At 48.5% G+C, this 142,853-nt stretch overlaps 4 protein-coding genes, 1 long non-coding RNA gene and 1 other non-coding gene across 7 annotated transcripts; 2 read left to right on the top strand and 4 right to left on the bottom strand.

The window, feature by feature from the left end:
- Positions 1 to 41,641: 41,641 nt before the first annotated feature.
- Positions 41,642 to 41,886, bottom strand: LOC117704833 (small Cajal body-specific RNA 2). Its single transcript, XR_004606349.1, has one exon.
- Positions 41,887 to 51,992: 10,106 nt separating this feature from the next.
- Positions 51,993 to 55,543, top strand: LOC143441532 (uncharacterized). Its single transcript, XR_013109053.1, has 2 exons — positions 51,993 to 52,169; positions 53,946 to 55,543. It is a non-coding gene; the product is annotated as an uncharacterized LOC143441532 (long non-coding RNA).
- Positions 54,930 to 58,788, bottom strand: LOC117704556 (protein FAM209-like). The gene is made up of 2 exons (XM_034496733.2): positions 56,491 to 58,788; positions 54,930 to 55,356 (listed from the first exon to the last, which is right to left on the bottom strand). The coding sequence occupies exons 1-2, from the start codon at positions 56,737 to 56,739 to the stop codon at positions 55,093 to 55,095; spliced, it is 513 nt and encodes a 170-aa protein (XP_034352624.1). The 5' UTR covers positions 56,740 to 58,788; the 3' UTR covers positions 54,930 to 55,092.
- Positions 58,789 to 59,288: 500 nt separating this feature from the next.
- Positions 59,289 to 89,262, bottom strand: Rtf2 (replication termination factor 2). 2 transcript variants are annotated; one of them, XM_034496337.2, is made up of 9 exons: positions 89,082 to 89,262; positions 85,147 to 85,241; positions 84,475 to 84,568; positions 83,326 to 83,465; positions 82,965 to 83,043; positions 66,561 to 66,674; positions 62,828 to 62,882; positions 62,635 to 62,730; positions 59,289 to 60,657 (listed from the first exon to the last, which is right to left on the bottom strand). In XM_034496337.2, the coding sequence occupies exons 1-9, from the start codon at positions 89,148 to 89,150 to the stop codon at positions 60,482 to 60,484; spliced, it is 918 nt and encodes a 305-aa protein (XP_034352228.1). In that variant the 5' UTR covers positions 89,151 to 89,262; the 3' UTR covers positions 59,289 to 60,481. The 2 variants fall into 2 exon arrangements, with proteins under 2 accessions (XP_034352228.1, XP_034352227.1); XM_034496336.2 differs by having other exon boundaries at positions 59,289 to 60,660; positions 89,082 to 89,261.
- Positions 71,460 to 79,400, top strand: LOC117704253 (putative beta-1,3-galactosyl-O-glycosyl-glycoprotein beta-1,6-N-acetylglucosaminyltransferase 7). The gene is made up of 5 exons (XM_076930321.1): positions 71,460 to 71,750; positions 74,824 to 74,985; positions 75,066 to 76,092; positions 77,032 to 77,127; positions 78,804 to 79,400. Exons 3-5 carry the CDS (start codon positions 75,123 to 75,125, stop codon positions 79,025 to 79,027), a joined length of 1,290 nt encoding a protein of 429 aa, XP_076786436.1. The 5' UTR covers positions 71,460 to 71,750; positions 74,824 to 74,985; positions 75,066 to 75,122; the 3' UTR covers positions 79,028 to 79,400.
- Positions 89,263 to 96,066: 6,804 nt separating the features above from the next.
- Positions 96,067 to 136,028, bottom strand: Cass4 (Cas scaffold protein family member 4). Its single transcript, XM_076930320.1, has 7 exons — positions 135,549 to 136,028; positions 113,004 to 113,435; positions 105,964 to 106,065; positions 104,977 to 105,057; positions 101,994 to 103,250; positions 100,094 to 100,171; positions 96,067 to 97,733 (listed from the first exon to the last, which is right to left on the bottom strand). The coding sequence occupies exons 1-7, from the start codon at positions 135,582 to 135,584 to the stop codon at positions 97,326 to 97,328; spliced, it is 2,394 nt and encodes a 797-aa protein (XP_076786435.1). The 5' UTR covers positions 135,585 to 136,028; the 3' UTR covers positions 96,067 to 97,325.
- Between the last annotated feature and the right edge of the window lie 6,825 nt (positions 136,029 to 142,853).

Genomic DNA, 142,853 nt, shown 5'->3' with positions numbered 1-142,853 from the left:
ACTTGCTGAGTAGCCAAGGATGACCCTAAAATTCTGATCCTCCTGCATTCACCAATCAAATGCTAGGATTATATACTTGGGTCGCCATGCCTGGTTTTATGTACCTCAAACCCAGGGACAAGCAACTTTCTCAAACTGCGTGGTGGCAGCTAAGCCAGTTCTTTGTATAAGCACCTATGGGTGTGAGGTCTGGTTGGACAGCAGAGGCATAAAAACAGTAAACCTTCCAGTCACCGGAGTGGGGGGAGGACCAGTGGCCAAAACTTACTACATTAGGGACCTCTCTAAAGGCCAAGGAAGGCAGGAGAGGGAAGGGCTTGGTGGCTTGAGTGGCGGGAAGGTTTCTCTTCGATCAAGATAACAGCTCTCCCACACACAAGCGGGTCCCCCAGGCTAACAGCTTTGCAGCCTCGCCCCTCCAGGCCAGCCAGGTAGCTGGAGACAATTTCTCACCAGGTGCTGAAGTGCTTGCTCTAGGACTGACTTAGTGAGACATTTTACACAGCACCTGTGGCCTAGTCAGAAGCCAGCTGCATGCTGCACAGTACCCAGGGGCCCCGGGGACTTGGGAGACGCTGTGCTGGAGTGAAAGATCTAACTGGTCAGAAAGCACAGAATGTGAAAAATCGGGTAGGCATGTTCTGTGGGGTAAGACAAGGAGGGTAGTGTGTCGGAGAGCTTACAGCTCTAACCTACTTAGAGGGACACCTCACTACCTCCAAGTTCTCTGCACACTCATAGCTAATAGGAACGTCTCAGTGTCTCTGAAGAAAATCACCACACAGCTGAGATGTTTGTGTCCTCTGGGTCTCTTCCTCCTCCTCCTTCTCCTCCTCCCCCTCTTCTTCCTCTTCTTTGTCCTCCTCCTTCCCCTCTTCCTCTTCTTTCTCCTCCTATTCCTCCTTCTCCTCCTCCTTCCCTCTTCCTCCTCTTCCTCTTCTTCTTCTCTCTCCTCTTCTTCCTCCTCTTCCTCCTCTTCCTCCTCTTCCTCCTCTTCCTCCTCTTCCTCCTCTTCCTCCTCTTCCTCCTCCTCCTTTTCTGTTGTTATTTTTTGTTTTTCAAGATGGGGCCCCAGTTTCCAATGGGCCATCTTTCTGTCTGGCTTGTTTCAAAGCACTTTCATGGAACTTGCTTTGTATTAGTTTTGTTTCTTAACTGTACATAAAGTTGTAGAATGTGCTAGAGCCTGGGGAAGAAGCCCTGGGTTACTACTTTCAAACAGATGGACAGTAGCCAATGGCATTAGGTAGCCATTTATTTAAAGAGGTATCCATTTCTTCCCTACTTTTTTGTTTTGTTTTTGTTTTTCGAGACAGGGTTTCTCTGTGTAGCCCTGGCTGTCCTGGAACTCACTCTGTAGACCAGGCTGGCCTCGAACTCAGAAATCTGCCTGCTTCTGCCTCCCAAGTGCTGGGATTAAAGGTGTGTGCCACCACCACCCGGCTCTTCTCTACTTTTCTAGATTCCCTTATCCATGGTCTGGACTAAACTCAGTGATGGAAGAAACCTTCACTAGTGCCTGGGTACCAGGCAGGACCTCACTGTGTGAGTGTGAGTACCAGGCAGGACCTCACTGTGTGTGTGTGAGTACCAGGCAGGACCTCGACATGTGCGTGTGTACCAGGCAGGACCTCACTGTGTGTGTGTGAGTACCAGGCAGGACCTCACTGTGTGTTTGAGTACTGGGAAAGGCCGTTGCCTCTTCTCTCTGGGCTTGATCTCCCTGGGATCAACTTCACCACCAGAGTTCTAGAATCTGTCTAATCCTCTTCTTTCCCCACCTCAGCTGCTTCTCTGCCTCTTAGTGGAATTACAGTGGGCAAGTTCTTAGAGTTTGAGAGGTCTAAGGTCTTTGTACTACCAGTAGGGAGATTTGGTTGCTGTTGCTCCAGAAAGGACTGCTTTAAAAATAAAACAAAACAGAAGCCAAAAAAGAGCCAAACAGCTCCTTGACCTAGAGCCCCCAGGGTTAAAAACAATGATACAATCCCAAAGAAACCTAGGGGATGGCCAGAAGGGCATGGAGCCCTTAATAACTCACCTTGGGGCTGCTTCTGCTGGAGGTGTGGCAACTCCAGGCTATCGGCCCCAGGTGACATTAAGGGGCTCCTGGGGCAGAGCAGTTTTTTCTCCAGTCTCAGGGCTGTTTGTAGCAGGATCTTTCCTAATAGGAAATTTTTCTACAGATTAAAACAGACAAACAAACAAACAAACAAAACCTATCCACACAGTGATTGCTGCTAGGTGTTTTTGATGGATTTGTTGACTACAGTGCCTTCTGCCTAACATATCTACATGTCCCCAGTATGGTGTGTGAGGAGCTCATGGGTCTCACATCTTAGTGGGGAGAGATGCAATGGGCAGAGCTTCTGGGACATGTGACAGACCTCTGGAGAGGAGAAGACTGTAGAGGAGAGCCAGGCAGAGGCTGCTGAGAGCCAGGGAGGTGCAAACGGGCTTTGTAGGTCCCTACTCGGTTGACATGCAGCCACCACAATTGTCATTTGTCTCTTTCACTAGAGTGAAAGCCAGGGCCCCAGAGATACCCAGCTGTCCAGGTAGCACTCCGGTGAAGCAAGAAGAAGTGTCAGAGGAAGACTCTGCAGAGATGGCCTCTGCAGCACCAGTCAGGCTGCTAACTGGGGTTTTGAACTCAGAGGACCCGGAGCTGGCCTGGTCAGGAATGTCGCCTTTCCAACAGGGTCACAGGCGGCTTGAGGTCATGTGGCGCTTGCTTCCAGCACAGCCCTGGAAGGAAGTAGTTCACTGCCTTGTGGCTTCTGCCCGGATTTTCAAGCTTTTCAGTTCCTGTGGCCTAGTTTAACAATGTGAGATTGACAAGGGATGCTCTCCTCAGCACTAGGAAGCAAGAGATGCAGTGGGAGGGGGGAGTGGGGAAAAGAGGAGACATAGCCAGGGGTGGCGGTATCCATGGCACCAGTGCTCAAAATATGAAGGCTGAAGGTCTCAAGCTGAAGGCTGTTCTCTTCTGTGCAGTGAGTTCAAGACCAACTTAGGCTACAGAGAGCCTGTCTTAAAGACGGAGATAGATAGATAGATAGATAGATAGATAGATAGATAGATAGATAGATAGATAGATGTAAACAGACCATACATACATACACACACACACACACACACACACACACACACACACACACACACAAGATACATAGATGACAGATGATGGACAGATGAAATAAATAATTATGACTATCTGAACCTCTGTAGGGAGTGATAATCACACCAGGGCTAGGGGCTTAGAATGACAAACACATGTGAAGGTAGCTTTTAAGAGTCTCACTGACATGTGTGTGTCTCTGGTGTAGCCCAAAGGGTCAGCATAGTGGCTCCCAGGACAAAGCCCTGGAGAGCAGTGTGAGACCCACTGCTGTGGATGTATTGGAAGTTTTAGACAATGATAGGAAGAACAGTGGAACCAGATATGCACTGGTTTCTTCCTTTTAAGGTGTGTGTGTGTGTGTGTGTGTGTGTGTGTGTGTGTGTGTACGTGCTCAGGTGTCCATGAAGTCCAAAGAGAGGTATCATGTACATTTGGAGGCAGCCCCATGTAGGTGCTGGGATCTGAATTTGGGACCTTTGATAGGACAGTGGTCATTCTGAACTGTCTCTTCAAGCCTTGATTTTTCTTTATTTCTTTCTTTAAAATTTTGTTTTGAGCCAGTTGGTGGCAAATGCCTTTAATCCCAGCACTCCAGAGACAGAGAGAGGCAGGAGGATCTCTAGGAGTTCAAGGCTAGCCTGGTTTACAAAGTGAGTTCCAGGACAGCCAGGGCTGTTACACAGAGAAACCCTGTCTCAAACAACAACAACAACAACGACAACAAACGTTGCTTTGAATAAGGGTCTTTAGACCAGGTCTCTGGCCTCAGGTTCAATCTGGAACCTTGTTTCCCTCTTCTTTTTCTCTGTTTTTGTTTGTTCTTGTCAGAAGGGGTTGATGGTAACTCCTCTTTCCTGTGACCACACCCAATGCACAAACACCCAATTTTACTGCAGAAACCACGGGCTGTTAACATTTTTCCTGAAACAAGAATATTTACCTGCAAGGAAACAGTCCCATCTGAGGGCCTGCAGTTTACTGGTGGCTGCCGGAAAGAGGAAGGCAGGTCAATGGGTGGGGACACGTCTTGAATTTTTTCTCTTTAAAGCTTGCAGTTAACTTTGGGGTTTAATGGCCCTGGTTACACTTTTTTAATAACCTAGTAACACATTTGAGTTTGAGAATCCTGTTCAAATCTATGTAAATGAATGGAGGGACACAAAAGCTGCCCCCTCAAGCTCTTTCCAGAAGAAAGTCGGATTGTGAGCAGAGGAGACCCAGGAGGGGATAGGCCTCTTTTCTCTGGCCTTCCGGTAAGAGGAGGGCCAAGTGCTGCCTCTTCACTAGTGTGGCTATGGTTCAGAAGGCTGAACTGGTGTGGTGACCTCAGTATTCCCCGAACTCAGGAGGCTGAGGCAGGAAGAGCAGGAGCCGGGACTGCAGGTGTGCACCCTCAGGCCAAGCACGAGTGCAGTAGAAAAACACATTACCCACAATGCTGATGTCCCTACTCCTCTGAAGGATGTGTAGCTCATCTTTTGGCTTGGCTTTTGTAATTTTGTTTTTTCATTTTATGTGCATTGATGTTTTGTGTACATGTATGACTGTGTGTGAAGGTGTCAGATCTTTGAGCTATAAACAGTTGTGAGCTGCCATGTGGGTGCTGGGAATTGAACCTGGGTCCTCTGGAAGAGCATTCAGTGCTCTTAACTTCTGAGCCATTTCTCCAGCTCCATTTTGTTATTTTTTTTTTTTAAAAAAAACCTTTTTGCTTTATTTATTCATTGATTTTATTATCTTAACTATTATTTATTTGTCTGTGTTTGCGAGTGTCTCTCTGTGTGTGCGTGTGAATGTGTGAAAGTGTGTGTGTGTGTGTGTGTGTGTGTGTGTATGTGTGTGCCCCCAGAGGTCAGAAAAGGATGTGAGATCCCTTGGAGCTAAGTTACAGCTGTCTGTGAGCTGCCCAGCATGCCTGCTGGGCAAACCTCAGACCTCGTCAGAGATCAGCAGGCTCTTCACTCCTGAGCCTGTTTCTAGCTCTTGTTTGTTTGCTTGTTTTTGTTTTCTGAGAGTCTCATGTAGTTCAGGATGAACTTCCTACCTCCACTTCCTTCCCTGAGCTAGCACATTTAATAGAATCTATAGAATCTAAACCCACCAGATATTCGCGTTGGGCTGTTCTTATTTTTTTTTTCGTGTACCAGTGACCCAAACTGGAGACTTGGTTGAGACAGTTGGCCACTCTCCCACTAAAGTGCATCCTCTATCCATCTGATGGACAGGCCTTCATTTGTGTTTATATTTAGAGTAGAAGATGGAGACTCACAGTATTTGCCAGTCTAGTTACTGAGAGAATATTCTAGAAGACTATAGAACATCTCTTTTACCACAAGCAGCAAACACTAACGAGATCCCTTGCTCCCCCAAAACGGTGTTTTGGAAAGTCACAAGTCTGGATTTCCCAGTCCAAAGGCAGGTAGCAAAATATGGGCAGAAAACTGGGCCCAAAGACCCCAGTGTGGGGCAGGTGGGGTTTCTCCACTTCCTGAGTCTACTGGGCAGGAAGCTGGCTTGTTTTCCATGTTTAGACAAAAGCAGCTGAGTGATGAGCGACCTGTTACTCACAGGCTCCTGGTTACTCAGAGGCACAAGATCCCTGTGTCTAGGCTGACTGCTGTGTGTAACGGCCTGTCCTGTTTAGAAACCTGTGCCCTACGATATACTGCCCAACAGCCTCAGGGGACTCAACACCAGCCACAGGGATACTGCTCGTGGGTAAAATCCCTCTGGCACACACTTATGTGTCTGTGTATGCCTTTCCCTAGCACCAGGTACCAGTGCAAGTGTCTTTGTTGACCCACAAATACCCAGCAAGGATTTCCTGTGCACTCACATGACCACAGGCATTGAGTGCATGAAGTGTCTGCTTTCAGGGCTGGTGAGGAAGGCAGCAGAAATCAAGTGTGTGACCCTGCAAGGCTGGGGTGCAGCTCAGTGGCAGAGCGCTTGTCTAGTATTCATATAGGCCCTGAGTTCTAGGCACAGCAACACACACACATGTACATGTACACACATGCACATATATGTTCACACACAGACACATATGCACACACAGACACACACAGAGAAACAAACACACATACAGACAAACAAACACATGCACAGAAACACATGCACTCTGACAGACACACACACAGAGACACATGCACACACATGCAGACAGACATTTACACACACACACACTTGTACACACAGAGACATGGAAACACAGACACACATACACACAGACTCACACACACACAGACACATGCACACACACACAGAGACAGACATTTACACACACACACTTGTACACACAGAGACATGGAAACACAGACACACATACACACAGACTCACACACACACACACAGACACATGCACACACACGCAGACAGACATTTACACACACACACACTTGTACACACAGAGACATGGAAACACAGACACACATACACAAAGACTCACACACAGACAGACACATGAACACACACATACAGATATTTACACACAGACACACATATATACACATACACACACAAGCAAATACACAGACACACACACACAGAGGCACACATAGACACACCACAACAACTTCTTGTCAAACATAAAGTGACACAGACTTGGAGCCTTGCTTCCTCAGTCCAGCTTGGAGCGCCCTGCTCCCCTCTCCCCCCAGCAGTAGGACCTATTTTCCTCCTGTAGAGTAATTCTTATTACCAGCCATGGTGCTAACTCAGTGGTGCTGTTTCCAGTGCACGGAAAGGACCTTGCAAGCAGAGCCTTCTTTCTCCTGCCAGACCCCTAAGCCTTGGCACTGCCGAGTCAAATTCTTACCTGTGTCCTAGTTCTCCACCCTCCCCGCAGACTCTAGCCCACAGTCTGAGCATCATCTGCCATACACCTGTGCTTAGAGGGCTGGAGATGACAAGACTGCTCTCACTCGGCGTGTGGGGCGCCTGGTTTTAATCTCCAGGACAAAAAAAAAAAAAAAAAAAAAAACCAAAATGGAAGGAAGAGGAGGAGAAAGATGAAGATGAAGACAAGGATGATGGTGATGAGAAGAAGGATGATGATGATGATAGAACTGAATTTTAAAAAAATGTTTAAAAACAAAATACTGCTTTACTTGTTTTCTTTCACTTTTTTGTTAAGATTCATTTTTAGCCAGACAGGGTGGCACGGGACTCTGATCTCAGCACTGGGAAGGCAGGAGCAAGTGGATCTCTGTGAGTTAATGGTCGGTCTGGTCTACAAATCTAACTCCAGCCAGGACAACACAGGGAGAAGCCATCTCAGATAATTAGAAAACAAGCAAACAAAAAGATTTATTTTTATTCACACAGGCATGCGTTCACATGACTCTGTGTGTGTGTGTGTGTTTACACCATGTGTGTTCAAGTATCAGAGGAGGCCAGAAGAACCAGATTCCCTAGAATTGATGTGATAGATATGAACCACCATACAGGCACTGGGAACTAAACCTGGGTCTTCTGAGAGAGCATCCAGTGCTCTTAGCCACAGATCCATCTCTTCAGCAGTGATTACCAGCATGAGCCACTGCTTCCTGCAACAATGCAATAATATTTTCCTCCCTTCCTTCCTTCCTCCCTCCCTTCCTTCCTTCCTCCCTCCCTCCCTCCCTCCCTCCCTTCCTTCCTTCCTTCCTTCCTTCCTCACTTTCTTTTCTTTCTTTCTATTTATTTATTTATTTTGGACACAAGGTCATGAAGTTCTATGTGGACCTCGGGTCCTGGCCTGGAGCTCTCTAAGTGGACCAGGCTGCCCTGGAAGTAACAGAAATCCATCTGCTTAGGGGACAGGCACGTGGTAAAAGGTGTCCTTCCACATTCCTCAGAAGTGACATTAGAAGACACACAGGGGAAGGAAAAAGTGACTCTTTCCAAATAAGAGGATAAAACAAAATAAAAGTAGACAGGAGACAGCAGGAGCATCTCCCTACGGTCATAAAATGCGCTCGGAGTCAGTGCTGGGCTATCCAGCCCGCGAGAGGGCTCAGTGGGGACAAGCCATACGGCCAAACCTGACGACCTAACTTCCATCCCTGGGCCCCAAACGACACAAGTGGAGGATTAGCTCCCCGAAAGTTGCCCTCCAACCTCCGTATCTGCACTACGCAGCCCCAACTAGAAAACAATAAATAAATGTGATAAAAAGATTTTAACCAAATAAATAAACGCTCAACCATGGGCAAGGCTCACGTGAAGACAGGAAGGCGGATCGCCACAACTGACTACCAAAAATTTCAAATATTTTTGAAATATTTCAGTTATCGAAATTGACGAGAATGGACAAGAAGGGAGGCCAGTAATAAGGGTAAGATGGGGGGGGGGATATAACACCCCTGACGGTTCCCTTTCAAGTCTGGAAGGTAATACTTTAACAGTGGTCACCTCGTGCCTTCCAAACCTAGAGTTTTTCTGACTTTAGCTTCCTATTTCCTTGTAGGAAAACACAAATGAACGGTAGGTATAGAATTCTCTGAGGCCAGCGAATACAGCCGGCTGCCTCTCTGTCCCCATCCACCCTTACTGGAGCTGATTCTGTTGGACCCATCACTTCTGCCCCCCACCTCCTCCACCCACCCCACTTTGGCAGGTACTGTGACTGAGACCTGAGGATGAATCCACTGTGTCTGTCACTTGTGGCTGACATGAATCCACGGTGTATTTAGCCCATGGCGGAAGAAAACTTACTGTGCAGCTAGGCTACTGGACACCTGCCAGAGCCCAATTTCCCTCCAGGAGCCACTGACAATGGCAGGTGTTTCAGGGAGCCACAATGGCCCAGGAAGAGCCACCACCTGGCTGAGCTGCAGAAAAGGAGCCTTCTGGTCCCTGGTTGGTTGGGTGGGATCCTTTACTCTCCAACTTCGGTTCCTAAAGCGACCCCAACATGAGCACCAGCCTGCCCTAGAAGAACGCTAGAAATACGCATTGCTGGGGTTCATGCAGAACTCCTGAATCTGAGTCTGGGAGGGGGCCCATGATCTGCCCTGAGATTGGGACAGCCTCGTGACCACTCAGGCGCACCTGCCTCAGGAATCTGAGCTGCGGCAAGATTTCACCTCCTGTAGCCTGGGGCCAGCAATGTGTAGGGCGTCATGATCTTTTATTGCGCTTCATGCTGAGGTGAACCCACTGTGCAGCAGTGTTGCTTCTGAGGGGCTGGGATGGAACCCAAGGTCATGTATGTGCGAGGCAAGCATTCTGCCAACGGAGCTCTGACCTGTGCTAGGATTTTTGTTGGGATCCCTCTACTCCTGAGCCTCTTGGAGATAGAATCTGGCAAGTGGTTGTAAGGAAACCAGCCACCTCCATTTCTGAACGTGAGGATGGTCTGTCTGTCCAGCTCTGCCAAGTTCTGGTATGTGCTGGCCAGTTGGTGGCCTCTCACATCAAGGGGAACCAGGGCATTGAGGAAGCACCAAGGATATGCAGAACCAAGACCAAGGGGAAAGAAGGGAGCTGGCTGCTTAGGGGTAAAGGTCACCTCCGGTCGACATCCCCAGCACTGAACATGGTAGGTTCCAGAACTTAATGTTGACAGTTCTGAAAGTCACTCCTGTTAACTGAGTCCATGCTGACTTCGGCCTGCTTGGATAAAGCCTGGAGTCAGGATGTCAGCAGGGCTGGGAAACACAGAACACCCCGTGAAGTCTGAACTTCCCAGAGTAACGGATACCTTCTTCTCTGCAGGAAGGTGCTTGTATGTGAGTGGTCTTGTCCTGAATTCAGGGTAGGGGGGAGCCTAGGTATGAACACACTTTTGCAGGCTTGAGGACAAGTGGGGCTTGCCCTACAGATATTAATGAAATCCGAGCTGGTTTGCAAAGGCCCTGTGAAATTATTCTAGAAGTGAAGCACTGACAGCTGCTTTTAATTTTCTACTTTATTCCATTTCCCTGTGGTTTTATGTGGATCATACAGGTGTCTTACTTTTATAACTAAGAACCAATTGTTTGTCTTTAATCCCAGCACTTTGGAGGCAGAGGCAAGCAGAGCTCTGTGAGTTCGAGGCCAGCCTGGTATATAGTGTGTGTGTGTGTGTGTATATATATATATATATATATATATATATATATATATATATATATATATATTGTATATATATTGTATATAGTGTGTGTATATATATATACATATATAACATATATATTGTATATAGTGTGTGTATGTGTATATATATACACATACACACACACACACACACATATCTGGGATAGCTAGGGCTACAGAATGAGATCCTGTCTCAAAAAATAATAGTGAAAAGTGAAACAACAAAGCAATTGTTAACTGCAAGTTCAGTTCAATGTCATCTTCAGGTACACAGTGAGCTTGAGGTTAGTTCTGGCCACCTCAGATCCTGTGTAGACACAAATCACACACAGAAGGACAATTCTCTGTGTGTGTGTGTGTGTGTGTGTGTGTGAGAGAGAGAGAGAGAGAGAGAGAGAGAGAGAGAGAGAGAGAGAGAGAGAGAGAGAGAGATGGGCTTAACACTTCTGGGGTCTGACAGCCCAGCTACCCAGGGTCACAAGTCCAAAGTCTAAGAGCCAGTTCAAGGACATCTGGGAAAGGTACTGAAACAACCGATAAGCATCAGATTGTCAGGCTAAGGCAGGAAGGCTGCCAATTCAAGGTTAGCCTGCATTGTGAAGCGTCCATCAGAGAAGACCACTTGGACACAGGTTCAAGTCAATACGAAGTCTTTATTGGCTGGCCAGAAACGACCCAGGGAGTTCAGGAACTGAATGTAGCTTTTAAGTACAAAATCCACATTCTGGGCTGACACATCTTAGCAAGAACAGTCAGCCATACACAGAACTACAGAAGCCAAAAAGCCAGGTCGGTACATTTAGGGACTTCCCTAGAACTCCAGACTTGGGTGGATTAGGTCTTTGTTCCCATTTTGGCAAGTGTGCTGGATCCCAAGGTCTCATCGGCCCTTCCATCCGTTGTACCAAGGTCAGGAGGTCGTTCACCTGGGCGGCTCTGAGAGTCCCTGTCTCAAAACTGAGAGCAAAATGAGGATGGGGGATGTGTCCCAGTGACTGAAGGCAACTCTCGAATGTTCTCAGGCCTGGAATAGAAACAATAATAACTAAGATTTAACCCATTAACAAAGGCATGCGTGGCCATCCCTCTGTCCCCAGGCTTCAGTCTGGAGTCTACACTCTTGGGGATCCAATGTCCCTCCTTCCCTGTGAGTCCCCACTCTTAAACCGGCTCCCCTGAGTGCAGATATCACCCACTTCCTACTATGGGCCAGGGCTGAGGCTGGCACCTCCAAAGCACAGCTTTGCATAAGGAGGTCCCTGTCTGAGTAAGGAAGTTGACCCCCAGCAGCAGGGACAGAGGCCTTTGTTTGGAATAACACTGCCTGTTGCTGGCCTCACTCACAGTGGCCTTTTCAGAGAGGGAGTGGGTGATACTGAAGTTTGGCTATAGGTTAGCTTTCCCTGTCTCTCAAAGAAAACTTTGAAGAAAGAAAACTTAAAAACAGGAACAACTCTTTTTTATGGGTTTTTTTTTTTTTTTTTTTTTTTTTTTGAGTCAAGGTCTCCTGAAGCCTAAGTTGGTCTCCAACCCCACTGTGTGACACAGTTTGCCTTGACTTCTTGATCCTCCTGTCGCTGCCCACAGTGTTCTGGTATCCCCAGGAAGTGCCACCAAGCCCCAATGAGTCCACACCTTTGCTTTATGCCTCCTCTAAAAAGGGTGAAATGCTAATTACTAAAAGGATGGCAGAGGTTGTCTCTTAATATGTCACTTCCAGGGTCTTGCCCTGGCTGCAGCATCTGCCCAATGTGGACAGGAAGGCATCCGGTGTCATGGGATGCAGGAACAGTGACATGCAAACACTGTCAGCCACTAGAAGATGGGCATGTGCTTCAAAAAGCAGAGGCATGAGCAGAGTACCAGGAGGATGCGTCCTCGTCCACCCGGTAAGACGGCTAGGCCTTAAAAAGGCAAAGCAAACACATGGAGCTCATGTAACGTTGTCAAGAATGAGCTGTGCACCAACTGCAGCTCTTAGGACTAGGGATCCAGCAGTGGACAAGACAGACTGACAACCCAGTCCTTCCAAAGCCGGCCTTCCGCTGACATACCTGATACATCAGCCTGCACATGGAGAGCTGGGGAAGATGCTAAGTAATCAGAGAACCGCATGGAGCAAGATGGAGTGGGGCCTGTGGTAGGCTGAGTACAGACAAGTGGCCCGTCTGTACTTGTTTCTTATGTACTGTCTGTGGGTCACCCCCTCTGCCCCCTGCTACAGCTGCCAGAGCATGGGGACCTGGCCTGTAGGCCATTACTGTCCCATCCCATCCCATCCCACCACTCCCATCCCACAGCCTTTTATATCTCTTCATAGAATTACAGGGGAAGATTCATCTCTAGTCCTATTTAGAGGGCGTGTGTGTGTGTGTGTGTGTGTGTGTGTGTGTGTGTGTGTGTGTGTGTTAGAGCTGGGGGTTTTAAAGTAGAAACTTCTCTAACCAGCTGAAGGCCTTCCACAATTACATTCAGATTGTCTTATCTCAAAAGCTTTTCAATTTACTTTGGCTCAAAAGAGCAGCTGGGCACAGGGAGACCACAGAAACAGTGATTTTAGACGCCCACATTTCAGAAATGGTAGTGGTTTGGCTCCAGCTGTGTCTGTTCAAGGCTCCAGCAGGTGTTTGTCATGTCTGGGTCAATATCTTATTGCCCGGGGGACCTGATGCCACACACAGGGATCACGATGCTTCAGCACAAATAGATTTTTCCAGGAAAAAATTAAAGTGTGGTATAGCAGAAAGCTCTGGGCCGCAGAAGGAGGCTGAGGCAGGAGGATCAGGAGTTCAAATAACTGTCAGCTATATTGAGTTGAGTTGGACTACAGGTCGACTTACAGGAGGACTTACAGGTGAACTTGCAGGCAGACTACAGGTAGACTACAGGCGGACTTACAGGCAGACTACAGGCGGACTACAAGAGGACTACAGATGGATTACAGAAGGACTACAGGCGGACTACAGATGAACTACAAAAAAGCAGGATGGGGTGAAACAGAAAAGGAAGAAAATTATGCTAGTTATTTAACCGGTACATGACGTTGCCTTCTTCTGAGGGGACCCCGAGGAACCCTGGTGCATTTGGGTCATAATTATCACCATGTGATGTAAAATGGTTCTCATCCTGGTGCATACAGGACCAGCCATACTGTATCGTTATAGACAGTGGTTCTCAACGAGGTGATTTGTCCTCTAGAAGACAAATATTCCTGGAGAGTTTGCGCTGGTTTTCTCTTTTCTTTTTTCTTGACATGGTCTTGATTGGCAGAGAACTGGCTGTGTAGACCAGGCTGGCCTCAAACTCAGAGATCAATGTCTTGGCCTCCTAAGTACCAGTAGTAAAGGCGTGTGTCCCTATGCACAGCCTGCCCGTCCCAGCCTTGTGTAGCCCAGACTCCTGAAGTAGCCAAGGATGCTCTTGAACTCTAGCTGTGCTTGTCTCTTCCTCAAGCGAGCTGGGGGTCAAAGACTGGGCAAGGGGCAGCCTTTTACCTCTCCTTTGTTTGTTTTAATGCCTCTAGTGTCTTTTAAAGTGACCCCAGTTCCAGTTTTTTTTCTTTGACACCCAGCAGGGTAGCAGTCAGGAACGTTTAGCATTTCAAGGGCCTGGGCTGTTATTCGAAATCTCCAGTTATTCGAAGTCTCCGCCTGGCTCGCTGAGGCTTTGTTTCTTTGGCTCCAGCACCTCCTCCAGCTTCCAAGCCCAGAAGTTTCCTTTGTGTGTGCATTCCCTGATGGACTGGTGACCTCTTCCCTTAATGGCCCCCTAGCTGTTCCAGTTTTTCTGCTTTAAGGTCAGGAGATAAAGCCAAGCTCCTGCCTCCTCCACACCTGTCCCTGCCACACCTGCTCAGCCCTGCATTAAAGAAGCTCCAGGGGCCACAAGCTCTGAGTCACCAGGGGACGGGGGAGGGGTCTGCAAAGATTGCACAACTTGTCAAAACTCTCCTAGCAAGGGCCTTTGTACTGCACAAGACCCCTGAATTCCATTCACCCAAATGTGGAAGAGCAGGAGGGATTCCCCTCACCCGCTCCGGATGAGACCCTGGAGGGGGAGGGTGCCCAAGACAGGCGTCTGATTGGATAGAAGTAAAGTTTATGAGTACAAAGTATCCAAAGTAAGCTTATGTGCCCTCCAAAGTAAGACGGTGGGGGGGGGGGGAGAGGGGAGAAGACCAGACAATTCACTTTCCCAGAACTCTTGGGGTCACATCAATCCCCATAGAGAGTAGTGTTTCCACTCCCTGAAGGTACCCAGCTCTGAAAGGAGGAGGGTTCTCACACAGTGACAGTGATGGTTGGTCTTGGGTTTTTTCCCTCCCTCCCCCTTTTTTCTCTCCTTTCCTCCCCCTTTCCTCCCTCCCTCCCCCTTTCTTCCCTCCCTTCTTCCTTCCTGTCCTCCCTCTCTCTCCCTTCCTCTTGTCTTGTGCTAGGGAGCAGACACAGGGCTTTGTGCATTGTAGGCCAGCATTCTACCACCTGGCCACACCCCAGTTCTTTAGTGACACCTGTTTGTGCTGGGTCACAGCAGGGTCCTTAGTGTAGATGGCGCCTCCTCCAACACCCACTATTTCTTTGTTGGGAACTTCCTAAGTCTTTTCTCCTAGCTATTTTGAAGTAGACAACTGATTGCCTGCCACATCACGTTATAGAACAAACACTGAAAGTTAGTCTCCTTGTTTTCCCAGTGACTGAAACCAAGATACTCCTCTCTCACCCCCGACCCGCGGCACATCCCCTGGAAGCCTCTATACAACTCTGTTCTTAAAGACATTTATTATTTTATGTTTATGAGTTTTTTGTCTACGTGTATGTCTGTGTACAACGTGCACATCTGGTGTCTGCGGAATCTAGACTAGAGCTTTGGATCCCCTGGGACTGGAGTTAGATACAGTTAGAGCTGCTATGTGGGTGTGGGAATCCAACCAGTGTTCTCCTAAAAAGCAAGCAGTGCTCTTAACCACGGAGCTGTCTCTGCAGCTCCCTCAACTCTATTTCTAAGAGGTATTTGTCATTTTATGCGCTCTCGCGCATGCGTGTGTGTGTGTGTGTGTGTGTGTGTGTGTGTGTGCGCACACACGCTCACGCACACGCATGCGTGCACCTGTGTAAGTTTATGTGCACTGCTGTGTGCAGGAGCTCCCAGAGAGCAAAAGGCGGCATCTGATCCTCTGGAGTTAGAGATGGTTATGAGCAGCTGAGTAGGAGCTGGGAACCGGACCTGGCTCCTTTGCAAGAGCAGTGTGTGCTCTTTAGCATGGGGCCATTTCTCCAGCACAAGGAGCTGGAAGTCTTTGATCCTGGGCTTTTGAATAAAAAAAAAAAAAAATCAAAGAGGGAGAGAAATTTCTATATTGTCTGGAGATACAGTTGAGACAGCTAACCTTCAGTGTGGTTGTCATTGCTGAAAATATGTCCTGGTGGCCTGGCCTGTTGGGGAAAGTGTGAGACTTAAAATGTAGTAGTTTAGCCAGCCAACGTACCTTAGGGCCTGTAACCAAAGCACTTTAGAAGCTAAGGCAGGAGAATGATTGTGAGTTTAAGACTAGCCTGCGGACTATAGCATGAGTTCCAGGGTAGCCTGGGCTACCCTGTCTTAAAACAAACCAAAGCATAGTAATTAATGAGTCGTAACTGTCACATAATTACTGTGTCCAGCAAAATTTAGAACAGGTAGAAGTCCTCTGCCTGCTGACGGCAAGAGATCCCATGCCTACAAGAGAGGATAAGGAATTCTGTCCTCAAACCCTGCTAACCTGGGCTCACCTTTCCTCAGCTGTCTGCTCAGACACTGCCCTGCCCCAACCGGGTTCCTATTGTAAGGAGCCACTTTGACTAAACCCACTGGGCCAGCGCCCTGCCACTCGGTGACAACCACCGTCTAATGTGTTCAGTTGCCACCTCCACCTACAAGGAGGATCTGTCCTGAGCTGGGAAGGGTAATAAACGCAGTTTTGCCTGATTAACAGCTTTTTCTGGTGGACTTAAGCCAATGGACTTAAGGCCCTTGAAAGCATTCAAAACGGTTTTGTGTGTGTGCTGAACAACAGAAAAAGCCAAACTTGGTAGGTGCAAATGGCCACCAAAAAAAAAAAAAATGCTCACATCTGACCCTCAGCATCTGTGGGCACCCTAAGAATATATGACAGACTCCAAAATCACAATAGAATAGAGAGTGGAGACTGGACAGCCAAAAGTCCTCTGACACACGAGGTAAGGTGCCTTAATTTGTTCTCTGTTACTGTGATTAAATATTCTCACCAAAAGCAACTTGGGGGAGAAAGGATTTATTTGGTTTACACATCCCCATCATGGTCCATTGAGCCAGTTAATCTCGGAGAGAAGTCCAGGTTGCAACTGAAGCAGGAATCTGGAGGCCGGAACTGATGCAGAGGCTGTGAAGGGACCCTGCTTACTGGATTGCTCTCCTTGGCTTGCTCAGCTTCCTTTCTTACACCATCAGTTTGGGTGAGCTGGGCCTCGCCCACAGCAATTATCAATCAAATGGCCCGTAGAGACGCCCACAGGCCAGTCTGATGGAGGTTATTCTTTACTTGAGGTTCCTTTTCTCAGATAACTCTGACTATTGTCAAGTTGACAAAAAGAAATAAACACCAGCACAGAGAGTGGAAATCAGAGATGGACAAGGACTGTTGCCGGCTTCACACAATCAAAAAGCCACTAAGTGAAGAGACATACACCAGACACTGGAAGTAGACACTATTGGGGTGACCAGGTAGTGTGTCACTGGGCAGCTAAATCATCACATACCCTTATGGAGATCAAACTCAAGGACTCCCACAACCACAGACGTTGGCCCATCATCTGCTCTCTCAAGCCACTCAGCTGATTGCCAAGACTGCACTGTGTCTCCAAGCAGATGAGGGAGGGCACCCATAGTTCACAGAAGCATTAGAGCGAGGTGCTGAAGGTTGGGGGAGGGTGTCTTTTCTGTCCTTTTTCTCTCATCTCTTCTCTCTCCTGTCTCCCCTTCTCCCCCTCTCAGCCCCTCCCTCTCCTCATTACTCCTTCCTCCCCACTTTCTTTTCCCATCTCCCCTCTTGTGCCTGTCTTGTTCTCCTTCCTCCCCCAGACCTCTCACTCCTCCTCCCTTTCTCTCTTCTTCAACCTCTCTTCCCCTCCCCTTTCCTCCCTCCCCACGTCTCTTCCTTTTTCCTTCTTCCTCCTCCTCCCTCCTTCCCTTTCCCCACCCTCTTCCTCCCCGCTTCTTTTGCATGGCTGTACAGATAGCACAAGACATTTGAGGAAGGGAACAGGAACAACATCTCAGATGCCAGCACCAACCAAGAGGAAAGTGTGTGGGGTGTGGAGGAGGCAACAAGGGGGAGTGAGATTTCAGAGACCTCCTAGGAGGAGCCTCCATAGAGCACCCCAGCCCTCCAGACAGGGGTCCACAGTGCCCCCATCTTAAGGGAGACCCGTGCTTTTTGTTTGTTTTTGAGACAGGGATCCATGAAGTCCTTCTTCTCCCTCCACCTCTTCTCTGCCACCTCATCCCTCAAGAAGCTGGGAAATGACTGGAAAAGCTGGCCTGAATGTCTCTACCCGGGCAAGGAAGAACATTCTAGAAAGTCACTTTTCCTCGACTCTAGCTTTTAGAGTATTAAAACAGTAGACGCCAGAGAATGAAAAGGTTCCCTGGAATCCACGCTGGGTAGGGGAAGGCTGCCGTCAGAGCAGGAGTTTGTCTCCCAGGAAGAGTTCACAGGGGCAACCTGTCAGCCTGCCTGCAGGAGAGACTGGAGCAGGTAACAATGGATCAATGACAGGCAGGACATACCTTGACTAGATTCCTTAGCTGGGCATCTTCTGCCCTGTGTTTAAGCCTAAACCCCATGCTATCACCCTGAAGATGGACTTGGGGGTCACTGGACCGATTTACTTGCTTTTCTCAGTGTGGCCCCATTGGGTAAATCCCCCATCTCTGTGCTTCATTGTGATCTGTCTCTCTAATCGTCCTGTTAAGGCCCTGTGGCTGGGCCTGGCTTGTTAGGGCCACCACCAGGGCCCACTCAAAATCACATTTGTATAGTGACAAGATTCTAACTTTCCAACTTGGGGACAGACCTCAGGAGCCTGAGACCCAGTGTCCCTAGGAGGCCTGTGATGATCTATTACTTTTCTTCAGAGGAGAAAGCCATATTTTCCCATGAGGAGGGACTTGGGAAAGACTAAACCTCGTGGGCTCACTCTCTATGCTTCTAGAGGTTTCCATGCAGGCTTTGGACCCAGGCGTCCTCTTGCCTTGTTCAGCAAATTGCTGCACAGGTGTGGGAGAACAGCATGCAATCTCCCTGTGTGAGCCAGCCTGGTTGTCTCTGACAGCACATGGCTGGCCTCTCATCCTCTTAAGGGTCCTTCAAAACGAAGCCAGAACTAAAGCCAGAACCCAGAGCTGATGCTGTGCAGGAAGACATTACCACTGTGCTGTTTTCAGTGTAAAAACAAAAGGAAACAAAATGAAAAACCGCACCTTTTAAATTTGCATTTATTTTATGCCAAGTTATTTCTGTGTAGTGAGGTGTTTTCTGTTGTTTTTGTTTTGTTTGTTCGTTTTTTTGTTTTGTTTGCTTTTTTAAATTTTTTTTATTTTTTATTTTTTTCCTGACAGGGTTCCATTATGTCACCCTGGCTGGCTGTGAACTCACAGACTGCCTGCCAAGAACTATAATCAAAGATGTGCACCACTGCATTGGGCTCTAAGCACAGGGCTCCACCCACAGGGCTCCACCACACTGAACTCTCCCCACTGGGCCCCACCCACCCGGCTCCTCCACACCAGGCTCTACCACACCCAGATCCGCCACACCTAGCTTTACGCACCGGGCTCCACGCACTGGGATTTTTTTATTTTTTTTCATCTTTTCCTTCAGTGCGACCTCCTCTTCTGACTTAGGAACAGTTTGTTCCTCTCTAGTGAGGGTCACCTCCACGGGGCAGGAGGTGCTGATGCACACGGACTCCATCCATCTTGGGTGCCCCAGACATGTTTGATGCTGAGAGAAGTTACATCCAAGCCTTAAGTGGCGCGGCACTCAAACGAAACTTCAGCACTTTTTAGACCATGGATCCTGTGTCCAGGCCTACCATTTGTCTTGGGCATGCGTACTGACACCATTACATCGCCAAGATGGCAGACATTGTTTATTTAGAGTGGTATCTTCCAGATGTCTGGTGGCTTTTCAGATATGCACTCCCTCAGACGTCCTTAAATCAGCATGACGATTTGAACCTCTTGCTTTGCGTGATTTGAAGGGCTTTCTGAGTCAAAAGATTAGCAAAAGATTGTTTTCTAGGTCACCTCAGCGTGCTTACAGGAGGAAGATAACTGCTTATTTTCAGCATTGCTGTGAAACATGATTTTTCTGCCGACAACTACACCATCCAGTCCTCGTTCAAGGAAAAAAAATATCAGGCACGGCAACTCATATTTATAATCCTAAAACTGAAGCAGCAGGGGTATTGGGAATTTGAGGTCAGCCCAGGCTATCCTGTGAGTTGTAGTCCAGACTGGGCTACAAAATGGGACCCTGGCTCAAAATAAAAATGATTTTTTTAAAACTTCAGTAGTCAACTAAACAGGCATGTGTTTATTTGGTATACGATAGCAGCTGGTGCTTTCTTGTCAGTAGAGGAATGAACAGTTGCCTGGAGCTGGAAAGATGGCTCAGTAGGTAACCGAGCTTGCCCTGAAAGCATGAGGTAGTGAGTTCAAATCCCCAGGACCCACTTAAAATCTGAGCAAGGTTGTGGGTGCTTATAGCCCCAACGCTGAGGATCAGAGGCAAGAAGGTCCTGGGAGCTACCAGGCCAGCCTGTCTGACTGACACATCAAGTTTTTGTTTCTGTGAGAGACCCTGTCTCACGGGATATAGCAGAGTCCTAGAGGAAGGCACTGGACATTCTGTGTGGCCTCCTCACTCACAATTATGTCTCTCTCTCACACACACACACACACAAACATCTTCATACACATCACACATACATACACAGCTACTGCACACAATTTCTCTCTCACACACAAACACATGCACACACATACTTTCTCACCTTCACATACACAGTCACTGCACATAATACTCTCTCTCTCTCTCTCTCTCTCTCTCTCACACACACACACACACACACACACACACACACACACCACATTACATTTTTTTAAACTGAGGGCCAGTGAGCTGACGCATAGACTAAGGCCCCTGCTGCACAAACCCGACCTCCTTAGTTTGGTCCCCGGATCCCATAGTGGAAGGAGAGAACTGACCCTCAAAAGTTGTCCTCTGACCGCCATATGCGCGTTGTGATACGAACCCTTCCATACAGACATTGGTATAATCATAAATTTAAAATTTCTAAATAATTTAAAGATAATTGAAATGTGTGGGGCAAAGTCAGCTTCCCAGGGAGGGGACTGTGAACTCTGCCTGGGAATAACAGTGGCCAAGTCGGCCTAAAGAAGATCTGAAGTTCCTTTTGGTCCTCAAAAGAAGGTCCTTCCTTGTTCCTGCACAGAAGTGACCCACCTCCCCCAACTGACTGTCTTCCAAAGCTTGACAATGACTGCCCAGATGCTCATCTCCACGAGGACTCCTGCGCAGTTACTGAGCTCTGGATGCCTGGCTCCATCCACCCCCGGGGTTTCTGATTCCACTGGAGTGGGACCAGGAATTTGGTGGTTAGGCTGCTGCCCAGGTGGGGACCACATCTCAAGGACTGGTTTTTTGGTTTTTTTGTTTTTTGTTTTTAAGACCCCAGGAACTGTGGCATGCAGTGTGGCTATCACAGGCATGGCAGACAGAACCTACATGTGTGTGGGGAGGGTTCAGTCATGTAGTGCTTGCCTTTCAATGATCTTACCCCCAAAACCCACAGGAAAGAAAAGGAAAAACAGGGAGAGAGAGAGAGAGAGAGAGAGAGAGAGAGAGAGAGAGAGAGAGAGAGAACAAGAAAAGAAGAGAAAAGCAAAGCAAAGCTGTTGGTCTTAGTCAGGGTTTCTATTCCTGCACAAACATCATGACCAAGAAGCAAGTTGGGGAGGAAAGGGTTTATTCAGCTTACACTTCCACATTGCTGTTCATCACCAAAGGAAGTCAGGACTGGAACTCACACAGGTCAGGAACCTAGAGGCAGGAGCTGATGCAGAGGCCATGAAGGGATGTTACTTACTGGCTTGCTTCCTCTGACTTACCTAAACCTGCTTTCTTATAGAACCCAGGACCACCAGCCCAGGGGATGGCACCACCCACAGTGGGCTAGGCCCTCCCTCCTTGATCCCTAATTGAGAAAACACCTTACAGCTAGATCTCGTGGAGGCATTTCCTCAAGGGAGGCTGCTTTCTCTGAGATAACTCCAGCTTGCGTCAAGTTGACACACAAAACCAGCCAGTACAGCTGTGTACGGTGGAGAGGAAATCCCAGAACCGGTGATCCTGAGATCCCAGCACTGGTATGGTGGAGAAGGGCAGATTCCTACAGCTCCCTGACCTGCCGGACTAACCCAGTTATCAAGTTCCAGGCCAGTCAGAGAGCCTGTCCCAAACAAACAAGGTTGACGGTACTTAAGGAGTGAAGGACACATATTAGTGAGAGTGTAGCTTGCACATGGAGAACAAAACTCGGGCCCTCTGGAAGAGCAGCAAGTGCTGTTAACTGCGGAGCCACCCTTCTGACCTGTCTTGTTCTTGTAGACATGTGTGAACACAGACCAATAAAATAAATCTTTAAAATAATGCAGGTGAACGAGACAGGAGCCCCCACAGAGGCTGCAGCTCCCCCCACCCCCATAACTGCATCCTGTCCTTCCAAGGATCAGCCATGCACAGTGTGGGAGGGGACTCATGGATATACAAGGGGACAGAAGTCATGAGGGGCCGTCTGGAAGACCAGCTCCCACAGCCTGTCCTCTCCTCCCTGCAAGTCCACAGTGACTGACCTACGACATGTCCATCACATCTGGCCAGTGAAGCTTCACCCTGGCGTTCGACATGGGGTGAGCCAAGTGCTTCCTAAATCCACATCTCCCTCCAGCTGAGGCAGATGAGTGTGAACAAGCTCTTTCCCTCTTCCTCATGGGTCCCCTTTCCTTGACTACCAGTGGTCTAGCCCAGGGCATTGCTGTATTGAGCAAGCACTCTGTTCCTGGGCTTCAATACCAGCTCCCCATTCTTTGCCCTTCCCCTTTCCCCTGAAACCAGGGTCTCCTGCAGCCTAGGTTGGCCTTGAACTCTCTGTGTAGTTCTATAAATATCTCCCTCCACCTCCCTAGTGCTGGGATTATGGGCACACACCACCACACCCTGAGTATGTCAGGCCTGGGCCACTATCTGCAGCCCTGTTTTGTTTTGCTTTGATACAGGATCAGGCTGATCTGATCACACCTGATCCTCTTGCCTTAGCCTCTTGAGCTCCTGGGTGCTGAGATTTCAGATAAGAATCCCACAGCTAGGTAAATATCCTCTTCTCCGTGGGATCCCAGTCCCTCTTAGCAAACGGTCATATTCAGAAATCAAGATCCGGCCGTGAGGTGCCCTAAGCTCTCATGGTGGTCAGCATAGATGGGTGTGTACACACGCGTGCACACGTGTGCTGTGCCCATAGGCACACATTTATATCTGCAACCATGTCTGTGTCTTGTGTTAAACATTCAAATAAAATCACCCCGCTCTGGAAAGCTGTATGACACTCGTTCTGCTCTTCCTTCCACACTTGGCTCTCCGTTCTCTCATAGTAAGGGACACAAATGGTACACGGTGCTGTGCACACCTGTAGTCCAGGCACCCAGAAGGTGGAGGCAGGGGGATTGGGAGTTCAAAATCATCCTTAGCCTCTCAACCGCATAGTAAGTTGGAGGCCATCCTGGGTTATGTTAAACTGTCTCTAAGGCCATGAATGTTTAAAAAGTAACCACAGAAAATAGCAACAACAAAGGAGAAGATACTTTTAGTATGTGCTGTTGTATATAGTTTCGGGTGTCGCAGCTACAGGTTCTAAAGCATAAGAATGGTCAGGGATTGTCACCTGAGCTTGTGAGGCCGAGTTAAGTCCAAGGCAGACAGGTTTTTTTGTTTTGTTTTGTCTGTCTGTTTGTTTGTTTGTTTGTTTGTTTTTGTTTTTTTGAGACAGGGTTTCTCTGTGTAGCCCTGGCTGTCCTGGAACTCACTCTGTAGACCAGGCTGGCCTCGAACTCAGAAATCCACATGCCTCTACCTCCCAAGTGCTGGGATTAAAAGTGTGTGCCACCATTGTCCAGTGCAGACAGGTCTTACTGTTGGTGATGGGGAATTAACCTTGCCCCCAAAGAGTATTGAGAGAATAAGGCCCAGAAAGAAAGCACCTAGCCCCCCCCCACCTTTCATAGATCACTCACTCCCCCCACGCCCATGAGTACAAAGATTCCTGTCACCCAACCCCAGCTGAGTCCCAACTACTTATGAAGGGCCAGGCAAGCAGCGGAAGCACAGTTCTTCCTATGGATAGCCCGTATGTGGGATAGTGGTCGGGGAAGTCAGTTGTGTAGTTACTCTGCCTTGTTGCCTTGTGAGGGTGGAAGCCAGGACTTCCTGCATGTTGGGTGAATGCTGTCTCTGAGCCCCACCCTGTGGCTTTGAGCTGCTTGTGGGGAGAAGGAGAATTCAAAGCCAGCTTCTCCTCTGAGAGATGCCTGCTTCTCCATTTCACCCTCTTCTCTCACCAGGCTGTTCCAAGTCTCCTGGAGCAGCGGGGCGGGGGGGGGGGTTGGTGGGGGAGAAGCTGGGGTATTTCCAGTGAGGGGTGTCTCAGCTCCTCTTTGCAGAGTGCGCTGTCATGCAGGTAGGAAGGGTCCATCCTTCCCAGCTCTGTGTAGTGCACAAAGCATGCAGGTTCTCTGGTCCTCTGGTTCCTGCGGCAGGGTGTAGCACAAAGCTGTTGAGGTGCCCCAAGGAGCAGAAAAGGCAAGTGTGTGCGTGAGTACGTGTGTATGTGCATGTGTGCCTGTACATGTGTGTGTATGTGCATGTGTGAGTATGTATGTGTGTGTGTGAGCATGTATGCATGCGTGTATGTGTGTGTGTGAGTGCATGTGTGTGTGTGTGTGTGAGTATATATGTGTGTATGTGTGTGTGAGTGCGTGTGTGTGCGTGTGTGAGTATATATGTGTGTATGTGTGAGTGTGTGTGTAAGCATGTGTGTGTGTGTGTATGTGTGTGGCTGGGAGTGGAGCCTGGGGAGGCTTAGTCATGCTTGGCAAACCCTTTGCCCCTGAGCTGCGTTCTCAGCCCAGCAAACCCATTTCGTAGCTTTCATTTCATGTTTTAAAACATAAGAATGGAACTGCTCCATGGGTGAATCATTTGTTACACACGTGTGAGGACATGAATGTGGATCCTGGCACTCACAAAGAGTTGGTAAGGAGTGGATGGCAGATGCCCGTAATAGCAGCAGTGGAGTAGTGGACAAGAAGGTCCCTAGGCCTTCCCGCTGGGCAGTCTAGCTGAATCGGCAAGCTTGTAGTTCAGCGGGAGTCCCTGTCTCAATCAATCAATCAATCAATCAATCAATCAATAAGGGCAAGAGTGTAGCAGTCTGATGCTGCTTGTATTCTAATGCTAAATACTGATCCCTTAAGATGTGGGGAGCAGATCCTCACGTACAGAAGTGATGCCACGTGAACCTTCTTCCCGATGTAACTGGTCAGTAAAAGCCTGTGATTGGGCGGTGGAGGGAGAAAGGCAGGACTGGAGGTAAGGGAACAGAGGAGGAGGAAGCAGCTATGGACCAGAACTGCGTGCCCAGGAGACTAGCCAGTAACGAGGCATGCTATAGCTGTGGAATAAGTTAGTATAGCCCTGAATCTGCCCAATCTAGGCTTAGGGCTTGTCGATAAAATTCATGGATTGTGTGTCTTTTATATGGATTATAAATTTCTACCTCAGAAGAGTAACTGACTTCTGGCCTCCTCATGCATGCACAATCCCTGCCCCATACTCATAACATACACACACACGCACACTCAGATACTCACACTCACACACACACACACTCAGATACACACAGAGACACACACATATATACTCACTCAGATACACACAAAGACACACTCAGATACTCACACTCACACACACATTCACTCAGATACACACAGACACACACACATATATCCTCACTCAGATACACACAAAGACACACTCACACATGCACACACTCAGACACACTCAAAGACACACACACATACACACATGCACATACAGATGTTCACACTCAGACACACACTTAGGCACACACATACTCAGATACTCACACTCAGACACACACTTAGATACACACACTCATACATATACACACTCATACATACACACACTCAGACACAGGCACACTCAAAGACACACACACATACACACACACACTGAATAACACTGAACTAGGGTAATCATTTAACCCAGGTCTCATAAAATACCTAAAGTATTTTTGTTTGCTTTTGTTTTGTTTTGTTTTTGTTGTTGTTTAGAGCTGAGGATCGAACCCAGGGCCTTGCGCTTGCTAGGCAGGCAAGCACTCTACCACTGAGCTAAATCCCCAACCCCAGTATCTTTGGTTTGTTGTTGTTTTGTTTTGTTTTTGAGACAGAATCTCTCTATGTAGTCCTGGCTCACTATGTAGACCAGGCTGGCCTCAAACTCACAGAGATTCTCTAGTGTCTGTCTCCTGGGATTCATATCATGAACCACTATGCCCAACCCTTCCCTAAAATTATATAGACTCTAAAGATAGCCCCCCCAAGAGCACACTGCTCCCGAACCCGGAACACCTAACTGTCCCTTTTCCTTCTTTCTTGAGACAAAGTCCAAAGGATTCCAGGGTGGCTGCAAACTCTGTTTGTACCTGAGGATGGTCTTGAACTCCTGATCCTCCAGCCTCCACTTCCCAAGTGCTGGGATTATGTCTGTCTATCACCTCACCCAGTTTAAACTGCTCTAGGGATCAGTTCCTGGGCTTCATGCATAGTAGACCAACACACTGACAAACACCCAGTCCCAACCCTTTCTCCCCACTACCCTCCAGAAGAGCTTGGAGCCTTTTGTGTGTGGATCACACATGTCAGTGGTGATGAACCCTTGCCTGGAGTCCAGTGGTGGCCGGTCAGCTCTCATCAAGTCTTAGCCTTACAGGGATGTCCAACCATGGCCCATGGGTGGTGAGAACATACATACATTTATTTTACATGGCATTCTGACACTATGTTGTCATCTATAAAGTTATCCATACTTGAGAACTGGATGGAATTACAATATCACAAAATAAAATCTTACGATGTTCTTAGATTTTGTGTTGGACCACAAAGCTGTCCCAGACAATAAGTTGGATACCCCCACATCACGCTATCTCTCTGGAGTCAGTTTCCTACCGTTAGAGTGGCGGTGGGGAGGTTAGCAAGGAAAGGTTAGATAGCAGAGTTATAAAGTACATATTTTCAAGGCTCCTGCATGAGAATGACTTATTTGCCAGATGTGGAGGAAGAGCCATGACCTCAGACACACAGTTTGCAGCTGCCGCACGCAGTTCCTGATAGCTGCACGGTGTCCCGAGGCGAGGCCTCTCTCTCTTCCCTCAGCCTTCCAGTTTCCTCTTCTGAAAATCCAGGGAGTGTTGGGCAAGATCTTCGCCAGATGCCTTACATTCTGCACACCTGACGTATGCCTCCGAGCGCAGGCTCCATTGGAGGGAGCAGGCCATCAGCAGGAAGGAGCCTGGTGTGGGGGGAGGTATGACTTCTGGCCTCACTAACTTCATTCCTGAGCCCCACTCTGGAATACCCAGCGGACATACTGTCTCTCCTGATCAGTCCCCACCTGGAGCTTGGAGCCCCAGGCTCTGAGTTCCAAATTCAGACCCCAGAACTGTGCACACATGTACTGACGGGAAAGACACCAGACGGTTAGCATGGGCCTTAGTACAGATGACATGCAAATTCATGATGTCGACAGCATTTTTTTTTGTAAAGAAAATCACTATTATGTATGCTGGCTAACTAACTAAATAAAATGAAATCAATGGACAATGTTGCTTGTTGCTTTCTTTTCCCTTCTTCCTCTCTGAAGGAAGGCCAAGCCTGGGAGTATGTGTATGAGGCCACAGGATCTGTCCCAGCAGCAACCCCAAATGCAAAGAGAGCCAGGGGTAGCTGTGTACGCAGCAACCCCAGTCCCCAGGAAGCAGAAGCAGGAGGGTCACTGTAAGTTTGAGGCCAAAACTCCTTGGCTATTTTGGTTTTCTTGTTTTGAGAGGGACATTGAAAAAAGATGTTCTCAGCTTCCCTTTAAAAAAATAATTTTCACACGACACACACACACACATATATATAGTTATACACAGATACATATACATGTGCATATATTATAATATACACAGATATACACAGATACATATACATGTAGACACACATGAAGATCTCTCATACACACACACACTTTCTTGAGACACAGTGACAGCTTCCAATTCTCTTCTCCTTGTGTCTTTACTCTGAGAAATATGTCTTCAGTTATATTGTTGGGAACTGTGACTTGAGGTTGTGAGGACCAGGAATTGGTCTCAGTCCTTACACTAGGACTTTGGAGAGATGCCTTAATCCTGACTACAAATCTCCCCTCCAAGCGCGGGCCTTAAGCATGGGAAGAATGCATTACCACAGGTTGACCACAAGATGGAGAACTAATGCTAGGAGTTTGCTTGTAAGGCATTTCCATTAAAGGGTAGGTGTCACAAAGGAATGGTCAGGGTCCTCTCTCCTCTCTCCCCTGTCCTCCTCTCCCTTCCCCCTTTCCCTCCCCTCTCCTCTCTCCTCTCCTCTTTTCTCTTCCCCTCCCCTCTCTTCCCCTCTTCTCTTTCCCCCTCTCTCACCTCCCCTCTCCTCTCCCTTCCCTTCTCTCCTCTCCCTCTGCTCTTCTCCCTTCTCTTCCCCCCCTCTCCTCTCTTTACCCCCCCCTTCTCTTTCTGTGTTTATCTTTCTCTTTTTAGGGTCTTATTACATAAACAAGCTGGCCTCCAGCTGGAACTCTGCTGCCTCTGCCTCCCCAGTGTTAGGGTTAAAGAGCTGTATTCAGCCAAACCTCTCCTTTTTCGACACAGAGACTTGTTACATAGACCAGGCTAGCCTTGAGCATGTGGCGATCCTCCTGCCTCTGTCACGACTGTGTGATATTACAAGCAGGCGCCACTTGGCTGGGGCCACACCCTACTCTATCCCTAAACCTGGTTTAGCATCTGGTTTTGTAGCCGTTTGCAGTGATCTTAACACAATCAGAAAGAAGCAGGGTCGGGCAATCGATACATTGAAGTATCTTGGTCTTCAAGTATGCCTGGGCTCAGCTAACCCCTCCTCACCGTGCAGCCTGCACCTGCTGCTCCCCACACTCCGGCGCGGCTGTGGCTGAGCAGCCTCAGCTGATGAGGGAGGCTAGCCACGGGCACTCCAAACACCGGTCCTGTTCCACTGTGGTTCTGTGATTCCACATGTCTGGTCTTGTGCCTGGTGGCAAAGTGAACTGCCCGTGAGGAAGCCGGGTAGCCTAGTGCTCAGGATGAATGAGACCTTAGGAGAGAAAGAGAGGAGAGGTGGGGCGTGGAGTGTAAACACTGGAGGTCGATCGAACACAGATCCGAGGGGTCTGGACTAACAACAGTTTCATCCTTCCTTCGTTTTCCCATAATTCCCACCTCCTCACACACACACACACACACACACACCCATCACTTGTTAAACACTTGAAACACAGCACCTCTGTTCCTCCAGTTCCAGAGGACCAGAGACCCTTTTCTGGCCTCCTGTGGCATTGCACCCACATGGGGTACAGATAGACAACCAGAGTCATATATAAAAAATAAAAAAATAATAATTTCAAAAACAGACTGTTTGCATTCCTTCTAGGCTCCGCCCCCACGGTTACCTGGCAACAGCCAGCCAAGTATGCCTGACTCACTGTAAAAGGGGCTGCTTGCCCTCCTCACTTTCTTACCCTCTTACTCTCTGCTCTTCTCTCTCTCTCCTCATCCCCCTCTCTCCTTGTATTCCTGGCCTGCCTTTGCTTCCCCTCCCTCTCCCCCACCCTGTGTGTGTGTGTGTGTCTGTCTTCTATCTCTACTCCCTTCTCAACTCCTCTTCCTATAACGTAAATAAACTCTATTCTATACTCCGGCTGGCCCCTCAGAGGGAAGGGCTGCCTCAGCATGGGCCTTCAGGGGCACCCCTCCCACCTCACGGTACCTTGCTCTATCAAACATATCCTTGGCCATTTTTCTTTTTCATAAAACACAACATATACAAAGTCAATGTTGACAGTGTGTTCAAGCCATCCCAAATACCAGACATGACATCACAAACAAGACTAGGCCTGGGTGTACTTCAGACCCCAGGCAATGGCTGGTGACTACTTAATACGTAAACGGCAGATCAAGAGTCTCTAATCTGTCATTGGAAAAACTGACCACCCATTGAGAAGAAAGACAAACCCAGTGTCTGTTAAACTCCGTTTGAGATGGGTTTATGTGAGAACTAAGTGTGCATTTGACTGATCTCTGATACACACACACACACACACACACTTCCTGATAGCAGCAGCAGCAGCAGCAACAGGTAACTATCTGTATTTACATTTGTGTGTTCTTTCAGTTTCTGCTCAGCAGAAAGAAAGGCCCATGGCAAGGCCAGACACTGTTGTGCAAACCCGGTTTTCCAGATCCTTCTCCCGGAAGAGGGGCAGATGAATCAGTGCTTTCCTGTGACTTGGTTTTGATTTGAGAGATGTGTCAGGAGAGTCTGGAGGAAGTGACAGGCCAGGGACAGAGAAATAGGAGGGACTCAGCCAGAAGAGGAGGGTAGAGGGTAGTCAAGAAGGAGCCTGCCCGTTCCAGGCACTAAGGCTCTGAGGGACAGCCCTGACCAGGAGTGTATTCTAAGGCACGAGTGCCCTGGAATCTGGAGGGGCCTGGGGGGGGGGCGGGCAGAACAGAGGTTGTGTAAAGCAAGCTGAGGAGTAACGCTTTCTCAGGAGCACGAAATGGGACTTGCCTGAGCAATTCTAGCAAGATTCCAATGGCTGCATTGTGAAGAACCAGATTTGGTGGGTGTCTAGGAGATAGTCACAGGCTCTCATGGGATGTGAGGATGGCCTGGCCCAAGATACACAGTGAGGCCACCCCAGGCAGCCGGAACTGCCACTGGCACCTGGTGGGATGGGGGTCTGGGGAGGGAGCAGGGAGGAGGCAGCTTGGGCGTCTGACAGAAGAGTGTGGGCAGCCGCCCTGAAGAACACTGGGACTCAGGGGAGGTGGGAAGAGACAACAGCTTTCTTTCTGGATGTGCTGAATGCGGACAACCCGAAAGAACAAGCATAGGAATGTCAAACAGGCGACAGATCTGTGAGGTGCACAGCTGCTGAGATGGCTCAGGTTTGATGAACTGGAGTCTAACCTCTGAAATGCACATAAAGGTGCAACGAGAGGGTCCCACAGAACTGTCCTTTGATCTCCACAGGTGTGCAAGTGCATGCACACACACACACTGAAACACACTTGATCACCTCACACATACTCACACACATACACACTCACTCTTGCACAACACTCACTCAAACATACTCTCACATACTCATTCACACACTCACACACTCACTCAAACATACTCTCACACACTCATTCACACACTCATTCACACACATACTCACACATTCAAGGCACACTCACATACGTTCACTCAAACACACTTGGTCATACTCACTTACACACTCACTCATTCACTCTTACACAGTCACATACACACATATACACACTCACACACTGACACACACACTCACATACTCTCTCACACACTCGCACACACACAGTCACATATACACACTCAAACATAATCTTGCACACTCAGTCACACTCACTCATACACTCACTCACACACACTCACATACACATACACATATATACACACTCACACACACTCACTCCCACGCTCTCACATACTTACAGTATCACACACTCACATACTCACACTCATACACAGTCACACAGTCACACATACACACATGCACTCAAACATACTTTCACACACTCATTCACACACTCACTCACACACACATACTCACACACTCAGGCACACTTACATACACTCACTCAAACACACTTGATCTCACACACTCACTCACACACTTACTCATACATATACACCATCACAAACACACATATACACTCACACACTTGCTCAAACACTCACATACTGTCACAAACACTCTCACACACACACTCACTCATACATACTCACACACACTCACATATTCTCACACACAGTCACACATACACACATACACACTCATGTACTCACACATACACTCACACACGCACACACACTCACACTTTTTTTAACTAAGGAAAATATAAAAGAATTGTGAGGCACCTTGAATCTGGGGCTGGAAAAGGCACGCTCTAGGTTCCTTCCAGTTTCTTCAATAAAATACTCTGACAGAGGCAGCACAGGGGAGAAAGGGCTTCTTTCACTGCAGGGTTCCAGGGTCAGCCCCATGACAGCTGGGAAGTCACAGGAAGCAGGACTTGAAGCTCTGTTCACAGTCAAGATCAGAGAGGATGAATGCCTGTCACTGCTCAGCTTCTCTCTCACACACCCTAGAACCCAGAGCCAGGGAATGGCACCGCCCACAGTGGGCTGAACTTCCCCTCATCAGTTAAAACCATTAACGCACTCCCCTCAAACATGCTCACAGGTCAACCTGATCTAGACAGCCCCCCCCCCCCATTAAGACTCTTTTTCCAGGTAATTCTAGATTATATCAAGTTGACTTTTAAAGCTACCCACCACAAGGGGGATGGACAGAAGCCAGCCTGGGGAGAAAGAGATAAAGACAGGGGTATAGTGAGAATTCTGTCTAAAGGGAAGCAAAGAAATGCATGCAGTGCAGAATGGAGGAACAGCTGAATGCTGGGCAGGATTTTTTCTTTAGAATCATGTCTACAGACCAAGGAGTGACAAAGGTCAGAGCAACAGACCAACCAGGAGAGGGAGAGAAAAGGTAGAGATCAAGGTTCTGGAGAAGGCCAAAAGGTGGGGACCCAGGTTCCCCCATAAACCCAGCAGCTCACTAGGGCACAACCAGGAGAAAGAAAGAGCTAATGAAAGGACCACACTGAGGTCCTAGGCTGGGGTGGTCACCTGACCTGACCTGACCCAAGTGAGGGTCAAAAGCATGTCTTGCTTCTGGAATCTGCATCATGTGACCTGAGAGGTTGCCTAGACCCCCAACTCTCTGCCAAGGCCGTACCCACCAGCTCAAAGGTTGGCAGTCCTCACTCACTTCCTCATCTTCATGAGGTACTTGGTAGGGGCTTCATCCGACAGAGGGAAGCTGAAGAAACTGGTTTCCAAGGAATTCTTTAGCAACCCTTTAGGTCTTGTCTCTGCTGAGAGAGGTTGAGAACCTGACAAAGGATCTAATTCTCCCTTAATCTGGAGCTCTGCCACCCTTGAGCTTGCTTTCTGTCTACTTTACCTAGCTACTTAAGAAAATGCAGCCACTCACTTGGGCATTTAAAGGAGGGAGGGAGGGAGGGAGAGGACCCAAGAATTCTCAGTGTCAAGGTGTTTTTCCACAGCAGCTTCCGGGCGTGGTGTGTTCATCCGTCCACCTTTAGCCAAGTTCTGCAGAGCAGAGGCAGCTGTTCTCAAGGTGTGGTCCCAGCCTCTCCTCTGCTTGGCTTGGAGAAGTTAACAACAGGGGTCCAGAGACTCACTGACTGCTCAAGCCGCCAGTCACAGAGCTCAAGAACCTGAGTTCCCACGGAGAACCTCCAATCCTGTGTCTGTCAAGACTCCTGGCCGGGAGAACCAAGCTTGCTCACACTCCCTCACCCTTTGTGTCTCTGAGAGCAAAGGACTACAGAGCTGCTGGAACCAGAGTTTGTCTCTGCAGCCTGGCTGCCGGTGTGAGAGGCCCTCCACTCACCTGCTTCTGTGAGATCTCATAAGGGGTTCCCAAGCTCTGCACACTACTGCTTCCCCATCTGTGAAATGGAGCTATGGAAGGACTCATCACCTGCTGGGAATGTGCCTCAGTAGGGAGAGCTCTTGCCAAGCATAAACCAGATATGGTGGGGCGGTGTGTGTCTGCCATCTCAGAACTCTGCAGGGAGAGGCAGAAGGGTCAGACACCTAAGGTCATCCTCTGTATTTGACCTTGAGAAGAAGAACAACAAAGCCACAAACAAAACCAGAAGCCCCTCTGGGGTTGTGGCGGCAGTTGAATTAGCCCACCATCCTAAAATTAGCAGAAAATATGCTTCTTTAACTATGGCCCCACCCACTCATCTCCAGTAGCACCTCACACCAGGATAATAGAATTTGAGTGTGTCCCTCAAATGTTTATGAGCTGCAGACTTGACTCCCAAATTGTGTGTTAATGAGATTCCCATGTGTGACTTTGAGAGGTAATTAGGATTCCATGAGGTGAGGGTGGGGCTCCCAGGGCGGAGAGACCTGCACTGGCAGTTCATTCAACCCCCCTGCGGTGCCCTCCACACTACAGCTTAGCTGTGCCAGGCAGAGGTCAGCCTCTTGTTCACATATATCCCTGGTTTCAGAGGTAGAGCAAGTGCTTACTGTGACCCAGGCCTTGGCTTACATTCCCAGCACAGCAGAGAAAACAAAACATAAGTAACTGGAAACCAACAAGACAGATGCTTTTCTATTCTCTGTTAGGGACCTGATTTCAGGTACTCTGTTTCAGCAATAGGAGATGGACTGAGACAGAAGACAAGACAGATATGCAGATCTGGTGTAGGTTCCTGCATGCACATAGTGTGCGCGAGCACACACACACTGGACACACTCACTGCACACTGCACACACACTTACTGGACACACACACTGCACACATACTGTGTACACACACACTGTACACACATACTTCACAGACACATACTGTACATACTCATTACACACAGACTCACTGCACACACACTGCGCAATACACACTGCACACATGCTCACTGTACACACACTCACTGCAGTACACTCTGTGTGCACACTCACTCACTGTGCACACTCACTGCAATTCACTCACTGCACACATTCACTGCAATTCACTCACTGCACACATACATACTGCACACACACTGATTGCACATACACACAGTGTATACACTCTCACCGTATACACACACACTGCATACATGCTTACTGCACATACACTTACTTCACACATTCACTGCACACACTCAGTGTACATATACACACTCACTGCATACACACTCACTGTGCACACACTGCGCATATACACACTCACTACACACACACCACACATAAATGCACTCAGTGCACATACACACATTCAGGCACACACACACATACACATAAATTAAAAATAAAAAAAGGACCCATGACATTTCAAGGGTGCTCACTCTGCTTCTCACTTGTGGTTTAAGATCTGAGCCCTCAGCCGGGTGGTGGTGGCTCACGCCTTTAATCCCAGCACTTGGGAGGCAGAGGCAGGCGGATTTCTGAGTTCGAGGCCAGCCTGGTCTACAGAGTGAGTTCCAGGTCAGCCAGGGCTACACAGAGAAACCCTGTCTCGGAAAAAAAAAAAAAAAAATCTGAGCCCTCAGCTTCCTGCTCCTGCTGCCTCCTGCCTTCTCTCAGTTGTCTTGACTGTGGTGTTTTATCTCTGTAACTAGCAAGCAAACTAGTACAGCATGCAAGTTATTGTGGGTTTTTGTTTTCTGAGACAGGGTCTCCCTATGTAGCCCTGACTGTCCTGGAACTCATTATGTAGACCAGGCTCACAGAGATCCACCTCCCTCTGCACCCTGAGTGTTGGCATTAAAAATACACACCACCTTGCATGGTATGTGTCTTTTATGTGAATATGTGTGTAAGTGTCTATCTGTCTGTGTATGTGTCTCTGTGTGTGAGTGTATATGTCTGTCTCTGTGTATGTATGTGTGCATCTGTGTGTGTCTGTCTGTCTGTGTCATTGTGTCTGCCTGTCTCTGTGTATATGTGTCTATATAGGCACGTGTATGTGGAGGTCATAGAACAATTCTCAGGAGTCAGTTTTCTCTTCCACTTTGTGGAATCTAGGGATGGAACTCAGGTCATCAGACCTGAAAGCAAGTGCCTCTGTCCACCAAGCCATGCTGCTTGGGCCCCGTTCTGTGATCAGCTGGGACAAGCTCTATGGAGCTGCATTAGTTATTTTCTGTCCCTAAGGTAAAGCGCCATGACCAGAAAAAGCTGAAGGACTGGTTTCCTTTTCCTTGTCTTACAAGTTTCCAGAGGGAGAGTCCACGTCTACAAAGTGGAGGTGTGACAACAAGCCGCTGACTTCCTGGAAGGAACTGGAAACTGTGAACTCACATCTTGACCCACAAGCACAAAGAGAGAGTGAACTGGAAATGTCACATTCTTTAAACTTTCAAGGACACGTTCAGTGACATACTTTCTCCTAAAAGGCTGTACCTCCTAAACCTCCAAATAGTGCCACCAGCTGAGGACCAAGTATTCAAATATATGAATGGACATTTCCATTCAAACCGCCATATCCCACTGCTGGGCCTGCCAAAGCTGGTGGTTATATCACAGTGCAAAATGCATTTAGTCCAACTTCAAACGTTCCCTTAGTCTTGCACACTCCCGACACTGTTGAAAAATTGAATGTCTCTTCTGAGCCTCAAAGCAACCTCTTAACTATAAACCCCATAAAAATCAAAAAAGCAAATTATATATTTCCAACATATAATGGCATGGAATATAAGTTACATTTCCAGAAGGGAGGAATGGGGGCACAGAGAGGAAACACTGGACCAAGCAGGACAAACTCCAAAATCCTGTAACTCCATGCCAGATGTGACTGGTTTAGACTGGCTTAGACTGGTTTAAACTGGCTTAGACTGGCTTAGATAGTTCCACCTTTCCTGCTTTGCTGCCTGAAGCACATCTCTCTCTCTTGAGATGTTTCAACTTCCTGTGGGCAGCTCCTCTTGGCAGATATATTGTGGCTCTGGAATCTTCAACATTTTAAGGTCTCCAAGGTAACCAAGACTTTTCCAACATCACACAAGGGCCCGTCTACCTATTTAGGGCCTTCATGCAAGGGACTCCCCTGCCACATGCTGCCTTGCTTCAGTGGCTCTCTAAAGCCACAGAAGAAAAAAAAAATCTATGAGTCTTTTACTCTTATATCACTGTCTCTAAAGTCTGCACCAAGTGGAGGATGCTGTCAGCTTGGGTTGGACCCTCCCTGAACTGTATTGGCAGTAAATGTTGTCTGCCATTTCTTTCTAGGAACAGAAAATGCCTTGGCCTTCTCTTTCACAGGTTGGAGACAGGCTGTCTGGTGTGCTAAGAGACCTCTCTTACCAACTACAGTCACTTTTCTGCTTTGGCAGAAATATCAAGTGACTTCTTGCTACTTTTTCCTCTAAACTGTACATTTTGTTTTTTTTTTTTTTCTGCCTCAGTTGCACTTTTTCACTGAGACCTGAATAAGACTTGTTAATAACAACCACGCTATAGATTCAATATCATGTTTTGAAATCTCCTCTGTCAGTAAATTGTTCAATTCGCAACAGCTTTTATTTATTTATTTTCATAGTTTCTTTCTAAAAACAGAAAATGACTTAGGCCTTTGGTTTCACAAATTGGATGTGCTATGTGACATCTTGGCCTGGGAGAACTTGTCCATTTAATCTAATCAGACCAATTAAGTCACCAGTCCCCTTAACAACCACAGTGCCTGTGCCAGCACATACTTGGGGTGGGACATTTACGTTTGTAACGTTTTCAAACTTAACTACAGGCAAGTTCTCAGGTCAAGGGCAGAAGGCAGACAGACTCTTTGTCAAAGCATCCCATCAATGGTCTCTAGCTCAGTTGCTATTTTTTTTTTTCCTCTCTGAATCTCTTGAGCTGCACCTCTACAGTCCATATGGTTCTTAGTACGGCTGTCTTCTGGGATCTTACCACAATGACCCTTTGATCTCTACTTATAATGCTCAACTTTTCATTTTTCTAGTCCAAAGTTTCAAAGTCTGCCCCACTTCCTTTCACTCCTCAAGACAAGGGTTCTCTGTGTATCCTTGGCTGCCTTAGAACTCATATATCTGCCTGCTTCTCCCTCCTCAGTGCTGGAATTAAAGGCATGAACCACCATGTGGTGGTTTAAATATGCTTGGCCCAGGGAGCAGTACTATTAGGGACTGTGGGCCTTGTTGGAGTGGGTGTGTCACTGTGGGCATGGGCTTTAATACCCTTCTCCAAGCTGCCTGGAAGCCAGTATTCTGCTAGCAGCCTTCAGATGAAGATGTAGAACTCTCAGCTCCTCCTGCACCATGCCTGCCTGGATGCTGCCATGCTCCCACCTTGATGATACTGAACTGAACCTCTGAACCTGTAAACCAGCCCCAATTAAATGTTGTCTTTATAAGAGTTGCCTTGGTCATGGTGTCTGTTCACAGCAGTAAAACCCTCACTAAGACACAGCACTATCTAGCTTTTTTTCTAATGTTTCTTTTACTCTTCTAAAAACTAACATGGTTAGCTGCTTCACAACAATACCCCATTCCTGGTACCAAAGTTTTTCATTCATTACTTTTCTGTTGCTTTGATGAAATGCCATGAGCAAAGACAGCTTAGAGAAGATGGAGTTTATTCTGGCTTACAGTTCCAGATGCATGAGTCCATGCTGGTAGAACAGAGCCGTGACAACCAGCCCTAGGTATGATGGCAAAAACAAGAAGCCAAGAGCTTACCTCTTGGACTGCAAGCACAATGCACAGAGGCTCAGAGCAGCTCATAATCCAGAGCCCTTCTCTCTTTTCTGTGATGCACATGCAGACATGCAGGCAGACATGTGCACACATGCACATACACACACACACACACACACACACACAAATTAAAATAACTCTTATAAAATAAAATAATAAAGGCTTTGGCTGAGTATGGTGGCATGCTCTTGGAATCCCATAACTTGTAGAATGGAGGCAGGAGAATCAGGAATTCAAGGCCAGTCTTGGCTACATTGTGAGTTTGATGCCACTTTGGGTTACATGAGATCTTATTTCACAAAGCAGATAGATGATAGACAGTTGGTAGATAGATAGTTGATAGATGATAGATAGTTGATAGATGACAGGTAGATGATAGATAAGTTAGATAGATAGATGATAGGTAGGTAGGTAGCTTAATACTTTTAAAGGGGGGAAGTTAAATGCATTTTAAATGTAAAAATGATAGTTTTTGAACCTAAGAAGCCTAAAGGCAGGTTGGCGTTTTAGTGTTTTCTGGTTGTTGGGTTTTTTTTTGTTTGTTTGTTTGTTTTGTTTTTTGTTTTTTCCCTACGTGACTTAAGCTGTACCCATCAGAATCCTCTCCTGGGATCATTCCAATTAAAATCTTTGTAATTGCTCCCCCCCAGGCCCTGTCCAGGCAGAAAGACTCCTGGCTCTTACCTGTGGAATTCCAAGACTCAGTGTGAGTGGCATTAGCTCCTAACGTATCTGTCAGCTCTTCTGTTGCTGTGGCAAAATACTGGAGCTTATAACTTAAAAGGAGAACGTTTTGCTTCATTCAGAGCCTCAGTGTCTAGCCCCTGGTCGCTTATCTAAGTCTCAGTGAACCTGTGGTGAGGTCTGTGCACCATGGCAGTTATCACATGACAGAGAAAGTAAAGGACAGAGGCAGGAAGGAGCCGGACTTCTAACATGCCCTTCAGGGCCGGTCCTTAACGACCTTACCTTCGTCCACTAGGCTACATCTCAGTGCCCCGCAAGATGGTGACTACACCTTCAAGGTGGCCTTTTGGATCCAAACCCTGACATCTAGGCAGGGCTACCTACTGTCACTTAAAATAACAGGTCACAGGCTGGGGAGATGGTTCTGTCAATACAGTGTTTGCCTTGCAAGCACAGGACCTGATTTTGGTCACTAGAACCTAGGTTAAAAAAAAAAAAAGCTGCGCATAATTTAAATAAATTTCCAAAGACCTGGGCATGTTGGTGTGCGCCTGTGATTCCAGTGTTAAGAAAGTAGAGAGGAGAGGATTGGGGCTCACTGGCTAACTACCCTAGAGGAGAGGATGGGGGCTCACTACGTCTAGGCTAGCTACCCTAGCTGAATCAGTGAGTCCCCAGCATGTGAGAGATCCTGTATCAAAGCAAAAGGTGGCTTCTGAGGGGTGACACTTGAGGTCATCCTCTGGCCTAAACATGCACACACATATGCTTCTGAATACACAGGAACACATGTGTGTGTCTGTAAGCATGTACACACATACACACACACTCACTCACACACACACAGATTCGCATACAGAGAGAAACTCATGTATGGCAGATTGTATTTTCCAAAGTCAGTCACAGCAATGGCACCTACCCTGGATGCTGAGGAAGAGGTTGTCACCACATCGATGGGATGATGTGAACGCCACCTGCTTTATGTCCCTAGCTTTAGCCAATATGGAGGAGAGTTTTGTTGTTGTTTGGTTTTAGTTTTATTGTTGTTGTTGTTTGTGTTTTGAGACAGGTTTTCCCCGTGTAGCCCTGGCTGTCCCAGAGCTTCCTCTATAGAGGAGGCTAGCACTGAACTTAGAGATTCTCCTGCTTCTGCTTCCCCAATGCTGGGATCAAAGGTGTGAGCCACCACTGTGCAGCTTAGGAAGGACATTTTTTTTTAACCTCTTCTATCAACAAAGAAAATTAGAACGAGCAAGTTTTGATTCCAGAAGTGCCATGGAGCTCTGTCTCGTTCTTAGAACTCAGGTCATGTGACAAGAGAGTCAAACGGTCTGTGGAGAGACGATTGCTCTGCTTTAATTCAGAGAAGGTGGTGAGGCCACTGTTCTGTCCTCTAGGCATACAAGTCTTTGTGGTATTCATATTCTTTATACGGAGTGCCCAGGGCAGCCAGGAGGCCGGCTCAGTAGCCCAGGCATCACTCACTTTTAGCTGGTCTGGTGTGTCACTCGGGCCTCTGTGCCTTTCTCTCATCTTTGGAACATCAACAGTCACCATGTTCTCACATGCCTGTGAGTCTCCTGGGAAGCTCTGAGGATGTTTTGTTTAGTCACTCTTACATGAACACACACACACAGAGCTATTTCCATGTTTCTGTGTTGTAGGTCGCTCCTGCACGTGAGACAGAAATCAGAGAACAACCACAGAGTTCACTACATCTCTCCCTGACTCCGGATCCTCCTGCCTCAGAAGCTGGGGCACTTATACTTCTTTTGTTCTAGTGTATCTGTTTTTGGAAACAGTTTCCTGGACTCTAGAACATGCTTTGCAATGCAGGACCACATCTGAATGTTACACTGGGGGAGGGAGGATGAGGGTAGCTGGTGAGTACTGGTCAGGGAGCCGCTAAATAGCTCATAAGGCACAGGATGCTGTCTGTCAAATGACAGGGTGCTTACAGTGCTAAGTTGGAGAAAGCTTGCTCTAAAAGGGAAGTTACACAAGTGAAAATGGGTGTTCTCTCTCTGTGTCTCTCTGTCTCTGTCTTTGTCCCTGTCTCTCTGTCTGTCTCTGTCTCTGTCTCTGTCTCTGTCTCTCTCTCTCGATTGTGATGCTAAGCCTCAAACTAACAAGCTTGCAAAAAAAGAAGGAAGGAAGGAAGGAAGGAAGGAAGGAAGGAAGGAAGGAAGGAAGGAAGAGAGAGAGAAAGAAAAACTAGGCAAATGCTCTAACTCTGAACCATATTAGTATCTTCAGCTTTTTGCAACAGGGTCTCCTATGTAGCTCAGGCTGGCCTTGAGATCCTTCTTCATCAGCCCAGAGTCCTGGCATTACAGGTGTGTGTCTAGTCTAGGAGGACCACGTGCCTTTGGCTTGCCGCGGCACTTTCCTCCCTCTCCTGTCCCTTCTTTCAACGCCAGAACGCAAGGCTCCGTGCAAACTCCACGGTAAGAACTCCCTGCCGCTGAGCGGCTCTCTAGCCAAACTTTACTTTTAAAATACAGAAGCTAAGGACTCATCAGCTAAGAGCACTGACTGCTCTTCCAGAGGACGCAGGTTCAAGTCTCAGCACCCAGGGGATCTGACATTCTTTTCTGAACTCCTTGGACACTGCATGCGTATGGTGCAGTCATATACATAGGCAAAACATGCACATAAGATAAAAATAACATACATATGTTAACAAGTACAGTGGCACACACCTGTAATACCAGAATTCAGGAGGTGAAGGCAGGAAGACAGGTTCAAGGCCATCCTAACTGAGTTTGAAGCCAGAACAGGCTACAGGAGAAATATTTTGTCTCTAGAGAAATAAAAACCCAACAGAATAATATAAAATAAAACCAAGTCTTTAAAAAATTTGTTTAAAATTTTTTTTTTTAAATTTAAAAGTTGGCGTGGCCCTGGGGGCCTTGCTGCACAGTGCCACAAGAAGGGCAAAGTCACAGGACCCTTTGGGTTTTCATTTCAAGATGGCTCTGTGGGCCAGGGCCACATACCTGATCCAGTAGAATCAAGGTGCAGGCGCAGGGAGGGGCGTGCGGTGGACACTCTCACCCCTCCTACACACACACACACACACACACACACACACACACACACACACACTCACACTCACAGGGCCACCATTCCTTTCAGCACACACCCTTTCCTGCTGCCCACCACACGGTCCGTCCAGATGAGCTTCCTCCCACACGCGTTCTCTAACTTCAGAGGCTGTACGTAGCCTCACGCCCTTTCACCCTGCAGCCGAGTGTCCACACAACCTGGGCTTCGCACTTGGAGTGAATTCAATAAGGGACAGGAACATCGACCCCTTGGCTTTGAAAAGTACAGCTGCGGTTAGATGGGCCGGCCCGGCTGTGGCTGCCCAAGCTACGGCCACACTCCATGGGCTCAGTGTGTTGAGGGCGGTTTAGGAGGACTCCATGCAACATGGAGGCAGCCCAGTCAAAAGAAGTTCCACTGACCAGAAAATCATGTGCCTCGTGAGAAGGAAAAGCAGAGCTGGGACAAGAGTCAGGGACTCAGGGAGGCCTGAGGACAGGGGACGGGGACCAGGGACAGAGGCCTGGACTCTGGGGGAGAAGAGAAAGCCAGCAGTAAGGGAGCACGGTGGAGGAACCATTGAGTCCATGCTGGTGTCAGAGCAGGTGAAGGGCTCTGTGATCTCTTGAGGGCACAGTTAGGGACCGGGAGCATTAGTGAGAGCTTCTCTCTGGAACCTACAGACTTGTCCAAATTTTAATTGCCAGGACTTAGGAGGCAGAGGCTGGTCCCTGAGAGTTCAAGGCTAGCCTGGTCTACATATTGGATTTCAGGCCAACCAGGGCTGCATAATAAGACCCTGTCCCCAAACAAAACAAAACATAAAGCACATTTGCCTGACTCTCCACAGAGGAGGCAAGACAAGGTTTTGATTGCGTTTAATTGTCTTCTTGAGAGGATGTTCTCTGTCCTTATTTATCAAGATAGAGTCTCATGTAGTCCAGTCCTCAAGCAGGTCTCGAACCCTGATCCTTCTGCCTCTACTTCCGCAGTGTAAGCTTACAGACATGTACCGTTCCATGGTTAACACAGTCAGAGATCAAACACGGGCCTTGTGCACACTAGGCAAGCATTCTACCAATCGAACTACACCCCAGTCCAGGCCACTGTAATGTTCCGTTCTGGGTATCACATGTGTAGTGTCTGTGAAAACCGGTCTTGCTCACAGCTGGAAGGAGAAATGGGTCTTGTTGACTCCACCAGATGACATTCCTAGCAGACCATCATGCTCTGGCAAGTTTACAGTGGACGAGGAGCATGGCTAAGCACCCCTGCCTGAGCTATACCTCCAACCTGCTTTTGTTTTTAGACAGGATCTCGCTACATAGCCCAGGCTGGCCCAGAACTCACTGTATAATCTAGGCTGTCCTGAAACTTGCACCATCTCTCCTGTCTCAGCCTCCCAAGTACCGGGATCAGAGAGGTGTGTGACATAATGCTTGGCTGAGGGAAAGACTGGCTCCTAGACTCCCATGACCCCTTGCTTCGGTTGCCTGGGCAGTGGGGACTACAGGCTCTGTCGTGTCCCCACACCTGGCTTGTCCAGCTTCTCTCTGATGTTTGCTTTACTGCTGGTTCCTGCTTCCCTCTCCCTGACACTCAAACTGCCCCAGCTCAGTGCACCAGCTAAGGGGCTCTCTGGGGCTTCTCTCTGGGTCTGGAGCATCACTAACCAGCCTGTCTTGTTACATCCCACAGTAGATGTGTGTGTTCCCAGCATCTTGGTTGCTGGGCTCCAACAGTATCAGGCACCAGCACCTTTTCAAATCTGGGAAACTTGAAAACAATAATCACAATTTTCTTCCTCTAGGATCTACGAATGCGTCTGAAAGCACGTGGGGGACGTGATGTTTGGGTTCGGGGTGTCTCATGAAAGACGAAGAACAACTATGCTGGAAGATTCCGTTATCGGTACGAGAGGCCCCTCTGCATCGGGAGCAGACAGTAGTGACAGTGGGGTTGAGACATCTTGGCACAGATCCTAGAGGATGGGTGCAAAGCTTCTGATTCATCTTCTATTAAGAAAGGAAGGGAGGAAGGGAGGGAGCTAGGGAGGGGGAGAGAGAGTGAGGGAGAGACAGAGAGAAGGAAAGAAAGAAAGAAAGAAAGAAAGAAAGAAAGAAAGAAAGAAAGAAAGAAGCCAAAGGCCTAAGAGGCCATTCTTTCTAGAGTGACTTCTCTATGAGCCCCAAGGGAGCTCCAGTCACCAGCTAATCCCAGCAGGGCTGCTTCCTAAGAAAGGTAAACTCAGGGAAACCCAGGAACCAGAAAAACTGGTCCCAGCTCTGTGTGGAGCAGCTTCCTGGATCTTGCCACCTGCCCCCGCCGCCCCATCACCTCCCCCCAGCCCAGCTGGATCTATAACGGCCTTAGGCAAGATAGAAATTCCTCTCTCCCAGTAAACCGCTGTAAACTGTAATTACAGGGGAGAGCCGATTTCATGGAGTTACACAGCTGTTCAGGGCTGCTACCTTCTCTAAGCAGAGGACCCAGTCACAGGGAACTGGAGACCACCCTGCACGGCAGCACGGGGCTGGGTGTGGGGTGGGGAGTAATGGGAGACATGTCCATCAAAGGCCTGGTTTATAGCTTGCAAGGCTAAGAGACTTAGATATACCAGTTCCTTTCGTGCCAGAGCATAGACATCGAGGGCTGTGCTTGGTGGCATGTGACACAGGGCTTGGAGATACTGGGAAAGGTGGCATGGAAGGAACACAAATTGCAGCTCTTTAAAAGTGTGTGTGTGTATGGTGTGTGTGTATGTGTGGTGTGTGTGGTGTGTGTGTGGTGTGTGTATGTATGTGTGTGTGTGGTGTGTGGTGTGTGTGGTGTGTGTGGTGTGTGTGGTGTGTGTGGTTTGTGTGTGTATGGTGTGTGTGTATGTGTGGTGTGTGTGGTGTGTGTGTGGTGTGTGTATGTATGTGTGTGTGTGGTGTGTGGTGTGTGTGGTGTGTGTGGTGTGTGTGGTGTGTGTGGTTTGTGTGTGTATGGTGTGTGTATGTGTGTGTGGTGTGTGTGGTGTGTGTATGTATGGTGTGTGTATGTGTGTGTGGTGTGTGTGTATGTGTGATGTGTGTATGGTGTGTGTATGTGTGTGTGGTGTGTGTATGTATGGTGTGTGTGCATGTGTGTGTGTGGTGTGTTTTGTGTGTGTGTGCGCACATTATTTACAGATTTGAAAGATGCTCTTGGGCTTGTGCCTGAGCTTGCCTGCTGTGTTCAAGGTCCTGGGTTCAATCCTCAGTGCTGGAAAGAACAAATGTGCTTATTGGAGAGTGTGTTGGCAGACTGCCCCGACAGCAAACTTGGGCTTTGCAGCCCAGATGGTCTCAAGAGCCACAACAAACAGCATGTAAACAAGGCTGGCTGTCACCCACCCAGCACAGTGGTGGTGACAGAAACAGACGGTTGGTTGGCCTTCGGCACAGCTTAAAATATTTACTGTTTCTGGCAGATGGAGACCAAGCATGAGGAGCTCTAAAAGTCCTGGGTGATGTCAAGCCACAGAACATGATAGGTTCTGTCTATGTCACCAAGATGAAGGAATTGACTATCCCTAAAGATGGCCACAGGGCTGAACCACTCATGTCCCCTTGTGAAAACAAGCCTGTACTGGGGAGTCCTGGCAAGGATCCTGGGGGGATACACACCTAGATTTGGGGGCCATGAGACCTTGGATCTTGCTTTGTCTGGGACTTAGGCCAGGAGTGTGGAGAACATCGGTTTGTGTTCCCTACCTGCACTTGTGTGTGTGTGTGTGTGTGTGTGTGTGTGTGTGTCCCTGAGGACCGAGGGAGGTTGACCTACCTGTGCTGTGCTCTCCGAGTGGACCAGAATCACTGCCTTCCCAGGCTTTTGCTTTCTGCTCCCTTAAGACAGTGTTTGGGATTAGCCCCACTCCAAAGCCATTCCCCAGAAAGTAGAACACCCATCTTCCCAGCCAGTCACCCTCAGCTGGGGTTCCTCTGTAAGATCAGCCTGGGTTCTTAACTGTTGAGCCATCTCTCTTGTCCCTCTGTAGCCCCCTCCCCCAATATTAACTTCCCATTTTGCCGTGCAAGACTATATTGCACAGAAACAGTTTGAGGGGGGAAGAGGTACAGTTTGGCTCTTGGTTTCAAAGAGATGGAGTGAATGGCGAAGGCTCCTCCTGTCTCCGTGAGCCAGGAAGCAGAGAGGGCCTGTAAACTAGAGTGGGCACGAGCTTCGAAACCTCGCCCCTAGAACCTACTCCCACTAGTGGGGCCCCACTTCCTTAAAGCTCCACAGCCTTCAGAACAGGTGGAGATGGGGCATTCAAGACTCAAAACATGAGCCTATGACGGTCATTGTAGATTCAAACCAAAGGCTGGTAGAGCATGCTCCTGGCACGCACTGGACCCCGAGTTTGAGTCTCTGGTATCACGCTGAGGGTGGGCACACTCAGTCCAACATGACTGACATTCTTACAAGAAAAGAAACATAGACCCCCCCCCAGGAAGGACCCCAAGAGATCAACCCCACAAGGAGAGTGTTTATGGAGAACCCCATGTAGCTAGCCATTGAAGAGACAGCTGGTAGTTGTCCTCCACGGGACACCAAGGATTGCCAGACACTAGGAGAACGGCAGGGAGCATCCTAGAACCCTCAGGGGCTGGGAGTGGGGCTCAGTTGACAGAGTGCTTCTCTAGCATGTGGTGGTACAACCCTGCAATCCCAGCACTCGGGAGCTGGGGGTGGGGGTGCAGTGCCAGGGGTCAGGAGTTCAAGACCATCCTCAGCTACATAGTGAGTTCGAGGCTAGCCTGGGCTATAAGAGACCCAGTTTCAAAAAGTGTATGGAGACTTTATGTCAACTCTAGGTAAAACATTAAATCATTTTATGCAAGAGAGCCATTGTATGTTAGCATCCTGGGGTTGAGATGTGTGCACGTGAGAACCATTCTCTCTGGTAATGGGGATGGCTCTACCCAGCAAATGCTTTCCAAGATGTAAAAGTGAAGTAAAATGGAGATAAGGAGCTGGGCCTTGGGGTCCGGCTTTCTTGCATGATCGTGGGCAACAATGCACAGCAGTGCACTGGGGCTCAGTGGACCGAGTGGGTCTCCTGAATGGGCTCCAGGAGGACGGTGACTTCTCTCTCAGCTCCTCCTTCCACATGCCAGTGCCAAGCAGTGCAGCCTGGCTGACATGCCTCCCTCCTTACTGGGGAGGACAGTGGTGGGTCTGCCTCTCTGAGTAGGGGGAGCCCTGTCATGCCAGGGCCTCTCAGAGACCTGAGTTGGTAGAGTAGGGCTGCAGGCAATCTATACTGGAACATACAAGAATCAGGCAGGGCTCTCAGTGCCTGCATGGAGGGGGCTGACTGCACAGTGAGCGGAGAGTGAGGCTGAGACACGGAAGAAGCTCAATGCAATCACATGTCCACTGCGGAGGTGATTCAGTCAATTGTGTGTGTCCGGCAGCTGAACAGGATGCAGACGTCTGAAATTCTGGAGTTCAGGAGGCTGGGTTTACAGGGCCATGATTTTGAGGCTAGTTTGGGCTACGTAGGGTGCTTGTCAAAAGACCCAAATGACCATCAGTGGACAGGCAGAAAGCTAAAATATAATTTATTCACACAGTGGGATATTATCTATCACTGAAAAGAATGGGATTCTCCCTCCACACCAACATGCTTTAGACAAAAACAGCTATATGCTGTGAGAGTCCCTGTGTGTGAAATGTCAGGGGGAAGGACAGACAGACAGGAAGTAGTCAGTGGCCGGGAAGAGTGGGGAGGAGCTACCAAGGGGTCAAAGCTTTTTTTTTTTTTTTCAGGAAGATGGTATCTCACTTAACAGACCATCCATGGATGTGAAAAGGGAGTCAGGAAAAAGACGCTAAGAGGCAGTGGGACAGGCAGGAGGGTACCGATGTAAAGAATACAGTGTCTTCCAGGGCAAGCCACACAGTTACCATGGAGGTACGGCCAGAGCAGCCCCGGGCCACCCCTTCTAGGGAGGGAGAGGCAGGGAGATGCCCCACTATCAGGTTTGTGTGTTTGCTTTTTAAGGATTATTTTATGTATGTAAATATGCTGTTGCTGTCTTCAGACACACCAGAAGAGGGCATCAGATCCCATAGCAGATGGTTGTGAGCCACTATGTGGTTGCTGGGAAATGAACTCAGGGTCTCTGGAAGAGCAGCCAGTGTTCTTAACCACTGAGTCATCTCTCTAGCTGCAGGTCTGTCTTAAAAAAATAAAAACAGGACTGGAAGCTCACACTAGGGAGCTCACAACCAAACAAGTGTAAATCCAGTCCAGGGATTCAACAGCCTCTTCTGGCCTCTTCAGGAGCATAGGCACCCATGCACAGACACAGAGACAGATGAACAGACAGACAGACAGACAGACAGACAGACAGACAGACACACACACACACACACACACACACACACACACACACACACACACAAATAGGCCAGGCTTGGTGGTGCAGGCCTGTAGGAGGCAGATGCAGGACAATCTCTGTGGCTTTTTTTGTTTGGTTTTTCTTTTTCTTTTTCAAGACAGGCTTTCTCTGTGTAGCCCTGGCTGCCCTAAAACTTGCTCTGTAGATAGACTAGGCTAGCCTCAGACTCAGGTCCAGAAAAAACTCTGCCTCAAAAAGCCATTTTTTTTTTGTTTGAGTCTACTGGCCTTTACCTTCCAGTGCTGCCTCTGTGCCCCCTCCAATTTTATATCTACCTCCCCTCCTTAAGCAGTCTTTAAGCCTCTCTAATGGTCCCTTCTATCTTCTTCGTCTCCAGGGCCCTTGAAGATAAATATGAGATCTTTGTGTGGCACTTTCTGATCAGCTCTCTATTTGTAACTTGCTGAGGACTCTCCAAGGTGGCCAGCTTGTTTCTGGTCCTAGTGACAGCCACCCAGGTTTCTTGCTTCCAACCCTGTACCCTCAGCAGCAGCCTCAGCCCCCCCCCCCCCAATCCTGTCTGCAGCAGGCCGCCTGCACCCCTCCCCCTGCCATTGTCCTTCTGGCCACCTCAGCTCAGTCCTCAGCTTACACACTGGGGTGCCCACTGAATCTTGTCTTACTTTGCTTTGCAGCTCAGGCTGCCTGGAGCTTATAATGCTCCTGCCTCATCCACCCTGGGGCTGATCTTCAGGCGTGTTCTACAAAACTTGACTTGAATGCTGAATGTTTCTTGAACAACAAATAGGCAAAGGACTGTCCAACTGGAAAATAGGAGGACCCGTGAGACAGGGTGACTCTGAAGTGACAAGATCACCTGAAATGGCTTGGGGCCTGAGCTGGTCCAAGCCAGATCCCCCAATCCCAGAGCTGCTGTGTGTGTAGGTGCCTCAAGCAGCTCCCCTGGCCTCCTGGAGTTCAAAGGTCTCTGCAGACCCAGCGTCTCTTTGCCTTGATTTGTAAGCCCAGTTCTGGCGTGCTCCACATAGGCTGACTCCTACCCTCGGTGTGAACTTTGTTGGGGAGCCCCTCACCAGAGTTCTAAGCCCCAGAGAGTAAGGGAGTGGGCATTGTCAAGGTGCTTAGGGGACCTTGTAGGAAGAAATGGGGCTTTAGGATGCCTCCAGGCAACCAGGCCTGAGACCCATCTGGTCCTGTGATGGGGCCCTGCCCCTGGACCTCAATCTCCTGTTTTCACTAGGGTCCCAGTCTCCATGCTCTGCCCAACCCATCTGCTCCTCCACACTCCCTGTCCCACTCTTAGGTAAGTCTCCCCAGTTTTAACTTTACCCATGACACCCCAGGGAATTAAAGCTGAAAGGACCCAGTGCCAGCCACCACTCCTTCCCTCGTTCAGGCTTCCTCAGTGGAGTCTGGGGACAGAAGCAAGTGGGTCTCTTGCACTATGATGTTTGTCTTTATTTCCAAAGTCAACCATTCCAGAAAAACTGGGAAAGGAAACAGACAGGATCATGGTTCCTGTTTGCAGATTAGGGGTCTAGTGTCTTCAGCAGTCATTGTTGCTGGGGGGGGGGGGGGAGGGAATCAGTTATTCATTTTGGATGGGACAAAGGACATCAAGGAGCCAACCCGGACCAGGCGAAACTGTGGTGGGCTCAGAGACGAAGCAAACATGCAGACACATGCCACTGAGGGATTCTTTTTAACTTTAATTTTTAAAAAAGATTTGTTTATTTATTTTATATACTTTTTATGTATATGAGTACACTGTAGCTGTCTTCAGACACACCAGAAGAGGGCATTGGATTCCATCACAGATGGTCGTGAGCCACCATGTGGTTGCTGGGAATTGAACTCAGGACCTCTGGAAGAGCAGTCAGTGCTCTTAACCGCTGAACCATCTCTCCAGCCCTTAAATTCTAAACTAATTTTTTGTTGGTTTTGGTGGGGATGGAACCCAGGACCTCAAGTGTGTTAGGTAAGAACTCTACCACTGAGCTACACTGTCAGCTGAGAATTCACTTGTGTGTGTGTGTGTGTGTGTGTGTGTGTGTGTGTGTACTGAACCCACAGTCTGAGGACTGCCAGACAAATTCTATGCACTCAGCTTGGACCTGCTTCTTGCAGGTTTTCTCTTTTTCACCCCAGGTGGTAGCACCCAGGACCTCGCCTCAAAGCCACCCGAGGCTAGCCCTTCTGTAATTTGCTTGTGGCTCCTCTTTCCCACCAGCGGAATGCCAGCCTTCTGTAGGTGTTCTGTCTTCTCTTTTGTCTTGTTCACAGTATCTAGAACAGCTATATATCTGTTGAGCCAATGGGCAAATGATTATGGTCTGTTAACTAAAATATCGAAGCCTGGCTGATAGTACTGCCTGTAACCCCTGTTTTTGTTCAGGCACAGGGAGGAGGGTCAGAGTTCAAAGCCATCCTCAGCTACATAGCCAGTTAGAGATCTTCCACCTCCAACAAAGGCGGAAGCCAGGTATAGTGACCCATATCTATGATTCTACCATTCAAGAGGCTGAGGCAGGAGGATCACAGGTCCAGAGACGATCTGAGCTACACAGTGAGTTCCAGCCCCGCCTGTTTCACGCCTTGTCTCAAAACAAAATAAAGGCAAGACGTCTATACAAGTTCAATGCTGGTTTCTACGTTAACTGACAATGAACTTCACTTGACCTACCACAGATTGTCATTGAAAGGCCCCCCAATACCTCCGGCTTTGGAAACTGTTCTCTTGTTCCAATGGGCTTTGTCTGCCACCTAGTGGCCACATGAGAAACTGCACTGGCTCTAATGGGACTTTGCTATGTCAAATGTACCCAAGATCTGCAACCCCATGCTTGATCAGAAACTGCTCCAGTATTTCTGGTGAGAGTGCAGACAGGCGCACTACCTCTAGAGGTAATGTGGAAATGCCTTCTCTCAAGAGGCTGCCTGGGCGGTTCACCCTCACCCACCTCAGACCCGTGCAAGGTGTTTGTGATTACAAATGATTGGAAACTCCCTAGGATTCCTCATAGACGGGTGTGGTGGGGTATTCAGAGGCACCTGCACATACATGAACTGTCCTCAAGCTGGGAGGGAAAACCAAGATGTGTTCTTAGGAAAGCTGCGAAGGGAGAGAGACTGCAGGCACACTTGCCTTCCCGTGAGAAGGCAGGCATGAGAAAGACACAGATCAGAGCAAAAGGAACAGGATGTAGAACAGACTGTAGAAACCGGCTGTCCTCAGGACTACGTCTGTGAAGCAGTGGGACGGGAGGGAGGGAAAGGAGGAGGGAGAGAGGGAGGGAAGGAGAGACAGAGAAATGGGATTAGAGGAAGAAAAAGAGAAAAAAAAAGGGGGGGGGTTTCTTCAAAGCTTTGACTATTGGAGCCTTGGTAACATCTCTCATGACCCCACGGTGTGCAGAGTCAGGTAGAAGTGGGGGATCCAAAATGGAATGGAAATACTTCCTGAAGAAGGCCACTGTACAAGTACACACCTTGGGGACTTGTGGCAGCTTCTCTCTAGCATGGCATCAACCATCTCCCCAAACTAAGTGTCCCTCCTTTACTGGAAGGCAGGGAAAGGGGGTGGAGTTCCACCGTCTGTACTCGGCTCTCCTGGTGGCCAATCATCCCAGCCCACCCAAGACAATCCCTGGTTGCTTTGGGGTTCCCCATGAGGTTCTGGAGCTGGGGGCTAAGGGATGTTTGAGGATCTGTTATGAGCCCCAGCCTCTCCACATTGCCTCTAGAGGGAATGGGCGAGCAAGAAGTCTAGTGAGATGCCTGGTTGCACACAGGGGAGAGACAGTGACGGGGAGAAGAGCAAGCCAGTGCTGAGACGCAGAGAGGCTCCTTCCTGATAACTCCTGGACGGCCTCACTGGGGTTGCTGGCTGGCTGGAGACCAGAATAGCAGCAGGGTTATGATGTCAGCCTTGGGGGAGGGGCACTTCAAAGGTCCTGAGGTAGAGAAGAGCTTGGCCAGTATAGCCAGGAGGAGACTGGTCTGAGAGCCAGGAGAGCAGAGCCTCTCAGGCTCTCTAAGGTAAGGATGTGGGATTGGATGCTACCTGTGGGAGACACTTAGAATGGGCTAAATCCAGAAGGGAAACCTTGCACACTATAAGAATTTGCTTATTATAATTTGTATATTATAGGTACTCACTGTTTTATTTTCTGTCTCCCTGAGGTGGGTGTGGAGGTGGCCGTGGAGCTGGAGATTACTGGTACAAGACAGCACCGGGCTCCACCGACACTGGGCTAATGTCAATTTCCTGGCTTGGTGCTGTGCTTTAAGTCACCCCCAGGAGAAATGAAGGGCGCGGGGGGTGGGGGGAGCTTGCTGCCTTGGTAAGTTTCTGTTAACCTAAGTTTTTCTTATTTCCATTCCCCCCCTTCCTTCCTTCCTTTCTCCCTCTTGCTCCGGCCCAAAGGTTTTTATTTATTTATTATATGTAAGTACACTGTAGCTGTCTTCAGACACACCAGAAGAGGGCATTGGATCCCATTACAGATGGTTGTGAGCCACCATGTGGTTGCTGGGAATTGAACTCAGGACCTCTGGAAGAGCAGTCAGTACTCGTAACCGCTGAGCCATCTCGCCAGCCTCTCTCTCTCTCTCTCTCTCTCTCTCTCTCTCTCTCTCTCTCTCTCTCGGCTGGCCTTAACCTTACTATACAGATGAAGTTTTGATCCTCTTGTCTCCTCAGACATGAACCACCACACCCCAGTTTATGCAGCATGGGGATCAAACCTAGCACTCACACACACAAGGCAGACAGACGCTCAAGCCGTATACCTGGCTCCGGGATCTGTCACTTCAGAATAAGGCGCAGCCAGCTGCTGCTCAAGGGCTCGTCTGGGTGAAGCCTGTAGTCTGGATTTCAAAGAACAGTTTCTCAAAATCTCGGCTGTTTCTTTCTTTGGCCCCATTTTTGGGGCTCAGGGACCAGAAGACAGGGGAAAGGCAGGGCTCAGGGTGCCACGAGATGTACCAGAAGCAGCAGGTGGAAGCAACTCTTTAACTTGGTTTGTATGTACCACACACTGGACTTATTTTCTATTGCTATGTAAGAAAATGACCTGAAACCTCACTGCTTGAAACACCACAGTCTCTCTGAGGGCAGAGGCTACCCACAGGCCAGAGCAGCCCCACTAAGCATCTCCCAAGGCTGTAATAGGCACCAGCATCAGCGGTCACTCAGGGTCTATTCTTCCAGGGCCTATGATGGATCCAGCTCCTGAGTTGAGTGGTGAGAGCCCTACTTTCTGTTAGTTGGGAGCCCTTCTTGGGTCCTAGATGCTGTCTGTCCCCCACCTGTTACTTGACACAACTCACATTTCAATTTCCTTCCCAAGGGCCACCAGGGCATCTCATAACACTCATGGGAAAGGCTGCACATGGGGTGTACTGTTCTCATTGGTGGAGCACAGACTAGAAGGTAGCAGGTTTCTCCTGGGTCAGACCAGTCAACTCTGAGAAGTGTCTCACTCCGTCTGCCCTGACAGCATCAAAGCAGCCACCAATGACATTTAAGTTTAGCCAGAGTGGCTGGGCTCTGGGAGGGTTTAGACCCTGACCTAATTTTCACATCACAAGAAAGTGTCTGCTTTGATTTTTTTTTTTTTAAATCACCTGACAATATAAAAACAATGAATAGCTTGCAAAGCCGCACAAACCCAGACAGTGGGCCAGGTTCGGCCAACGAGCTGTCTATCTTGGCAGCTACAGGTGTGGTTGGTGAACATCTAAAATATGCCCACATTGAAACACTGAAACTACCATTTGCTCTCTCAATAGCATTGTTACTTTGCCCGGCAGGCTTCTTCTGTGTGTGTTATGATAATAAGTCGTGCCATCAGCTCCTCTCCAGCCGCCATCCTGACACTACAGTAAGGCAAACACCTCTCAGCTGTTAAAAGCACTCACACCACCTGCAACTGCAGCGCCCTCTAGCGCCCTCTTCTGCCCTCCAAGGACACCTACATGTCTGTGGTGTACAAATAAAAAAAACGGCAGGCACGCATGTGCACACATATAAAGTACATTTAGAAAGACTAATTTGAGAGTCCTTGTTCAGTTCATCAGTATCTTAAACCCAAAGTCATAGAGGACATCTCTTCTTCTTCCTAATGAGATCCCGTGCACCAACCTGGAACGGCAATCAATTCTGGAAGGATAGACTGAAACAGATACACTGTTACAACCTGCTGTTTCTCTCCTCTGAAAGTCCACACGTAATTGCTAGTTTGCTAGAAAAAATAAGTTTGTAAAGCCAAAGGCCTGTGGGATGGAATGAATAAAGATTTCTCTAGTTGTGGGAGAAGTAGAAGGTTCCAGAACTGCCTCTCCTGACAGAATCACTGCCCTTGTAAACCTATGAAGTTCTACTTTGTTATGAAATTAATCATTCCAATCAGATATCTGAAGATAGTATGTAGAAACCAAGAGTGTCCAGGAAAATATCAGCGCCTGCCTCCACGCTCTGGAGCCTGGCTGACCCCCCAGGACCAGTGATTTATGCTCAGAAATGTCCCTGTGCATGCCAGTGGAAGACCTGGGAAAGGGAAAGGCAGTTATGATTTCCAAAGCTACTAAGACTTGGCATTTTAAACTCCAGTTAAAAACAAAACAAAAAATCTGGACAGTGGTGGCACACGCCTTTAATCCCAGCACTTGGGAGGCAGAGGCAGGCGGATTTCTAAGTTCGAGGCCAGCCTGGTCTACAGAGTGAGTTCCAGGACAGCCAGGGCTATACAGAGAAACCCTGTCTCAAAAAACAAAACCCCCCAAAAAACCAAACAAAAACAAAAACAAAAACAAAAAACCAAACAAAAACAAAAGGAGGCAGTGTGGAGGGGAGAAAGACCTCATGTGGGGGACTCTTTCTTCAGAATAGTCTTTATTAGTTTGGATACTGTCTGTCAGTACTAGACTCGTCTTCTCTTATACTTTACTATAAACCCCCTCACTCAGACTCCTCCTCACCCCATATCTCATATATTGTGACATTATTGTATGGGTCCATGGGTGTATCTGGGATCTGCAGCCTGGAGTTACTGCTAGTTGCCATGGAGACCTTAAGATTCCGCACCTTGGACACAAATTTCACCAGTTCCATCTCGAGCTGGGTTAAAGTATTGAAAGTGAAGTCTTTGCTGAGGGAAATACTTTGAGCTTTCTTTGGTGGAGAGCGGAAGTGGCAGCCTCGGAGGCTGGTAGGATTCTGCTCCTGTCAAGAAAGATATTCAGGGTGAACAACTCCAGTGGTCTCGCTAGCTCTGACACAGTTTCAAGAGTTAGGTTCATCTAAGAGGGAACATGATAACAAACCTAGTCTGGATGTTGGTTAACTGTGACCAAATTGGCCCACCACTTGTTTTTGTAAATAAAGTTTTATTGGCACCCAGCTGAACTCAGTCACTAGCTGTTATTGTTCTCAGGCTCACATGGCAGAGGAAGTAGCTGCCACGGAGACTATATAACCTGCACAGGTGAAAAGGATTTCTACTTGACCCTTCCTATGCAGCCTGGCAGCCTCTGTTCTAGCCAAAGTGCCATGCCTGTGTGTGGAGGTCAGTAGGTACTGGGTATCTTCCTCCACCACTTCACTGCTTTTTCTGAGGCAAAGTCTCTCACTGAAGCTGGGACACCAGAATTCTGCTAGACTGGCTGTCTAACAAGGTCCTCCTGTTCTGCTTCCCCAGCTCTCCAGTTACAGGGGTGCACCACCATGCCTGACTTTTACATGGGTGCTGTGGCTAGAACTCGGGTTCTCAAGGTTGTACAGCAGACACTTATCCAACTGAGCCATCTCCCAGCCCCTGGCCACAGTGTCTTGAAATGCTGGGTTTGTCTTAGACTGAATCTCTGTTCTTCTGATCTCTGAAGAGCTGCAGAGTCACTGTGGGGAACATTGGTCACTACTCTTTATCAGAGCAGAGGCCTCAAACTTCCTTTACTCGAGGTAAAAGTTCCTTTGGTTCAGAAATTTGCGATGAGTCAAAAGCAAGGGAAACAGACAGACCCCGCCTTGCCTGGTGTGTGTGAGCCTGCTCCTGTGAGCAGGTCTGACATGGAACACATTGGGAGCCCCAGAGTCTACTCTCAATTCGGGGGTGGGGTGGGGGTGGGGAATAAACAAAACTTACGTCACAGGAAAATCGTGAGCTGTTTAGCCCACCTCAAACTGTCCCATCCTCTGTGGATGTGGCGACTACTGTTGTCACTGAGGAAGCAAGTTCACCTAGCTATCACAGGGCTTTCTGGTCAAAGCTCAAGGTCAGACTCTAGTCGTCCTACTTGTAGGTACGGGACCTGAGTTTCTGAGAGTGAATGGCCGAGGCCTGACCAAGTCCATCCTTACCTTCTTCTTCTCACCATCTCCTCGAAACTTCAGTATCACATATATCACAATGACGACAAAAAGCCAGAGCCATTTGTTCCCAAGCCAGCCTTGGGCATTCTCTGGAATATTCTGTCTAATCCGGAAGTGTCCTCCGCAAGGCACTTTCCCTGGGCTTTCCTTGGTTTTCTCCCTCAGTGAAGAAAACATGAAAGCATAGGCGCAAGAGACGCACAGAGGCAAGAACAGGAACCATCTCAGCGTCCGCATGGTGAGCAGAGCTGGCCTGGGAAACTACTCATGGTGGGGCTGCCTGCCGTGGTGCCAGAGACTGAGGGTCTAGTGTTGGGGGCTCGTGATGTCACAGAGGGCCCTGAGCCAACAGCCCCAGCCATTGTGATGCCTTTAGCTTAAGAAGACTGAGGCTTACTCACTGCAAGTAGCCTGCCTGGTAGGACTTCCAGGGAGGAGAAACTTCAAGAAGACAAGGAGGACGCTGTCTCCTTGCTGGACTGTTCTTTCTGAGCTTGGCACACTGAAGCGAGAGGAGAGGCCATCGTCTGTTTCTGGTTTCATTTATTTGATCCAGACATTGGTGAGCTGCAGGCACAAGGTGCCCCTCAGAGGCAGATCCAATGAGAAACAAGGTTACCAGCCACAGGCTGCTCATCAGGGCTCATGGATGTCGTTCCTTTGGCCTGCACCTGCATTTAAGTGTTGTGGGGACTGTCATCCAAGGAGCTGGGGAGACGGCTCAGTAGGTAATGTTTGTACGCGAGTATACGGCTCTGAGTTTAGTCTCTAGAACATGCATTAAAAAGCTAGTTGTGGTGTGCACTTGAAGTCACAGAGCCAGGGAGGCAGGGACAGCCTGAACATGTACTTGGTGGCTACCCAGCCTAAGTAAGTACTTGTTGAGTTCTGGGCCAGTGAGACCATCTCAAAAGACAAGTTGTACAGCGTCTAAAAAACAATAGCCAAGGCTTACTTTGGGTCTCCACATGCCTGCATATGCACCTGTGCACTTGTGTATGCACACAACATATACACCACACACACACACAGACACACGCAGACACACACACAGACACACACACAGACACACACACAGACACACACACACAGACACAGACACAGACACACACACACACACACACACACACACACACATGTATTTGGAGCCAGCCATTTGCAGAGGTGACATGAAACAGAACATACTACCCATACAGCATAAGGCCCACACTTGTTCTTCCTAGGTCACTGGAGGGATCTTGAGACTGTCCTGTGCAGTGACTTTCTGCTAACACACTGCCTCCAACTGCACTGCACTCTGAGCGGTACATGGCTTGTACAGACTCGTCCAGGAGCCAGCGAGCAGCAGGGGCACTCACTCCCCTAGGGCAGAGAGTAGGTTCCTGTCAGGCTCCTACCAGATACTGAGAGATACAGGCCCTCCTGCTGGATTAGAGACCAGGCTTCGTGTCACATGGCCTTCCATCCAGAGGCTACAAAGGCTTACTCCAGAAGCAGGTGGCCCTGTGCAAGATGGTAAACATTCCCATGCTGAAGGGATTGCAGGCTGAGCATCCATGTCTGTAGGTACGGCTTTTGAAGTCAGATCTGGCACTCGGTAGCTGTGTGGGGACATCCTATGGGAAGATGGCCTCTATTTGCAGATGGCCCCACCACACACCTGGCACACTTGCTTTCGGTTATCTGGAAACATTCATGTGTACCCGAGTGTAGGAATCCCAGAATCCCCTTCTCCTCAGTGTGTTCACTGAAAAGGACGAGGGGAAAGCCAGAAGCACAAAGGTCTCAGAGAAGAAATTCTTCCTGGGTCGGGGTCACTCAGGTAGTGTGTGGAGCCCGGCTCTAGGGCCCTAGGAAAGGACTGGCTGCTCAGCCTGGCGCGGCAAGGCTTCTTCTCACTGACACCCAGGGCCACTCAACAAGCTGGTCCTCCACTCTCAGGGAGGCCATGCCTTTAGTAATTTTAGAGGCTGGAGACAGATCTCAGAACAAACCCTGTTTCCTGTTTTCAGGGGTCTCCTGTGGGGGCAGGGCAAAGGAGGAGGGAGGGAGTCATATAAACCCAGGCAGAAGTCTGTGGGAATTTTGAGGCTGCAGATCTGAAGACATTGAAGTTTCAAGGCTGCAAAATGTCAAAGTGGTTTTTAAAAAAAATCATCAAAAATTTAAAGGTTGTAATTAGTAAAATATGGCTTATGAGGGCTAAACTTTCTTTGTAAAGATAGGATAAGAGAAAAATGGTGTCGCTTTAACTCAATGACAGAGCGGCTTTGAGTTTTACACTGTATCCTCAATAAAGGCCTCTTGATTAAAAAAAAAAAAAAAAAAAAAAAAAAAAAAAAAAAACCCAACTAGCCAAATAAAGTAACTGTTATGAGAACTTAACAACAAAAAAACCTCTCTATGGTAGTTTTCATTGTATTAAAAATAGTTGTTTTGAACAATAAAAATTCATTACTTTTTTTTTTTTTTTTAAAAAGACAGGGTCTTTTTATCCCAGGCTTGTCTAAAACTTCTATGTGGTCAAGGATGGTCTTGAACTTCTGATCCATCTGCCTCCACCTCGCAAATGCTGGAGCGACAGGTGGCTGTCACGTCTAGATTGTGTAATGCTGGGGATGGAACCCAGGGCTTTGTGTGTGCTAGGCAGGGGCTCGACCTTGCGAGCCATATCCTTAGTTGTAATTCTCGCCCCTTGGAGGAGGGTGAGACAGGAAGACCTTGAGTTTGAGGCCAGCCATGCATATAGTGAGGCCATGTTTCAAAAGCAAAAACAAACCCCCAAATACTTCTACAACCTTTATTTCAATGTTCTAAGTACACAGACCATGCACCCAGGTTCTCCTGGAGCATGCTCACTCATGCTCTGCCCTGCTGCACACTTCCACAGTGCCCTCAGCACTGTCCCAGAACACACGCATGTCTATTTGGGGCCAAGCCTCATTGCCTGCAAGCAGTAAACCAGAGAGCAGTGGGAGCAGGTGCTTTTCTTGGGCTGTTTGCTGAGGTGAGGTCTTGCTATGTAACCTTGCCAGTTTTGACATCATGGTGATCTTTCTGCTGCAGTCTTCTGACGGCTTGGATTACAGACATGCCACCATGTTTGGTTTGAAAACAGGGGCTTTAAGTGTTTGCAAGTTTGTGGGCATGTGTGGAGGCTGGAGGCTGACACTGGGAATCTCTCAATTGCATTCCAGCTGGTGTCTGAGGCAGGCTCTCCTCAAACCCTGAACTCAGCGCCTTGCCTTACAGGGGCTGGCTCACACGCCAGCTACAGTGTTCACCAGGCTTTTATAAAGGTTCTGTGGATCCAAACTCTGGTCCACAAGTGTCCACGGCGAGTGCTTTATCCACTGAGCAAGCCATCTGCCCAGCCCAGAAGCAGGGTTTTGGAACCAGCCTACAAAGGCAGATCTATCACACCCCATGAAGTGTCACAGAGGTTCCGAATTTAACTGTGGGCACGGGAAAGGAAACATTCCTGCCTGCCACTGGCACCTGGATGGCTGCCATTCTCTTACCAAGACACTGGAGAGGGAAAGAGAAGGAAGATGAGAGAAAAGGGTGCAGTTTGTACCAGGCAGTCAGGTGTTTCCTCTCTGCTGTCTTTGTATGAGGCAAGAGAAAACCCATGAGGAGCAAGGGCTGAGATTGTTGGACGTCTGTCCCTAAGCTCAGGGCCGTTCCACCTTGATCCATCATGAGTTCAGAAAATGGGCCACGTGTGCAGTGAGGAGCCAGAGCCTTTTTGTTACCTAAGACAAGCAGCGGAGTCACCAGGCTAAGTGAGGGGTATGGCCTGTGGACAGCTACTAGGTATATCACCAGCCACTTCTCACTCCCAGGACCCACAAGATCTCACAGCAAGTGACCACGCCGGTCGAGGATTGCAGAGGACAGCTTTATAGCACAGTGCCACACCAAGCAAGTGTGGCAAAGAAGGCCACAAAGGAAGCCCGTGGCGAGGCCCAGGCCTGCTTCAGAAGCAGTAGGACGTGTGGGTGACCCAGTGCGCAGACTCCTCCTTGGAGCGCTTGGCAGAGCTGTGGCTGGTGAAGATGGACTTGTAGGTCTCAGACTCCTCACTGTCTGCGATGGACCTCTTCAGGGCCCCGCAGGGGGGCTTGCCGACTTTGCCAGAAGCACTCCCGTTAGCTGCTGGAAAACAACGCCAAAACTAGTAAGGCTGGGACTGAAGATCACTCCAAATGACTAAGGTTTAAAGGGACCAAGTCATGCATGCCACTTCACTAAGCTCCCAACGTCTTGCTGCTATCTGGAAAGAAGCTGAAGCAAGAGCAGGGGCGATAGAGCCCAGGCCATCCTTGAACTCACTCTGCAGCCGAGACTGGCCTTGACTTTGGATCCTTTGGCTGTCATCTCCCAAGAGCTGGGATTATGGGAGCAGCCATCGCACCATTTTATACCAAGCCCAGGGCTTTGTGCATATGTGCTAGTGTTCTAACCACTGAGCTATATTTCTTGCCTACAGTATATTAATTATTTGAGTCAGGGCCTCACTATGTAGTCCTGGCTGGCCTAGAACTTGGTATGTAGACCAGTCTGGCCTTAAACTTGGAGTGCTTTTCCTAACACTGACTCCCAAGCAGCCGTGCCTGGCCTGAAGCACAAACTCTTACCAGTGTCTCCTGAAAGCTACTCAGCGCCCCAACCACTTAAGGCCTAACCGCGTGCTAGCACCAGACTGTCTCCAGCTTCTCAGTACTCAGACTGAGGGTCTGGTCTTCTCAGGTTGGTATTGAACAAGGACAAAGAGAGTCCAGAAGTCCCAATGGCTTGTCCTGCCAGCCCACTATCCTGATTGAAGCCAGGATGGCCACTGGTCACTGTTTATGCTGGACATACCACAATCTCTCTCTCCCTCTCTCCCCCTCCCCCTCTCTCCTGTGCGTCTCTTTTTGTAAAGAAACTGCGACCTTCCTTTCTTGTTGCAGTGCTGGGCATTGAACCCAGGTCCCACACACAGTAAACAAGCTCTCTACTACGCTACAGCCCCAGGTCCCTTCTGTTTTGATATAGGATTTTAGTAAGTTGCCTAGGATGACCTCAAACTTTTGATCCTCCTGCCTCGACTCCCGAGTGGCTGGGATGACAGGCGGGTGTCAACAGGCATGGCATAAATATTTATTTTCCTTTTTTGGTTTTCTTTTTTCTCTTTATTTTCCTTTTTTGGTTTTCTTTTTTCTCTTTATTTTCCTTTTTTGGTTTTCTTTTTTCTCTTTATTTATCTGTGAGTGCATGTTTGTGTGACTGGATGATGTGTACGTGTATGTGCCTGTCGAGGCCTGAAGAGGCTGTCAGGTCCTCTGGAGATGGAGTTACAAGTGAGCTGCCAGATGTGGGTGCTAGGAACAGAACGCAGGTTCTCAGCCAGAGCACTACTGGCTCTGAACTGCTAGGCCAGCTCTCCTGCCTTTTTCTTTTTGAGACAGAGTCTCAGTACATACCCTAGCTGGCCTGAAACTCACCATGTGACCTAGACCTGCCTGAACTCAAACATGTGGTGCAGACCGGCCTGGCACTCATGGCTGAACCATCTCTGCCACTGGGCTGGTGGAGATGCTGTTTTCCTTAAAGTAAAGACATTGAGTTTCAAGACCTGTCTGGCCACTTGGCCAAGAGGCAGATAGAGAGAAAGGACCTGAGGAGAGCACAGGAAGGACTGCAGTGCCCAAGCCCTCCACACAGTGTGTGTGTCTGCAGTGCCTAAGGGCTCCACACAGTGTGTGTGTCTGCAATGCCTAAGGGCTCCACACAGTGTGTGTGTCTGCAGTGCCTAAGGGCTCCACACAGTGTGTGTGTCTGCAGTGCCTAAGGGCTCCACACAGTGTGTGTGTCTGCAATGCCTAAGGGCTCCACACAGTGTGTGTGTCTGCAGTGCCCAAGCCCTCCACAGTGTGAGGCATCGGGTGTAGCTCTGTGTGATGCTGTGGTATGGAACTAAGCTTGCACAACAGTAAGAAATGGGCTGCGTGCCCAGAACCTTTGGCTGCTCTTTCATTCAGAGGACATGGGGAGCCACCGATGAACGATCGGGAAAACCTAACTTTTCTCATCCTTTGCTCTGGCTTTCCAGCTTTCTCGGTTCTCTGCTGGCTCAGCAAGACTCACCTGCGCCCCTGGGAGCCAAGGTGCTTTTCTTCTCTCTGGGATCGGGGTCTGCCTCCTCAGGCTTGCCAGCCTTCACTTTTGATGGCCCTGCGGAGTCTGTAGAAGACAGAACCAGCAAAACAAACCTTGAGCCAAAGCAAAGCAAGGCCCTGGTATATGTGGATAAACTACAGCCAGGTTCTTAAGGTCGTACCTTGTGTGATACCCAGCTTTGAAGCACACTCGGCTGTTTTCGGTTTCTTTGTTTTCTGTAAGAAGAAAGAAACTGTTGGAGGGTGTGGTGGTTGAATGGGAAAGTCTCCCAGAGGCTTGGGTATTTGAACACTTGATCCCAGATTGGTGATACAGTTTGGGAGTTTAGGGAATCTTTAGCAAGTGGAGGTGCACTACTGGGGTGTACCACCTCACCCCAGTTCCAGTTTACTCTGCTTCCTGAGTGTGGATGGAGGTGTTCTCTCAAAGCTTCCTGTTCTTGTGCCTATGCCTCCCAGCCATGATGGACTCTCACCTTGTGGACCTGTGAGCCAAAATAAACTCTGCCTCTAGAGGCTGCCACTGGTCATGGTGTTTCAGCACACAGACAGAAAAGTAACTGATGGGGTGGGAGGGAGGTGGGTGGGAGGTGGGGAGGGAGGGGGATATGCTCAAATTAAGCAGATCACAGTGGCAGTGGGCCTGCCTAGGGCCCAGAGTCCCTCTGATGACCTGACATGTTCTCTGAGGATGACCTGTCTACAGTCTAGCAGCTATGCCCCACAAAAGGCTGAGTCCACAGAGACTCATCATACAGATGGGCTCAGTGACTCAACAGAGGTTGCTCTGTGATGAAGCAGCCATCTAGTGTTCAGGAGGCCCTGAGTTCGATCCCCAACACCACAGTACAAACACAAAAGGTCACTATTTCCAGTGACTATTGTACACAAAAGGGCACTTAACATAAATTCTACACACATGGACATATATGGAGTCTCATTCACTCTGAGAACTCAGTTCCAGAGCTATCAAGCTTTGATGTCTGTTTAGCTGTAAGGCTTAGAGGCTTTCCCTGAAGAACGAAGATGGCTCTGCCAATCGTCCACGCTGTCTCCGCACAAGTGTGTTATTGTCATTAGATTTTTTAGATGTTTGATTGGTACCATAGTTACTATTCATCCCCCAGAAGGCTGACCCTTCTGAAATCACATTTAGCTGCACAGATGATCAGAAGGGCAGGTCACAACTAACTTTAAAACACCATTTCCATAAGAACCCCAAAAGTGTACCAGAGAGACACAGCCTAGCCAGCAGCACACCTGCTGTCTCAGCACAGGGGAGGCAGACATGAGAATCATGAGTTTATGGCCAGTACATTCGAGGCCAGCCTGGACTTCATGAGACCATCTCTAACATAAAAAAGTAAAACAAAATAATGAATTTTGGAAGGCCCTCATCTCTTACACTGAACAAAAGACCCTTCTTGGTGGTGGCCTTCAATGTGTGACATCCATGCAATGTGACTTAAAGCATTTGAAAAAAAAATGGTAAGAAACAGTTCATTTCACATATGTAATGCAAACATGCAAATCTGTGAAGGCTATTACTAAAAATCAAAAAAAAAAAAAAAAAAAAAAACAAAACCCGCAGACTATGGAGATGTCTCCGTGCAGAAGCATCCATTGTAGAAATCTGGGCATAACTGCACATGTCTGTACCCCAGAACTGGCAGGTGAGAGACTAGGATCCTGAGAATTTGCTGGTTAGCCAGTCATGCTGAAATGGTGGTCTTCAGGCTTAGTGAGAGACCCTGTTTCAAGGTAACAGAGCAGAGAGTGACAGAGGAAGACACCTGACATCTTGTTGTGTGCACACACTCAGTGTCCACCCCCCCCCCACACACACACAAAACAACCGAGACAAACGCTCAGTTCTTCTCCCCCCCACTGACAGCAGAGCTGTTCAAAGCTGGAGGCATGAAGACATAAGCCCTGACAGCAGGTGAGGTATTTGGGAAATATTTTGTATCTTGGTAGCAGTATCTAAGTGTGTTCACAGAGGCCCTGCTGAGGAGGTTGCAGAGGGGATCCAATCCCACTGGACTCTGCAGGACTTGGCAGGAAGCCTGTGATGGGACAGCCACTCGGGGAGCCACGAGCCCTCCTAGGCTGACAAGGCTCCTGCTGCTTTTGCACACTATGACTCTCCTCAAGTTTTTTAAAAACTGACCAAGGACAGCAAAAACCAATCAGATCCCCTTGGCTGCTGTCTCTTGTCACAGACACTTCAGCTTTTCTCTGCCTTTATGATGGTAAGTGAGGAGTATTTCGAATTCTCACACACACACACACACACACACACACACACACACACACACACACACACACACGTCTGAAGCGCCACGGTTCTCAGGGCCACAGAACATCTGCATGTGCTACATGCACTGTTTTCCAAGATGACAGAGGAAGAAATGAGGACGGATTTGCTTCTCCTGAGAGACGGGTTCCTTGTGTAACCATCAGCTTCTTCAGCTTCACAACCATGAAAATACTATCACTCGTGGGTGATGTGATTCTTTCTGTTCTTTCTTCTCTGACAAAGGCACAAGCAAAGCCCCTCCATCACTACAGCCTTATCCCCTCCAGCCATCCTTGCTGTAGTAAGTATTTACTTACTACAGTAAGTCTGCCGGAGAAGCCGACTGTCTAGGCTGCGGTGGCTCTGCCTAGCTCAACCATGTGGCCCCTAAATGCAGAGCTAGAAACGGCCAGCCAGAAACACCAGCCCTGTAACCCACGAGACGCCAGCGTGGGAGATGGCTCTGGCAATCTCCGCAAGGCTGGGCATTGCCCAGACCATCCTGCCATCCATGCGGGCCCAGTAAGAAAAATGAGACTCTAATGCTTAGATTATCCAAAGGCTTTATATATTTAGTAATGATAAATAACAAGATGCCCATACAATCAGAAGTATAACTCAATACCCAACCTAGATACACCAACTATCTTTGACTGGCAGAGACACGTGAATACAGCCTCCATGTTTGCCTCTCTCTCTCCTCCCCTCTCCTAGCTCCTCCCACCTTAGCTCCTCCTACACATACTGGCAGATGTAGGCCAATTTAATGCTGGCTGTTTCTGGTCAGTGTGTCCTCACCACACCTACTGTTCTAACACTTCCAGCATTTGCCCTGTGGATTTTCTTTGTTTCAGTGCTGGGATTGAACCCACGACTCTCTACGTGAGAGGCAGGTGCTCTACCACTAAGCTACACTTAGCCCCTGGCTCTCCAAACTGGCTTCCAACTCTCCTGACTCTACCTTAGGAGGCTAGGATTACAGGTGTGCACATCTGGATCTCTACGTTAGTAAAAACAAGGGTAGGCCTAAGTTTACCTTCAGCCTAACCTTTCTATAAAGCAACAAAACCATTAGAGCCACCCTGAGGTCCACTGCTTTGTATGCCAACTTAAAGCCCGTCAGCTTCCTGCCCTCTGTGCCTGCTGGACCACACTGCAGGTGGCTGAGGATGCGGATCTCAGACCTGCTGGGATAATGGTGACTTCTGCTCTCACCTTTACAAGCTATGAAAATGCATTATGACTCCTTTCATTTTCTGCACTGGGACAGAGCCGAGGGCCTCACACTCCAACTGAGCACATCCCCAGCCCACGAGTGCTCTTTTAAACTCAGTGACTGCTGTTCCTGAGAGCTCACTCACGCCATGCCGTATGCAAGTGTTTGATCCATCATTTTAAAATCTTTTGTACACCACCACGCCTTGAGCCACCGACCCACTTGTCTTGGTGATGAAGCCCAATGTAGCCAAGCCCTGAATCTGTGTCTAGAGCCTCCTAGGCTGACAAAACTCAGCCATGTACCCTGAGTAGCATCTGCTAAGGGGGCAGAATAGTTTGCAGGAGGTTCTGGGGCAGAATTGAGGCCCACTCATTACCTTCTCCAGCTTGGCCCTCAGCCTCCTCTCCTCCATCCTCTTCTTCAGCATCTCCACATCCTCCTTGGTGCCATTGAGCACAATGATGTCGTCCTCCTGGAAGGCAGCCCCACACTGAAGATCAAAAGAGAGGAGAGTCAGTCACCACAGGAGGGAGGCACCAATGGTCCCACTGTTCACTCTCCAGTGGCCTCCAGGCCTTGCTAGGCTCCTGTCAGTTTTGCCTACATCTTGGATCAGCTGCTCTCGGGTCCATGTGCCCAGAGCAACATAGCCTGGCAGGCCGACTCTGGAGGGTTCCAACAGGGTGGCTCATGTATCATACTTTATACACACTGGTCCAAGCTGGACACCTGGTTTCCTTTTGGGAATTTGTAATCTCTGACTAACCAGGCCTGAGCAAAGACTGAGCAGTGGAAGCATCTGAGGCGGCTGCACTGTATGGCTGGGGCATGGTTACTCTGTGTGAGCCTGCTCACCCTCCCGATACCATACTGCTGTGTACCAACAGCACACCTACTGCTGTGGCCATAGGCCCTAGCTGAAAGAACAAGTACCTGTTAACTTCCATAGTCTTTTCAGAAAAAAAAAAAAAAGGGTAACCCTAGACACATTTTAGCAGAACAAGACTGAGCCATGTTCAAGGTGCCCCAGTGGTGTCTCAGAGGCAGGAACAGACACTTGTCAGTTCATGCTCAGCTCTGCCAGCTGCACACATACCCATAGTCACAGAATTTTAAGCGAGCAAGCCCCCACCTCAGAGAGGTCATCTGCCATCACACCATTAAGTCCCTTCCTCCCCTGAGAATGAGGTCCTAGGCACTGAGTAACCTGGGACCATCTTCACATTATCCGAGTTGTTCTCAATGCTATAGTCTTGGCAGGAAGAGGGACAAGGTCAGAGAGCAAGGCTCTCCTACACGGAACTGAGGCTTTTGTTCCTGTCTCCAGTGCAGTCTCCTCAGCTGTAAGGGTGATTTAACTCCAGAGAAGAGACCTGCTCTGTCCCCCAGGGATTCTATAGTCTGCAGATGATTCTGGCTGTCACACCGGGGAAGAGTTGTCACTGCCATCCTCTGTAAGGAAGCTGATAAACAGGACCCTGTCCTTTAAGAAGGCCCAAGGTCTCTGGCACCTCTGGGCACACAGGCCAGAGGTCAGCGTGTGGGCCTGACGGGCGCTTTACTCCAAAGCTACCTTTCTCAGAGTTGCTCTGAGGAGTGTTGCTGACTGGTATTTGTGAGCCCTGAGCTAGGTGGCCTCCAGAGGACTACATGGAGGAAGGGAGGTTCCCACTGAGTTAGAGGGCTGTCTCAGCCACCACGACAGGCAGGGAAGAGGGGAGGAACAGCCTCTGAGCAGGTGGTCCCCTGGGAAGTCTGGGTGGAGACCCCCTCAGTGAAGGAGGGAGGTCTTTTCCTTGGAGAGAGAATGAAAAGGGACTTTTCTGGAACTGAATGAGGTGGGAAGGGAGGCCCCAGGGGCTTGGAGGCGCTCTGGCGTAACTAACCCTCCAGAGGACACTGCAGAGTGCAGGAGGCGGGACCCTTAGTGCAGGGCCATCCCCCTGCTGGGACCTCAGCTGCAGTTTCTCTCCAGAGGCACTGGACCTCCCTATTTCTCAGTGTTACCAGAGGAGAGGCCACCAGTGGATTTTATAATAAAAAGGTTGACACAAAAACATGTCACATAAGAAAAGACTGTGAGAAAGAATTTTGTGAGGATGGAATTCCTAACCCAGGACTGGCACAGCCTGTCTTAGCTGCCATAATAAACAACATGTCCACAGTGACTTGTGAGGAAAGGGCTTCCTTCCACTCACTCACTGCTCCGGACGCACACCGCCACTGAGGTGAGTCACTGCAGGAACTGAAGAGATCACAGAGATGATGAGTCAGCTGCTCCCTGCTTGCTCGGCCTGCTTTCTTAAACAACCCAGGAGCAGCACGGCCTTCCATATCAATGACCAGTCAAAAAATGCTTCACCAGCTTGCCTATGGGCCAGGCTCACACAGGTGTCATCTTACCTGAGGTACCTTCCTCTCAGGTGACTCTAGGTTTGTGTCAAGGTGAGGAAACCCAGTCATCCCAGCACAGGCAGGGTTAGTACCCCTGACCTAAGAGTCCACCAGGAGTGAATGTCACCGCCAGGGGTCAGGATGCTGCTCACCCACCATTCTCTGTGCATTCAGGGTGGTTGTAGAGAAAAACAGCCCAGACCTGGAAAGAAGCTGAACCTTAAAACCTGCTTAGTGTTTCTCTCTTGAACCTGGGTCTCACTAAGCAACTGTGGCTAACCTTGAACTCTCTGTGTAGACCAGACTTGACCTCACACTAGTGGCTATCCTCCTGGGAACTCAGGGTGACCTTCCTTGCCTATCCCACCCTGATCTTTCCTTCACGGTGCTGGCAGCAACCTCCTTTGAAAACAGTCCTGGCTGTGCCCTGACCCTGGACACACACATACCCAGCACTGATATATCATGATAGCTAAGTAAGTCACCAGCTGTTAGAAATGTGGGGCTGGGGAGATGGCTCAGTGGTTAAGGACGCTTCAGTTTCCATCCAGTGGCTCACCACATGTAACTGCAATCCCAGGGGATCTGACACTCTCTTCTGACCTTGTAGGCACCTGTATGCAAGCAGTGCATGTATATCCATATAGGTGCGTGCATGCGCTCACATGCACACACACAGACACACACGCGCACACACACACACATAAACACATACACACACAGTCACATAACAAACTTTTCTTTCTTTTTTAAGTGAACTGTCTTTTAAAAAAATTATTATTTTATGTACATGAGCACACTGTAGCTGTCTCCAGACACACCAGAAGAGGGCATCAGATCCCATTACAGATGCTTGTGATGCTGGGAATTGAACTTAGGACCTCTGAAAGATCAGCCAGTGCTCTTAGCCGCTGAGCCATTTTTCCAGCCTTTTAATGAGCTATCTTAAGCCTATAATCCCAGTGCTAAGGAGATTGAGGAAGAACTACTATGAGTTCATGGCCAGCCTAGGCTATACATGGAGTTTCAGTCCAACATCGATTACACAACAAAACCCTGACCACAAAGCAAAAACAAAAACTGGAAGCATTCTCCCCACACTCCAGACCTTCAAAGTCCCATTAACACTCATGACCTTGGTTACTTAGACCTAAACTAAGTAGGACTGTCCCTCAGGACATCTCCTCCAGGTCACATGTCACATGCTCTGCCCTTGGGAGAGCTTTCTTACACCCAACCTCGTATGTAAGTGAGAGATGCATCCAAAGGGGCAAGACAAACAAAGGAAGAAGCCAGCCATGGCAGCCAGCAGCCAGCAGCCACGGCAGCTCTTCCCCATGGATGGAGGTCCTGTGATGGGGAGGACATGGCAGCCATGGCAGCTCTTCCCCATGGGTGGAGGTCCTGTGACGGGGAGAACATGGCAGCCATGGCAACTCTTCCCCATGGGTGGAGGTCCTGTGATGGGGAGGACATGGCAGCTCTTCCCCATGGGTGGAGGTCCTGTGACGGGGAGGACATGACAGCCATGGCAGCTCTTCCCCATGGGTGGAGGTCCTGTGACAGGGAGGACATGACAGCCATGGCAGCTCTTCCCCATGGGTGGAGGTCCTGTGACAGGGAGGAAGGGCAGGGCTGATGCAGAGCTGGTTCATGGGGACTGAGCCACATTTGTTAGGAACACGTTTCCCCTCCTTCCCAAGTTAGCTGAGAAGTACTTAATTTAAGTTGGCCTGGAACTCATGGCAATTCTCCTGCCTCAGCCTTCCAAGTGTGATAGGCAAAAACACCATGCTCAGATCTTAAATCTTGAGACAAGGTCTCACTGGTAGCCCAGGCTAGCCTCCATTGTTAAGTCGTGTGCACCATGCCTGGCTGCTCTTCTAAAACTGCTGTACAGAAACAGCCTTGACAGATGAGGCCTGACACCACCCAGACAGAGGCTGTATTTGCTCTATCCCATCAGGAGCTTGATGAGGGTCAGGCCTGAAGATCACGGAGACTTTGTCAGCTACTCCACCAAGATCTCCTACAGACTCTATAGCAGCTGTCACAACTGCTCCACAAAACACACTCAGGCCTCAGGATCACTCCCTAACAGGCGAAGACACCATCTACCCACCCTGCCGTCGAGCTCAGGAATCTCGGAACACGAAAGGGGATGAGGGGACGAACCTTCAGTGTTGTTCTTCTCTCTTCTGTGTTCTGTGCTGTGGCTGTGGAGCCCAGAAAGCAGGCACACTAGCAAAGCACCGAGCCATGGAGCCTCAGTGTGCAATGAATAAACCCCTACACTTCTTTACCAAAACACACCTGCTGGCCAGTGAGACGGTTCCTCAGTCAGGGCACTTGCTGTGAGCCTCGAAGCCTGAGTATAATCCCTGGAGCCCTCACGGTGGAAGGAGAACTGGCCTCTGCAAGGTGACCTCTGACCTCCTCTCATGCTCAGGGTCACATGTGCCCTCCCCCACAGTAATGAGTGAGTGAGTGAGCGAGTGAGTGAGTGAATGTGCAAAAGTAGATCTATCCAGAGTGAACCTAAAGACAAAAGGGTCAGAAAAATTGGCCTCCTGCTCTAAAAGGAGTTCTCTCTCTCCTTTTCTTTTTTCTTTTTGAGACAGGGTTTTACGGTGTAGCCTTGGCTGGTCTGGAGAACACTTTGTAGACTAGGCTAACTGGGAATCATAGGAACACGCCTGCCTCGGCCTCTCCAGTGCAGAATGCTGAGATTCGGCTTTGAAGAACACTTTAGGAATACGCCCAACATCTTAGAGACTGTAAGGCCAACCAGAACTAGCTGTTTTCTGAGTCTGCGGGTTGAGCCCCGCCCTGCCACACCTGGTGTGCTGTTCAGAGAGCGTGCGAGCAAAGGCTGCCACATCTGCCTGGCTGCCTGCCGGTCAGGCCTCTCACTGCCTTGTTTTATGCCCCACCCCTCTTCCGTGGCAGATGTGCAATTTTGAAGAATTCTCAGGATCACATTCAGCAGTCATTTCCACAACGCGTCAGGATCAACAAGAATACAAGTCCCCAGGGACGCAGAGGCAGCCTAGCCTGCCAGGCAACTCTGAGAAGCAGGAGTTGCAGCGAGGGAAGCATCAAAGTCAGTGAGAGGAGAGGTGGCTGGGCCAGCACCTGCCCAGGCTCCTGCCAAGAACGGGACCTGCACCTGGTGAGTGTGACACTAACAGGGTGGGGAGGGCATCAGGGCAAGCAGGTGTGCGTTCTGAAGGAAACAGGGCTTTCTGTGACTGTAAACACAGCAACAGGCACAGCTGCCTGTGACTGCAGACACAGTATTAGCAATGTACGGCAGGTGGGCATCACCTTCTCCTCAAAGAGTCCCACGGTTTTTGGCTTTAAGCCAAAGAAAACTATGGTGGACCATTTCTACAGCATGTGACAGATGACATATCACAAGTGTTAAAAAATCACCATGTCTTAACCCTGACTTACTTAAAGCCACTGCCAAAGCCTGATTCTGAAGATGCTACTGCAGATAAACTGGCGGCTGTGCTTGTCCCGAGTGGACACCCCACAGAGGAGCCCACCTCTGCAGACACACGGCTGAGCCAGCACACACTGCGATGTCCATCTTATGACAGCCTGTGGGCTCAGATTAGCCCACCTAACATGCTCTATCTAGCAGTTTATAAAGGCTGACACTCATGGTGCTGTGGACACTGCCCAGGGAGGACAGAGAGGATAGAAGAGAACCTGCCCTGCCGTTACTGCAGTGACTTGTGTCACCATGCTCACAAAGTAGCTGTGACACACAAGGTCTGCGGCCAACCAAGTAGTAGGCTGGTTATGACCCCAGTGAGAGGATCAGGAGAAGAGACACTCAGGAGGTCCTGTGGCACCTGTTGGCCTGGCTCTCTGGTTTGCGTTCAGCCCTCAGGTTCAACAGCAGGCTCTCAGTGTAAAGAATGAACCAGTGAGCTGGGCTGTGGTAAGGCCTGAGGAAACTCTGACAACTGCTGATCCAATCAAGAGAATTCTCAAAAGGAGTAACACTGTAGCTCATGTGACAACTCTAAATAGAAACAGCAGCTGGCTGGGCACTGGAGTCTGAGTGGGTGATGGTCAGACCCCAGTATCAGCTGGGCTGAGGACCAAGAGAAGGTGAAGACTCCTGCTCTCATCCACCTACAAAAGGCAGAAAACCACTTAGGCCAGGGAGTGCCCTGAAGGACACTGGGCTACCCCTGGGACGGACTTCATTTAATTATATAAATGTCTGAAACAGCAGTCCCTAGGGCATGGTTACAGGAGGCTTATAGGGGGCACGCCCTGCCAGTGTGAGAACCAAGCAAACCCCAAGTCTTCTTCCTGGCAAAACCTACGCCACCAGGAAGGGTGTTCCAAGCCAAGAGTACTTACTGTGTACCTTGGTCAAAATTCCCAAGTTTCAGCTGGGTGTGGCGGCACATGCCCTTAACCCTAGCACAGCACTCTGTGAGTTCCAGGCCAGCCTGGTCTACACAGTGAGTTGCAGGGCGGTTAGGACTACACAGTGAGATTCTGTCTCAAAAATCCCAAGCAGGCTGAAAAACAAGTAAAGCCTGAAATGACAACAACCAAGAGTCCTAAGTGTCGTGAGAGACTTGATCTGTGTCTCTTTCAACAAGGGTCCTCCATCCTGGCGACTTCTATCCTAGGTGCGGGACCATTTATTTTGGGGACCAGACTGGAAATGATGAGCTATCAGAGTGCTTATGAAAGTTGACCTTGCAAGCTCTATAAACTCTTTCGTAAAGAAGACCCTAAGGCTTGATGCTCTCGGCAACTGACACACATTGAATCTGTGTGGCAGCAGCTGAACCCGGGGCAGCAGCTGCTTTGTATTTCAAAGCACGTTAGGCGATCTGGGACTACGGTGAGAATCAATGTGGTATTAAACCACCTGAGACAGGCAGTGCTCTCAATGCTGTGAAACTTAGAGTAACTCAGAGCTCTACCGCCCCCCAAGTCACATTAAGGACCAGCGCCTACAAGTTCATTCGCCATGACAATATGACTTTGGATGGCACCAAAGAACCAGGATTCACAAACAGCAAGACCTCCTGACATCTCCCCCGGCCAGCTCTCCTCTCTTGGTGTACAAGGGCAATGACGGAAGGTACACAGTCACCTCATTAATGTGCTCTCAGCACTGTCTCCTCAGCTGTACCTGCTCAAGTTCCTACTGTTTCTAGACAGCTCACCGTGTTGGCGTCAAGAGACATCATTACACGCCTTGATTTTAATGCCTAAAAGCAATTGTCAGCTCATTTCAATACGGTTAACTTTGTAACCACAAGATTGCTCTCTCTTTGTTGTTCAAATTCTTTCCGGAAAGATTCAGCCTCATTGTAAAGGAGAAAGGCGTGGATACAGGGAACAGCTCACGAGCTGTGCTCAGGAGACAGTCATCAGGGACACACAGTGACACTACAGGGAATCACCCCTCAAAAGCCAATTAGGATGGTTACCATGGGAACGGAGTGCTGACTAGTGCAGAGTGTAGGCAACTCTCCTACCTGCTGCTGTACTACTGACCTGGAGAAGCCCAGAGTGAAGCTATACATCCAACATGAGAGACGGCCACTTCACTACCACACACTCACTGGAAACAGACAAAAACATCAGTCTACACAAAGATTTGTGCACAATGATTAGAGCATCTTTGTAACAATGAGACACAGAAAATGACTCAAGTGTCCATCAACAGCTAAACAAATAGATTGCGTATGACCATGAGATAGAGCATCACTCAGCAATGAAGAAGTGCTAGAGAGAACTGGACTGATGAGGCCGACTCTCAGAATCACTACTGTAACTAGGAAAACCCACCCTGACCAAGAATCCACTGTATGAGTCCACTATGTCACATCACAGAACATGCAAAGCAATCCAGGAGCACAGGAACCACATAAATGGCTGTTGCAAGGTGGGGTAGAAAGGCAGATGGGCTACCAGGGGTATAAGGAAGCATAGGGCAAAGTTGCCCCGAGGTGGTGGTAGTTTCAGAGTGTACACACATTTAAAAGGGGTCAAATTATACCCAGGTGTGCCTAATGCACCTGCAGTCCAGAGACTTAGGTGCCAGAGACAGGAGGTTGTATAAACCCTTAAGTTCAAGGTCAGCCTGGGCAACATAACAAGCCCCTCTAAAAAAAGGCAGAAAGAAAGAAGCCAATAGACCAAGTTCTGCTCAAATGGCACTTTCTCATCTGTCTATCTACCTATCTACCCATCCATAGATCCTTGGAAACTGCTGAGTAGCCAACAATGACCTCGCGAGGCTGCTCTTCCCGTCTCCAGCCACCAGTGCAGAGCTAACAGACATGCAACACCACGCCTGGTTCATGGGGACCCAGGGCTGCACGTATCAGCAGCCCAAGTGACACCCTTAAGAACTCACTGTGAGTGTGCTTCAGAAGAGCTGGGGTGGCGGGGCTGGAGGAAGTTAATCCTACTCTCTAATGTCCTCTTGTTCCTTTAGGAAACTGGAAGGAAAACCTTTCCAGCTACGGTGACGACAACACACTGAGCCCAAAGCATGAGCCAGCTCCGGACCACAAAGGCTGGGCTGGTGGCGTGTGGCATAATCTGTGCCTTCATCTTTCTCTACTTGAGAAACCCAGGTCCTGAGGAGGCTGAGGATGAGCCAACCCACCCAGCTGTGGTGGAATGTGGCTTCTATCCAGATGAATTGTGCTCGGCTTTATTTGATGGGAAAAAGGCAGCCCCCCAAATTGCACAATTCTGCAAACCCCCTCACAACTCTGAAGTGCTTGCTCATCTGCACACACCAGGAAACTGCTCCAGGATGGTCCGGCAGCTGCAGTTCATAACCAGACCCCTGTCTACAGAGGAGGGGAACTTCTCTTTGGCCTATGTTATACATGCTCACAAGGAGCTAGCCATGTTTGTACGGTTTCTCAGAGCAATTTATGCACCTCAGAATGTCTACTGCATCCACATTGATGAAAAGGCCCCAAAGAAGTTTAAGAGTGCCGTGCAAACCTTCGTGGACTGTTTTGGAAATGTCTTTCTTTCATCAAAGACACAGAAGGTGGCTCATGACAACCTCAGGAGGCTGCAGGCAGAGATTGACTGTATGAGAGACCTGGTCCACTCCCCATTTCAATGGCAGTATGTCATGAATCTCTGTGAACAGGAATTCCCTATCAAAACCAACAAAGAAATCATCCGCTACATCAGAACCAGATGGAAGGGTAAAAACATCACTCCTGAGGTGGTCTCACCCCCAAACACCAAACCCAAGACAGGCCAAAGCTCTCCAAAGCCCAGCCACAATGAAAATAGCTACACATCTCCAAATACAAGGTTCAAACAAAGACCACCCCACAATCTAACAATTTACTCCGGGAGTGCTTACTACGCGCTTACGAGAGAGTTTGTAGGGTTCGTCCTAACCGACCCCCGTGCAAAGGACATGCTGCAGTGGGGCAAAGGCGTCCACAGCCCAGAGCAGCATTACTGGGTGACCCTGAACCGACTGAAAGGTAGGACAGCTCCCAACGCGATGGCACGCAGGGAAGCTGGCGGGCTGACTCTAGCTGTCTTGCTGTGGCTCAGTAGAGGCCTCTATCTCACAAGGCCTTCCGCTCAAAGAATACGAGGTGGCCTCTTGTTTTAGGGGTGTGGAGTCAGGGAGACAGTCTTGTCATGTCCCCATCCAACCTAGATATTTTAGGCTCATCTGTGTCTCCTCCAACAGAATCTTTTGGAAATTCTGGGCATAAATGTTTGGAAAAAATCTGCATTTTTTCATTCACTTAATAATACTATTGGACAGTCAGTACAGCCTAGGATTGTGCTAAGAGGTCACACCTATAAATCTCAGTTCTTGGGAAGCTGAGGCAGGGGGACAGACGCACAGTACAGCCTGAGCTACAAAGTGGGTTCTTGACTAGAAAACAGAAAAACAAAAAACCCCCAAACAGGAACTCTGATGTTGTCTGTGGCAACCCCACTGCCTCTGAGGCAGCTCTGGTCGGTGCTGTCCTTTGAGTTTCTATCACCATCTTTGAGACAGGTTTACTGGTTCCCTCACAACATGCTGCTTCAAGCATGGCTGCCTATGGTTGGTGATTAATAACACTCCTGCAGACAGGGACCCAGCAGGAATGGTCTTGGGGCATTCTGTGATCTCTCTTGCCCACTGCAAGCCCTGTTCCCAGATCACCTAACAGGGCTGTAAGAAGGGAATGCAGCCCAGAGCCCCAGCATGGTCCTGAGGGCACATCACACACATCCAGTGAGTTCCGAGAGGCAGGAACAGGGTGGACACTGCCCTGGCCAGCCCATACACTGATGGGCACTGCACAGGACTGTCTCACAGTGACTGCATCTCTGGAAGGGCAATGGCAGATGGCATAGCTTGCACTACAACAGCTGGGAACTGTCCACTACAGTGTGTTCTGGTTTTCTCTCCCTCTCAGATGCTCCAGGTGCCACACCAGAGGCTGGATGGGAAGGGCACATTCGAGCCACAAAGTGGAGGACAGAGGCAGAAGATGATCACAAGGGGTGCACAGGTAAAGTCCTGGAAAGCAGTCTGCCTCAGCCTGTGGAGTGCACCACCAAGTCCTGCTCACGCTGGGCACAGGGAGCCACACAGCTCTGGGCAGCCCTTGCTGCAGCAGCTCCGGGCAGCCCTTGCTGCAGCAGCTCCGGGCAGTCCTTGCTGCAGGACAGTCCTGTTCTGCTCTGGTGGATTCTCCCTCTCTCTGGTGTCTCAGAGGTGTGAGTCACAGAAAGAAGGGAGAGATCATGGATCCAGTTATGAAAGGTCTAGAGGGACCTCGCTGATGGCCAACTAGTCTGGGGCAAACACTTGGGGTGCAGGAAACTACAGAGTTCTTCGGAGGGTAAAGTCCAGGCCTCTATCACCCTGAGCTCACTCTGGAGACAGCTTCTTGAGGACTGTTGGGGACCATTACTTTACTGCATAATGCTAATGAGTTGAAAGATGTTCAATGCTCTGTGGAATCCACAGAAGTGGGAGTGTGCTCATGTTGGGGTACAAGTCGCAGAGCACAGCACCCCTCTTGGGTGCTGCCATTTGTCCACAAGCAGCTTCCTAAGCACAGTGTCAGCTAGCACACGAGGACATCAGTCCACTCAACAGTGCTTGGACGTGCACTCTGAACTAAGACTGTAAACCAGACATGCACAGGGAGCCAGGGGCCCCATTTCCCAGCCATGGAGAAGACTGACCTAAAATAAACAGGTTAATAAGGGGGAGGGTGCCAACTCTGATGCCAAAGTAGCTCAAAGATGAGTAATCACAGCTGTTCTGACAGTGGCAGGTCAGAGCCAGGGTGTTCAGCTCAGTGGGCTGATTTTTTTTTTTTTTGGACAGGGGTAGTGAGAAGGAGACAGAGTCCTACTAGGTAGACCAGGCTAGCCTGGAGCTCAGAGATCTTCCTGTCTCTACCTCCTGGGATTAAAGGCATATGCCACCATGTCTGGCTAGAATAGTTTTTGTTTTGTTTTTTTAAAGTAGACATTGTAATTCAGCAGGGAGCTACAACAGCATCCATCAAACCCTCTCCCTCCCGTCTACTGAGGCTCACGGACATATCGTGTTCCTTTTTCTTTTGAGACAGGGTCTTGTTATGTAGCTGGGCTGGCCTTAAACTCATGCTCCTCCGCCCTCATTTGTGCAAGTGTGGCACTCAGAGGTGTGAGTGGCCTCCCGGCACAGCTCGCAGACTCTGACTCCATGGTTCAGCCTTCTCCTTGCCAGTGGGCTGTCCATCAGAAAGGTCTGGCGTAGGTTATCAACTCTCTCTTTATTAGTTCTTCTGAATAAAGCTTGATGTAAGTGTAAGTTAATTAAAGTACGAATTAGAATCCAGGACTCATTGGTCCCAGACTGCGGGTACTAATTCTGTCCTTATAATCATGGCAATCCTCCTGCCTCAGCAGCCTCCCAAGTATTAGGATGTACAGGCATGAGCCCCTGCTTGGGCAACAGCACTCTTTAGTGGCTCACACTCTTTAGAATGTTCCCCAAATACTAGCTCAAAGGTGAAATCCCCTCCAGCATAAATTCAAAATCCAGCCTTAGAGACCAGCAACAGCTACAGAATGATACTTAATTTGAGCTCTTGTGCACAGTGAGCCCCCCAGCTGACACTGAGGAAGTGAGCACCCCTTACTTGGATTCAACTCCTGGGGAAACAGTTACATTTGTTTCTTTCTGCAGGCCAAGATGCCCAGGACACCTGTGTGTTCGGCCTGGGAGACCTGCCTTGGCTCATCCAGATGCCAGCTCTCTTTGCCACGCTGGAGCCCTCCACAGACCCACTGGTGGTGGTGTGCCTAGAGAGGCGGCACAGACTCAAGGCCCTGCAGCAGGCCGAGGTCCCTCCAGAGCCACACTGGCCATTTCCCCAGGAAAGTCACTTCAGTGGTCAGTCCTACCACTAGGGACTGTCAGCATCGCTCTTTCAATTCTAGGATGTGAATTCAAAAATGATGCAGACATGCTCCCACCAGACCTCACCACTGCACAGGCAGGGAGAGACCTACGAGGAAAACGCCCAAGGCTGCAGCAGTGAGCCCAAGCCAACAGCTGGAGGTCCACCTGCTCAATCCAGTTTACATCGGACACACCTGCAGCAGGTCTGGTTCTGAGGGCCTGGAGATCCTGGGTAAGAGGCACTGATGTAAAACAAAGCCCCAACCACAGGAAGCCATGCTTCTCTAGAGCTGTCCCTATAGACTAAGAACAGCACAACTTTGTTCTAAAAAATTCCAGGCAAACATCTAGGGGTAAAATAAATAATCCCACAGAAGGAAACATGCTTCTGAAGAATGTGTGAAATCTGCGTAGTCTTGGTGTAGCGTCTGCTGTTCTTCCTGCCATGTTGGGGCCAGCACTGCACTGCCCTTGCCACCACGACGGGGGCTTCTGCACACAAGAGTGTGGAGGGAAAGGGAGAAGGCCACCCTTGACTTTTACAGAGTTTTTTGAGTTAGGTAATTCATGTGGCAAGTGGCCAACACCCTGGGCATACAGGCTGAAGGCATAAAAGGTCACAACCAGCTTGAGCCTCAGGTCCAGGTCCTTCCCTCCTGTCCCTGGCTCTCCTGTTGCTGCTGCTGTTATGGGAAACTTCTACAGATGCTCTTTATCTAGCAACATCCTTGGTGGCATAAAGACTGACATGTTCAAGTATTTTATGTGTGTGTGTTTGCCTGCACATACCTCTGTGCATCATGTGCCCACGGCAGTCAGAAGGTGGTGGCACTCTCCAAACTGGACTTACAAATGGTTGCCAGACACCATGGGGTTGAACTCAGGTCCTTTGCAAGAACAGCCAATGCTCCTAATCACCGAGCTACCCCTCTAGCCCTGCAATCGTGTTTTTTTAAGTAGGAGCCCAGAAAGGAAAGCGACACACACTGTAAAGGCCAAATATCAGCACCTCAGTCAATGGAGGCTTCCCACATACAGAGCTGAGAGCACATCAGTGAGATAGTGAGAGGCCCGGAAAAGCTGAGCAGAGTCAAGAAACCCTTGAAGCAGACACCACAAACCAACTTTAAGCAAAATATATAAGATTAAAGTAGTCTCTGTCTAGGCAACATTTTTCCTTACTGAAAATGTTAAGCTGTCCCCTGCCCTCCTGCATGGTGATGTGTTTCTTATTACAAGCCACAGAGTACACGTTGTCTGTGATCTGTTTATTGTATAAACCAAACCACAGCACTTGTACGTCTGTGGGTACTGTTCTCTGGAGGCAAAGTGCACACCATGCTGGACAGTGTGAGCAAAGCTACCTTGAGCCCTGAGAGTCTGAATTATTTTACTGCCGTGTGTACTGTGTTTGAGTGTGTCAGTGCCTCTTGTGGAGACAAGGAACAGATCTCAGTGCAGCCCAGGCCGACGACAGGCAGAGATCAAGCTGCCTTCCCGGCACAGAACACCAGGCTGGCTTTGAACTCAGAGATCAGCCTGCCTCTGCCTCCCAATTAGTGGGATTAAAGGTGTGAGCCACCACTGCCAGCCCTCATGTCACTGTTCTCCTGTTGGTGATTTATACATTTCAAAAAGTGCCTGAACCTGACCATCTTCTGGTCTTCCCCTGTGGCTTCATCTCCCTTTCCTCCTCCTCCTGACCCACATGACGGTGCCTGCTGTGGCAGGCATCTCTGCACTGGACAGACTGCTGCAGAAAGGACCAGCACTTGCCACTCATCCAACACCCCAGCCAGACTCTTCTGCAGGCTCCTTGAAGTGAGGTGTGGTCATGTGAACAGGTTCTAACCAATGGAAGGTGAGATGCTCCAGGTACAATCTGCAGGTCTGACCTAAAAACCTTCCCAAGAGAGGTTCTCCCTGCTTCTCATCAAGTGGAGGGAAGAGAGGAGGGAAGAAACTGCCCAGCCAGACTTCTGTTGGGCATCCAGTACCCAAGGATGGTTCCAGCAGTGAGCCAACCTTCTATCAATGTCCTTATTAACAAACTTCAGAAACTTCACACTGCAAGTCAGAGTCTGGTTCCTAACAACAACAGGACTACTTATTTCTCAACTTAAAGACATCCTGTTTAGAATTTTTAGATGTAAAAAGGGCTCTGCGGAGTCACAACAACCCTTCATTCACATACGGGACCCTGGGCTCCAGAGACTACACGGACACATCAAGGGGATATGTTCCTCTGAGTTCCTGGGCTGGAGAGGCAGTCCCCAGTGTGGCAGTGCTGGGAGCAGGGCCTGGTGGCAGGCAGACATTACAGCCTCATGAAGTAATTAATGTTAATAACATTAATGTTGTGGGTATGTGTTCTTTATAAAGGACAAGTTCGTTCCCCACATGGAGCATGACCATACCTCAGACAAGATCTGGCAGTCAGTGGGGGAGGGGCGCTCCACAGACAGAAGACTCTGTCAGCAGGAGAGTGTTGCTCATGAACATTTGAATCCATGCTCACTCAGACGCTCCACTCCCTGCCCTCACTGTCACACACCGTGCTAACACCCTCCCCATTACCACATGGACTAATGCGCCTTTGCGGACACTGGCACCTTGCTTGGACTCCCAGCCTTATGAACTGTGAAGTGAATTTCTCTTCCCTATAAGCTGCCAGGTCTCTGTAGTCAGTGTCTGCCAGGCAGACTAGAATGAGAGGGGATACATGCGTGACTAGAAGATCCCCGCTCAAGCTCCTGCAGTCCTGCAGATGAAACACTGCCCTGCCCCACTGTGGAAGTCTAAGCCAGAAGCACCTGATCCAAGGAGGTGCTTCTCCAGACACCATCATTCAGATATCACGCCCCTTGTAACTCAAGTATCACTACCTTCACCCGGAGGCTCCTACATGCCACAGCTGCATCAAGAGGTCACCTCCCAAGGATACCACTTTTAAAAACGAAAGCCTGCCACGACATTTGCACATGCTATGAAGACTAGTCAGCCACTGTCCCAAGTCTCCACACAGACATCTTCATCCGTCAGCTTCGTGAATGGTGCAGGAGTGGAGGGTGTGCTTTAACCTCAAGAACATCTGGAGCCACTGCATGCTGGCTTTTTATCACCTTAGACTACAATCCATGCACACCAAGGTGGTCACCCCAGCCCTCAGTGTGAGGTGACTGTCCCCCACTATGTCTGCGCCTCCTCACCCTGGCCACACTTGCTGCTCGTTGACTCAGGCCCCTGCCTCTTCTGCCGCTGCCCTGCTCCTGCCCATGCTTTGCTAGTGCCTTGTGCCCTCAGCTCTGAACTCAAAGCTTCGGACGCCTTTGCTGCCCACTGCTAAGGCCGACCTTCGCTCCTCCTCTACACACCCTTGTGATCTCCCCTCTGAGTAAGTCACAGTGACAGACACTTCCGTGCGGGTCTCCCCAGTGGGAGGGGCATCCACAGGAGCAGAACTCTGGTGGATCTTTCCTTCAGGACATCCCACCAGTAAGAGCTAGAACAGGAGCTGCCATGACAACGGTTCACTAAAAGCCTTCAGCAGAGGCACCATCCATGACAGGTCTAAGTACACTCACACTCACTGAATGGTCAGCCATGGCTTCTATCCAAACACTACACTAAATGCCACAATTTGTGACGATGAGATCAGATGGGCAACAATGTCCCCAACAGAGACAAGGAAGGAGCACGTGAGGCTGAGGAGAGCAGGGCCCTCCAGGATGTCAGTACGGAGATGAAAGAACCTGGCTCTGAAGAGAGTGGCCGGGGACAGCCTGAGTGTGTTTGAGTATGTACCTGCAGCAGTGAAGGGCTATGGAAGAAGAGGCGACCTACATGCTTTCAGACGACTTTAGGATTTAAATATCAGAGGGAGAGATGTTGACGTGACTCCCTCAGCTGCCAAGAAGGAACAAATGGAATGTGGTGGAAACTCACCGTGTGACAAACTTCAGCTTTTATCTCCTTCAAGGCTCGTTCAGAAAACACACAACCGCAGCATCGGAGGAAGCAAAACCTGGAGAGGGACCAAGGGAGAGCAGCTTGAGCCAGCATTACGACCAGTGAGCATGCAGTACCCAACCACAGAGCAGGGAGGGCCACAGGGCAGAGAGGGCCACAGGGCAGAGCTGGGCCACTGTTCTGAGGGAGCTGAGCAGGGTGGGGAGTTGAGTGCACAGACGGCTACGGGGAAGGTGTCCACCATGCTGGCCCCACCCCACAAGGCCCTACTACAGCCCTAAGACAACACAGAGAAATGCAGCGAGACCGGGGGTCACATCACCCATGTCACTCTCACCTGTGCCGGCCGTTCATCTCCAGGCCCACCACAGGGCAGATGAACCGCGCTCGCTGGAGGTCGTCATGCTTGTCGCCCTTGGTGTTCCCTCGATCTCCTTCCCAGGCAGGGTTGTCAGAAAGCCTGAGCTCTGTCACATTCTGTGGAGAAGCATTAATAATGCATACATGAGATGAGCGCAGGGACCTGATCTCAGAACTGTGCAGGTCAGCAGCACCAGAAGGGGAAGAATGTAAGCTGACCCAACCGAAGACAGACACCATGTCAACATTCAGTATAGTCTTATCACATGTGTTTGTGTGTGTGTGAGAGTATGCACGTGCACGTGCTCCTGTGCTCGTGCTTGAGGCTCCGGCCAGATCAATGTCAGGTGTCTTCCTTGTGATCCTCCTGCCTCCTCCTCTTCAGCATATGCTCCTGGCACAAGCCACTGCAATCAGCTCATGTGTCCTGTACCTCTCCTCAACTTACTCCCTGAGAGCTCAACAATTCAGCACAACTACCTGCCCAGTAAGCTGCAGAGGTTCAATCAATCCCTGCGGCCCCCGAACAGTGTTTGTAAAACGGTGCTTTCTCTGTTTACTTACTTTAGGAAGCACACTGCAGCACGCCTGAGGAGGCCAGAGTAAGCTGCTGAGCTGGTTCTCTCCTTGCACCATGTGGGTACCAGGGACGGAACTCAGGTTACAGATCTGCGTGGTCAGGCAGTCAGCAGGTGCTTCACCCTCTGAGCCATCTTGCCAGTGCTGAGTTCAGTCTCTACTGTATACAGATTGTGGTGGTTTGAATATGTCTAGCCAGACAGGGGCACTATTTGGAGGTGTGTATATGTGCCACTGTGAGTGTGGGCTTTAATACCCTCTTCCTAGCTGCCTGGAAGCCAGTCTTCTCTTGTTTGACTTTGGATGAAGATGTAGAACTCTCAGCTCGTCCAGCCCCATGCCTGCCTGGATGCTGCCATGTTTCCACCTTGATGATAATGGACTGAACTCTGAACCTGTAAGCCAGCCCCAATGAAATGTTGTCCTTATAAGAGTTGCTTTGGTCATGGTGTCTGCTCACAGCAGTAAAGCCCTAACTAAGATACAGATCCTATTAAAGCAACCTTCCTCAGAGGCACCTGGAGCTCAGCCACACCCTGTGTCCTACCTTGATGCTTCTAATGTGCGATGTCGCCTTCCCTAGAGCCTTCTCAGCAGATTTGTCCAGCAGAAACTCGATGACAGCATCTTTGTTATAGAGTCTATAAGAGTAAGCATTAGTTTACTATTGCAGCAATGCTTTTGGATAACCAAACAGAGGGAAGACCTGAACATGACCCAAAAGTTGCCTGTCTTTGTTAACATTCTGTGCTGCTAAGAACAGGTATAAGCCTGTTTCAACTGCTGCCCCAACACACAAAGCAGCTGCTTAAAGCCAGGGTGGTGGACTTTGGTTTGGACTTTCCCCCCTGTCCTTCAAAAAGTAAAGATCAGATGATTTACAACCACCAGGCCCACATTCTTCAGCTGTAAGAACTGGCTGGAAGTGAGCAGCAGCAGCCCCTCCCCGCTTTAGACAGGTCATGCCCTCTCCACTCTGCCTCCCTGCTGTTCTCTACAGTACGTGTGGCTGCTTCATGCTTTGGGTTTATGTCTCAGCAGTTACTACTGGCTACTGAGTGTAAAACAAACTGAGTAAGAAGGTCAGGCTGTGTACAGACACAGGCTCATCTTCCCCTCTAAAGTGCTTAGGACAGCCCCTATTTGATCAATCAAGTACTTCAGTATTCTCTTTAAAACCAACAGAACAAATGCATCTTGGTGCATGAAGGATCCGTACCTGCCAAGCTCACAGGCAACTATTGGGCGCCTCAGGATTTCCTGACTTAGAGTACAGTAGTTCCACTGGGCCACCAGTTCAGCATCTTTGTCAACCTAAGAAAGAAAACACACACAGTCACTCCAGCCCATTCACGTGTAAGATGTATCTAATCCCGCACTGTGGTGGTGAAGGAGAAATGTCCTTCCCAAGCTCATGTATGATCGTGTGGTCTACAGTGGAAGTGTTTGAGGAGTTTATGAAACCTTGGAGGCGTAGCCTTGCAGGAGGAGGCACAGCCCTGAGGGTGGGCTTGGAGGGTTTATACCCTCGCCCTACTTGTCTTGCACTCTGTCTGCTTCCTGAGTGTGGATGAAAATGGATCAGTCAGCTGCCTCTCTGCCACCTGCCGCCATGGACACTCCCTCGAGATGCATAAGCCAAAATAAACTTTTCCATAAGTTGCTTCAATCAGGGCATTTTATCACGGCAGCAGAGAAACAACTAATACACATACTGTGGTATTTTTAACTTTAAAATCAGAATAATGACCCATACCCAGGAGCAGTAGTGACCAAAGCCAAGTATTTGAGAGTCTGAGGCAGGAGAATAAAATCTGAGGCCAGTCCCACCGGCACTGGTGCTTGACTCTACGTCGAATGGCCTGCGTTTGTTCCTGGGATCCATACGGTAAAACACAGAACTGACATTTGCAAGCTATCCTCTGGCCTCTACATGTCTGCCACACACCCTCCCTCCAACTAAATAAATGAATGTATTTTAAAAACGATAAAAGAAACCATGTAAATGGCCAAGATGCAGAGAACATGGCTCCACGGCAGGACATCTGCCTAGCATACATGAGGCTCTGTCTCCAGTGTAATAAGTACGTTGATTAAAAAAAAAAAAAAAAAAAAAAAAAAAAAAAGAATGGTGACATATGAACTTGCAACTCTAAAAAGTTTTAAGAAATTAAAGCAGGTGAGATGGCTCAAAGGTAAAACAAAACAAACAAACCCAAGTTCAGTCTGACCATTGGAACCCACAGTGGGAAGAACCAGCTTCCAAAGGTTGTTCTCTGACCCCCACACATGCAGCACATAACAAATTTTTAAAAGGTTTTAAATTAGTATTATATTAAATAAAGACCCACCAACACCAACACACACAAAGCAAGTTCATAGCCATCATTAAACTGTGTGTACAAGCTTTAGAAAGAGCAGAATGGGGGGGGGAGAAGAAGAGGGAGGGGAGGGCAGGAGGAGGTGGGGAGGGCAGGGAGCGAGCCACTCTGCACACACCAAGAGGTCCTCTACCTGATCTATCTCCAGTTCTAGTACCAACATTAATGTCTATATTTTTATAGTAAATTAACACCTTATACAACATAACTTTTTCCTGGTAACACCTAATACATCTTCCTGGATTATGGAGAGGGTATAAACGTACATTTCAGGGCTAGAGAAATGGCTCAGTGTTTGAGAGCACTTACTGCTCTAGTAGAGGACTCAGTTTGGATTACCAATAATCATGTTAGGCAGCTCACAATTCCAGTTTCAGGGGACTATAATGCCCTCTTTTGGCCCCCTTGGGTTCCTGCATACACATGGTGGACATAAACTCATGTATTTATAAACAAACAAACAAACAAACAAACAAATAGCAAAAAAAAAAAAAAAAAAAAAAAAAAAAGGGTGTCAACTTCTGATCATGATTTTGTCTTTCTGGTGACTGGTCCCCAAACCACGAGCTTATCTAGTCCCCATGAGCTGGATGTAGTTGCACACCTCTAATGCCAGCATCTGAGGCAGAGGCAGGTGGATCTCTATTGGTTTGAGCCTAGCCTGATTTACACAGAAAGTTCCAGGCTAGCCAGGACTATATAGTGGCACTGTATTTCAAATAAAAAGTTACCACACATCTCACTTAGGACAAGTGATATTTCAGTGGAACTCAGGAGCTGTGTGCCAAGGCAGGGGCAGATCCCCATGCCCACAGCTATATGATGACTTCATAACAGGCATTCCAAATGGAAGCTCTAGAAGGGGTAATTTGCCACTGGGGCCCAGAATAGTCTACACAACAAGCATTTAATAAGTACTTGGACAAAGTGGGTTAATAAAAACCACTCTTCCTGATCATTCTTCCTTTTTGTTTCGCTTCTGAGATCAGGGATTTTTGTTTTTATTTGTTTGGAGTGTTTGTTTGTTTTTTGACAACTCTTCCATTACTCCTTGTCAGCCCTGGGCACAAGGCAACAACAGTAAGATGAATACTTTTATGCACACATGAATGTGACATGAGGGCACTCTGTCCTCAGACTTTGAACACATGCTCAGTGCTCAGTGGATAAACGGAAACATCTTGGAGACTGCAGAGCTAAGACATTCAAGGACCCCAGAGCACATGGGAGAGAGATGCTTAGTCGATGATCACAGAGTCAGTGATCACAGAAAAAGGGAAAGCAGCAGAGGGGGTGAGGCCTAGAGAGTGACTGAAGTTGGCTGTGATGAAGGCTCAGCGAAGAAACGAGGAGAAAGAGGCGAGCAGCACACACTGTAACCCAGCACTCAGATAGCTGGGGCAAGCCTGGGCTACCTAACAGCAAAACCTTGCCTCAAGGGGTCCCCTCCCCCCCAAGTAAGGACTGAATGGAAAAAGTAATGATGTCACTATGAGTGAGGAATGTTCAGGTCGCTGGGGCAAGGTCTACGTTATCTAGAACAGAGCAAAAGAGCTACAGAAGGTAGCAGAAGGTGAGGGCAGAGAGACATGCAGAGGTTTGTCACATAGGACCCAAGGAGTTTATTAGGATCGTGTCAGGAAATTATGCAGTGTCTTAAGTACAACACTGGATGGGATTCACCTCCCACCCCAGAAGTTCTCCAAATACTGGATCAGGACCCAGGATCCTCCCCATGCTGAGAACTGTATCGGAGGCATTCCGTGACTTATATTATTAAACAGTCATCATCAACACTAGCTTTGAAACACACATAAATGAATGGGAACAGTGGTTCTCAACTCTAGGCCATATCACTTTAGTGGTGTGAACTAACTTTCCAGTACTTATTTTCCCTTCCATTACATTAGTGTGGAACTACACAATTCGCTCAATGTCTTGTAAGACTTACAGACTGTTCACTAATTTAGTAAAAAATATTCATTGTATCAGAAACTGTGCTAGTTCTGGAAAAGAGAACAAAAACAAAAACAAAAAACGTGCCCAGAGTCCACCAGTAGGAGCTTGCAGTCACACTGAAATCAGCTGGGATTAACTACCAATTCAGTGTGCTAAGTGCTGACATAGTTTAATAAGGGTCTCACTTCACATAAGGGAAAGGGCTCAGGGAGCCTTTAATACACAAAGTTCAGGCTGGAGAAGATGACTCAGTGGTTAATCCTTTGTACTGCTCTTCCAAGGACCCGAGTTTGGTTCTAACAGCCAAGTTTGACGGCTCACAAAAACCTGTAGCTCCAGCTCCAGGGGATCCGATGCTTTCTTCTGGTCTCCCTAGATACCACACTCATTCATAATATATATATACATACAAACACAACATTTTTTAAAAAGTATTTTTCAAATACCAAGGCTTGGTAGCCCACACCTTTAATCCCAGCACTCAGCAGGCGGGGGGTGGGAGGGGAGTTCCAGCCAGCCAGGATTTCACAGTGAGAGCCTTTCTTAAAAAGCAAACAAAACTACACAAAGTCCATAAATAGCATCTATCATCATAATCGTCGCTACCTGCAGATGCGTCCCAGTCCTGGCTAGGCCACTAGCTCTCCAGTCTCTGTCCTTTTTAGTGTTAATGTTTACATATCAACACCGCGGCTGTTGGGAGGATCTCCAGTCTAATCGTACTGTTCAGTGACTGCGAACAGTCAACCCTCCATAACAACAGTGTCTACCGGCACCGTTCATCCCCAGCCCCGCAATCCGCAGTCCCACTGACCTTCTCGACCTTCTTCGGCCCCTTCACCAGCTCGTGCCTCTTGGGGATTGTGCCTCCGTCGCAACCCATCCCAAAGCTGGAGGTAGAAGCCGCAACAAAAACCAGAAACCTTAGCAAACACTATAAGCCGTCTCTTCCGGGGTCTCTGGCGAAATCCTGCCTACTTCCGGCGCTCCTTGATGACGCACACAAACGGCGCGCGGCAAAGGGGCGGGGTCACCGCGCGAGGCCCTCTGAGACCTTGATCAGCCTCAGTTATCCTAGAAAAAGTTGTCTGGAGTTGGGCGTGGCTTCAGGGCGTCCTGCTGGAACATCCTTGGAGTGCGCCCACTTCCGGCCATGGTTGGGCCCTTCTATTTTGCTGTGGGTCCCGTAAGCTTGGGCTTGAGGGAGTACTGGGGAACATCTGTCGTAGTGGTCCCGAGGTCTGCGTCCCTGGCATTTTTGCAGACCTGGGCAAGCTTTGCTGTAGGTCTATGGATGAGATGGACGGAACCTGTCACTTCAGCTACCTCTCCTGTATTTTAAATCCAGACTTACAAAAGAAAAGACGTGAGGTGGGTGGGTCTGCTTGTGCACTACGTGAATGCAGATGCTTGTCGAGGCCAGAAGAGGGTGTTGAAACGCCCTAGGACTGGAGTTGTTTAGCTGGCGGTGAGCTGCTGGGGTTCTGTGATCCCTCAAAGAACCGCAGGCACTCTTAGCCACTGAGCACCTCACCACCTTGTATCCAGATGTTTTGGGGCAGAAGCTAGGGCTCCAGTGTCTCCAACAAGCTAAGCGTAGCCAGTCAACCCGTTGTGCCAATTAAAGAGATTAGTGACAGTGCAGGCAGAGAGAGTGTGACCATATTGGGAAGAGAATAAGGGATTCAATGACTCCTTCGTCTATCTTTGGGGTACCAGCATGAGCTGTAGGCCCAGAGGAACAACAGAGGCCAACAGCATGCATAAGTAAGCAGTCCTGGGTTAGGTATGGCCTCCTTCATTTCTGTGTCCCCGCCAGTCTTGTAAGGTGTCCAGTCTGAAGCCCCCACTGCGTAAAGTGACTAGATAGTCTCAGAAGACCATTTTTTCAGCGTTTTCACCCCCAACTTAGGGGAGTGCTGTGTCCTCTGCGGCTCTGCCTCTCCTAGGATCCTAAGTGGTTGCAGGCCCAGAAAAGTGACTTACATCTGTGCCTTCAGCTTTATGAATTATGTTGAGTTCAAGGCTAGGTTGAGCCTACATGGCATGTACTAGGGCCAACCTAGGCAACTGAGTGAGACATTGTTTAAAAAAAAGGGGGGGGCACGGATATGTTTCAGTGGTAAGTCATGTTTTTCTAGCATGTCATAAATGCATATGCCATACATACAGGAAATAGAACGGAATAACACTAAATACCGTCCACTTGGGGAATGGGTTTTTGAAGGGAGAGAGTCACACTTAGCTGTCTTAACAGTAGTTATACATCTGATTTTGTGGTGTCTGAAGTTATATAGCTCAAAGGATGCAACTTGCCACAGAGTGCAGAGACCAAGCAAAGGTTAAAGATTAAGTACAAGATTATGAGCTGGCTCTCTTAGTTCCCCGCCATGGGTGTGTTGCCCGGGTTTTAGGAGTGAGAGGGGTGTGCTGGTCCAGAGAAGCCCATAGACTTACGAGTATTCTGTCCTTATGGAAACATAGTCTGGTGGCGGTGGTAGTTTTCGGAAAGGTGGAACTCCCTATGTAGCCAAGGGTGATCTTGAACTTCTGATCCTCCTGCCTCCATCTCTTCAAGGCTGGGATAACAGGTGTGCACCACCACACCCAGTTTTACAATGCAGGGGGCGGCACCCAAAGCTTTGTGTGTGATAGACAGACACTACATCCAATGAGACAGCTCCTCAGCACTCACGTTGTTTTTAACAGCCCTGGTGTTTTGTTTGAGACGTGGTCTTACTATGTAGCCTTGGCTGGCCTGGAATTCAGTATGTAGACCAGGTTGGACCATGGAACTCATGGAGATATGGCTACCCCTACCTGGCTTAATTAGTTATTTAATGTATCTCTTTGAAAAGGAATGTAGTCTCTGGGCAATCATCATTTTTTTCTTCCTCTTCTTCTTTTTCCTCCTCTTCTTCACCCTCCTTCCTCCCCTCCTCCTCTTCCTGTTCTTCTTGGGACAGGGGCTTACTGTGTAGCCCTGATTGGCCTTGAACCCACAGAGATCCATCTACGGGCAAAAATGATTTGTCAGTTAAGATGCATTTCTTTCTGAAAAATTCTAGTTGACACTAGATAAGAGGTTCCCCATTTCCAATGTCCCTTTAAATTTTCCTTTTTTATCCTCCCTCCCTCAATAGCTATATATTAGAATTTTCAAGTCTTTAAAATTTATTTTGATTTTATGTGTATGAATGGTTTGCTGGCTTGTATGTGTGTAGACTGCAGCTCATGTGTAGAGGTCAGAGAACAGTTTACAGAGCCGGTTCTGTCTTTCCACCATAAAAGATCCTGCGGACCAGCAAGCACCTTCATCCACAGATCTGTCTCACCCACTGGCCCAAGGAGTTTCATAAATATGATTTGTTTGAGGAGTGGTACATGCCTATAATCCTAGCACATGAGAAGATGGTGGTTTTGAAGCTAGCCTGGGCTACACAGCAAGACCCTCTCTTTTAAAAAATGTATTTGCATCAAAACAGATGCATGACACTCAGTGCTTGTCACACTGGAAGCTTGCTCGGTGAATTGTCACTGCTTCCATCCTCTCGGTGAGTGAACATAATCGAGGCCAAGTTGCTGTCACCACCACCCGCCGTTTCCTCTTTTCACCTCTACGAGATGAAAGAGGAAACGGCACAGAATGTTGCATATTAGAAAAAAACACTCATCAAGAAGTCTCCAAAAGCTGAGCAAATGCATCTGATTCTAAAGCCCTGGGCAGTCTTCTGAAATAGTGCCATCTTTGCAAAAAGGGAAGGAAGCATCTGCTGCCAAGAACAGTGTTTCAGGATTTCATACAGAATAGGTTTGCTCTTATTTGACAAGGATTTTCTTTGCTTGCTCTGTAGGGTCTCACATAGTGCAGGCTGGCCTCAAAATGACCCTGAAGTCCTCATCCCCTCCTCATCTATGAGGTGCTGGAGATGGAGGTCAGGGCTTTCTTTGTGCTAAACACACACTGTAGCAACTTACCCAAACTCAAGAAATTTAAAAATATGAAAAGCAGCACCAGGTCGCAGGTTGCAAAGCTCTCTGTCACTGAGGAAAGGCAGGGTTCAAGTTGATCAGGCATTAGGACAGTGCTGAGCCAAAGAGCCAGTGCAAGTAGATGCTGTTATTGTTGAGTGATAGACATTACCCTTTGATTCCCTGTAGCACTCCCTGCGTGCAGCTGCAGCCCATCCCTGCTTCTAGCTGCCTCTCCAACCTTGCAATGGGTGTCTTCCATTTCTGCATATCTGGGCAGACCATGTGGCATTTTGTTCTGAATTATCTTCTCAAGGATCTGCGGCTGACAACCTTAAAAGATAAAGATAGTTTCTTCCTCCAGATTGCAGGGCAGCTTTTATTTTTGAAAAAAAAAAAAAGAAAAGCAAGCAAACCCATTTATCCATCTATCTACTGATAGACACTTATTACTTTTTGACAGGGGATCACTGTATAGCCCTTGGTGGCTATACCAGGCTGATCTCAAATTCACAGATATATCTACAGATAGATGTATCTATATCTATAGATATCTATATAAATAGATATAGGTGTAATCTTTTGGGGGGGTTCAAGAAAGGGTTTTTTTTTGTGTGTGTGTGTGTGTAGCCCTGGCTGTCTTGGAACTTGCTTTTTAGATCAGGCTGGCTTCAAACTCACAGAGATACACCTGTGACTCTGCCTTCATATGTATTTTTAAAACTGAAACAAAGTCTAACTAAATAGCCCTGGCTGCCCTCAACTTGCAGCAATCCTTCTGCCTCTGCTTCCCAAGTGCCAGCTGCTGAAAATCAGATAAATAATGGTGTCTTAGAGATACAGCTCCACCCATTATGCTTAGGATCGGTTGTAAAATTCGAGACATTCCTAAACTCACAGCTCCCTGGCTCTGGTACAAACCTCTTGTGTCCCGCCTTCATGTGAGCATACCCCTATATCCCCCGACTTGGGGCTGAAGGGACATGGATCAGTCAATGTGAAAGGGAGCGTCAGTTGCTTTTGGTGCTGCCAACCCTTGTCTCTGGGCAGATGTAGGTCTATGCATTGTGCCTGGCTGCCACGCTTAGGAGAGCCAGCTCCAAGGGTGGCTCTTGATCAGCATATGGGAGCTTAGAATTGGGAAGGCTCCTCACCATTCCCAGAGTGACTAAGCCTGGCTCTCTTCACCTAAACTACACATACAGTGTGATTCAGTCTAACCACCTGCTTTCCCCTGGATAGTGGCACATACTTTTAATCCCAGCACTTGGGAAGCAGAGGCAGGAGGATCTCTGTGTTCTCAAGGCCAGCCCTGTCTACAGAGTGAGTTTCAGGACAGCCTAGGCTATACAGAGAAACCCTGTCTCATAAAAGAAACAACAACAACAACAACAACAAAAATTGAGGTGTAGGTCTGAGTGTGACTGTCCTGAGTCCTGTAAGTCCCCTTGTAACTAATTATGTCACAGTGTTACTAGAGACACACCCACGTAGTCTCTTCTCCCAGAACCACCAATCTTTATTTCTGCATCCAGAAATGGCAGGAGGAATCCTTAGGGGCGTCAACGCTGCCACACAGGGCCAGTGGTTAGCGTTACTGAGTTGTGTGTGTGTGTGTGTGTGTGTGTGTGTGTGTGTACGTGTAGAAAAGAAATGTGTGAATGTGAGAGAAGCAGTAGAGTTGCGGAGGAGATGTATATGCGTGTGAGTATGTCTGTGAGTGAGTGTGTGGGGGTGTATGGGTAGTCGTATTAATTTGAGTGCATGTGCATGCGAATGTGTGAATAGGTTATTGACACTGTCGAGGCAGGCACCTGATTTAAGATAGTATAAGCAAAAGGGAGTCCCTCTCCTCTGGTGATAATCCAAGGCAGCCACCTTGCCACCACAGGAGCATGGACATGGAAACTGTCCGTTGACACCACTGGAGGCCCTGTGGCCAGTTGGCTCCAGCGTTTTTCCTTCACTGCTAAGACGGAGTGGGCACAGCTTCTGTCACAGCACAATCCTAACAGGTGAGATCCTGCTGTTCAGAATGTGATACCCCCACCTCCACCCCAGCACCCCCACACACTGAGGGCTGAGTCGAAGCCTCACAAGGGGACCCTTGTTTTAGGGTCTTGAGATGGCAACTGCTAGAGGCCGTGGTTTCTGTTTGCTTGAGATAGAGTCCCCAACTGCTCCCCTTTCCACCCCTTCTCCCTACCGTCCCATATATTCCCCTCTGTCACCTGTTTTTTTTTTTTTTTTTTTTTTTTTTTAATTAAGAGAAGGTCCCATGTAGTCCAGGCTGGCTTTGAACTTCTGATCTTCCTGCTTACCTTCCAAGTATTGGAATTACAGATGTATACCACTATACCTAGCTCTAAACTTAACATTAAAATTTATTACTTATTTACGTATATGTAGCTGGGTGGTGGCCCACATCTTTGATCCTAGTGCTTGGGAGGCAGAGGCTGGTGGATCTCTGTGAGTTCGAGGCCAGCCTGCTCTACAGAGTGAGTTCCAGGACAGCCAGGGCTACACAGAGGAACCCATGACTTGAAAAAAAAAACTATATATATATATATATATATATATATATATATATATATATATATATGCTGGATTTGTGTGTCAACTTGACATAAGCTGGAGTTATCACAGAGAAAGGATCCTCCCTTGAGGAAATGCCTCCATGGGATCCAGTTTTAAGGTGTTTTCTCAATTAGTGATCAAAGTTGGGAGGGCCCATTGTAGGTGGTGACATCCCTGGGCTGATAGTCTTGGGTTCTATAAGAAAGCAAGCTGAGCAAGCCAGGGGAAGCAAGCCAGTAAGTAACATCCCTCCATGGCCTCTGCATCAGCTCCTGCTTTCTGACCTGCTTGAATTCCAGTCCTGACTTAACTTTGGTGATGAACACATTTGTGTGTGTGTGTGTGTGTGTGTGTGTGTGTGTGTGTGTACAGCATATGTACAGGTGCCCTCAGAGCCTAGAAGACATTGGATCTCCTGGAGCTGTGGTTGCAAGCGGTTGTGAGCTGCCCAATGAAGGTGCTAAGATCTGAACTCAGGTCCTCTGGAAGAGCAGAAAGTGCTCTCTGGCCCCTACATCAACACTTTAAAAAAGGATTTATGTTCATCCCATGTGTATAAATATGAATATGTTTGGATGTATGTTTGGATGTACATGCATATGCATGTATGCATGTGTTGTGCCACTTTCATGCTTGCTGTCTAAGGAGCCAGAAGAGATCAGATCCCTTGAAGTAGAGTTGCAAATGGTTGAGTCTCCTGTGAGAGTAAGAGGTCCTCTTAACCACTGAGCTGTCTCTCCAGTCCCTACAGTCAATATATTTAAAGTGCCCACCACATACAGATAAGACAGAAGTTCAACTAGGCACCTCTGCAGGAGATACAACCTGGGGATGCTTTCTTCTTCTGTGAAGATATTCTGTGCTCAGGAGGGACAGGAGCCCTCCCGTGGCGAGAAGCATAAGGTGACCCTAGTAACATGAGGCGAGAGGCAGAGCTACAGGGAGAGAGAAAGGAAGTGGTTTGCAGGAGAGGAGCTTGGTAACACTTCCACAGCTGTGACCAACTGTGGATATCATCTGCGTGTGGGTCTTCCCGACCCACTCCGGGAACACACCAGTGATGGGTTTGCTTTCCAGCCCACACTGACACATACAAACTTGCACACTCCCTGCAGATGCGTTCAAAATGGAGCTGTCTTTAACAAACACTTCACTTTGTTACCAGCACTCAGGTGACACTGCTAAGAGACTTTCAAAGAAAGGATTGCTGCCAGGGTGCTCATATGTTTTAAGTTTTTAATTACAAGTTTCGTTTTGTGTGAGGATGTCTGAAGACAGTTATCAGGGGTCAGTTCTTTCCTTCCACCACATGGGTCCCTGGGATAGAACTCAGGAAACCAGATCGAGGGTAGGTGCCTCTACCTCCTGAGCCATCACTCAGGACCTTGCAAATGTGTTTAAAGCCATGATTATAGAGAAATAATATAACAGATTTGAGACTAATGAAATATAAACCTAATCTAACTGAACAGGGGAACCAATTGATACAGGATTTGTTACACAAAATAAGTTAGTAGGGGACCCAACAGAGCACACAACCATCACCTCTTACAGAGCACATAACCATCACCTCTTACAGAGCACATAACCATCATCTTTGGGGTCAAGTAACAGCAAAGATACATTTGGGGGGGGGGGGAACTACAGGTCAATCTTCGTGGCAAAGTACATGCTTAGCATTTGTGAAACCCTAGATTCAGTTTCTAGCAACACATGCACACATACACACATACGTGCGCGCGCGCACACACACACACACACACATTTGTGAATATACAATTTGTATATATCTCAGGATATACAATTTGTATATATCTCACAGTATTAATCTAAAACAACTGATAAAAAAGGCAAAGTCATTACTTTTGGGGACGCTTAAAAAATAGGTTCTCGATATATAGCCTTTGGCTCGTGGCTCACTGTGGACTAGTCACATTGAGGTCTGTCTATGCACTTCTGCCTCCTGAGTGATCCCTGCACTTTCCTACAGAATGCAACAGGATCAGTTTCCTTTGGGGAAAGTTCTTTTCTCCTTCTCCATTCTCCCTCTTTCTCAGTTTCTTTTCTCACTAGCATCTGACAGACTGAAAATAGTTCTTTGTCCCTTCATCTGTCTTCCCAATCAGATGGTGACTCTGGGAGGTCGGAGTCTTTGACACGCTGCTGTCTCTTCAGCCCCTTGACCTTGACCTTAGGTGCTGCCTAGTAAGTGTAGAATGACTGTAAACCACAAACACACACATTTACTGATACAAAACATGGCTTCTACAGTGCCACTTCCCCTGATGATGCTGTACACCTTGGGACAGTGAGTTCAGCATCTCAAGGTCCTGACTTGTTGCCTGCCTTTCTTTCTTGACCTCCTCATGGTCATCCAGTGTCCTTCAGAGGCTTAGCCACTTACTAACACTGGCTCTGAGACCCATGGCTGTTTCAGCCATTCTGACTGGCTTTCCCACAGAGCAGAGTGGTGAGCATGAAACTGGCCAGGAGTTGACCTCCGTAGGCTTCATTCCAATGTGTCTCTGAATTTCCGAGAGTGGTGCTCCAGTTTCTCCACTTCTGACTGGAGGAGGCTCAGGGCACTGGGGCTCGGGTACTGGATCACTGCAGTCTTGGTGGCCAGCGCCAGGTCCTTGAGCAGGCCACACAGGTGACTGCTGCCATACAGAATCTCATTGCGTTCATCTTTCTCCTGGGTCTCACTGCACAGTGTGTCCACCAGCTTCTGCCCGACTCTGATGACCAGCTTGCTCTGAGTGATGAAGACCTCAGGGGGCTGGCTGTTGCTGAGACTGCTGGCAAGGACCCCGATGGCTTTGAAGAGCGCTCCAAAATAGAGCCTGCTGTGCTCAGACAGGTGGATCTTCCTCTCTGTGTTCTGCCCACTGGGAGATAGGGTAAGAGAGGTCGGACTCTAGAGAAGAGGAAGGAGAAAATGTATAAGGGCTGGAACCACCAGCTGATTGTCTTTCCTCTCCTGTCTTGGCTCAATTTGCAAGAACCCTTATTAGAGAAATCAGACTTGTTAAGGAAATGCAGAGCTGCCTGTGACATTTGTCTAACAAATGAGTGTCAATGTTTGCTTGCTTTCTTGTGTTTTGTTTTGTTTTGTTTTGTTGAGATAGAATTTCTCTGTGTAGCCCTGGCTGTCCTGAAACTCCCTCTGTAGACCAGGCTGGCCTGGAATTCTCAGAGATCCGCCCACCTCTTCCTCCCAAATGCTGGGATTGAAGGCATGTGGCCACACCCACCTGGCTCGAATATCAATGTTTTTAAAGCACTGTTCCATATGCAACTGTATGTATTCTTTGTTATTACAGATTGCAACGCAGTTGTGTGTATTATTTTACTCAACCAGCTCTGTAAACCATAAGAAACACATTCTAAGGAACACATCGATAATGATAAATTTGCAACTTTCAAGCGTTCAAGGGGTGAGGTTGTTATCTCCTCTCTTTAGAGGTAGAAGGAAGAGTGCCTGTTCAAGGCTGGCTTGACCTATGTGGTGAGCCTCGTTTTCCAGGCAGAGAGTAGAACCAGTAAGACAGACAGAGACAGACAGACAGACAGACAGACAGACATTGCATCATGAGCATCTTGGTTTGAAAATGAAGAATGTACCTGGATCACGAATCAGGGAGGAAGCTGTCATCTCTAATGAGGGACTGCTGTGAGCTGTAGGCAGTTAGCCGGCAGGGCCCCTGGGAAGCCAAAGGGTGCATCCCACACATGAAGGATGTGAGGAAGCCCTATTTGTATGAAATATCATTGTGCAGATGTGGGCCCTGGACCAGCACCATCAGCATCGACTTGGGGCTTGCTGGGGATACAGATTCTTGGCCCCTGTCCAGACCCAAGAGATCAGGGACAGACTTGTAGGAAGTCATGGCCTTCCTCATGTGGGACAAAACAGTGTGGCTGTCGGCAGGAGAGAGCCAAAGCTAAGTGCTACGGGCTCGGGGAATGGAGCTCTGAGAGCCCTGGGCTCTAGCCCAGAATTGTCTCTGAGAAGGCAGATAACCTTGTCCAAGTCAATGGACATCTGTATCCTGTCTTGCTCGCTCCAGTACCCCAGTTGTCGATCTGGCTTACTGCAGCTCGGTAGCTCTGTAACCTTCATCTCTGACCCCCTCAACAGTGTCTGGGTTCTTACTTAGGTTTTAAATGGACTCATGGCTTATGCTTATGTGGTGTGTAGTGTGTTTAAATGTTTTCTCTAAGTTAAATAAAATACAAGCATTAAGTCCAGGGTAAGGGAGATGGCTCAGTAGTAATAGTGCCTGCTATGCATGCATGTGGACCTGAGTTCAAATCCCCAGCACCTATGTAAAAAGCCAGGTGTGTGTGTGTGTGTATGGTGCATGTATGTAGGTTCACAGATATTGCTTGTGTACATACATTCAGAAGCCAAAACATGGTGTCAGGTTTCTTCCCCAATCTTTCCCTGTCTTACTGTCTTGAGAAGGGTCTCTCAGAGAACTGAAAGGTCCCCATTTTGGCTTGGCTTGTTGGCCAGTGAACTCTTATAATCTGACTATCTTTACAAACATACCTCCAATGCTGTGGTTACAGGCACACGGTAGCCAGCCATGCGTGGCTTTTTTACATAGGTGCTGGGGATTTGAACTCAGATCCACATGCATGCATAGCAGACACTATTACTACTGAGCCATTTCCCTTACCCTGGACTTAGTGCTCACACTTTATTTAATTTAGAGGAAACAGTTAAAGTTGGTAAATGGAAAATTGCCTTCTGTCAGAAATAGAAGATAGCCAATAAAAACGAACAGTGATAACGTCTTTTTCTTTTTTTTTTTTAAAAGACGTTGATCAAGTGTCAAAGATACCATGAAGATACCTAACCCCCGAACCAAAATGCTTTACTGTGCTCATCATCAGAGACATGAAAGGGTTGCCAGTCGGGAGTGCAGCTCAGTGGTAGTCATTGCCTGTCTTGTATAGAGCCCTAGATTCAACCCCAAATACAAAGGAGAGAGAGAGAGAGAAAATTATCACAGGATGTGTGACAGTGTCATTAGATGCCCTGTTGACGCCACTCATGATAACCCTGAACAACACCTGAAGTCTTCCCTGATACTTAGGGGCTAATGCTCCTTCCTAGGTGTCCAGGTTTCCTTCCACTACTAAAGGAAGCAACAGACAGATGGAGGTCTTGAACACAGAGTAGGCTGTGACACTGAATTTTCACAGCCAAGGAGAGTTTTCCAGGGCAAAATCACAGTCAACAGAGCACTGGGGAGCACGCGGGCTTACCGGGACATGGAAATCTTGGTTTCCATTTGACTTTCCTTCCATGGTGGGCTTCCCTTTCTCTTGTAGGTTAGGTGACTTCTGAAAAAAAAATTAAATCTTCAATTTACTAATTTGAATAGCTTTCAAATTATGATGGCTGTTTAAGTTCACTTTTTTTGTTTCATTTTTATGGTTGGTGGTTTTCACGCCCCTCCCCACCCCAACCTACCCTCAAGATCTTGCTGTGTAACCTAGATTGGCCTGGAACTCCCCACCCCCTTCCTCAGCTTCCTGAGTACAGAGGCTGCAGGCATGACCACCATGCCCCACTTTAAAAGTTTACTCTTAAATGTGAGATGTTGTTCATGATTCTGCCTACTGATGCATTTCTTGGCTTTGGTGGGCAAGGGCTGCATTCTGTCTGCCAGTGTAGCCTGACAGGACGGAAATGAACAACCATCAACTTTCTAGAATGTGTCAATGCTTGTCTAGTGGCAGACACCTCAGAAGGAGCTGGGATGGTCGCTTGCTGGGCCTCTGTAGTCTGGGAGCGCCTGAACTCAGATGTCTCCTTGTGGGGTCCAAAGGCAGCCAGCCAAAGAAATGCTTCTCGGGGTGCCTGGAGCTGCGGGCTGGTCAGTCTAGCACAGAGAAGAATGCATATTCTCCTCTGACTCTGAGAAACATGTCTATAATGACTCAAGCTGGAAACATGGAGAAATCAGGCAGTCAGCAGCACAGGCCTGTGACTCCAGCATCTTGGGAAGTGTGCTCTGGCTAGTTTGATGTCAACTTGACATGAGCTTGAGTCATCGGAGAGGAGGGAGCCTCAAATGAGAAAATGCCCTCATAAGGTCGGGATGTAGACAAGCATTTAGGGTGTTTTTAAATTAGTGATTGATGTAGGAGGGCCCCGCCCACTGTGTGTGGGTGCCTCCCCTCTTGGTACTAAGTTCTATAAGAAAGCAGACAGAGCAAGCCAGCACATAGCACCCTTCCGTGGCCTCTGCATCAGCTCCTGCCTCCAGGGTCATTCCCTGCTTAAGTTCCTGTCCTGACTTCCTTCAGTGATGGACCATGTTGTGGAGTGTAAGCCAAATAAACCCTTTCCTCCACAATTTGCTTTTGATCACTGTGCTTTGTCTTAGCAACAGAAACCCTAACTAGGACAGGAGGCTAAGGCAGGCAGAACCCAAGTTCAAAGCTTGCCTGGGCAACTTAGGGAGATCCTGTCTCAAAAAGTAAAAAGAGAGTGGTGCCAGCCATGGTGAGCATGCATCTAATCCTAGGCTTCAGGAGGCAGGTGGGGGTGGGGAGAAGGAAGAGGGGGGAAGGGGGAGGGGAGGGGAGTCAGAGGCATGAGAGGCAGAGGAGGCAGAGGCAGAAACAGGTATCTCTGTGAGTTCCAGGCCAGCCTAGTATACATGGTGAGTTCCAGGACAGAGCTACATAGTGAGACCCTGTCTCCAAAACAAACAAACAAACAAAGCCCAAACAACAACAATAAGAAAAGATGGAGAGAGGTACTTCACACACCACACACTGTACGCACACACATACTCAAAACGAGCCAGGAGATAGTTCAATCAGTAAAATGCTTTGCAAGGACGAGGACCTGGGCTCAGCCACTGGAACCCAAGGAAAAAGGTTGGGCATGGTGGCACAAGCCTGTCTCTCTAGCGCTGGAATGCAGAGGAAGGCAGATCCCTAGGCACTGCCATCCAGCCAGCCTAACCTACTAGGCCACTGCCAGGCCAGTAAGCGACACTGAGGAACAACAAAACCCAGGGTTTTCCTCTGGCTTCCACATGCACGTGCAAGTGCACATCTCTGCATGCACACGATGCCAGCATCTCCCTCAGTGATGACCATTTCAGGTAACAGATGAAGACCCTGTGTACCATTTGTCACCCTCACTTACCTGCCCACAGACATTCACTCTGTTTTTCTTTGCTAGTTCAAACGAGTGTTCGGTTGCTGGTTGTCTGTTGAAGCGGCTGCACTCTTGGTAGGACTTGGTCTCTCTCTGGGGAGGCCGGATGCATCTTTCACACTTTAAGTCTGTCTCTCCTTTCTCACAGTTCTGTTTAAACAGGAGCTTCCCATTGGCAATGACTATGGAGGTAAACCTCTTGACGTCTTCTGGAACTACTCGTGCAACCGAGACAAACCTCTCCAGGTCATCCACGCTGTTTTGGACTTTGTCCGTCACGAGAACTTCCAGGGACCAATTGCAGCGGTCCAGGCTTCCCTTGGCATCCAGCAGTGTCTGGTAGGAGCTAGAGATAGTCTGGAGCTGGTCTCTAATTCTGGCCTGAAGATAACTGTCTGTAAGATTGCAGGCGGTCCCACCAACCCCTTGGGCAAAATCCAGAAACTCTCTTACAGATTCCTCTACATGGTCAACGGCCCTTCGGATTCTGTTGATGTTGGTTTCCAAGGAGTCTTTGAACCTCCAAGTCCTGCTGACAAAGAGGAGCAGGCCCGCCGCCGAGCTGGCCACTTTGTGTTGCAGAGACATTGCTGTCTCTTTTGCGAAGTCCACGTCTGTCCATACCTCCTTCATGGAGTCCTCTGAGGAGGAGCCAGGGGAGGAGTCCATGGATATGGAAGAGCATGAAGACACTACGCTAGCCCTGCTGTCTGAGCTGGCAACAGATAATCGGTCCGAGTCGGGAGACAGGAAACTTGTCTGTCTGGAGATCCAGGGGGAATTCTCTGGAGCCTCTCTGCCTTTCTCCAGCTCCTTTCCAGCCAGAGACAAACCCTGCAAGGCTTTAGGGGTGTCGTAAATGTTAGGCTTGGTGTTTTGTTGTTCCACTCTGGGAATGAGAAACCTGGAAGGGACCTTGTAGATGCTACCTGCATCAGAAGGAAGCGGGTCCCTGGGCATTGGGATGGCATAGGAAGGTTCTTCTGGGAGGATGCTTTTCTTCTGCAGAGTGTTCCCCAGCTGTGAGGAGAGGGCCACAGCTCCAGTGTGGACAGCAGAGGAGCCTGGAATGGTACTGGACCCCGATTCTTTGGTGAAGCTGGTCACAGATACTTTTCTGACATCGGCCTTTTCCAGCAACACTGGAGTGCCGTGAATCCAATCTGACCTCTGAGGGCTGGATAACGGGTTATAGCAACCATCTTGTCTGAAGGCCATTGTTGGTGCTGGTGTAACACCCTGTCCCTGTGTGTGGGGGGACACACAAAATTGCCCCCGGTTAGTATCAATCAAAGGAGAATCTGACAGGCTCCTTACATCTGAGGGCCACTGTTTTGCTCAGGTTCATTTAGTTCCCAGCCCCACCCCCCACCCCCCATTGCTCTTGTCAGTCAAGGGCTCTCCAGTCTGCTTCACTCTCTGCTAAACCTCCTCTCTCTGCACTTCCATAGCCGCCCATCTCTGCCTGCACACTCATGGGAGTTTGAACAAGGATAGCCACCCCCCCCCCATGGGCTCCTATGTTTGAATGCTTGGTTTCCAGTTGGCCAAACTGTCTGGGAGGATGAGAGGCGGCCTTGTTGAAGGAGATGAGCCACAAGGGAAGGCTTTCTCCTACCAGCCCCTGTGTGCTCTCTGCCCCCTGTAAAAGTGTGACTTAGTGCATGTCTATGTGACCTCTCACAAGAAGGCATTCTATACCACCCACTGAGCTTTTCCCTCTCTGTGTTATACAAATTATCTCACAGAATATTCCAGAACACCTGTAGTTGGAATGCAGGCATGTTAAATGACATATCCAAACTACCACTAAACCACCACATAGCTCATGCTGCGCTCTCTCTCTCTCTCTCTCTCTCTCTCTCTCTCTCTCTCTCTCTCTGTGTGTGTGTGTGTGTGTGTGTGTGTGTGTGCATGTGTTTGTGTATGTGTGTGTGGAGGCCAGAGATGTACACTGGGCATCTTCTTCCTCTCTCACCCCTCACCTTGTTTTTTGAAACAGGGTCTCTCATTGAACCTAAAAGTCACTAGACTTGTTAGTCCACCAGCTTTAACAATCCCCCTGCCTCCATCTCCACAGCTCTGGAGCTCCTGGCTTATGCCCAGAATTTTAAAAATAAGTATTATTTTTATGTATATGGGTTTTTGGCTGCATGTATGTGTATCGTGCGTGTGCGTGTGTGTGTGTGTGACTGATGGAGGATAAGGACAGCATCAGTAGGAGAGCATCAGATCCCTCAGACTGGAGGAACAGACAGTTGTGAGCAGCCATGTGGATGCTGGAACTTGGAGCCTCAGGAAGAGCAGCAATGCTCTTAGCTAACTCTCCAGCTCCACTTTTAAAAAAAGATGTGAGCACAGGAGATCCAAACCCACAGCCTCATGCTTGCAAGACAAACACTCGATGTCAGAGCCATCCCCCTAAGCTGCTGTCATAGTCCTGAATGCCAGGGCAAGGAGGGATTTCACTTCCAGTGCATAGACTTGGTTATGAGGCTCCTGTACCTAACTGTTGGTCAGTGCCACAGTTTGAGTTTGGAATGCTCCTCGAGGTTGAGGGCTTGGTCCTTAGCCTGTGCTGCTGTCAGAAGTAATGAAACCTTTGGGAGGTAAGGTCTAACAGAAGGGAGTTGAGCCATCAGGACCATCAGCGCCATCAGCACCATCAGCTTAAGGGGTTGCTGGGACTTCAACCCTCTCCTCTCCTTTCTCTTTGCTCCCTAGCCTCCATAGAGCAAGCGTCTTCTTCCATCCCGTGCTCTCTCTGAGATGTACCACTCCGCACCACAGTTTCCAAAGCAACCAGCCAACCAATCGTGAACTCTGAAACAGTGAACCTTCCCTCTCCAGACGTCCTTTACCTCGGGCATTTCATCACAGCGGCAGAAAGAAGACAATCAGTCTAACTAATAAAGTTTCCCAGAGGGTGCTCACTGGCCTTGCTCCCCGTCCCTGCTCTGTTGGTACTCACACTTGCCTGGATGGTGGACGAGTGGAGCACAACCTTCTGGGAGCTGGTGGGTATGTCATAGAATGGCTGCTTCTCCGGCCTCTAGGGGAAGACCACAAAGAAGGACAACTTTAATTTCTCTTTCCAAAGGGTTTCCCACACAAAGTCCATGAGTTCAGTGTTTTTTCCAGTGAAAGACACAAATCCCTGAACAGTTTGGGGCTGGTAGTTATGGTTCTCTGTGTGTGTGTTATGATAGGTATGTTCAACCACCAACTTTTACTCCCCCCTTCTAGCTAAAATTAACTCTGTCTCTATCTTTTTCTGTCTGTCTGTTGTCTCGCTGTCTTCTCTCTCTCTCTCTCTCTCTCTCTCTCTCTCTCTCTCTGTGTGTGTGTGTGTGTGTGTGTGTGTGTGTGTCTGTGTGCGCGCGCGCGTGCGTGTGCGTGCGTGCTTGCACGGGTGCATGTAAGCATGGGCATACATGTACCAGGAACCATGTGTGGAGCTGGGACCACAACCTTCTGCCTTGTCTGAGGCAAGGTCTCTTGTTCTCTGCGTGTTGGCCCGGCTACCTGGTCCTACTGAAGATTCTCCTGTCTCCACCTCCCATTTCACCATAGAAGCCCTGGGCTGAGAGCCTCAGACCTGTATCTAGCTTTGTGTGGGCTCTGGGGATCTGCACTCAGGTGCACCTGTAACAAGCCTTTCATCTATGGTGCAGCTTCCCCAACCCGAAGGTTTTTTAATCACCATATAATAATTGTACATGATAATAACTTTCATTATGATGACAGACTTGATGCTTTAAAAGACACCATCTTAGCTGAAGCTATGGGTGGAGGGGTACAAGCATTGATCCAGCTGCCACCCGAGAAAACACTGGCAGCTTATAATGAGGGAGCCAGCCTTCAGAATGAAGGAAGCTGCAAAGGCAAAGGATGTGGAGAACCCAAAGACTGGGCACCAAGCCTCGGGGCTGGGGCAGGGGTGCAGAGTGAAGCTCACCTCAAGGGTGGAAGAGACTTGCCTCTGGGCAGGCACGTCATACACCTGGGAAGGAAGCGTCGGCAAGGAGGCCCTCGTAGGTCTGGGAAGCACAAAGAGAGCCTTGGAGAGAAAAAAACAGGGTTAAGATACCCAAGATCATGGTCAAAATCATCTTCCAGACCACAAAGATGGCCACTGAGCGTTTGTCGGCACAGCAGGCAGGTCCATCCTGCGGCTGTCAGGCTGAGGGTGTTGTGAAGGCAGCCCAGCACGCAATCAACCCTACATGTATGTGAAACCTAAGATTTTTGTTGCAAGCTTTAAAAGCTTGATTTTACAGTTCTCAAGCATGAAGTTTATAAATGACAGCATCATGTCACAGTGTCAAAAGTTGGAAGTCCCCGCTGAAGTCTAGGAAACAATGCTTATAGGTAGGGCCCACAGGGATGAAGGTGCCTACGCCTTCCTTACAAGGTGGGCCGAAGTGCCTTCATTAGATTCATCCGGGAAGTGGCTTAGAATATGGATACTTGGTGTGCATCCACACATATCTCATGATTGGAGGCCAGCGCCAAACAACCCAGAAAGCCAAGAATGACCTTAAATCCCTTTCTTTTTGTCTCCACATCCCAAGGGATAGGATTACAGGTGTGCACCACACTACACCCAGCTTTCCGTGATGCTGGGGACCAAACCCAGGGCTTAGCCAGGGCTTCGTGTATGCTAGACAGGCGCTCTGCCAACTGAGCTACGCTTCCAGCCCTGCTGTTGTGTGGTTTGGTTTTGTTTTAATAGGCTGAAGAATACTTGATGCCAGGACTTCAGTACAAAGGAAAAAGGAAATAGGACTTGTCCTATCAAGGCCAGAGGCCGAAGAATGAGTCCAGAGAGGAAGAAATCAAGTTACCGAGAGCCCAAAGCGGGATGAACCACCTGGCACAGGCCTAAGGAAGCAGGCATTGTGTACGACGCTTTCCAGGTTGGATCACTGAGGTGGGGTTCAGGATTTTAATATGGAGATATTAAATGTGGTAGTGAATACAATCCAAGCGGAGGAGCAGCTTCTGAGGACCAGGTCAGGGTCCCTTTATTTATCACTATCCCTAGGACCCAGCCTTAGGATGATTTGGTAAATGAAGGCTCACAGCCCAGGACAGTGTCCTGTATAACAACTCTCCTGGCCGCCCCTCAGCTTCAGTCACAGGCATGGATAAAACTGCTGTGAAGTTTTATGCATGTGTCTCCCCAAGTACACACTGCAGCTGTCCAGGGTCAAACCAGCTCATTTTCTCTATATGGAGACTGCTTTCTTATTCACAAGGGGCGTGGTTCCCAGGAGCTGGACTCTCTAAAGTACTGTTCTGAAAAGGAAACACCCATTCTTATCTTGAAACCCGAGTCAAGCAGGAGTATACTTCTCCTCACAAGCTTGGAAAGAAAGTCTAGCCTCACATTCCACCTGTCTCTGCTTTGTGTTTCCAGGGATAGACCTTGCAGCCTAAGCTCCAGCCATCCAATACAGATTCTGATGTGCTTCACCTAAATCCTACCTTTCCCTCAAATAACACGTTTGCAACTGCTTGTGAGATGTTTCCAGACCCCTGGCTTCAGCAATCTTCTGAACTCTGGCTGCAGAGACGATTTAGTCAGTAAAGCACTTGCCTTGCAAACACCTGGGCTCAATCCCCAGAACCCATATAAAAATAGCTGGGTTTGCCAGGCGATGGTGGCAGACGCTTTTAATCCCAGCACTTGGGAGGCAGAGGCAGGAAGATCTCTGTAAGTCTGAGGCCAGCCTGGTCTACAGAGTGAGTTCACAGAGAGCCAGGGACACACAGAGAAATCCTGTCTCAAACAAACAAACATTGGTGGGTATGACTGCACCCACTTGTAACCCTAACAACTGAGGAGGTGGGGGTCTCTGGCCATCCAGGGCAGGTTCCAAGCGAGAGAGCTCGTCTCAAAGAACAAGGTAGGGCTGGTGAGAAGGCTCACGCATTGGGTAAGGGTGCTCACCACCAAGCCTGGTTATTTAAGTTCAATTCCAGGACTCAGACAGTGGAAGGTGAGAACTGATTCCAGTAAATCAAACTCTGACCTTCACATACTGCTGTGGCAAGGGAGTGCCTCAGATAAAGGTAGGGAGGTGGTTTCTGTTTGTTTTTGAGGCAGAACTCACTTATGTAGTCCAGCTGGCCTGGAACTTGCTCTGTAGATCAGACTGGATGGCCTCAAGCCCACAGAGATCCACCTGCATCTGCCTCTTTAGTGCTGGGATTAATGACACATCCCACCACACTCTGCTTAAATGTTGCCTTAAAATAGCAAAAACCAAACAAGGTGGACCACTTGATGTTGACCTCTGACCTCTACATGTCTATGCACACATTCTCATCTATGCAGACACGTGTGTACACACCCATAAACACACACACGCGCGCGCACGCGCACACACACACACACACACACACACACACACACACACATGTCTATATATTAGAAAAATCAAACCTGGTCCTGTCCCTGGTGGTCCTAAGCTGATTGGGCCAGGACCAAACTTATCAATGGTTAGATTGTATGTTGAATTAAATCCACTCCCATCTTTCCCTGTCCCTCCCTCCACAGATCTTTCCCAAGTTCTTCCTTGTTCATCGCCTCAGGATTTCAGGCTCATTTTATGAAAATGAATGACTTTGTGTGTCACATGTGACTGTGGGAACATCTACAGTCCACCCAGGGACTTTCCTGTGTGTGCCACTTCAAAAATGTCCCATGTTTCTTGGGAAAATGTTAAGTTCCAGACAGCAATTAAGGAACAGGCCAGAGTGCTGTGGTTTCCAGAGGCAGAAGGAAGCAATTCCAAGCGAGTGTCAGCAAGCAGTCTGTCCCATACACTTGAAATACCAAAGTGCCCCTTCTCAGAATGGAAATGTGTTCTCTGTGTGGTTTCGTGTGTGTACGTGGTTTCCACATTAAATAAAGGAAGTCAGGATGGAAAGTAAAAGAAAACTCAAAAGAGTGGTTTTCCTGGGGGAGATACAGGAGGAAGGCAGAGGGCTTCCGGAAGCTGGTTCTGTTTTGTTCTTGCAGATACTAGCCTCCAGGGTCTAGAGGTGACAAATTGACAAAAACTCCATAGAAAGAATAGCTTCGGGGCCAGCAAGATGGCTCCATGGGTAAAGGTGTTTGCTGCCAGGTTTGATGCCCTGAGTTCAGTTCCTAGGACTCATTGGGTAAACCAAGAGTACAAACTTCCACAAGTTGTCCTCTGGCCTCCACAAACATTAAATGTAATTTAAAAAAAAAAAAAGAGGAAAAAATTTTCTAGACAACCAAAGATACATGCTTTAAAAAACAACAACAACAACAAAAGAGTAGCTTTCAGTCAGGGTCACATAAAAAAGGCACAGAGAACAGAGACACCAAGGATAAACACCCGCCTTCAGAACAAGGCAGACAGATGGTCACAGACTGACTTGAAGGCCTTAATTCCCACCCAGGCTTCACATTGGGCTCACCAGGGATGGGCAGTTTGGCCTCTCAGGAATCAATATCATCTTGTGTAGAAAGGAGGGCTATTCTGATGCGAAGACCACCAGAGGCATCTCCTGGATGGACATTCTGACACAGAGATGAAACTCTCACGACAACTTGAGAAAAGTGGTATGTTCCAGTCATCTTGGCTCTTCATGCTGGGCCACTCTAAACCTCGGAGCCTGGCACTGGTATCAAAGGAGCCCCTGAAATGACCTTCCTCAGCTATGGCCTGAGCCTGCAAACTGCAGGGGAGACAGCTCAAAGGGCTGGGCTTGGACTCGCCTAATTCTACCTATTCCTGGTTAGAACTCCTGACTGGAACACATTTTCTGGGCAGCCTCAAACTCAGGGATAAATGGCAAATGTCTGAGCAGGGAAGGCATCCACACCTGTTTTCATGTGTGTCAGAACATTCACAACCAATTGCGAACTATTCTGGTGTGTCTGGCTCTTGTCTTTTTGGGGTAGAGAAAAACAGTTAGAATCTCCTAAAGGCACAGCTAGGGGCTGACCTTAGATGCTGTCAGTCCGATACTCCTCCAGCACATGAAGAAAGGGACAGAGGGTGCTGGGGAGTGTGTGATGTCCTGGATTGATAGTAGCTGCCTCTGAAGTCAGGGGTGCCAGGACATCAGTCCTTTAAATGAAAGCAGGAAGGGGGAGAAGGAAGAAGAGGAGGAAGAGAGGAGTGGAGGAGGAGGATGAGAAAGAGGGAGAGGAGGAGGAGGAAGAGAAGGAAGAGGAAGAGAAGGAAGAGGAGGAGGAGGAAGAGGAGAAGGAAGAGGAGGAGGAAGAAGAGAAGGAGGAGGAGGGGAGGAGGAGGAAGAAGAGGAGGGGAAGGAAGAAGAGGAGGAAGAGGGGAGGAGAAGGAGGAGGAGGAGGAAGAGGAGGAAGAGGAGGAAGAGGAGGAAGAGGAGGAAGAGGAGGAGGTGCAGAAAACCAGAATGCAGTTAGGACAGACAGGGAGGGAACCTGAAGAAGAAAAGGCAGGGACATTCCCCAGGTGTTTTCTGCGGTCCCTGGGAGAACCTGCTTGGGGACAGAGGACCCGAATTTCCTTCCAGCCACTGCGGTTTCTCTTATTCACCACAGCCCCCCCCCCCCCCCGCCCCCGGAAGGATGCACACTCTGACAGGCTTTAGCAAGGCAGACCTCAGTGCTCACTCAGTACCCATACTCCTGGGTTAAGCTGCGATAGGGAATTCAGTTTCCCTGTCAGTCTCCAGATGGACAGGCTACTGTTGGGTTGGGTCACTTAGTTCATTCAACAGAAGAGCCTGGCCCTGTGCTGGGTGCTGAGGAGACTTGGCATCAGTGGGCATCACATCTGCTTGCCTTTTGAGAGTGAGACAGAACTTTACCTCCCCCCCCCCCTTCAGTGGTTTTAGAAGACAATTCAAATGAAAACGGTCTGGCATGATTTCCTTGCTACATTTTCACTTATTTATAGTAAGTGCACACATGGGTGTCATAGTGTACCTGTGGGGTTAGGGGACAACTGAGGAGTCTGTCCTCTGTTCACAATGTGGGTTCTGGGAATCAAACTTAAGCCACTGGGCTTCTTTTTGGTAGAAGCCTTTACCTGAAAAGCCATGTCACTGCCCCTCATGACTCAGTCTTAAAGAAATACCGCCAAAGCCTCTCCTGAGTCAGTGGCTCAGCCGGCAGCTGGGTGCTGGGTAGAGACTGGGATAATTTGTTCCAGAAAATATAAATAGGGCCCACTTTGTGGCAGTGGCTGGGGGCTGCAGCCAGAATCTGTGTGTGACAACTGTCTGTCCTTGGAAACTGTCTTGCCTTGGAAAATCGGAAGTATTTGAACTTTTTGAAGGGAGTGCTTTCCTGTTTCCAGGCAGTGTTGGAGGGTGTGAGTATGTATCTCAGGACCCTGCCACACACACATCAGAGGCAGTGGCCTTCCTCTGTACACAGAGTTTCCTAAGACACCAGTTGGCTGTATGTCCAGGGGAGATATGTCATTTGAGTGTCAGGGTTAGAAGAGGCCTATTGTCACTGAACACTGAGGCCAGTAGGGTTTTGTTTGTTTGGTGTTTGTGAGATAGGACTTCATGTAGCAAAAGCTAGCCTCAAACTCACTGTATAGCTGAGGCTGGACCTGAACTTCTTGTCCTCCTGCCTCTATCTCCTGAGTGCTGGGATTACAGATTCCACCCCACCAAGCCTGGTTTATGCAGCGATTGGGATAGACCCCAGGACTTCAAGCATACCAGGTAAGAACTCCACCACCTGAGCTGCAGCTCCAAGCAACTTGTACTGTATTTTTAAGGCCCCAGGAAGGCCTTGTACTGTATTTTTAAGGCCCCAGGAAGGCCAGGGGCGTGGGACAAATGGATCCTTTTTCCTTTAAATTCCTTCCTTCCTTAAGGCCCCAACAATGTGACCACACGTTTTCTGAGCTCCTCCTTCCCTCTGCTTGTAAAATTCACAGGACACCCAGCAGCTTCCTGGTCTATTTGTTCATGAAATATTTATTGAGAACCTGCCTCACAGAAAGTGCTGGGGACATGGCACAGAATAAAAGAAAGGTCCCTGGTCACCACCTTACATCATTTTCTCCTGACTCAATCCAGCTTCCCAAGGAGAACTACCAGTGAGGGTTCTTCTAGGGCTTCCCAGCCCACATGTTCAACTGCATACAAGAATGGACACACACACACACACACACACACACACACACACACACACAGAGTATGTTTTTTTTTTAAACCCCTAGTCTTTGGTTAAAGGATTCTGTCTTTCTTTGTAGAACAACCACATAGAAACATTTCTTATCCTGTGTAGTGGTTTGCCATGATGACAGGGACAAAAGATGAATTTTCTGGAATAGAGTTTGGGGGTGGGGTGGGAATGAATCAGCAGAGAAAAGCACATGCCACAGTGCTTGTCCCTGGGACCTGCGCATTCAAGGGAAGAGAGAACCAACAGCTGAGAGTGTCTTCTGGTTTGCACAGGTGAGCCCAGGCATGCTCAGCTCCAAGTAAGAAAAAAACTTTCAAAATGTCTGTAACCAACACTCTCCCACACAAACACTTAGGGACCTGTGGGTTTTCCCTAGTGCCAATGTGGCCATCCCCAACCCCCTCCTGATCTCGATTTGTCCTCTGGTGTGTTTCTGTAACAACCCTAGAAGTAAATTGTTTGGGGGAGGCAGATTCGAGTCTTGAATGTGATGCGTGGCGCCCTGCCCTTGACATGGTGTGAACTAAGCCATCCCTTGTTCCTGTCATCTCCAGCGCTCTCTGTGACACGGGGCCCTGTGAACAGCCAACAAGCTCCTGTGCACACCTTCAGCTGACAGCACAGGTTGGTCAGTCTTGGTGAGGTGGGCAGTCACGGGGACACTAAGCGTGTAAATGAAACGGGACTGGGCCTTAGGCATGCTCAATAGGGCTCTGAGGTCCTGTTTTGCACATTTAATCTGATGAATGGCGATAACCCCATTGAAGCCCCTGGTTATCCCCACGCCCTTCACCTGTGCTTTCATCGGGAGACACACTCACCTGCTTGGGGAAGCTCAGAGTCTTTTCACAGATGATCCTGGCACTGGAAGGTGAGTCAGGCAATTCGTAGACTTGGGCATTAGCCGTCGGTGGCCCCGGTGGCCCCTCCACCCAGCTCCTCATCGGTTCATACACAGGACCCGGGGGTGGTGGGGAGAACAAGTTGGACACCTGGTAAGGCACCTCCGAGCTGGTGAGATCTGTGTCCAGGCCTCTCAGGAGCAGGGGACAAGGTCTGTCTGCAGGGGTCTCTCTGAGGACTTGGAGGCGGTTGGCAGGCGCCAGGCCTCGCCTCCCGTGGAGCAGACACTGCCACCAGCCTTCGCTTTCTGGCACATTTTGCTCCACGATGGTCAGGATATCCCCTCTGGAGAAAGCAAGCTCGTCGGAGCAATCAGGACGGTTGTCATAAAGTGCCCTGGCCAACAGGGTCTGGAGGAGAGAATGTGCTGTTGTAGTCATTGCCTGTGGCGGTCCAAGCCATCCAAGCCACCAAAAAATTTCGGCACAAGCCACCATGCTGTGTCCTCATCCCTCCCCAGAGGCTCCAACACCACCCCCTCCCCACCCCCTCTTTTCCTGATTGATACTTCCCATCCTCAGGGTTTCTGGTGATGTCACATCCTCTGGGATGCTTTGCCTGCAACCCCAAACCCAAGGTGAGTAGCCCTAATAAGCCCTTTCTTAAGTTTGCGGCGGCTATGACCTTCGTGGTTACATGCTTGTGTGCTTTATGACACACATTTCAGCCAAAGTCCCGTGTGTTACAGAGGCTATGGCCCTTGGAGTTACATGCTTGCATGTTGCATGATGACACATGCTGTGTCAAAGTCCTGTGTATACCACCTGTGGATTGACATTTTTAGCTGTGTGCTGTTGGGCCCCATTTCGGCCCTGGTTTGGTCCTTGAGGACAAACCCAAGCCTGGCTCAAGTTTGAGACCCGTCTTAGTCACTTCCGACTCAACAGGACTTGTTTGGTCCTGCCTCTGCTCAGCTGTTGCTGATGTAGAGCTTTGCCATTGGCTCTGTCAGTCACCCCACCCTCTGTCACCCTTCCCTGCCCCTATGTCACCTCACCCCACCAAAACCCCTCCTCCCTATGCTCCAAGTTCATATAAACAAGAGGTTGTTACATTAAAGTTGAGTTCCTGTGTGTGTTTCTTTGGGCTGTCGACACTCACCATCCTGCACAGCCTCATCCCGCTCAGCCCGGGAGAGACCCGGCTGGACCAGGACCACTCTCTCCTCTCACCTGGACCTGCCGGCTTTAAGAAGCTGACAGTGTGCCCTTGAGCACATTACCTATCCTGTTTGAGCCTGTTTCCTACCTACTGATGGGTTTAATTACTAGAATTAAATGTGCTTTGCATACATATGTATTATATGCATACATATGGGATAAATATTTTTCATTTATCTATTACTCAGTCTCCAGCATCAGCCTCAAGCATATAGGAGAGGCTTAGGGGATGTCTGTTAGCTGGTGTCTAGTAACTGGAAAGCTGAGGCAGGAAGATTGAGAGTTCAAGATCTGCCTGGACCACTTAGTGAGCCCTGTCTCAAAAAGCAACAAGGAGCTACGGATGTAGTCCATGGTAGAGTGCTTGCCTCGCCCGCCCGTGGGAGGCACTTACTGAGTACTGTTGGGGGTAGGGGACAAGGTGACAGCATGGTGACAAAGTTTGCATCAGTCTCCAACGCCCCTGTCTGGAGGAGCCTGCCTAGGATTCTGTTTCTTGATGTATCTGGAATATACTTGTTTAACATGTTTGCCAAAAACACTTCAAAGATATTTCCACGTGTACATGTGCACGTGCATGTGTGAGTGCGCGCGCGCACGTGTGAGTGCGCACGCGCACGTGTGTGTGTGTGTGTGTGTGTGTGTGTGTGTGTGTGTGTAGTGCCTGCAGGAGCAGCCAGATCTCTCAGCTGCTGAACCATCTCTGCTGCCCTTTGAAGCTTCCTAACTGATTCTTGGAAATACTTAGGTTCTCCAAGCTGCCCTGTGAGTGGGTGGTGGCTCCCATTAATCCTGGGGAATGGGTCACCCCTCTCTGCCCACTTTACCTCAAATTTATTCATCCAGACAGGTGATGAGTCCTGCAGAGGCACAGCACAGTTGTAGAGATTTCCCCTGTCCCCCATGGGGAACCACAAACGCAGGGACTTTCCGATGATATTGAGAACTGGCCTAGCACTCCTGCAACCCAGACTACCCTTTTCATATGCTAACACATCTTCCTTCAGCAAACAGATACCGAATGCTGTTGTCACGTGACACTGACCCTCCCCTGGAGAGTTTAGAAACACCAATTTCAACCTTTCCCCTCTCCCCATCCTTCAATGCCTAGATACTCTTGGGGTCCAGAACCTTCCAGGCCCTTTGTTATTTTCTATCTCCCATACTTCCACGCCAGACTTCCATGATCACTCTGGCTGAGGGTTTCAGTTCTGCCCGTACACTTTCCCCTCCACCCCCAAACATCCCAGCAGCTTTTCACCCATTGAAATCCCACACAGGCTTCTAGATTCTTCATGAATGCTACTTCCTGAGAAAAAGGATTCTCTGAGGCCACCCTGCGAACCAAACTGGTTCTTCTAGCCTGTTTAGGATTTTCCCGTGTCCATGTCCATCTCTAACTCACAAAGGACAACCATTCTTCTGTCTCCCACGAGAGCAGGGTGTACACCCCTGTGGTGGATAGCCCTAGCCTCTTGTTGTCATGGTAACTCCACTCCTGGGAGGGGCTGCGAAGGAGGAGTGAATCTTGTAAACCATTTACCACAACACACCCCTGCCTCAGTTGGGTCCCCTTGGCCCATATTAGCCCTTGGTTGGTTTTATGATGAACAGTGCAGAGCCATATGCTTCTGGGACTGTTGAGTCTCTAGGAGATAAAAAGCCAGAGCATGGGCACCTAGTTCTGTCTAGAGTTGGAGACGAGGAGGCTTTCTGCGACACTGTGATGACCTTTTAAGCAATATCTAAAATGGATGCTCACAGAGCGGGTACTCTGCCCTGGAATGTGGTGTCATGGTCTCACACGGCGGCCCGCAGAAAGCAGCCTGATGCGATAAAGGTTATAGACTCTGGTCGCGTGTTGACTAAAGGCTCAGACTTGGTGAAGCAATGGGATCCATTCTAGAGTTTCTGTTTGGTTTTCAGACATTGCTTTTCTGTCATCCAGGCTGACCTTAAACTCCTGATCTGCCTGTCTCCACCGAGTGCAGGAACAGTGTGTGTGAGCCGCTACATCTGGCAACTTATTTTATTTCTGTAAGAGAGTCACAATTTTACCTTGTTGAAAGCTACTTATTGCGGGGAGGTGGTGGCGCACGCCTTTAATCCCAGCACTTGGGAGGCAGAGGCAGGCGGATTTCTGAGTTCCAGGCCAGCCTGGTCTACAGAGTGAGTTCTAGGACAGTCAGGGCTATACTAAGAAACTCTGGCTTGAAAAACAAAACAAAATAAACAAAACAAAACAGAAAGCTACTTATTAGTAATCCCATTACTCAGGGGTCTGAGGCAGAAGGGTTACTGTTAGTTTGAAGCTGTCACAGGACACGTTGTAAGTTCCAGAAGTGGGCAATGAGGTGAGAAATCCTGTCTCAAAAGAGAGAGAGAGGGGGAAAAAGAGAGAGGGAGAGAGAGAGAACAGAAAATTACAACTTAACCATTTATTTTGGGAAAATGAAAAGCAAAAGCTGGCTTTCACCCTTCACCACTCTTGGGAAATCCACTCAAAGTGCTTTTGAAGGGAGGCCTGTCACTGAAGCATGCAGCATCTATCTAGTTCCCTGTGAGTGTCACGGGGCAGTTGTTGAAAGCATGCGAAGCACACTGTCCCGACAGCTGTGGCTTCTTCTGGGTCCGGACACTCAGGAAGGAGGGGCTATTTCCAGAGCACAATGGCGCTTTAGAGTCATCTAAGCCAGGAAGCATCTGCCTCACAGGGCACCCACAGCTGTGCCGGCTCACCAGCAGCTGCTTCATTCCTGAGATATGGTTTCCTCCAACTGACTGCTTGCTGCCTGGCCACATCTTAAAAAGCAAAAGTGACCTCTAAGTGGGTCACAGCACAAGTCCCTTCTGAATAGTAGTTCTTTATAAGTAGCACAGAGTGTCTTTTTGGAACATTAAACAGACAATTATTATGATTTCTTAATTAATTAATTAACCATCTAATTAATAATCAACCAATTAATAGCCAAGTAATTAATTGAAATACTAATTAATTAGATAATTAATTAATTAAAGTACTGGAGATGGAACCTAGGGCTTCATATCTGCTGGGTAAGCAACAAAAATTCCTCTAGTGTAGGTCACCAAATTTTAATAACAGAGACAATTACAGTTTGTTACACAAGAAGAATGAATCAGGAAAGGTGACCCCTGCCTGTAATCGATTCAAGCTTTGGGAGATGGAAGCCGGGAGTTCAAGGTCATCCTGACCTATAGAAAACCTTGTCTCAAGAGGTCAAACCAAACTAAACACTGCAATAACAACACCAGAAGAGGAATGAACCACACATGAGAATTCTCGGAACAGAGAAAATTACACGGAATGAGACTTGGTTTTTAAATTGAGCTCTCAGACATTTTATATCACAAACTCCCAGAGACCTCAGATGTGGGCTATCTTGTCTCCATTTTACAGGTAAGAAAATAGAGGGTCAGTGCGGTCTAATAACCTGTCCAAAGTCTCTCAGGCTCTATGAGTCTCTTCCTATCCACCTTTGACTTGCAAATCCCTTCATAGTCTCCAGCAAGAATAATAGAAGACATTTGTATATGCATGTGTATGAACACACACACACACACACACACACACACACACACACACACACGTCTATTTAAAACCTGGAATTGCTAACAACTGCATTAGGATACCAGCCAAGCCCCCAGGGTGGCTTTGAAGGCCCCATGGTCGACACTCAGGTCTGCTGATCCTACCCTTATTAACGGCCTTCCAACTGTATTGTTGACTGACTTTTCCATAGTGCTTCCAGCCTGGGACTCATCCCTTGCCATTCCATGTGCCCAGAACATTCTTTCGCCACATCTTGCATGACTAGCTTTCAGCTCAAGGGTCACCTCTTTGGAGGCCGCCTCCCTCTATGCAGAGTTAGACTCCCATATGAAGACCCTATGGGAAGGTGCAGTGGGGTTAGTTATGGCCAGTGTGTCACGTAGGGAGAGGAGCCAGCACAGCAGCCCCTGGGGTGACAGCAGGCAGTGAGTCATCACTGTGCACCCAGGCTCCTGGCACCGCTGTGCTTAGTGCTTTGAAAATAACACATGGAAGCAGTTGACAGCCACAGCTACGCAACCTGACAGCAGTCCAGTGGTCATGGAGGATGGCTCGCAAGTTATTCTTTAATAGGGTGTTAATTTGGAAACACTGGCATGGATACCTAAGGGATAATGCAGGACACACGTCTGTCTCTGCTTCTTATGGGCACACAGGCAGCTAGAGTTCATACACAAAGGAGGAGGTGTTTGTATTTTAAAAGTTAGAAACGTTTTGTTTTGTGTACATGTATGTGTGCACATGAGTGTGTGTATGTGCGTGTGTGCACATATGTGCGTATGTGTGTGCATGTGCACATCTGTGTGCATGTGCATGTGCACATGTGTGTATGTGCGTGTGTGCACATATGTGCGTATGTGTGTGCATGTGCACATCTGTGTGCGTGTGCATGTGCACATGTGTGTATGTGCGTGTGTGCACATATGTGTGCACATATGTGCGCATGTGTGTGCGTGTGCATATCTGTGTGCATGTGTATGTGCATGTGTGTGTGCATGTGTGAGTGTATGTGTGTGCATGAGAACCACAGCATGCATGTGGAGGTCAGAGGACAACTTGCTGGAGTCAGTTTTTTTTTACAATATGGTCTCCAGAGAGAACTCAGGCCAACAGGATGCAGAGGATCCCTTGTTGCCCTTCAGCCAGAGTCTTCCCACTGGCCCCAGGGGGTCCTTCTTCATTCTTGCTTTTATGAAAAAAAATTTAAACAAGTGTCCTGTGCATCCCATCCAAGCTGTAGGTTGAGTTATATGGGTTTTTGGTTTCGCTTGTTTGTTTTCGATAATCCTTAGTTTATTCTTTACTCGTCTTTATTTTTCTGTTACTTCATGTGTACAGCTGTTTTATTGCATGCATATCTGTGCACCATGTCTATGCATGGTACCTGAGGAAACCAGAAGAGGACATCATATCTTCCTTAAACTGGAGTTACAGACAGCTTTGAGCCACCATGTGGTTGCTGGGAATTGAACCTGGGTCCTCTGGGAGAGCAGCCAGTGCTCTTAACCTCTGAGCCATCTCTCCAGGCCCTATGGTTTGGACAGGATCTCATATAGGCACACTGAACTCCTGATCCTCCTGTCTCTAACTCCTACATTCTGGGGTTGCAAATGTGTGTCGCCACGCCTAATGTGGGAGAAATGTCTGGTCATCCCGCCCACTGCTCACTTTTCGGTCCCTCTGACTTCCTTGTTCACACATCCTCAAGTCCTCCCCTGGACCCTCACACTTGTTTCTTCCTCTGCTGGCAGGCCTCCTTCCCACCCTTCATCCAACCACGCCCTCACTCTCAGATAGAGGTTTACATGAACACTTTTGCACATATACATCTCAATAAAACAGTCAGGAAAAGAAGGAGAGACGAATAGGTATCTGGAAGGCAGAAGCAGGAGGAGATTGGGGCCATAAACACAAAGAACTGGAGTGAGCTCATGGCAGGAGGGACCTTGTGCACCTGCAAGAATCAGTGTGCAAACTCTACTCAGCTGGAGGAGGTTGATCTGCACTACAGTTGGAGACATCTGGAACCATCCACCACCCATCCATCATCTATCCATCATCCATCCATCATCTACCCATCATTTATCCATCATCCATCATCCATCCATCTAACCATCCATCCATCCATCCATCCATCCATCCATCCATCCACTCACTCACCAGGACATATACAAATATGAATGTGCCCCTGCCAGGATCTCCCTGAAAGCACCATGGTAAGCACGATAGTTCCTGATCTATGCAACAGACTTTCTTATGAACAAGGCTTGCTTCTATTCAACCTCCACAGAAGTGGATATCGAGTTTACAGAAGTAGACAAGAGGCTTTTTTGAGTGGGATGGAAAACAAAACATGGGAAATTTTAAGAAGCCATGCCTGCTGTGGGGAAGCTGTGGTAGGAGGGGGCTTAGGGAAAGTTTCCTGGGACAATGACTATCCAGGGGTGAGGACTTAGTCAGAGGGAAGGTGTTGAGAGGGCCTGTCAACAGAGGAGAAGAGATGTGAGAAGCCCCAGGCAAGGGTGTGAGTGTGGGTGAATGAAGGAGCCACAGCAGCTAGAAACCAAGCAGCTGGATGGCCATACACAGTCGCCAGGATTCTGATTTCTGCCATGGCTACTTGTTGAGGTTTGGTCTTTTGTTGTAATGTTAAATGTGGGCCCCCCTCCAAGACTTCACATCCCAGAGACAAAAGATTTTGTATGTAGACCCAAGTGACCTATTTGACCTGGCCCTCAAGTTATTTTTAATTGGTAAATAAAAATGCCAATAGTCAATAGCTGGGCAAAAGAGACATAGGCGGGGTTTAGGATTTTTGGGGTTTGTGGTGGGTTGGGGGTTGGGGTGGGATGAAAACCACTGAGGGAGAAGAAGGTGAGGAGGGAAGAAAAAGTCTCCATGGGGTAGGCGAGTCATGAAAAGGTGGCCCCGAGGGCTGGCCAATAGGAGTTAAGAGCAGCCCAGGTAAAACATAGCAATAACTCAGGATTAACAATACAAAAGTAAGTTTTAATAGCATAGAGGGTAGATCTCTGCCCAGCTCTTGTGCTGTTTAAGGCTTATTATAAATAATAAGAGTTGTGTGTCTTTATCTGGGAACCCAATGATTAAAGGCGGGGTAAAAGCCCTGAAATGGGATTAAAAATTCAAACAACAGCTACTATTTACACCCTGTGGCTAGGTGGAAGGTGCATGTGTGGAGTTCACAGGTGGATGGGCTACTGGAGGCCAGAAATGGGCAGAGCCGGCATTCCCACTGCTTCAGGGAAAGGTACAGAAGACCTGGGTCCATTGGGAAAGGGTCTCACAGAGAGGCAGGGGGCTCATGCTGGGAGAGCTGACAAGACCACACCATCCTACGTCCATCAGAGGAAGTGCAGCAGTATCCTGCCCTAGCTCTAAGAAGGACCACACCATCCTACCTCCATCAGAGGAAGCACAGCAGTATCCTGCCCTAGCTCTAAGAAGGACCAGCCACAACCAAAGCTTCATCCTGGCATCTGCGTTTCCCCTGTGCCTAAGCCAGAACCTCCTCTCCAGGCTGGATGGGCACAATTCCTGCACGACAGGAGACGGTCCCTCAGATGCACCTTTGATTTTAATTTTTCCAGTTTATGGAAGGAAAAAAGTACAGAAAGCCAAGTTTCAGACCTGGGGGAGGGGTTGGATGTACACTTGGTTAGCCTCATTCTAAGAATTCAGAGGTACTTCTGAGCAGGGGAGCTTAAGGGACTTCTGTGCCCAAGGTTACCCAGCAGAGATAGTACCTCGGATTCACTCAGATCTGGGCCTGTCACCTTGGACTGTCACTCCATAGTCTGCTCCCTCAGCTTAAGTTGAATTTGCTAAATGAGTTCAAATCTAGAAGGAACTGGTTTAAGATCGGCATAGCTGGGGGTGTGCCTCTCTGGTAGTAGCTGCCTGTGCCTGCAAGGCCCAGGGCTACAGTCTAGCACTGAAGTACAGACATGCCCAGGTAGGGTCTGGGCAGGAAATCACTGTGGGTACAGCAGCTATGACACCCGTGGGTGAGGTGTTGGTTGTGGCATGCACAGGCTGGCTTTAAAGAGTCATCTTGCTCTCTGGCTTGGTTAGCCAGAGATAAGGAAAAACTGAGAGAAGTGGCAGACTGTAGAGATGGCCCAGCAGGTAGTGCCTAGCAAGCCTGGTGACCTAAGCTTGATCCCCAGAGCGCACACAAAAGTAGAAACAGACAGCTGACACTACAGAATTTCTCTGATCTCCACACACGCACACACACATCATATACATCACACATGCATACATATAATATACATCACACACACATACAGTATATGAATAACACATACACACACATCATATATATGTAATGCACACACACATCATATATATCATACATACATCATCTACATCACACATATACACATCATATACATCACACACACATCATATACATCACACATGCATACATACAATATACATCACACACACATACACCATATGCATCACGCATACACACACATATATATTATGTATACACACATCAAAAACATCATGCATACATCATATGCATTACACATACACACATCATATGTGTTATGCATACACACATCATATATATCATACACACATCATATACATCACACATATATACATCATATACATCACACATACACACACATCATATAATCATGCATATATACATATCATATACATCACACATACATTATATACATCACACATACACACATCATATACCTCATGCTCATATACACACTTCACATATATCACACATACACACATACATCATATGCATCACGCATACAGAAACACATCATATACATCATGCATATATACATACCATACACATCACACATACATCATATATACATCACACATACATCCATACATATATATCATGCACACACACCATATATATCATGCATACATACACACATTATATACATCACACATACACACACACCATATACATCATACACATATACACACAGTAATAATAATAATAATAATAATAATAATAATAATAATAATAATGAATCAGAAGAGAAATAGCACCAAGGACGTCAAGGGTTGCAGTGAGCTGCACCTTGCACCCATGGTTGGGTTTAAAAGACCGACCCTGCTTCTCTTGGAAGATGAAAGTCCACAGCCATTGGACATTGTGAGCACCTGTGCCCAAGGCAGGATTCCTGGAAGTCCCCAGTGTCCAGCTATTTTGGACCCTTCTCTTCTTTCCTTCCTCTTTCCTCATCAGGGGTCAGTCAGCATGATGCTGCCCAAACCTGCTTCCTGCTTCTTTTATCTTTCACAAGCTCCCTTGTCTCCAAACTCCTCCGCTTCTAAAATAAACAAGTTCCGAGCTGGGGACAGAGAAGCCATGTAATGGCTTCCACTGAAGCCAGGGACACTGGAGGGGTCTAACACATGAAGACCATAACAGGAGGCAGCAAAGGAGGGACTGCCTAGACAGTGGCCATCCCTGTAAGGTGGAAGGGCCAGCACAGCAGAATGACCACGGGCCTCTTGGAACTATAGTCTTGACACGTGGCCACGCTCAACACTGAAGCCTTCCACCTCACAGCACCCACGGCTCATTTTCAAGAATTCTTAGTTTTTAGGGAAGGTGCAAGACTCACTTCCCTTCTGAGGCCCACAGAAGGATGGCTACATAGAAACTACATTAAAAAAAAAATACACTACAGGGCTGGAGAGATGGTTCAGCAGTTAAGAGCAATGGCTGCTCCTCCAGAGGACACAGGTTCAATCCCCAGCACCAACATGGTGGCTCATTCACATTGGTAACTCCAGTTCCAGGGGATCCAGTGCCGTTCTCTGACCTCCATGGGCATGGTGCACACACATATACACAGGCAACACACACACACACACACTCATACACACACACACAAGGAAGCAAGACTGGCCAGTGAGATGGCTCAGTGGGTGGCAGTGCATCTTGTACAAGCCTGAGAATGCTAGTTTGAGCCCAAAAAACAACACAAGGGAAAGAACCCACTCTACAGAGCTGTTGTCTGCCCTCCACACCCAAATCATGGCACAAATGCACCATCCAACACCAAATACACACCCTAACACTAAATAAAAGTGTACAAGAACACATAGATCATACATGTGGGAAGTCAGTGGATATATGGGACATGGCTCCCACAGAGCCCACCACACCCACTAGTTATATTTTATTTTTAATTTTATTTACATTGGTGTTTTGCCTCCATGTATGTCTGTGGGAGGGTGTCGTATGCCCTGGAACTGGAATTATAGACAGTTGTAGAACTGCCACGTGGGTGGTGGGATTTGAACCTGGGTCCTTTGGAAGAGAACTGCCAGTGCCTCTTAACCACTGAGCCATCTTTCCAGCCCCAAACTATACAGCTTTCTGAGGAAGCAAAGCTTGAGGACAGTCTGTATTGTCAGGATGCAAAGTTCAGCTAGGAATGACCAAATCTGAGCAGATGGTCTTCTATCCACTGGACTGAGAATGCTCACTTTCCATCATTTAAACAAAACAAGGTGCATTACGTTTAGGAAAAAAAAAGAAGAAAAGTTTCTAAGAGCAAGATAAACAAAACAAAACAAAACAAAAAACCCTGACCTCTAAGCTTCCCATCCACACTTCTTTAAAGAGAAGGAGGGGGAGGCTCTGAGGGAGAAGCAGTGTGTCTGACTGACACTCTCCTGGACCCCCACTTCTGATATGAGGTGACACCCAGACAGAGGACAGGAGGGTCAGGTGCTCTGAGGAGCCGTAGCACCGAGATCCTGTGAAACTCACCTCACCATGCCGCCTTCCTGCGGGCCGCTGGGTGTTATCCAATAGCATTTGCCTCTAATTTACCAAAACAGGGAGAGAAAATCCTCACATGTACGTGGAGGTCAGACATCTGCCTCAGAGTCTCCAAAGGCACTCTTATTCTCTGAGTTAGGGTCTCTCACAGAATCAGAGCTCACTGAGGCAGCTAGACTGGCCAGCCAGCAAGCCCTAGGAATCCTCCTGTCTCTGCACACCCCCAAGCCCCCTACCCTAGTGCTGGGATTATAGCTACGGGTTGGCTTTTTAGTGGATCTGGGAATCTGAACTCCGGATATTCAAGTCCTTACGCTAGAAGAGATGCCCAGCTCAGGCAAGTCTGGGAAGGACGGATGAGTCTCTAAGTACCCAAGGAGCCCCTCCCTCACCCTGTAACCAGTGATGCTCTGGGTCCTGTGCACAAAGATCCAGCAAGGGAGGTGGCTCAGCTGGCAGAAGGGCCTGCCATGATGCATTAGCCACAGTGTAGCTGCAGGACACAGTGACATTCGTGACACCATTGAAAGGAGCCATGTTCCCACTTTCTTTACCCTTGTGAGGTCTGCAGTTGCAAGGGAAAACTAGGCCAGCAGCCCTCTTCTTTCTACCTCTTCCCAATACCTGCCATTCAAAGTCCCCTCTTCCCTGTCTCTCTTTCCTTCTTTCTCACTTCATCACTGCCCTTTGGCATAAGAAAGGAGCTTGCTTCTCCCTCCTTGGCTAACCCTTCTCCCTCCTCCTGTCTTTTCCATACTGAGTCTCTAAGCTGGGGCCCAGAGCAACCCAGGCTCCAGATGTCTTTCTACTCGTTTGAGACAGACTCCTCTAGTTGCTCAGGCAGGCCTTGAACTTGTGATACTTCTGCCTCCACCACCCAAGTAACTAGGTTACAAGCCAGTGACAGCAAGCCTAGCATGAAGCTGCTTCTAGTTTGTTTTTTGAGACAGGGTTTCTCTGTGTAGCCCTGGTTGTCCTGGAACTCGATCTATAGACCAACTCTGGCCTTCAACTCAGAGATCTGCCTGCCTCTGCGTGTGTCTCATTGGGAGTGCTGAGATTAAAGGCCTGCCCCGCCACAGCCCACCGTGAAGCCACTTCTTAGCTGTCACTGTCCCCTGAGAATCTTTCCACAGCTGCATTTTCACTACAGTAAAATTCCGTGGATTATAGGGAACTGAGATAGTCACTTAAAATAGCAAATAGCCTTCCTATTTCATGCCCAGAACTTGCCCTTGGAGTCAAACTATACCTAGCTGTTTCATGTGGTAACGATGCCCACTCCTCCTCCTGCCCCCCGCCCTGCTCCAAGACAGCTTCTCTCCATCCTGAATTCCATTATCAAGGGGATCTGAGATGTTTAAACGAAGTAACAATCAAGTGATTTCCTTGCAGCATCCTAGATGTAGAGACTGGAGGACTGCGGCCTCTGGAGTGCTCTGGGAAACAGTGTAAAGTAGCTGGAGGCTGAGGGAGAAGAGCTGTCGGCTGAGCTGAAAACTCCGCACTCTCTAGCGTGTGCAAGAAGTGACCTGGCGCCATTTATCTGAAAGGCTGTTACTGGAACCCTCCCTTCCTCCCTCTCTCCTCCCTCCCTCCTTCCCTCCCTCCCTCCCTCCCTCCCTCCCTTATTTTTTTTTATTTTTTTTATTTTTTTTTTATGAAATGTGACATTTAAGTTCTCAAAAAACTGGGCAATATGTCACCTTTTGTTTTGTCTTTATCCCAGGCTCTTGTTAGGTAACCTAGGCTGGCCTGGTACTTGCTGTGTAGCCCAGGCAGGCCCTAAGCTTATAAATATCCTCGTTTTTTTTTTTTTTTTCAGCCTGAGATTTCAGATGTTCACACACTTTCCCAGATACACAGAAAGTAGCTTTAAATAAAATACAGACTCTCTACTTTTGTTTCCAAACCTGTTTCCCAAGGTATCACTCTTTTGGAAACTACGATTACTTACTTCCTGGAGGCTCAGGGAATCCATATATAATTACCCCAGGGCCTTTGCACAGGCCCCTGACGGTCCACAGTGAGGAAAGGGCATCAGACAAGAGGGCTACCTGTCCCCTTCATCTCTGTCCTTTATGGACACAAAGGCAGTCAGTCACCCCACAGCCTCTTCATGAGGCAGGGCCAGTGGAGATCACTGCTTAAGGCCCCTTACCCTCTGCAGTGCCTTAGTGCAGATGAGGTAGGTGTTCCTGACCTGACGGGCTCTCCAGAACCTGCTCTGGCCTGTCTCTCTGGACAGAAACCAAATCTTCTGAGGGGCCCTGGCTCAGATTCTCACAGCCCTTCTGTGGGTTTCCTGCATTTCTTCTGGATGCAGACAGCCATGGTGGCCACCTTGTCCAGAGACACCAGGGATAAAGAAGGGAATGAAGCTGGTGGACACAGAGATAAGGCCACACTGATAAAGAAAGGAAAAACCTAGGAAGAGATGATTCCTTATTTCGTGGTTTCTTTAAAACTGCCCCTCACTGATGGCATAAGCCCAGACTTTTAAGCTGACATCTGCATGGTGGGAGGGGATGCTGACCCATCTGGCGGTCATTTCTTCTGGCTGGCTCTAATGGAAAAGCCACGCATTTACAGTGTCTTCTACAAGCCTAGAAGGAAGCGCCTTCTACAAGGAAGAGGCTGTGGCCGTAGAAAAATTCCCAAACCACTATCAGAAATGAAACATTTTCTTCCCTAAAGCCTGACCACTGGGTTTCCAGCATAGCTGGGTCTTGCCCACTCCCTGGAACAAACTTCTATTTATCTGTCGTGTGTGTGTGTGTGTGTGTGTGTGTGTGTGTGTGTGTGTAGAAACAGGTACTTGGGGCTCCTGGCTTAAACTCAGGATTTGTTGTCATCGTTTGAGGCAGGGTCTTACTGTGTAGCCCTGACTGGCCAGCCCTGAAGCACATCCCAACCTTTTGCTTGTTCTGGTGGCAACCCTCCTGCCTCAGACTCATACATATTGTGAGCCACCATGCCCATGAATGCTTATGTTCAGAACTGAAACGAGGGAACAGTAAAGGCCTCACGGGCCACGGAGTGACACAGACTGACTCATTCTCTGCGGTGTGGCCTAAGAATCACACAGTGTGAGCTGCTGAGTCGCTCACACTGCTGAGTCCCTCATGTTGCTCCTCCACAAATATCGTCACCCCCACTCTGTGTTTGATGTGTAATGATGATTGGTGGGATCTGGGGGTGAGAGTGGTGATGCACACCTTTAATCCCGGTGAGGGACCCTACTATGGCAGCTCTTCTGCCAGCATGTGCCCACTCACATTTACTGGGTTCATTACAGATAAACTCAGCTCAGGCTAAAGGGTGGCTCATGTCACCGGCCTGGTCCTTGCTGGTAACTTTTCAGTGGCTTTTGATCCCTTACCCTGGGAAGCACCCACAGGAAAAGGGAGCAGCCCAGAAATATGAGACTTCAGCCACTGACCTCGGTTTTTACCAGTCTTTCAGCTGAGGTGAGCCTAAATTCTGAACCTGGAGCAAATATTTCACAAAGTACTTTGTTCTTCTCAACCAGGTAGCAGGCATCTTATCTCTGGGAGTAGAGACCCTGTGCTCTCTTCTCCACTTCGGTTCCCCGACAAGAAACAGACAAGCAGCCTGGCGGATAGTAACAGGGTGCAAACGACAAACACCACTCCTGAGCCAGGAAGAGGGCTCTGTGCCAAAAGGCATGCCACTTGTCATCAAACCTGATGACTTGTGTTTAACCCTCAGGACCCACATGACGAAAGGGGAGAACCGATTCCTGCAAACTGTTCTCTGAACTCCACGCTCATGGGCCGTGGTGCACACACGCACACACTCTTTCAGTAAAAATTGAACAAAAGTAAAGAACACAACAGCTTACATTTATGCCCTGTTAGCCCACAGAGGAAGGCTCTCTGAGTGTCAAGAGCAGCTTTGGGGTGCATGCTGCTCCTGTGGGGGGCTGCCCTCACAGCCCGAGGCTTGGAGCCAAGGCTGCTGTCCAGGCATGGCATCGACACCTAAGCTCCAGCTTGCAGAGCGCACAGCAAAACTCTGGGCTGAGTTAAGTGGGTCATGAACAATACGCATTTTGGAAATGGTTTCTAAAGAAAAAAAAAAAAAAAAAAAAAGAACAACCAAGATACCATAGTTCCCCTTTTTGGAAGTCATGTTGGAGAGCAGTCTGGTCCTCAGAGGCAGCTTTCTTTGCAGCCTCCACCTTCCTCCTTTTCTGAGTGATTTCCCCTCTGAGCCTCTGTCATTTCCTCTCTTACTCATCGCTGCTCAAGACAACTGCACTGCATTTCCACGGCTGCTTCCCTATTTCTCTCGACTCCGACTCTGTTGGCCCGTGGTCACTTTCTTTTGAACTTCCCGACGCTGGCCCGTGTCTTAAGCTCCATGACTGTGGTGACAGTCTTTTCCTTTTCCTATTTCTTTCTTAATTAAAATGTCTTCTATAGGAAATGAGAAGTGTGGAGGTTAAAGGTCGTAAAACGAGAGAACAGACAGCGAGCGTGCCGTAGGTTTTGTAAGTGAACGAGAACTGTTGGTGAAATAAATCAGAGGGAGCTGGCTCGGTAGCACACGCCTTTAACCCCAGCATTCGGAAGGCAGATGTTGGCCAGTCTCCTGGTTCAAGCTCTGCTTTGTCTACACAGCGAGTTCCAGGCCAGCCAGGGATCCATAGGGAGACCCTGCCTCTGATAATAATAAATACATACATACCGAGAAGGAGTGGACATTTGGTCCTCTGTGGCATTTAGAATAGTGCCAGCCATACAGTAGGCAAAGTGTGCATAGAATGAGTGGAGGGCCATCCTCGGTATGTATAGAATGAACACTCGGTACGTATGGGATCAATGAGTGGCCACACTCTGTATGTATAGAATAAATGTATGTATAGAATAAATGGCCACACTCTGCATGCATAGAATGAATGAATGGCCACACTTGGTACGTATGGGATCAATGAGTGGCCACACTCTGCATGCATAGAATGAATGAATGGCCACACTTGGTACGTATGGGATCAATGAGTGGCCACACTCTGCATGCATAGAATGAATGAATGGCCACACTTGGTACGTATGGGATCAATGAGTGGCCACATTCTGCATGCATAGAATGAATGAATGGCCACACTTTGTACATATGGAATTGGAATCAATGAAGGGCCACACTTGATGTTTATGGAATGAATGAAGGGCCACCTGTCTTCTGCTCGTGCCCACAATGGTAACCCCTCCCCCTGACCACTAAGTTCAGAGAAAATGAACTCCTCTCTAGGACAGTGGGCACAGGATGCTTTTTTAGCAGAATGGAAGCGAAACCCTTGGCCCTGGGTTTTCTAGCTCATCTCTAGGCTTTTGTCCTTCCTCACTCACTTTCTGTTGCCTAGCAACCCAAGTAATGTTTTCAAACATCAATCAGAGGGTGCCATCCGCTCGATGTAGGTGAGTAGTTTCCTTTCCTACTTTGAAGTCCTGACACAGCAGATGAGGCTCTGTGACTCCACTGACCCCACCCCCACCCTCGGCCTCTTTTCCAGACATTTGTTTACTCTGGCCTTTCCTGGGACTCAGTCCCAACATTGGGCCTTTGCACATGCTCCTTCCTTTGCCTGGCATGTTCTTTCTGGTATTGTATCTCCACAATGGGTGGCTCTTTATGTCCATCACCTGTCAGGTCACCTTGCTACACCTGAAGTCAGTGTGTCCATTTACTGTCTGCTGCTCTCCTCACCCGCTACAACTCCTACAGCCCAAAGCCTCCGTGTGGGGTGAAAGGTTAAACAAGAAAGACATTTGCTTGTGTGTTCTCATCAGGTCCTGTGCTTGTACTATTTCACCTCATGAGATGATGAGGGGACTATGCTGGCAAGCTCAGAGGGAAGGCCCTTGTGACCTTAACTTTAAACCTAACAACTCAAAATTAAATGTGGCCATAGAAGGAGGGGCCACTTCTCAGGAATCCAGGTCAAGTGCTGTTCAGGCTGAGAGTGCAGGTTCATCTCTGTTCCCAGATACCTGACAACTGGGAACCAGGAAGTGCTGCCCCTGTCTTTGCGGTGGAACTGTGTTGCAAGTGCTGTGTTGGCTTCTCTGTAACTGCCTGTTCACACATGACCAGGAGGCATTACTTAGTACCTGCTGTATACACGCATTGTTGGAAGCACCTTTAGCACCCTAATCAAGTCAAGTGTCGATTGTTGTGTCTTGTCGTATCCCCTGGACATCCCCCCTCCCCATGTCTTTCCAGAGAGAAACACACCAACCATGAACCAAGCGGGTCCAGACAATGTCTAGTACTGTTGTATGAAAAGACAAGATGGGAGAGAAAATGACGGGAGTGTGTGGGGTTGTGGGGGAGCCGGGGAGTGATTAGACAGAGGTTCAGAGAGACATCTAGATCCTAGGTGGGGGCTCATGGGAGGACCCATGTGACAGCTTGCAGGATAGGAGAAGAGAGGGGGGGAAAGAACTGAGGGAAAAGAATTGATGGAGTGGACTCGGCTGGGCCTGCGGCTCTTGCAGCTTCAGGACCGTGAACCCACTCAGGACCATGAACCCACTCAGAAACACGGGCCTGAGCTTGCTCCTCGTAGACAAGGCCTCCCAGTCATTGGTGACTTGTTGGTGCTGTCCACCACACAAGTCACCCCCAAACCAGCCTCAAAGGCTTTGTTTTCATACTAAGTCTTTGCTCAGACTTCTTGAGAATGGGAAGGGGAGGGGCCTGCTGCCTCTGAGACAGAATCCCTAACATTCAGATGGCAGACTTTCCTAAAGGTGAACACAGGGCCCATCACTTTCAGTAACATTGTAACGATGTGTTGAGAAGCCCTTTCAGAGACCAGTGAGCATGCAACTGTCTGCAGAGAAGGAAGACAGGATCTCATTTAGCCCACATTGGCTTTGAACTCTTGATCCTCTTGTCTCTCCCTCCCTAGTTCTGAGATCACAGGCTGTACCATATGCTGCCCCAGACAATAAGGCAGCTTTAAAGACATCAAAAGTCAAAATAAAAACTCACATGTAATAAACCACTTAGTTCCCCTTTCTTCCTCCTTTGAAACAGGCTTTCCTCTGAGGCAGACGCTGGTCTCAAACACAAGATCCTCCTGCCTCTAACTCCCAAGTGTACAATGGCAGCTTCTTCTGTCCTTTAGAACAAATTTCTAGAGCTTCTTTAAACAGCTTATCATCTGTTCGTCCGTCTGTCTGTCTGTCGGTCTGTCTGTCTGTGTGTGTCTGTATTGCATGTGTGTATGTGTGTGTCCACATGCATGGGCATGCATCACAGTACACATGTGGAGCTCAGAGGATAACTCACAGGAGTCAGTTCTCTCCTTTGTCCTGTACGCCCTGGGATCCCTGTACATCCTGGGATCTAACTCGGGTCACCAGGCTTGGTGGCAAGCACCTTCTACCTGCTGAGCCATTTTTTAGCATTTCTTCAGCAGAGGTCAGCCAGCCAGTAGGCCATCGAAGGCAATGACTGGCTCATTGCAGGGCTGTGCACATGACTTCCCTCTGCTGGATCTGTAAATGCTGGGGTCATCAGGGTTTCCTATTGCTAATATCGCGTGTAACTTTAGGTGCTCCCCCTTGTTTTATAAAACAACCAGCCAGCCGCAGCAGAGGCTAACAAGCAGCTCGTTTACCCCCAGAGGACAAATTTGAACTTGGCATCTAAGTGGGTAAGTGGCCTTGGAGGGTAGTGAAGGGCTTTGAAGTTAAATGCACCAAAGAAGAGGACTCCTTCCCTGTATAGCCCTCTCAAGCATGGTGCTCCTGAAGCAGATGAAGGCCGGAGAGATGGCTCAGGGATGACAGGCTCCTGCTACCAAGGCCTAGGTCCCGAGTTCAATCCCCGGGGACCCACCTGGTAGAAGGAGAGAACTGATTCCTGCAAGTTGTCTCCCTTTGACTACACACATCCATGACATTCACCTCCATCCTCCAGACATGTACACACAAACGAAATACATACAATGTCATTTAAAAAGCAAAACAGCGAGACAACAAACTCATGTAGGCAGGTCAACTGGCAGGTCAATTGTATCAGTGCGACGTCATGCACAGTGTTGCTACGTTACGCTCTATGCCGATATACTATATATGACATGTTGATTATTTTATATGTTGGTTATATGATATTACATGGTGATTATACTGCAGACAATGACAAGCCGGCAAGCCTTCCCCACTCACTGCTCCTGCTCATTTATGTGAGAAAAGGATGTGAAACTGAGCATGGTGTGCATACCTTCAATTCCAGCACTGTAGAGACAGATAGATCTCTAGGAGTCTGAGGCCAGCCTAGGCTAACCAGTGCGACCCAGGAAGGGGAGAGGAGAAACGCATGTGCTTGTGTGCACCTATGCAGACACCCAAGAGATGGAGTAAATAGCTATCTGGAGGCTCCTCTGGCCTAGGGGATGAAGACTGGGCCCCCACTCAGGGGTCCCCTCAGGTACCACCTTACTGGAAAGGGGTGTCTTCCATGAACTGAGATTATAGTTCCAAATCTGGTGGCCTATCTGTGAGTTAAGAAAGAGTCCGTATTTTCAAGAGTCTTAAAATAGGGCACCAGACATTACACGGGCCCTGTGAAGTGAGAAGCCTCATCTGGCTTTTTGTTTCTTTCATGAGGCAGGTTCTATGTGGCTCAAGCTGGCCTTGAGATGGCAGCCACACCCCTCCCCCAACCCCTGCCACCAACCTCCCTAGTGCTGAGAGTCCAGGCCACATTCCTCCCCAGCATGAGCTGGCTCTTTGTAGACACAGTTGACTGACTCCATGTCTAAGGTGAGACCACAGTGAGCCGGGAGTTACATGTAGTCTGTCTGCTCTGATTTGGCAGGACCGTTGATTGCCCACGGGGGTTGGGCTATTTCCTCATATACAAGATGAGGCTGAGAGTAACACCTGTCTTGCTCGTGGGAAGGCCGCAGGTGGAGTCCACACGGTAAGAGAGTGAGGGCTAGTGGGGTGCTCCATGGAGCACTGGATGCACACACAGCGAGTGAAGGTTAGTTATTGGGCCCTGCATCAAACAGACAAGCGGGCTGCACATCGATGCCCAGATGTACATACATACGCACTTACAGATTGTCCCGTGACATATAAGACATGCAGAATGGGTGGTGCCTAAGTAAAACCAAGTTTCAGATCTTAAAAACATCTCAGCGGTTCAGAAAAAAACAAAACCCAAACAGAACCAACAAATTCATGAAAGAAGAATAGGAAGTGGACTGTTCCAGATGAACAACAAGATGTGGAAAAGAGTGAGGTGTGTGACCTTGGGATGAAGTCTGGACTGGACAAACAGACCCATGCATCACAGGCAAAAAGGTGGAAAAGGGTGGTTTTTTTTTTTTTTTTTTGAGACTGTTCTGAAGTTCAAATGGGCTTGTAAAATCAATGCAAAGGTAAGGACACCGGTCAAATGCACAGGGATGAAGCCTGCCCTGTTGTTGTTTTGAGTCAAAGTCTCATAAACCAGGGATGGCCATGTCTGAGGAAGACCTTGAATTCCCATCATCTTGTCTTCAAGTGATGGAGTTCCAGGCTCGTGCTGCCCATGCTGGCGACAAAACCCCGGGGCCTTTGTGCCTGTGAGACATGAGCTCTACGAACAGAACTGCATCCCCAGGCCAGGAGGGAGGAGTGCAGGGTTGGCTATTTATTTTCAAGCAGCTGAACTGCAATAAGAGTGAGCAGAGCCAGCGTGGCGTCTGGTTATCTACGGACAGATGCTGTAAGCGGGAGACACTGCTCAGAACTTCAAGGAATTAATGTCTTTGGTTGTAAGATGTGCTGCAGCTAGATCAACCACTCATTTCCCCAGAGCTTTGAAAAAAATGTCAGAACAAACGGTGGGGGGATTCTCCACTCAGATATTTACAAGCCATCCAAACAAGGAGTCCCCACAGACCCCAGCCCTGGATTCCCACTCCCGACACTTGTCACTATCTCAATGACAAGCAACATTTAATTCCGCTGAGCAGCCTCCCACTTGGCAATTGTCTTTTCGATCTTTTGTATCTATAGTTCGATTGCATTTTGAAAGAGTAGGAGCGGACAGAAAAGCATCGACTGTGAGCCACACTTTCCTTGTGGTCTCCACCTTCCCCACCGACCGCACACAGTATGGATGTGTAAAAGCCAGAGGCTGATGTCACAACATTGTTCCCATCAGCCACCACTTTACTTTTTGTGCCTGAAGCTGGAGTTGCTTGTCTTAGGGAGGCTGGCCAGAGAACTCCAGGGACCTTACTGTCACCACCTTGCCATCTCTGCGGTTACAGGTATATGCCTCCATGCCTGTTTTTTAATGTGGGTACTGGGTACTGAATTCAGGTCCTTATGCCTGTGTAGCAAGGACGATAGTCACTGAACCATATCTCAAGCTCTGGTACCTTCTTGGGTTAGCAGTGTGCCATGCTATAGGAACACATGCTATAGGAATGACTCTTGGTTCATGGCCCAGACTTGCAGTTTGTACCAGAGTTCCAGTCCCCAGTCCCCAAGGGATCATGAATGCAGTTCATAGGCGTTCTTACTGGACTCAGCAAGAGTAGAGCCAAGGTCTAAGCTCTCCCTGTTCAAGAGAAGTGAGTCCCCAGGCCAGTTAGAACCCCCATAAGAGCCACACTAAGCACCTTCGGGATACAGAGAGAGAATGTTTAAGAAGTTTGCTGGGTGGTGAAAAGACACACACACAGTCTTTGGACTTGAGCTGTCTGCCTCCTGCTGTTTTCACTCCATCGTTTTCAGTTCTCTTGAAGCCAACAACTGGTAAAGAGCCAAACTTTCTCATTCCAGACCTGCCTACCACTAATAACCCACTCTTCGCGTTCATTAGAGACACAAAGATAAAAACAGTTGAACCAACTGTTGCTCTCCCGCGCCCAGCCTCATCAGTCACTCACCTTGGGTGCACCCTCTCTGATGCTGGTGCCTCTCATGTTGGTGATGGGAGCAGGCTCCTCTGAGTTCCGCAGCTGATATGTCTGGTTCCAGGGCCCAATGATGCAATGTCACTGCATGCTGCTGGCTGGTTCCCAGAAGCTGGATTCTGTGGAACTGTTTGCCAACACATGGAAACAGTGGAGAAGATTCTTTCAAGTCAAATAAAAGGGACCGAGGAGGCAGGGCCAGAGCTTCTGGCCACACCCACGCCTCCATGTCTGACGTCTCACTTCATCGGTAAGTGGAGGCTGGCACTCATTTGCTGTGTGAAACCACAAAAGAAGAAGAAGGAGGAAAAAAAAAAAACACCCTTCTGCTTTACAAGGTGAAGTTCCTACTTTGAGCAGCCCAGCGTAGGATCACACCGCATTCTTGTTCCTTGGAGACTATGGAACAATTCCCACCCAGTGGACCGACGCATTTCCAGGGTGAAGCAAAGTGGCTGGGCTTCCACTGGGGGTCAGCACGTCTTCCTTCCTGCACCTAGCCCCTGCCGCGCGACAGCTGGGGTAACCGGAGTAAACGGCCTGCTGAGGAAGAGAGAGGCTCTGCTCTAGTGTTCCTCTGAGGACAGCAGGGTCCTTGTTCTGAACCGCACGCTTTCTTCACCACTCCAACCCTCGGTGGTTATTTTACGGCAGGCGCTGCCAAAAGCACCCGGATGCAGCCCCACACTTGGCCGTCTTTGTGATCAAACGACCGCGCTCTGTACTCACGAAGTGGAGTCTTCACAACTTCCCAAGTTTAAAGTTTTCCCCAACTCAGATCCAATATCCAGAGCGGAGCTACCCTGCCATGGAGGGCAAATTTCATTTCAGCATAAGGGTGCCCTCTTCTAAGCAGTTCCTCCCAGCTCGCCTGGGACTCCATCTGTAGACCAGGCTGGCCTTGAACTCACCAAGATCCACCTATTTTTGCCTCCCAGGTGTGGGATTTAAAAGGTGTGTCATAGCCAGATGGTGGTGGCACTCTGCTTTGATACCAGCACTCCCAGGAGGCAGAGGCAGGCTGATCTCTGTGAGTTCAATGATAGCCTGACTTACAAAGCAAGTTCAGGGCCAGCCAGGGCTACGTAATGAAACCCAGTCTCAAAGTTAAAAAAAAAAGAAAAAATAAAAAATAAAAAAGAAAATAAAAAAGAAAATTGAACAGGTGAGATGGTTCAGTGGGTGAAGCTGTTGGTTGCCAGGCTGAAAACTTGTTGGAGTTCTTGGAACTACACAGTGGGAGAAGAGGACGCCTCCTGCAGGTTGTCTTCTGACCTCCATGTGCACGCTGTCAGGCGCGTGCAGACATACCTCTCTCCCCAGATAGAATAAACGTAATCAACACAAGTAAACAGATAAAATGCTATCTCTGTTTGAAATGATCTTTCAGGAATCAGCAGTACTGAATCCAGGTCCTTGATCAACAATCTGCAGATAACAGGGAAGGGACAGTGACTAGACAGGATGAGCAGGCTCTTTCCTGAACAGATGTAGAACTGGGCAAGCTCCCTCCCCGCATCTACAGTGCGGAGACAGGAGAACAGCTGCAATTTTAAGCCTGTTCTGGACCACCTCGGAGTTCTAGGCCAGTCTGGACTACAGTGTGAGTCTGCCTTAAGCAAATAGAAGTAGCTGACAGCCACATGGTCCCTACCAAAGTCCACAGGGAAGGAGGAGTAATTTCCAGAAGGCTTTTCATGAGAAAGACAAGTTTTGAAAAGGGCGGGGTGTGTCAGAGCAGAGGTTGTCCATGCTCCTTTATAGGAAACCCTGCAGATGCAGAGACCTGAGTTGTGAATCACAAGGGCCAGGGCTTCGGTGACAGCAAGAGCTTCAGCCCACTGCTCTGCACACAGTGACAAATCAGAAGGTATACTCTCGCTCACAGAGCCAGAGATTCCTGGTAGCAGGTGACCCTCCTGTCAGTTATCCAGTTTTTTAAATTCGTGTGGTGTTTTGCCCATATGTATGTAAATGTCCACATTCAGGCTGTGTCCACAGATACCTGAAGAAGACCTCAGATCCTCTGGAACTGCAGTTACAGCCAGTGTTGAGCATCTTTTCAGCTGCTATGGCACTGACTTTAAGTCCAGATATTTACACTGGCTGACCTGAAGCTCACTTTGTAGACCAGGCTAGCCTCACTTGCAGAGATCCTCCTACCTCTGCCTCCAGAGTACTGGGACTAAAGGTGTGCAGCTGCACTCCCAGCAGCCCTTTCTTTGTTTTGAAATAGAGTCTCATATAACCCAAGTTGGCCTCACATTTTCTATGTAGCTAAGGGTGCCCTTGAACTTCTGATCCTCCTGCCTTCGCCTCCCAAGTGTTGAGATTACAGGCACCGTACCAAGCGTATGTGGTGCTGGGGGTCAAATCCAGGGCCTGGAGTCTGGTAAGTGAGCATTCTATCAGCTGAACTGCAGCCCAAGCCCCTATGTTGATGCTTTAAATAGGGCAGAATTCAACCAAAAACCATCTGTTGCTCATACCAACTTCTAAAGCAAGAATGAACGTGTGGGTCTGAGAAAGCCCCAGAGAGTGAGTAACATCCCTAGCAGACACATATACATAAAACTACAAAAACCCCAAGCCCACGTCCAAATGCCGTCACTTAATAGGGAAACAGGAGGAAGAGATCAGAGGCAAGTGTTTGGTCGGATGTCAGCCCAGGGAAAGCAAGAGAGAGCGGGCATATGTCCTCTCAGTCATGTGCAGGTTCCACAGAACTCACCTGAAGTTGCTTCGCTCAGCCCGTTCTGCATGTGAGCCTGTACAAGCCACCGAGGCTTTCCCGGCACGCAAAAACACACAGTACTCTGAAATCATTTTTAAAAAAGATTTTATATTTATGTAAGTGTGTATGGGGGTGTGCTCAAAATACATTATGTAAATATGCATGAAATGTCAGAGAATAAGACTTACTTCAATATCAATAGACCTCTCCAGCTAGAGAACTCTTGATTTTGCTCCTTCAGTACCCCCCCCACTTTCTTGTGGTGTTGTTCTTTTTAACACCCAGAGAAGCTGTGAAACCAGGAGGGAGAGGAGCTTGCGGGTAACCCGTGAACTCTTGCCCTCAGGTCCCACTGTGGGTTTACGGTGACCGGGAAGCCATGTCCTTCCTGCCAAGGTCACCTATCTTGGAGATCCTGAGAAGGGTCTCCCATGCTCTCTGCAGTGCTTAGCAGGGAGGAGGATAGTGGTGGCAGGCTGTGTCCTGTTGGCTGACATTTGTACCATGTGACCGCCACACACTGAAAGGTTGAGCGGAGAGGAACCTGTGATTCCAGAACACTGGTTTGGTTAGGCCCACAGGGCCATCTCTAGGCTTACCAGTCACCTGGGGCTGGGTCCAAGCTTTCCTCACTCATCAAGAGCAGTCTCAAAAAGCAGCTGGACTGTGATAGGTGCTTTACTTACGGGGAACTGAAGTCATCTGGTGAAATAGCAAGCAAGACGAAGGGGTCACCTGGACCTTCTGTTAGGACACATCTGTATGGAAGTGACTGGCTGGATGTGACAACCTTGCTAATTAATGTGACATCACATTTTCAGGTGTAATGATGATGCTGACCGTGCTTCTGAAAGACCTCATCTGATATATGTATGTGTGTGTGTATATATATGTGTGTGTGTATATATATACATATCTATACATCTATCTATCTATCTATCTATCTATCTATCTATCTATCTATCTATCTATCTGTCTTCTATCTCATCTATCTTCTATCTCATCTATGACTGCAGCTGAGATCTTGCTTCAGTCATTCAGGAAATGTGGGAATGTTTGAGTAAATGAAGATTGGTCACAATTGGGCTGGGGATGTGGCTGATGGGTAGAGTATGTGCCCAGTTTGTGCAAGACCCTGGGTTTGACCCCTAGGACCACAGAAAAGATCACATGCTCTGATGATAAGTCCACCTAGCAGCTATTCTAGGCCACGTCGCAGAGTAGACATAAGTTTGCTTAGTGTGTGTGACACAGTCCTATGTCAACTTGATGTACAAACCAGAGTTATTTAAAAGGGAACCTTAATTGAGAGAGATCTGGTTGTAAGGCATTCTCTTTCTTGTAAAACAAATTTTAAATTATTTATTCATATTTTATGTACACTGGTGTTCTATCTACTTGTATGTGTGAGGGTGTCAGGTCCCCTGGAACTGCAGCTACAGACAGTTGTGAGCTGCCATGTGGGTACTGGGAATTGAACCTGGGTCATTTGAAAGAGTATCTAGTGTTCTTAACCACTAAGCCATCTCTCCAACCCTGTAAAGCATTGTTTTAATTATTGACTGATGAAGGAGGGCCCAGTCCATAGTGGGTGGTTCCATCCCTGGACTGGTGATCCTGGGTTCTATAAGAAAGCAGGCTGAGCAAGCCACGGGAAGCAGGTCAGTAAGCAGCACCCCTCCATGGCCTCTGCATCAGCTCCTGCCTCCAGGTTCCTGCCCTGCATAAGTTCCTGTCCTAACTTTCTTGAGATGTACGCCAAACCCCTTTCCTCCCCAATTTGCTTTTTGGTCATGGTGTTTTGTTGCAGCACAGAAACCCCAAGGCTGTCTCTCTCTCTCTCTCTCTCTCTCTCTCTCTCTCTCTCTCTCTCTCTCTCTCTCTCTCTGTGTGTGTGTGTGTGTGTGTGAGAGACAGCTTGCCACAGGTCCCATAGTATGCACGTGAAGGTCAGGACAACATGTTAGAGCTGTTTCTCTCAGGTGCTCAGGCTTGGTGGCAAGAGCCTTCATCCACTGAGCCACCTCACTGGCCCTGGGGACTGTACATTTATAATTTTTAATTTTACACGTATGGGTGTTTTGAGCCATCATGTGGGTTCTGAGAAACCAAACCTGGGTCCTCTGAAAGAACATTAAATGCTGGTAACTGCTGAGCCATCTCTCCAGCCCTAGACTTTTTTTTTTTTTTTTTTTTTTTTTTAATGAATAAAGAAACCGAACCAGCTATGGTGGTTCACAGCAGTAATACAAACACTTAGGAATCTGAAGCAGGATTGCCATGGTTTTAGGTCAGCTTGGAACAAATAGTGAGTTCAGGATAGTCTGGGCTACAGAATGAGACCCTGTGTCCACCCACCCACCCACCATTCCACCTACCCACTCATCTCTCTTTATTTAGATTTAATTCAAGTACCATAAATTCACCTTTAAGATTGTGTGTGTGTGTGTATTTGTGTGCATGTTTTGTCTGTAGGTATGTCTGTCCACCATGTATATGCAGTGCCCAAAAATGCCAGAAGAGAGCGTTAGATTCTCTGGAACTGAAGTTACAACCATTTGTTAGTAACCATGTGGGTGCTGGGAAGCAAACCCAGTTCCTCTGGAAGAACAGCCAGTGCTTCTAACCATGGAGCCATCTCTCCGGGCCCCAAATTAATTAGTTAATTAATTAGCTATTAATTAATTAATTAGCTATTAATTAATTAATAAAGAACGAGCACTTTTTAAAAAAAGATTTATTTTATTTATATGAGTACACTGTCAATGTCTTCAGACACACCAGAAGAGGGCATGGGATCCCCTTACAGATGGTTATGAGCCACCATGTGGTTGCTGGGAATTGAACTCAGGACCTCTGGAAGAGCAGTCAGTGCTCTTAACTGCTGAGTCATCTCTCCAGCCCCAAATTTATTTTTTTAATGGTGCCAAAATCAGATTTTAAAAGTCTATTCAGAGATGTAAAACCATCACCCTAAACTAACTTCATCTCCCTGAAGAGAAACCCCACCCCCAATGGCTGTCTTCTGTCACTTCCTCTCCTAGACCCCGGCAGCCACAGCTTTATGACACTGTTGACTTCAGTATACACTTGCGGTTCCCTATCATAAAACCCAGGAGGCTGGGCATGGTGGCACCTGTCTCTAATCCCAGCACTGGAGAGGTTGAGGGTTGAGACCCTGTCACCTCAGCCTACAGAAAGGGACAAGAGATGGGTGTGGTGACACATGCCAGCACTCAGGAGACAAAGACAGGCAAGCCTCAAAAGATACATGCATGCTCACACATGTACGCACAGTAGAGAAAAAAAAATCTGCTAGCTCAACATCTGGCAGGCAGGGCTGATATCTAATTTATATACAGAACGCAATAACAAAACAAAGAGCCAAACCACCCAAACCAAAGAACTGGACAGACTGCTGCCCCTGCCCCCAAACAACATTCTTACTGATTCTCTGGGAATTTTACATCACGAACCCTGATCACACCCACTTCCCAATCCTTCCGTGTCTGCCCCTCCACCCTTGTGACCCCTCTCCCAAAATAAGTAAAAATAAAAATAAGAAAAAGAAAGTTAAACACAAAGAGATCTGTTTGTGCGCTCTATTTGTGGACTGACTGGACTTGCTCAGCCTCTCAGTGCTTGCTCCGTCTCCTACTGCAGTCTGCCAGAAACTGTCAGCTGTGGGGACTGCCACATCATCTCCATGATGCCTCTTTTGTGGATTCCTGGACAGTTTTTTTTTTTAAAGATTTATTTTATGTAGGTGAGTACACTTTAGCTGTCTTCAGACACACCAGAAGACAGCATCAGATCCCATTACAGATGGTTGTGAGCCACCATGTGGTTGCTGGGAATTGAACTCAGGACCTCTGGAGGAGCAGCCAGCACTCTGAGCCATCTCTCCAGCCCCAGACAGACAGTTCTTAAAGGATGAAACACAAGTGGCCAATAAACATGGAGATGTCCAGTTCCACCAGCCAGCCATCAGAGGAGAGTGAATCAAAGGCACACCAAGATCCAATCTCGGCCCAGTCAAGACGGCAGCCACCCAAGCAAATGGCAACAGATGTTAAGGCAGATGTGGGCAAAGGGAACCCTTCTGTACCACTGAGAGAAGGCTAACGAGGCCAGCCACTGAGGACAAAATAAAGGCTTCTCAAAGAACTAAAAATGGCTCTTCCGCATGACCCAGCCAACACTCCTGGGTATCCGGCCAAAGTTTCTCTATGTCAGCATGTCAGAGGCGCTTGCATGTTACCGTCCACGACAACTCCTTCATGGAACCCACCTACTCATGCAACAATAGAGGAGGACTAAGACACGGTGCTGTGTGCACCGGGGGATTTACCCCACCCCCACCCCCCAGTCATCATGAGGAAGGAAGTTATGCCATTGGCAGGAAAATGCATTCATAAATAATCACATTGCGAATGTGATTATCTATGAATGAATTATCAGAAGGAAAAGTGTTTTCTTTCATTTGTGGCTCCTTGATTTTATAAAGACATATGAAACCATTCACACACACACACACACACACA

Source organism: Arvicanthis niloticus, chromosome 2 (genome assembly GCF_011762505.2).
Source record: "Arvicanthis niloticus isolate mArvNil1 chromosome 2, mArvNil1.pat.X, whole genome shotgun sequence".
Classification (NCBI taxonomy): Eukaryota; Metazoa; Chordata; class Mammalia; order Rodentia; family Muridae; genus Arvicanthis; species Arvicanthis niloticus.
The sequence above is the reverse complement of the archived record's forward strand: the minus strand, read 5'-3'. Positions and strand labels throughout refer to the sequence as shown.

Bases quoted from the DNA above. Each gene is read 5' to 3' on its own strand.
- Rtf2 (XM_034496336.2), bottom strand. From the start codon at position 89,150: ATGGGTTGCGACGGAGGCACAATCCCCAAGAGGCACGAGCTGGTGAAG. The intron at 83,466-84,474 runs GTAGGACACAGG...GCTTCTCCACAG, and splicing joins CGCACATTAGAAGCATCAAG to AATGTGACAGAGCTCAGGCT. The intron at 60,661-62,634 runs GTGAGTCTTGCT...GTTGTTTTCCAG, and splicing joins CTTGGCTCCCAGGGGCGCAG to CAGCTAACGGGAGTGCTTCT.
- LOC117704556 (XM_034496733.2), bottom strand. From the start codon at position 56,739: ATGCGGACGCTGAGATGGTTCCTGTTCTTGCCTCTGTGCGTCTCTTGC. The intron at 55,357-56,490 runs GTAAGGATGGAC...CTTTCTTGACAG, and splicing joins GAGATGGTGAGAAGAAGAAG to GAGCAGAATCCTACCAGCCT.
- Cass4 (XM_076930320.1), bottom strand. From the start codon at position 135,584: ATGAGAGGCACCAGCATCAGAGAGGGTGCACCCAAG. The intron at 105,058-105,963 runs GTGAGCTTCACT...GTCTTCCCCTAG, and splicing joins AAGTCTCTTCCACCCTTGAG to AGGCCGGAGAAGCAGCCATT. The intron at 97,734-100,093 runs GTAAGCCCGCGT...CCTCTTCTCTAG, and splicing joins ACCAAGATTTCCATGTCCCG to AGTCCGACCTCTCTTACCCT.
- LOC117704253 (XM_076930321.1), top strand. From the start codon at position 75,123: ATGAGCCAGCTCCGGACCACAAAGGCTGGGCTGGTGGCGTGTGGCATA. The intron at 76,093-77,031 runs GTAGGACAGCTC...TCTCCCTCTCAG, and splicing joins GACCCTGAACCGACTGAAAG to ATGCTCCAGGTGCCACACCA. The intron at 77,128-78,803 runs GTAAAGTCCTGG...TTCTTTCTGCAG, and splicing joins TGATCACAAGGGGTGCACAG to GCCAAGATGCCCAGGACACC.